The following is a 137,943-nucleotide window of genomic DNA, read 5'->3' as shown; positions in this document are numbered from 1 at the left end:
CCGATCCCTTCTTCTGGTCAAGTTGTGCCACAAACTTCTCTCCTCCCCAATCCTATTCAATACCTCCTCATTAGTTATGTGATCTACCCATCTAATCTTCAGCATTCTTCTGTAGCACCACATTTCGAAAGCTTCTATTCTCTTCTTGTCCAAACTATTTATCGTCCATGTTTCACTTCCATACACGGCTACACTCCATACGAATACTTTCAGAAATGACTTCCTGACACTTAAATCAATACTGGATGTTAACAAATTTCTCTTCTTCAGAAACGTTTTCCTTGCCACTGCCAGCCTACATTTTATATCCTCTCTACTTCGACCATCATCAGTTATTTTGCTCCCCAAATAGCAAAACTCCTTTACTACTTTAAGTGCCTCATTTCCTAATCTAATTCCCTCAGCATCACCCGACTTAATTAGACTACATTCCATTATCCTTGTTTTGCTTTTGTTGATGTTCATCTTATATCCTCCTTTCAAGACACTGTCCATTCCATTCAACTGCTCTTCCAAGTCCTTTGCTGTCTCTGACAGAATTACAATGTCATCGGCGAACCTCAAAGTTTTTATTTCTTCTCCATGAATTTTAATGCCTACCCCGAATTTTTCTTTTGTTTCCTTTACTGCTTGCTCAATATACAGATTGAACAACATCGGGGAGAGGCTACAACCCTGTCTTACTCCCTTCCCAACCACTGCTTCCCTTTCATGCCCCTCGACTCTTATAACTGCCATCTGGTTTCTGTACAAATTGTAAATAGCCTTTCGCTCCCTGTATTTTACCCCTGCCATCTTTAGAATTTGAAAGAGAGTATTCCAGTCAACATTGTCAAAAGCTTTCTCTAAGTCTACAAATGCTAGAAACGTAGGTTTGCCTTTCCTTAATCTTTCTTCTAAGATAAGTCGTAAGGTCAGTATTGCCTCACGTGTTCCAGTGTTTCTACGGAATCCAAACTGATCTTCCCCGAGGTTGGCTTCTACTAGTTTTTCCATTCGTCTGTAAAGAATTCGTGTTAGTATTTTGCAGCTGTGGCTTATTAAGCTGATAGTTCGGTAATTTTCACATCTGTCAACACCTGCTTTCTTTGGGATTGGAATTATCATATTCTTCTTGAAGTCTGAGGGTATTTCGCCTGTTTCATACATCTTGCTCACCAGATGGTAGAGTTTTGTCAGGACTGGCTCTCCCACGGCCGTCAGTAGTTCCAATGGAATATTGTCTACTCCGGGGGCCTTGTTTCGACTCAGGTCTTTCAGTGCTCTGTCAAACTCTTCACGCAGTATCGTATCTCCCATTTCATCTTCATCTACATCCTCTTCCATTTCCATAATATTGTCCTCAAGTACATCGCCCTTGTATAGACCCTCTATATACTCCTTCCACCTTTCTGCTTTCCCTTCTTTGCTTAGAACTGGGTTTCCATCTGAGCTTTTGATATTCATACAAGTCGTTCTCTTATCTCCAAAGGTCTCTTTAATTTTCCTGTAGGCAGTATCTATCTTACCCCTAGTGAGATAGGCCTCTACATCCTTACATTTGTCCTCTAGCCATCCCTGCTTAGCCATTTTGCACTTCCTGTCGATCTCATTTTTGAGACGTTTGTATTCCTTTTTGCCTGTTTCACTTACTGCATTTTTATATTTTCTCCTTTCATCAATTAAATTCAATATTTCTTCTGTTACCCAAGGATTTCTACTAGCCCTCGTCTTTTTACCTACTTGATCCTCTGCTGCCTTCACTACTTCATCCCTCAAAGCTACCCATTCTTCTTCTACTGTATTTATTTCCCCCATTCCCGTCAATTGCTCCCTTATGCTCTCCCTGAATCTCTGTACAACCTCTGGTTCTTTTAGTTTATCCAGGTCCCATCTCCTTAAATTCCCACCTTTTTGCAGTTTCTTCAGTTTTAATCTACAGGTCATAACCAATAGATTGTGGTCAGAGTCCACATCTGCCCCTGGAAATGTCTTACAATTTAAAACCTGGTTCCTAAATCTCTGTCTTACCATTATATAATCTATCTGATACCTTTTAGTATCTCCAGGGTTCTTCCATGTATACAACCTTCTTTCATGATTCTTAAACCAAGTGTTAGTTATGATTATGTTGTGCTCTGTGCAAAATTCTACCAGGCGGCTTCCTCTTTCATTTCTGTCCCCCAATCCATATTCACCTACTATGTTTCCTTCTCTCCCTTTTCCTACACTCGAATTCCAGTCGCCCATGACTATTAAATTTTCGTCTCCCTTCACAATCTGAATAATTTCTTTTATTTCATCATACATTTCTTCAATTTCTTCGTCATCTGCAGAGCTAGTTGGCATATAAACTTGTACTACTGTAGTAGGTGTGGGCTTCGTGTCTATCTTGGCCACAATAATGCGTTCACTATGCTGTTTGTAGTAGCTTACCCGCATTCCTATTTTCCTATTCATTATTAAACCTACTCCTGCATTACCCCTATTTGATTTTGTGTTTATAACCCTGTAGTCACCTGACCAGAAGTCTTGTTCCTCCTGCCACCGAACTTCACTAATTCCCACTATATCTAACTTTAACCTATCCATTTCCCTTTTTAAATTTTCTAACCTACCTGCCCGATTAAGGGATCTGACATTCCACGCTCCGATCCGTAGAACGCCACTGGTACACCTGCCTAATATCGGGTAGGGCCCCCGCGAGTATGCAGAAGTTTTGCAGCATGACGTGGCATGGACTCAACTAATGTCTAAAGTAGTCATGGAAGGAATGACACCATGAATCCTGCAGTGCTGCCCATCAATCTGCTAGAGTAGAAGGGGGTCGAATCTGTTCTGAACAGCTTGTTGCAAGGCATCCCAGGTATGCCCAAACATGTTCATGTCTGGAGAGATGGAGGCCAGCGGAAGTGCTGGACGTGTGGGGTGTCGGATTGACCTGCTGGATTTTTCCAAGTCTGTCGGAATGCACAATGGACATGAATGGAGGCAGGTAGACATGATGTTTACATATGTGTCACCTGTCAGAATCGTATCTAGAAGTATAAGGGGTCCCATTTAATTCCAACTGCACACGTCCCACACCATTACAGAGCCTCCACCAGGTCGAACAGTCGCCTGCTGACATGCAGGGTCCATGAATTCATGAGGTTGTCTCCACACTCATACATGTCCATCCGTTCGATACAATTTGAAAAGAGGCAACATGGTATCAGTCATTGTTGACGGGCCCTGGTGAGGTGTAAATCTTTGTGTTGTGCAGTTGTCAATGATACACAAGTGGGCCTTCGACTGCAAAAGCCCATATTGATGCTGTTTCATTGAATGGTTTGCACACTGATGGCCCAGCATTGAAATCTGCAGCAATTTGCAGAAGGGTTGCACTTCTGTCACACTGAAAGCTTCTCTTCAGTCGTCGTTTCTCCCATTCTTGTAAGATTTTTTCCAGCTACAGCGAAGTCGTAAATTTGATGTTTTACTGGATTTCTTATATTCACCATATGCTCGAGAAATGGTCATATGGGGAAATCACTACTTCATCGCTACCTCAGAGCTGCTGTATTCCATCTCTCTTGCACTGACTATAACACCATGTTCAAACTCACTTAAATCTTGATAACCTGCCACTGTAGCAGTAGGTACCGATCTGATAACTGCTCCAGACACGTCTTGTCTTACATAGGCATTGCCATATTCTGTCTATTTATATATCTCTGTATTTGAAGTCACATGCCTATGCCAGTTTCCTTGGCGCTTCGGTGTTTGTGCGTGTGTGTGCGTGTGTGTGTGTGTGTGTGTGTGTGTGTGAGAGAGAGAGAGAGAGAGAAGATTACTCTTTCATATCTTGTGCAGTTGTCCTTTTGAATGGTCCTGGTGACAGGAACTACACTTCTGGGGCAATGAGTTGAATATTTTTAAAGCAACCATTGTATCAATGTTCCTTTCATGATTATGCATGTCCTGCCTCATGCAGATAACAACTTGGTTTTCTTTTACTCAGATGTGACATAAAAACACGTACTGGATGTAGATTTCATTATTCCTAATTGGGTGAACATAGGCTTGCAGTGCTGCAGTCTTTAGCTTGATGCAAAGATTCTGATTGCTTTTTTTATGTAGCACTGCCACATTCTTGCAGCCTTCAGAATATCCCCATAACAGTAGGCCATGATTGATGTGGCTATTAAATATTGCATAATGCACTGTTATAAGGTATGGGTCAGCTAATACACCTTCTGTTCTCCTCAGAAGGTATATTACTGTACACACAAACTAAGTTGACACTCGGCACGGTGGCTGAAGCGAGTGACAGTGGAGGCATCTCCCATTTACAGTCATTCCCATAAGCCACGGCGCCGAGTGTCAACTTACTTTCTGCAGACAGTACATCAGAGAGCTGGGAGCACACATACACTGTTTGTTCATTCATTATTAATTTGCTGTCAATCAGGAATCCCAGCAGTTTGAAAGCCTCCATATTATCGGGGTATGCAACATTTGTAAGGCTACATGTAAGATTTTGTTGTGTTATTTCTTCATTCGTTTTCATTTTATTGTCGAAGAACCATTGTTTGGTGTTTTGTAAGATCACATTTGTTGTTTGCAGAGCTTGTGCAGCAGTTTTTGTTTTCACAGATACTAACAGTGCACTGGCAAAAAATAAGTTAAAATCTATGTGAATGATCATTGCTCCGGTATGTCTGTACAAACAAAATACAGAAGGAAACGTATACTGGAGACTGCCCAACTGAATGAACTGCTGGACAAGGAAATATGCATGTGTGGTTGGACATTTAAAAAAGTAAAATTCGTAATGTCCTGTCGGTGCCGAATTCACTGAAGACATGATACATGCGCGGATTGGAGAAGGATAGAACTGTCTCTGTTATTTTCCTTGAGTTATTTAGTGAGATTACAGAATGCATAAATCTGGCAAATGAGTCAAGGATTATACACTTCAGAAAAGTTGCAGTAACATTTTCAGGGATCAGACCACCGCTATGGTCGCAGGTTCGAATCCTGCCTCGAGCACGGGTGTGTGTGATGTCCTTAGGTTAAATAGGTTTAAGTAGTTCTACGGGACTGATGACCTCAGAAGTTAAGTCCCATAGTGCTCAGAGCATTTTGAACCATTTTTTGAAACTAGTAAAGAGTATAGGAAGGTGTTTTGTACTGAGTGACTAAATCAGTCAAACAACACTTCGAAAATGTGCCTCTGTTTAATGGTTTTGTTCAAATTTAAATAAGAAACTCTCGTATTACAACGAGCCAATAATAGCAACCAAAGCATTAAGCCGTAAAAATCATATGCAAAATTTACGATAAAGATAGTGACATTTATAATAAGTATCCTTTACTTCCAAAGCAATTCGTATTTTCTCCTTGAGTTTCATTCTTCTACACATTTTTCTAACGCACACTGTGGACATTTTTATAAGCGGAGGTAAGTTTCTGGAAATTTCTTGTTTAGTTATTAGTGTAAGATCTACGGTCTCTATTGGATTGGATTGGCTTTGTCAATAATGATTTTTAATTCTGTCATCAAATGCCCCCACTTTCGAAGTCAGTACTTTAATATAAAAAGCCATGGATTCATGTCAGCAAATAACAACTCTGCTTTTTCCTTCACATTTTAAATTAATCAAATAAACTGGCTTGTTCTAGTGCGTAGTTCTGTTGCTTTGTTGTCTTTGGTTGTTGGTATTATTAAAATCCACTGCTCCGGTATGTCTTCATTTACTGAAATACAATTTCTGAAAAGTAGTTTGTTTGGAGGCGTACGAAAACCGGTGCTGTGTTTATCTAGGTTTGTTATTTTGAGTATGCGTTTGGTGTCCATTGTCATGTAATCGTATCGTGTTAAGAAGTTATTTGTGTGTTCGAAGTTTGGTTGCGCGTTGCGCGATTACTTGCTAGTTGCAAGCAGTTATTTTTATCGGTGTACTGCTACAAATTATTCGATTGTTGTAAAAGACGTCTCCAGGGCTATTACGAGTCATAACGTCTCAAAATTGATGAAAATACGTCCTAAAATAATCTCCCTTCGTTGTCTCATACCATTATTATATATACTGTCTGATGTTTTGGATTCCGGGGGAGAAAAACCGGCAAATTAACTTTGTAATCATTTATTTGATGGTTTCAGGAGCATTAGTAACATACAGTACCGGTATGTAATTTCACTGATAAAATAAAACCATTACCGTCACACCCCTCCAGTTCTGTAGGACTACGGTTTTGTTGAATACACATTTTTAATATTGAACTGTATTAATCATCCCTTTTATGTGTAATCATGCTTATTTCTAGACCTCGGTATATTTATTTTATTACGCATTTTATCGCAGTCATGTTTTACGTGAAGTTTCATTGCTCACATCGAAATAATTGTGATGCATTGGCATTATATCACCTAAACCAAGTATGTAAAGATCTGTATTTACGAATACCGGTACATGAAATGTGTAGCTATTGTAATTGGAATTGTGAATAAGTTTTGTTTTAATTGTAGCGTAAATCATTGGTAAGGTTGAAATATGGCATCCCGGCTAAGACACAAGTTGAAAATATGATCACTATTTTTTATTTACTTAAATTTGCCATATTTCGTGACAGTACCTTTTCCGTTAGACATTTGCAAGGCGATATTAGTCTTGGCTTCAGTTGTCTAAGTATGATTCCACAATGCATCGTTGTCGGCTGCAGAAAAGACGTGGTTCAACGTGTTTCTCTCATTTTGGTGTTTCAAATACAGTTTCTTCAAATGTAGTTTCTTCTTTTTAGTTAATACAAAAATAATAGTAACATAATTCAAAATTATTTATGACGGCGACCTTCGCATTGTTCTTCCGTCAACACACACCAAGAGTTAGCTGCCGACTAACTATAGTCAAAGACGACTCCAACGTCAAAGATATTTTACACAATTCACAAGTTTCCACTTGTAATCAGTCTCTTTGCTATTCTTTGATACATTTTCTAATAGTAATCAATATGCTTTTACTCTCAAAAACAGAAGTAAATTAACATATAATAAGACAAATTATAATAAATTCTGACAAAAATATAAGAAAACATTTACAATTCGGTATCGACAAATACGGTAAAAAAATAACATCTCCCAGATCCATTACAACTGCTCCCCAGGGCTTTTGTTGTTATGGACATATACAACAAAATCCCGACAACACTCAGTGATGGATCTATATTACACAATTAGTACATTAATGATGCAGTCTGATAACCTCTTCCAAATTTGGACTCTTTGAATCTGTGGACTTGTTACTGGCTGTTGTTGCAATGATACTTCCCCATCAATCCCATACACAAAAATTTCAAGTAAAGAAATTATTTAACATGACAAATATACATGGTATAAAACATACATGAGAAATATTCTAACATACAGCATACAGATTGAAAATAATAGAAAGGTAAAACTCATTTCCTAGAATAAGATTTAATTTTTTTTTTTTTTAAATATTAATGTTAATTTCATTATGCTTACATATTGTACAGTAAAAATGATATTGGACATATATAGTGTAATGTGTTTTTCTCTATATTTGCCTTTTATATATATATTTTTTAACTTCTGATTTTTTTAAATTTTTATATTTTTTTATTAGTCATGGGTTTTTGTTTTTTGTATATTTTTTTGCTTATGATTTTCTTTTTAAATTTTTTACTTAGGTTTTTTTATTTTGTATTTTTTTTCTTATGATTTTCTTCTTTTAGTACAGCTAAAGATACATCAGTATTATCTAAATTTTTTGCAATTATTTATGTACACTTTCCTCTCTACTACAATATTACTACAAGTCACATTCTTGTGAAGAGTACTTTTGCTCCCCACAACATCAGTATAAACAACAATCAACTGCTCATATATCATGAGGCTTTATCTAAAATTGGTTTTGAAACTTATACCTTTGCATGCATGTCCTCACATGCATGCCTTCACCCACAGGGAAGACTTAGCTTCCAAAAATTAGAAAAATTCAGAAATGCTCACTATGGAGACTTTTTTTGTAAAAAAGTAAAAATAAATCTTTCTCTCATTCTTTGTTACAACAGTGTTTTTTCATCAGTTTCAATTAATATGTGACTTCAAATTATTAATTTATACATGCAAATATACACACTTGGTTGTACAGGCAGTTTTGTTCTAACAAGTGTATTCCAGTGGAGGACTTTTGTTTTAGATGATAATAGGTTATTTAAATTTTGAAATTATGATTTCTGTTTATACAGTTTTAAAGAGACAACATTCCTGAGACCAAATAATTTCTTTGACTTAGGATACACCAAACGATAAGCATTAGGGTGTGGATTTTCTATGACTTCAACAGGCCCAATATAGATATCAAAGAATTTTTTAATTTCTGAAGTTAACATTTTTGATTTTTCATGAGATTTGACCAGAACAAGATCCCCAATTTTAAAAGTGGTTAATCTTACCCTATTGTTATGTCTTTTATTCCTCTTTTCCCCTTGTTTCCTCATAGTTTCCCTGAAAATATCTTCTCTCTCTTGCATAGTTAAAGGTGTACATTTAGGAAATTCAATAAGTTCTGATATAAGATTTGGAGGTCTAATATTAAACATAATCTCATACGGTGAAAATCCTGTGGAACTATGTTGTAGGCTATTCATAATATATTCAAAATTTCGAATGTGCCCAAAACAAGGTTGGATGTTTATGGCTACAATAGGTTCTACAAAGTCTCCCAATTTCCCTCATATATCTTTCTGCAGGATTGGTGGACGGAGAATAAACAGATATAAGTATATGCTTCAATTTTGATCTTTCAATAAACTTTTTCCAAATTTTAGAGGTGAACTGTGAACCATTATCTGATAATATAGCTTTTGGTTTACCCACCTGTTCGAAATAATCTCTTTCAATTTTTATTATAATTTCATGGCAAGTAGCTTTTTTCACTGGATATAGTTTAATTAATTTTGAAAATACATCTACCATAACAAATACGTAACAGTAACCACCTTTACTCTTTGGTAACATTCCATATAAGTCCACTGCGATAAGATCTAAAGGTTTTTCCGGAATAATGTTTTGCATCTCTCCACCACATCTTTGATTGCTCACTTTAACTCTCTGCCATTTGTCACAGGTTGCCAATTCTTTTCTTACCTTCTTTCCAATATTGTAAAAATAAACATTTTCTTGTATCTTTTGAATACACTTCTGTATCCCACAATGACCAAAACTTTCATGTATGTAAATGATCAGCTTATCAGCATCTGCCTCTGGCCAACACAGTTTCCAATTATCAGAATCTACATCTGTTCTCCGAAATAAAATCCCCTTATGCAATTTGTAAAATTTATCAAGTTTCTCATACCCCTTCTTGCCTAAACATTCTTTGATTAATTTCCAACTCTGATCTAAATTTTGATTTTTTCTAATTTTGTTACACATAGCTCTAATTGTTTTTTCATTTTCCACCCCTTTCAAGTATCTAATTTTAAATTGCTTTTCCTCCTCTTGTTCAAAAATCTCCCTTTCTCCCCCAATTGGTAACCTTGAAAGTGAATCAGCTACTACATTCTCAGAACCTTTTATGTGTTTGATTTCAAAGTCAAACTGTTGCAGTAAAATTGCCCATCTGGTCAATCTACTGTGGTATAATTTGCACTCTTGTAAGTAACTCAAAGCTTTGTGATCCGAAAATACTATGGTTTTATGTCCAACAAGGTAAATTCTAAATTTTGTAAAAGCCCAATGAATTGCCAAAAGTTCCTTCTCTGTGACTGTATAATTTTTCTCACGCTTGAGCAACATTCTGCTTGAAAATGCTATGGTACAATGTATCTTAACTCCATTCTCTACTCTTTCTTGAAATAACTCTGCTCCAAGCCCATAATTACAGCTATCCGTGTTCAAACAAAATGGTAAATTAAAATCTGGTCTGTGTAATAAGTGTTGCTTCCTCAACTCTTGCTTAATTTTATCAAACTCTTCCTGACAACTTTTATACCAAACCCAAACAGTGTTTTTCTTAAGTCATTGACTTAAACATGGTGCATTCAGACTCTGATCACTTATATGTTTTCGGTAATAACTGCATAACCCAAAGAACGACTTTAATTGTTTTTTAGTCTTACGAATAGGAATTTCTGAAATTGCTTTAATTTTTTCTGGATCTGCCAAAATTCCCTTGTCTGTGACAACATGACCCAAAAATTTTAATTCAGAAACTGCAAATTTACATTTCTCTAATTTCAATGTCATCCCCCCTTTTCTAAGTTTTTCACAAACTGACTTCAAAATCAAAAAATGTTCCTCCCAATTTTGCCCTGTAACCAAAATGTCATCTACATAAATTATCGGTTTAGACGCAAGTTCTTGCCCCAGTACATGATCCAAAGCTCTTATAAATTCAGAAACAGAAGAATTTAACCCAAATGGCACAACACAATATTGGTAACTCTTACCATTGTACAAGAAAGCAGTATATTTTCTAGGATTAACCGAAAGTGGTACCTGATGAAAACCCGAAGTTAGATCCAAACTTGACATATATTTTAAATCTGTAAATTTATAGAGTAACTCATCAATATTTTCAGGATGGTCTGTCTGTCTGAACAAAATTTTGTTTAAGTGTGTAGAGTCCAAAACCAATGTTACTCCACCATCTTTTTTCGAAACTACTACTAGAGGATTATTATATGCACTGATACTCCTTTCCATTACATTACATCCTTCCATCTTTTTCAGCTCTTTCTCAACAGCAGGTCTTTTTGATATTGCAATACTGTATGGTTTTATGAAAAATGGTTCATGAGGTTTTACCTGAAGCTCACACTGATAACCCTTTACCCTTCCAGGTATGTCACTGAAAACATCACTGTATTCCCACAGCAGATTTTCTAACTGTTGTTTTTGCTCCCCAGATAAATTTTGTGTTTCTGAAATTTTCAAATTTACTAAATTCCCAAATTCAACTTCATCAGTATCAAATCTATGAGTTTCAATATTCTCCAATCTATTTTCTTTTAGTAAATTGATACTGTCAAAATTTCCATTACTCCGATCACCAAGTGTGTTCACAAAATTTGTCTGAATGTATTCCCTTTCACTAGTTTCTACAAAAGTTATTTTCCAACCCAATCAAATGCTGTATTTACTTCTACTATCCAATTCATACCCAAAAGAAAATCCTCATTAAATTCCTGAATTACAAAACATCCATGTGTGAACAACTTGCCTTCAATTAAAAATGTCACTAAAGCCTGGCTTTTTACCAATTTACTGCTCTTCCCAGTAGCACCTTTTATCTTTACCCCAACAACTGGCATTTCAACATAATCTTTCCCCACTTTCAATTTCTTGCTTAACCTTTCAGATATTCCCGAGATCTCGCTTCCTGTATCAATTAAACATTTACCAATCCATGACCCAATTTGAACTTTTATATAAGGACTGCAAAATTTTCTCAGAACCTGTATCCTCATGTAATAAATCACTTTCAATTTCCCCAAACCCATACTTATCAGAATCATATGGCATATCATTACATGTATTAATTGTCACAGTTATAAAATTTGCACAAGAGACAAAAGTGTCATGAGTACTCTCTATTATCTCAAATAGCCAAGAATTTTCATACAAATCACATTGTATACTATTGAAGTACTTATCCTTCAGCTTTTCAAAAATAAAATATCTCATCTTTTTCCACCACTCAGGACATACAGTTTCACATACATTAATAAGCATCTTTCTAAAGTTCTTGTCAAAAGAAATAGTTTCACTGTTCAGCCATATATTCATAAGAAATGTGTGTGTATCATTAGTATCTGTAAAAGTTTCACTTAGGTTACAAGATATACATGTGTCATCGTTATTTGTGTAGTCAGATTCTTTACCAACAACATCAAAATTCACACTTTCACATACATCCAGCTTGTGAGCTTTATTCATCCTGGTAACATCCCTGGGAATTTCTATAATATTCTCACTATTTAATCCATTTTCAACCATGTGTATACCCAACTCCCTATTTAAACTAATGAAATACCTTTCCTCAACATCATCATCAATACCATTACCATCATTATCAACTTTATCAACAACATCATTATCATTACACATATTCAGGTCATACACATTCAAATTATTCCCCAAAATATTATTTCCCCTTTCTAAAATTACCAGATCAATTTCACCAACATTTTCATTCTCACAGCATGCATTCTCTCTTTCATTCACACACATCTCTGAACTACTACAAATTACATCATCTGACAAAGTGTTGTTCTTTTCTGCCCGAGTGTAAAACTCTGTTAAATTAAATGAATCACAATTACTTTTATCCACTGTATGTTCTTGTGTACTGAAAATTTTATCTTTATCAATATTATTTTCCTCTTGAAATTTTTTCAATAAGTAACAACTAATAACCTCATGTGATAGCTTAGGTTTGGAACTGTCATGTTTGGGTTTATGATAGTCACATCCATTGGTCCTTTCATCATGCTCACCTTCTGCCTCAACCTTGCGGACCTTCAAGGGGGTGTCTACTCGTTTATTATTTCTGGTTCCTGTATGAACTGCTGATTGTGGTTCTGCCAATGTCTCTGATCAACATTTCTGATCCCATTCCTATGCCAAACATTACCTGATTGTTGGTAGTTCCTATTGCACTGACCTCTATAAAAATTTCTGTGATTTTGATCCCTAAAGTGTTCTCTATTTTATTGATTATTAATGTGAAAATGTTGTTCTTCTTTTGGATAAAAATTATGGTCCTTCTTTTCAAAATTGTTATATCCCCCTGAATTTTGACTGACGCCATGATAATTGTTTTGTTCCCTTTTTTGAAAGTTGTCATTTCCCCAATTTTGACCATTACCTTTCTGAGTAAACCCACTGTGTGTTCGTGTTGTTACCCTATCTAACTTATCAATATAATTGAGAAACTGCTCTACATTACTATCAGGACAATGAACTAAACTCAACTGCATTGCTGATGGCAATCTTCTCTTTAAGGTATCAATTTTGATCAAGTCATCCAAAGGTTTTGTTAAATGAATAAGTTTTTGAAGTTCACTTTTGCAAAATTGTTTCATGCTCCCATCTGATTCTCTATAGTTTCGCCCATTCAAAAATTCACTTTTGATTCTAGTTTGTTTAAGATCATCCCAAAATTTTTCCAGAGTTACAATCTGGTTTGCCCAAGTCAAAGCTTCCCCTTCCAAGAATTTTTTCACAAATTTAATTTTTATTTCATCTGGTGAGTGAGGTAAAAAACAATCCTTACAATACAGCATAAAATCAACGGGATGTAAGGGTCCATCTACCGAAAAGTGCTTCAATGGAATATTAGATACAAGATTACATGTGTTGACATTGTAATTTTTGCTTTGAAATTCAATGCTAAAACTTTCAATTTTTTCGCTAAGTTCTTTGACAGATGTTTTGTTTTCTAAATCATTGCATTCTACTTTTTCTTCTAGAGTAACCAAACGATTGTCAGTTTTTTGTTCTACATTTTTTACTAAAACTTTTGAGAAATACGGAAGCGTCCGATCCCACCCGTCTGCTTTGACCCATGACGTCACAAATATGGCGGAAACAAAAACAAACACACACACTTTCCACAAGAAGCCTAATGACACTAACGGGACAAGCGCGGGAAATGGGGTGTTTTGGGTGGGGGGCAAACTAAATATAAACAAATTTAGACGCCTTGCGTACCTACAACGTGTAAGAGAAGACAGCCATGCATGAATACCGACCCACCTCCCCAGGGGTCGTAACCCCTGCAACCCATAGAAGATAAAAGGTGCTTCAGTAGCTGATTAGTGTTTTTTGTCTTTTTAAAAAAAAAAAAATCTCACGGGATAGAACGAACAGATCAAAGATAAATATAATAAACTAAAACAGAAACTCGAGGAAACAGATAATTAAAATAAGTAATAAGTGTTTTTAAATTTAAAAAAATCTTACGAGATAGAACGAACAGATCAGAAAAGTAAATAAAATAAGATAAAACGGAACTGGAGACAGCCACACTCAAACCAAACTCCGCGCCGTCATGACGTCACACACAACACCCTTACGTCACGGGTCAAAGCCGACGCGTTGAATCGGACGCTTCTGTCGACCCAACTTTTTGTGTTCTCATCCAAATTTTTAATATCCCCTTTTATCTCATTAAAACCCATTAAATTTCGTTCCCTATCTACCAGTAACTCATTTTTTACAGTATTAATTTCACCGCTCAATTTAGCATCAATTTCATTTACTTTTGCTTCCACAGATTCAATTTTTTCCTCAACACTGCCAACTCTGTTCGAAAGCTCACCCACTTGGGTATTGACTGCTTGGACTTGCAACAAAATGTTATCAATTTTTTCATCCCAGTAAGTCTCATTGTCGTCAACTGATTGTTTAATTTCTTTCGTAAAATTTACAAGAAAACTTTTTAAATCAAATTTATCGGTTCTTTCTCTTTCATTTGACCTGTCCTGATGTTCGAAGTCTATTAAATTACTACTTTCTACTTTAGGCACAATACTCTCGAAAATCTCATAAGTCATTGTGAAGAACAAAAATTTATACACAACAATATAAAACAAGATAAAAATATTGTTTTAACAAAATACGAGGGTTTCGTGACTTATCTGGAACACTCTTCTACTGTTGCAGAACCACGTTTTCCATCCATGTTATTGTTGACCAAAATTCTTGAAGTATTTTCTTCTGTCGAAAATTAATTTTTTGCCGAAACATTTCTTCTCCAAAACTTTTACTTCCCGATGAACACAAACACTGCAACACACATTCTGAAGAAACTGGTATTAACACACAAAACTGTTCTTCCTCGTAGCACTGTTGAAAATCTCGTGAACGCAATATCCCGGCTACAGTCAACGCCACCTAGGAACAAGGCCTCACATCGTGAGTCTAAGGAGCCTGTGACGTCACGGGTAGGGGTCTGAGAAGCTAGGAACCGACACACGTGATTGAAGTGATGGGCTAAACTGCGATTTTCCGATATCAGTGATTTCTGTGAATGCTACTTTTCAGTATCTGTTATTCTTAACTGTGATTTGTCGCAGTTAAGAGTCGCAGTTAAGGAACCTAAGTCGCGTATCCCTCCGCCACTGCTACTTCTGCTACTTCCGCGATTTCTGCGACTTCTGCGATTTCTGCTACTTCTGCGATTTCTGCTACTTCTGCGATTTCTGTGACTTCTGCTACTTCTGCGATTTCTGTGACTTCTGCTACTTCTGCGATTTCTGTGACTCCTGCGATTGCTGCGATGTACCACCGTATGAAAAAGTTACATCTGTCCACACAGAAAATTGCATCTCAACAAACCTATCATTGGTAAGTATGTTTTACGTTTATTCTTCCGTTGGCTTTAATTTTGTATTAAAGAAACAACTGTGAAAATATTAATAGTGTAATTAATATGTAAGTAGCCGCACAGTACCGTAATAGTTCGTGTTTAGAAAATGAATTCTAACATATTGTTATGTTCATAGGTACCTGAACTACATTTCAGTCACTCAGTAAAGTGATAATTCAAAATATCATTGTCAACAGATCTGAAGAAATTGCCAGTCTTTAGACCGTTTTCGTCAGACGACAGGTTAGTTTCTAAGCGTTTTGATGGACTTAATTACTTCAGTGAGATCGTTCTTGCGAATGTGATATAGCAAATATTAGCAAATGTGATATAGCAAATATTAGCAATCTACTCTGTCAATTATATTGCTAGTAATTAGTGACAGCAAAAATTGTTTAATAATCCTTGTGTTTTTGCAGACGCAGTTCTGACTGATTACTGGTTGCTGTACATATCTATCCACATCAAGGCTGTTGAGAGAGACTCGTGAAGATTCAAGACAGCTCTTAGAGGATTTGCAGTTTAAAAGTGAAATAATTATGAAATAAGTGTATGACTGATTAAAGTGTTTTATTGAAGTTGTTGTGCGATTTTAAAGGAATAATAAATGTTAAATACATTGAGTGAATAATAAAAATCTCATTTTCCACATGTTAAGCCGTCCTATACCCGTAATTTTCCGCCACTTATTTATTGGTAAACACTTGTTGGAGAGTGACATGCCGCCCCCCCCCCCTTTCTCCACAATCTTGGTGTGACACTGACCTGTAACATATCCCGAAGTCTACAATATGCATTTTGAGGCTGTTGATATGAAAGTGGGAAGTACAGATCTTCCAGTTAAATCAGGAATAGCTTAAGTGCATTACTTGAAAGTGACACAGGAAAAGCTTACTTATGTAGGTGGTAGTAGTGTCGGCAAAAAGTTCTTGTGTGTGAAGTTGCCATGTAGAACACCAGGTGTAAAACTTTTCTCCCGAGTCTGTGAGGCATTCATATGACTGTTTTCATTTCTCTACACTTATACAGATGTCTGAGTTCTGCTGTGTTAGCATTGCAAAGTCCTGTAGGCATGTGGAGTATTAACCAAAACTGTCATATTGGAAGCAGAATCAAACACATTTGTTACGTTACTCGATATTTTCAGGAGAAAAAGGCAATGTCGCTTCTTATTAATATAATACATTCAGAGTCACAGCAGTATTTGACCAACCATAACTGATGCTGAATGTGCATGTCGTCATATAATATGAAGGGCTTATTTCAATAGTGGTACAAGTCCATTACCTACACTTTTCTGTCTATAATGCTTCTGAAATTAGTGATCCAAACAAACATAAATAAAGGCTCGTCTCTGGCAAGAAGCCATATGGTGAATATTTCTGGTATCTCAACTGCAGATTTTTCAGCACTCATTTAACTTTACGACTCTATATCTCAAAATTAACAAAAATGGACTTGTACCACTATTGAAATAAGCCCTTCACATGCACACACAGCACATCGATCTCGTGAGGCACAAGGCTCTCATAACGTACATACGTCGGTCAACAGATGACACTAGGAGAAGTATGTTAACTGCGCTTTTTAGTTGCTACTTGCGACTCTTAGTTGCGATTTGTCACAGAAATCGCAGTTTGACTCGGTAGCGAATAGCGTAGTATGAACTTTGCTCAACAGATGGCAGTGCTAACTGCGCTTTTTAGTTGCTACTTGTGACTCTTAGTTGCGACTTGTCACGGAAATCGCAGTTAGACTCCATAGCGTATCGCAGAGATGGACGTAGTACGAACTTTGACCCACAGATGGCAATGTTAACCGCGCTCTTTAGTTGCTACTTGCGACTCTTAGTTGCGACTTGTCACGGAAATCGCAGTTAGACTCCATAGTGTACCGCAGAGATGGACGTAGTACGAACTTTGACCCACAGATGGCACTGTTAACCGCGCTTTCTAGTTGCTACTTGCGACTCTTAGTTGCGACTTGTCACGGAAATCGCAGTTAGACTCCATAGCGTATCGCAGAGATGGACGTAGTACGAACTTTGACCCACAGATGGCACTGTTAACCGCGCTTTTTAGTTGCTACTTGCGACTCTTAGTTGCGACTTGTCACGGAAATCGCAGTTAGACTCCATAGCGTACCGCAGAGATGGACGTAGTACGAACTTTGACCCACAGATGGCACTGTTAACCGCGCTTTCTAGTTGCTACTTGCGACTCTTAGTTGCGACTTGTCACGGAAATCGCAGTTAGACTCCATAGCGTACCGCAGAGATGGACGTAGTACGAACTTCGGCCAACAGATGCCACTGTTAACCGCGCTTTTTAGTTGCTACTTGCGACTCTTAGTTGCGACTTGTCACTGAAATCGCAGAAAGCAGTGCTAAATTCGACCAATAGATGGCTCACGTCTTTCAATGTGAAATACTACTTGCGACTGCTAACTGTGACTGAAATCGCAGTTAGATTCTGTAAAGTTGCTACTGTGATATCTGTGACTTCTCAGTCACTGTGATTTCTAACAGATACGCGATTTCCTGCCCACCACTACGTGATTCGTAATTTCGTAGCGTTTCCATGTTGTACTTTGTGCTGTTCGTGAGTGGTTATTTGATCTATACTCAGTTACGATGCCCCGAAGGTGTTGTATGCCGAATTGCAGGGGCAATTACGATAATGGACCTAAAGTCAGTGTATTTTATTTTCCATCTGACGAGAATTTAAGACGAAAATGGTTATCGGCTGTTCACAGACAGGACTGGACACCGAGTAAGCACTCTGTTGTAAGTATCAGTGTATTTGTTTGGTTAGTGTGTCGTAGTTACTTGAAATGTAGTACAGCTGAACAAAATACAGTAAACAGAAGAACATATTTATAATCTCATACCTCATTAATTTTCGTTATATGATTTAAAGAGAACTGTATGCTTGTTTTTAGATATGTGAACTGCATTTCAACAAGGACGACATTTTAAGCAGTACCAGCATGTATGACCCGAAAACTGGTATACTCTTGACAGCACCGTTGGATCGTCGACGCTTGAGAAAAGGTGAGTTACGAAACACGCTCTTAGTAAAGTACAGTGGCATAAGAACTATCTTTATTTCACTTATATGCTGTGAGATCGGTTTCATACCTCGTTATTAATTTTTTCAGATGCTATCCCATCGAAGTTGCCTGGATGCCCATCTTACTTGTCGAGTCATCAAACTGCAGTACGAGAGGACCCAGAAATTCGTAGGGGGCGTTTAGAAAATCGTGCTCTTCAAATTGCTATCCAAGAAAGTGTGGACACACATGCGAAAATGATTGATGCGATATCGTTCGATAGTTTAGAACAAATGAAAACAAAGTTGAGTGAATGTGAAAAGCACAGTGACTGGGTAGTGATAAACAAATCTGACAGTGTGAGACTAGTGTTACTAAAGCATAATCCTTACCCAAGAATTTTTTGCCACGTAGTTATAAGCAGTGGTTTATTACTCAGTGTCTTCAATAATGATATTGAAGTGAAATGTATTGGAAACATGAAATTTCCCATGAAAGTAAACAACATACAGGTGGTAAGTGATGTTCTTAAGAACATTTATCTTCTGTATAATAGTTCTGAGGCTCCTGTAGATAACATTTTGTCTTTAATTGACCAGTTATTGCAAAATTTATTAGAAAAGTTGCCAGGAAACGAAACTAAAATTACATTTTTGAAGGAACAGATTTCATTTTTGAAGTGCAGAAGTTCAACTCAATTTAGGTATGATACTAACTCTATGATAATGTGGTCATTAGTACATTCTATAAGCCCACATGCTTACAAATTTTTGAGGAACACTGACAGTTTTTCTATGCCTAGTCCTAACACCCTTTCAAGGCTTTGTAGTAAACTCTCAACAAATCCTGTCATTGAGCAACAGGGTCATCAGTTTATGAGCTACATCACAAATAAAGTAGGTACTTTATCCTCAGATGATAAAACTGTGCTCCTGTTGATGGATGAAATTCATCTGAAGTCTCAGCTTGATTACAAAGCTGGAAATGTTGTAGGATGTGCCTTTAACACTGAAAAATTTTTGTGTGCAACCAGCGCCTATGTTTTTATGGTTCAGAGCATGGAATCACCTTACAAGGATGTGGTATCTATTCTGCCAGTTCATACTATTCAGGGTGATGTTCTGTTCTCTTACATTAAAGCAGTCATTGTTAAATTAGAAGCAGTTGGATTTGAGGTGGTTGGTATAGTAGCAGACAATAACGCAATTAATAAGAAAGCAATGTCTAAGTTTTCTACTCCTCCAGATGGAAAAATAAAGTATGATCACCCTGTACAGTCTTCTCCAAATCGCCCATTGTATTATTTTGTGGATACTGTCCATATTTTGAAGTGTATCCGCAATAACTAGTTTAACCAAAAGGAGCAGATCTTGTGTTTTCCTGACTTCAGTGACAGTTTGAAGGGCGGTTTGTCTTCTGTTGAAGCACTGAAAGAATTGCACTTGATAGAAAAAGATGAACTATTGCAATATGGCAGTTCCTTAACTTTGAAGTCTCTATTTCCTAACTCAATTGAGCGCCAAAATGTCAAGTTAGTGTTGCGTATTTTCAGTGATACGACAGTTGTTGCTTTGGACACATTTGGTTCAAAGAAAGCAATTAGCAACTGGGAAAGTACTGCAACATTCATAAAAATAATAAATCGTTGGTGGGATATTGTAAATGTAAAAACACTACTCAAGGGACAGAGGTTAAGAAATATTTTCCAAGAACCTGTGACTAGTAAATCCCATCACATACAAGAATTCTTACAGTGCTTCATCTCATGGTTATGTTCTTGGGAAGAGTGTAGTGATGAAAGAAAACTTACTCGAGAGACACATAGCGCTTTGAAACACACAACTGCTGCTTTGATAGACTTCAGTGACTACTGGCTTTCTGAGAAAAACAGATCATATTTGCTGTTAGGAAAAGTACAGACAGACAGTTTAGAAGACAGGTTCGGCAAATACCGCCAGCTATGTGGGGGAAATTATCATGTTTCTCTAAGACAAGTTTTTGAAACTGAACAAAAACTAAGGGCACAGTCTATGTTTTCCCTTGTGCTTCGGTCGAAAGTAGTTGGGGATGTTGTTATTAAGACCACTGATATTTTTTCTACTCATACTCAAATTCAGGGATTAAAAGAAACATCAATACCAGAATTTTTAAATGTAGCAGTAGATGAAAATGATGTTGATGGAATAGATGAGAATACTTGGCCACAGTTGCATTACATAGCAGGTTACTGCTCACACCAAGCTATTAAAAAAAACCATTGTGAATACTGTAAGGTATTCCTTACTACAGATGAAATGAAGCAGGGTGGTGATGATTTGATTATGGTAAAAGACAGAGGAGGGTTGGCATATCCTGCAGATGATGTAGTAGTGTGTGTGACATATGTCTATTTAACTCTACAGAAAATTCTGAAAGATCAGGAAATTTTATTTTTAGAACAGGCAAATCAGAGAAATGTACTTGTGAAGGTAGCATCCCACAACATTCCCAGCAATCTTTTTTATGGGTTTCACTGTAAAAATAAACACTCAATTGATTCAGTCATGAATTGCATACTGTTTTGCTGTGCAAATATTTTGCTAAACAATTACACCAAGAGGAGAAATGATGTAACTACTGTTAAAATGTAACTGTGTACAAAAGATTGAAAAAATGTTAAATTATACTGTTTGGGGCTTGGGAAGATGATGTGAAATAAATGTTTATTTCTATTTTCTGTTTTTATTTCATGCACAGTATCCCATACATCTTGTTGGTAAATGTTATGTATTGGACCCCTTCTGCTCTCTTCGAAATGGTGCAGCCGTTAACATGAGGCTTTGCTACAGATTAATTTGTTACCACAAATTCTCTGTGAAACCCCAATCTCATAGAATTAGGGGAATAGTCTTTTCTGTTCATCAGTAAATATATAATTAATGCTGCTCCTGCTCTGTGGTTGACAAGTTTTTGTATATATTTTTGTCCAGTCAGTAAATTAATTATTCTCACAAGGAGAACAATTCATTGCTAGTATTAGCATGCTAGTCTGCCATCACCATAAGTAAATATTAATCTGCAGAACAGGTCCAGTCTGTCAATACAACCAATATTTCGGGGAGGGGGGAGGACAATACATAACTTAAGCCATTCTTCATTTGAGAGAAATTGATAATGTTTTTGGAGTTTGGAATAGCAGTGCTTTTTTTCCTCTGGGACAACATTAAATAGTGAATAGTAAAAGAATTTAATTGTCATTTAGCTATTGTAGCAATAGAGAGTCAAATTACAAATGTTTAAAAAGTATACAGCATGTATACAAAAATTACTTTACACAAATTAAAAAACAATGTTACAACAGATTTTCCATAAAGTAAAATATTCAAGCTAAAACGATTTGTGTAGTACATCTTAAATTGAAATCATTAAGGAAATTATGGTACACTCACCGAGCAGTTATCACTGTGATATTTACACTCATACATTCAAGTGAGTAGGGAGGATTTACTGATAACCAACTGTACTACTTGTGCTTGAATAAATCAAATAAAGCTTCTACCCATTCTAGAGGCAGTCTGTCAAACAGCTTCATACTCACTACATTGCTGTTCTATGATTTAGATAATCTGCAGTAAGGTATGTGAAGATGCACACTATTTCTAGTTCTGGCATTACTGAAGATTGGCATACCACTCATCTGCTTTCACAAATGGCACTATAGATGACATTTTAAATTTTTACAATGCTGTAATACCCATTGCCAATGATCAGTGTATCAAATGACAAGTATTTTAATTAAAAGATGGGGATCAGTATGTGGATGGGTGAATATAAATGGATCAGTTTGTACAGTAAAAAGTAATAACAGGTTCTTAAGATATCTCATTACATGAAGCTGATGGGTGGTGTCCCATTCTTCAGTTAAACCTCAGTTCCATGAGAGTGTAAATCCTGCCTAAGCTGGTATTCTGTTAAGTTAGTCTTTGTATACAGTAGAACAGTGAAAATGTGCAAATTTATAACAATCAATATTTTCAAGCTGATAAACAATGGCTTACAGTGGGCAAGTTTGTCAGAGTTTGTAATGATTCTAATGTGTGATTCCCATGTCAATTTATAATACCTAATAACTTAACACTACCTAGTCTTCTACTGGCAAATCTCTTAAACTAAGTAGTATGTAAAAGGTTCAGTGAAGTTTACACAAGTTTCTGTACGGTAATGTTTTCTTAAGTATAAAACTGTAGATGACTGCCAAATGAGGTATCTGTCATACGAAACTAGAATTTGACATAGATACAAGTCCCAGAGTACCTGCTTCGATTGATTGTCAGTCTTTCCAATTGCGGTACCTCATTTTCAATTAAATTATGCAAGGTGACTTACACGGTGAAAATAGTGCTGTCAGGGTTATGGAATTAGAAATTCGCATTTTCAAAACGCGAGTGACGGAAATTAAAAAGTATTTTCACCTTTGGAGCTATAGTTTACGAAATTTGAACAATGTAATTCTCCTGTGAGAATGATTAGCGTTTGTTTACAGATTTGTGTATAAAACAGTGAGTAGTCTACCAGGAAACTGTTTAATGTTTTCATATGCGTGGCGTAGAGCCTAACAAGCCGCTCGGTATTTCGGACCCCTAGTCGTGACGTCACGAGTCGCGCTGTGAGGCCTTGTTCCTAGGTGGCGTTGCTACAGTCCCCAGTTGAAATATGGCATCCCGGCTAAGAGACAAGTTGAAAATATGATCACTATCTTTTATTTACTTAAATTTGCCATATTTCGTGACAGTACCTTTTCCGTTAGACGTTTGCAAGGCGATATTAGTCTTGGCTTCAGTTGTCTAAGTATGATTCCACAATGCATCGTTGTCGGCTGCAGAAAAGACGTGGTTCAACGTGTTTCTCTCATTTTGGTGTTTCAAATACAGTTTCTTCAAATGTAGTTTCTTCTTTTTAGTTAATACAAAAATAATAGTAACATAATTCAAAATTATTTATGACGGCGACCTTCTCATTGTTCTTCCGTCAACACACACCACGACAATAGTCAAAGACGACTCCAACGTCAAAGATATTTTACACAATTCACAAATTTTCACTTGTAATCAGTCTCTTTGCTATTCTTCGATACATCACAGTCTATTGTCTAATATAACAGTCGCGACACTTCGCCTCGATTTTGTTGCCAGCAGCGCCCCAAGAGGCTGGTAGGTTACACTGTGAATTCGGCGCGATCGTGAAAGAGAATAGTGGTTGTTTATTTTGATTTATACAATGGCTTTTACTGGCGGGAGCGTTTGTAGCGCAATACATTGCACCAACAACAGGAAGAAGACACCACAGCTGTCTTTTTTTAGGTTTCCTAAGGATCCTGAGAGGTATATACCATCATGTTACTAAACTGTATCGTCAGGATTCACTTGCAAACTATATGTGTATAAATGATGAATGTTTCGTTTTAGGAGCAGAAAATGGCTTGTTAATAGCAGGCGAGAAGACCTCATTAAGAAAGAACCAGTGTACCTGTATAATAATATTAGGTTTTGTTCGCTACATTTCGAACAAAACCTGTTCATGAACGCAGACAACAACAAACTCGTGTGGAATGCAGTACCCACACTGTTTGACATTCCAAATAAGCCACCTCAGCTGACGATGAAGAGGAAACTGCCACAAAGATTCGACAGTCAATCTAAAGCAGTAAAACAGTCCTATGACACAGAAGCAGCCGGTTCAACTCTGCATGTATCAGTGCCAGATTCGTGTGAATTGTCAACACAGACTTGCTTTGACGATGAAGTGGTTAGATTAAGTGCAGCTGTTCGTGTCTTACAAAAGCGTGTGAAGTGTTAGAATGTGCAAATCGCTAGACTTCGAGCGAAACTATTACGGGACAAGGAAAGTGCCTACAGACAGCGACAGAAACTGTATCAGAAGGAGCAAGTGAACAAGGACAAACGAATGTTAAAGACCATAGGATCCCCATATTTAAAAAAAGTGCCCTTGACTTGTTGTTAAGCCAGATTAGCATGCCATTGAAAGAGAAACGTGCTGCAAGATGGAAAGACGAAAATAAGCTGTTTGCTCTAAATTTATTATATTACAGCACTCAGGCATACAGGTTTTTGTCAGAATGTTTTATGCTTCCATCAGTGCGTAGGGCTACATTACAAAGGTATGTGGAAGGCATACAAATAAAATGTGGGATAAGTGACAATATATTCCATCTTTTAAAGCAAAAGGTGCAACATTTTTCTTATAATGATAAACTTGTGAACATGTCATTGGATGAAATGTCTCTAATGGCAAATTTGACATATGAGGCACAGCTAAAATTGCGAACAGTATGTTGGTGATAATGATTAGTGGCATTTTTTCATGTTTCAAACAACCATTGCTGTACTGTTTTTGTAAAGGAACAGTGGGAGCTATGCATTCGACTGCTATATTTTATGAAGTAGTCAAGAGACTTAAGGAAATTGGCTTGGTTGTAAAGACCTGTGTGACTGATCAGGGTTCAAATTTTGTGGACTGGAGAAAGAGACGGAATTACACAAGTCAATCCAAGTTTGGTATATGAGGAGCAGAAGATCTATTTCTTCTATGATACCCCACATTTGTTTAAGAACATCAGAAACAACCTATTTAGGTATGACATAATTCATACATCAAATGATGGTTTGGTTGGTACTGCTTCTTGGAAGGACATTTCTCAGCTCTATTCAAATGACTTGCACAGGAAATACAAGTTAGCTCCGAAGCTGACTAAAAAAGCTGTCGAACTGCCAGCTTTTTCAAAAATGAAAGTGGGTATTGCAGTTTGTGTGTTAAGCCACACAGTGGCAGCTGGTATTGACACACTTGTATTTTGTGGTAGTATGCCATTATCTGCAACTGGCACTTCAGACTTTTGTCAGAAAGTTAAAGACATTTTTGATTTCTTTAATACATACAGTGTGAAAGGGCCTGTGCATCTAAGGAACTGTATTAGGAGTGATTCAGAGCATCTGCATGTTCTACATGTGATGAAGCCATGGATTCACTCTTGGAAATTTGTAGGCTCTGATGGAAAAGATTACTTCCTGAGGATAAAATGTGTAAAGGGGCTTCTAAGCAATATATGTGCTTTGGAAATGCTTGCTGCCGAGGTACTGACTGGAACAAAATTGTACTTATTCTCACGTAAAATTAACCAAGACACATTGGAAAACTTTTCTTCAACTATGAGGCAGAGAGGTGGTTTTTGCAGCAACCCATCTCCAAGGCAGTTTTGTGCTGCATTTAACAACTGTACACTAAGCAAACTGATAAATTCTTCTAATGTGGCAAGCAGTAATTGTGAAGGAATTGACTGGGATCAGGCAATACTGGACATGAAATCTGCTCAAACATTAAAGGTCTCACAGTTGTTATGCAGTAGTGATACAAGTTCTGCAACAAAGCTACCAAATGTGGAAGTTCCAGCAGACCTTGGAGAACAATACAGTATGAGATATGTGTTTGGTTACATATTGAAGAAACTTTTTTCTTTACATAATTGTGTCAAGTGCAGGAATCTACTTGTAGACAACAGCCAGGACTTAGATGCAAATGACAAATTTTATTGCAATTTCAAAAGTTACGAAGACAATTTTGAAGCCTGGTTATTTGCAGTGAAAATATTTGTTTATTTTTGAGGGATTGTGAAAATCAGATGGCTTCAGTTTTTGATGAACATTCTCACAAGAAAAACTGTGGTGAATTATATGTAAACTTGTTGATGGCTGTCCCAAGTTTTCCCCCTGGATGTTGTGAAGAAACTAAGCTGCTGTTAATCAAGATATTTGTTAAAGTGAGACTCGTTTACTGGCTCAAATATTGGAATCAAGACTTAGTTTCTAACAACAAGAAAGCAAATAAGAAACTGAAGAAGTTGGCTCATTTGGGCTGCTGATTTCTTTGGTATGTATTTCGTTCACTTCTGTTCTTAGTCACTTAATTTTCCTTGCTTCTTTCGTGTGATGACATTATTTTGTCAGCACCTTGTGCACTGACTGATTGATTGAAAATTATTCAAATATTTGGTTTTTCTTGAAATGTAGTGTAATCAGCTCATTATAATGTTTTTAGCATATTTCTCCCACTATTTTGTAGTTGCTTGTCCCACTTAGAATAATATAAAGATGAAGGTCGTACTTGTGGCAACAGGCGAAAATGACAAACGCAGTAGGCTTACAGAACGATAAACAAGCTGTCGGTCATTTTTGCATGTAGAGGTACATGTCTGTGCTTCCTACATGTGAATCTGTGTGTTTATATTCTTTTGATATCAACGTGGTAAGCTGCAATTCTGTCCAATGTCACAAGTGTTTCTTCACGAATGTGTTGTAGCTTGCCACTCTATTCATGATTTTTGTCCTTACTTGCACTTTTTTTAGAATCATTTTTAGAAACATATATGCCTTCTGGTACCACACAAACCCTTGGAGCCAAGAAAATAACTCAAATAATTCGGAAATTAAGTAGGAAATGGATGCAAACAAACATTATGCTTACGACGCGTCTGACGTTCACCTTACCTGCCACTTGGAGCGCTAGTGTCGCTCCATCTGTCAAACGGCAACAATTTTTACAGCAGTGAGTGTCGCGACTGTTATATTAGACTGTGGATACATTTTCTAATAGTAATCAATATGCTTTTACTCTCAAAAACAGAAGTAAATTAACATATAATAAGACAAATTATAATAAATTCTGACAAAAATATAAGAAAACATTTACAATTCGGTATCGACAAATACGGTAAAAAAATAACATCTCCCAGATCCATTACAAGGTCTTGGTAGCATAACTATGACTGTGTAGCTAATATCTAACCCCAGAAAGCACCAAGCTGGTATTCTGAAGGGGTGTGGAATCTGAGAAACAACCAGTATTCAAGAATATTGCTATCAAAAAGATGTTTTTGGGAGTTAATTTGACAAACTTAACCACGATAGCCTCATGATACTTATTCAAGAAAGTGGACTAAGCAATAAATGCTTGTGTGTGAAAAAATAAACGTGTTTGGAGTTCAGTGAACAACATGAGCCATAGGTAGCCTATATGAAGTGTGATGTCATATGGCATCTAGGATATTTTGTTTGTTTCAGTAAAATATTTTGAGTGTGTGTTTTGATCATAATATGAAGTTTATTTTTTGTGGCTGGTAGCTTAGACTGTATTGTTTGCTAGGTGTACTTTAAGTCTAGGCCTACTGGAGATGGTGTTCGACTGGGGGAATGCTTGTGGCATACAAGATGTATATATGTGTTCATTTACATTGACAGGCTGATCTGTAGACTAGTGTAAACATATATCTAGGATAGGTTGGGTTGGTAGGTCATTCCATAGATACATTTAAGTACCTATGTGAGGCTCCATTTTCGAATTGTGGTCTGGTATTTTCAATTTTTTAATATATTTGAAGGACTAATAGAAAGAACATCCTGGGCCCAAAACTACCTTTTCTCACAGAGATCCTGGTAGTCTCTAGCATTTTATTTCGCTAACATTTTCGTGTTATTAGTTAGGTGAGCAGTTGATCAGTTCTGTGTCTTATATCTCCACCACGTTAAGGGTGTTGTCGTTCATAAGCTTGGTATCACATTTTTAACTAATCCTGTTTTTGGCATTTCAAAGATTGATTTGGACACAACAGTTCATAACCAGTTCTTTGTCTTGCCTTTCTCCAACCAGTCAGTTATAGAGAGGTCTGTGGTTTAACATGAACCCTAAAAACAGTGCAGTTTTTATATTAACAGATTGTTGCCAGAGGTTAAAGAGTGATAAATGACAGAAGAAAGGGGTTGTGACATTTTGAAAACTTAAAGTAAGTGCAATTTTAGGGTATGCCTTCTTGATCACTGTCCACGTTCTCAGACTAACATGTAAAAATCTTTTTATGTACTGTGATATCATGTCTTAGAGTTCAAGTTTGTTGTCTAGATAACAATAGGGGGAACAATCTTACACGTGAGGTGACATCAGTGCAAGAATCCAAATATTAAACAATGAAGTTATTAAGGAATTGTTTTACAAAGAAACAGTATGGCTGGTCACTACTGATAGTCAAGGAAGCAAGATCCCAGGAGGCCCTACTGCTGATTAACACTTTTAAAAGTGAAACACTAATCTTATTTTTCAGAACTATTCATTCTTGTCCTCACATCCTGTCTGTCTGCGTGAGGTAGGAACTAAGTTAAGGGGCCATTAGAAGTGTTCTATTCCACCTGTCTCCTTTGACCCATGACATAATGGTGTTGTGTGTGTGTTTTTGAATTGGTTTGTGTTTGTTGAGTTTAACATGTGATATTGGGTTCATTATCACTATGGTAACATGGTGGGTTTATTTGAGTCTGGGTAGCCAGTGCTGCAATGTGGATTTGGAAATCTTCGTTTTTCAGTGATGGTTTTTTATGTGTGTGGCATTTTGTTAGGTTTGATTAGTTTTGTGTGTGTGTGTGTGTGTGTGTGTGTGTGTGTGTGTGTGTGTGTGTGTGTGTGTGTGTACTGGTAGCGGCGGCCAACCTAGGTGATTTTGTTGCATGCTTTTGTTGGTAATAAACTTTTATTTTGGTTTTAATCTGTAGTAATTCTGATGTTCTGTCTGTTTTACATTTATCGTACTTTGGTTGGTTTTAATTGATCTGGTGTATATACAGGTTTTTGTGTTTTCGAGTTGTTGAAGGTTTGGGTTTTTGTGGTGTTATTTGAGTTATGTTGGTGTGTGAAGTTTACATTGTTTTCATTATTATTATTATTGCTGGTAGGTATTGAGAGCTGCATTTGAGCTACATAGGTCAAGGGAAATGTCTGATTCCACTCTTCGGGTTGTAGCTATTGGTTCCTTGGTACCTGGGCTTCCTTTCAGCTGTATTGGTTCCTTGCTATCTGGGCTTCCTTTCAGCTGTATAGGTCGAGGGAAACATCTGATTCTGCTTTTCGTGGCACTTATGCAGTCTAGGGAGTACATGCGCTGATCACGAGAAAAGTACCTATTTTTGAAGGAAACACGTATTTCTGAAGATATAAGCATATATATGCGCTGAATACCAAAATTTTTTTTATTTCAAAACTTTAGTGTTACAGTCATATCTGACGCGCTCTTCACCAAAAAAGTACTTATTTTTCATTTGGATGCAAAGAAAAAATCAGTTAACTGTCTCAAAAATTTTTTTTGTATCAAAAATGACATATTGCATATGTATGCACGGATTTTAATTTTTATTTCCCCCCCCCCCCCCCCCCCCTCTCTCTCTCTCTCTCTCTCTCTCTCTCTCTCTCTCTCTCTCTCTCTTTCTCTTCAAGAAAGGTGGAATTAATAACAAAATTGTGGAATGGATTTTCCCCAAAACGTTGACGCCAGAGAAATTCCGCCAGGTAGTTATTCAGCATAGCACAGTGAGTTCTGAAAGGCCTTATAGGATTTTTTTCTTTAGCTTTTTGCCAGACTGACTCCATGTGATTTGTGGTTGCGTTTGTAAAGGGATCGAGAAAATAAAGCGAATGATTAACAGCCAGATTATTGTAGCCCAAGTTACCTATGGTGTTGTAAGTTGCCACAAATCAGAAACTGCTGTGGTTCCAGTAGCAAAACATACTGTTGCAAAATTGGCAGCAAATGGGTAGCATCACGTTGTGGCACAGCAACCATAAAGCTTTGCTTTGTCTCAACGTCATAACCACCAAAGACCCATTGCTCTTGCACCTATGACTTCGATGGTGCTGACGAAGCAGCTCTCGTCTATTTCAACAGTATGGCCAGGGCCGCCCAAAAGTATTGGCTCAATTAAGAAATATTCATGGCAGATATCTCTACAAAATTGGCACCAATCGACCACAGTGTGCTCGCTGCCAATTTTGAGCTCCCTCATTAAAAACTTTTGCCTATTGCGTTCGAAAACCCACATGTAAGACAGTTGCAAAATTTTAGAAATGTCTAAATGACTGCCAGCAAAAAATGACATTTTCCTGATTGAACATTTCTTTCTACAGTCCCTGCCAATGGAGCAGCTCCAAATTTCGCCATCTTTCCCTGTAGTTTTCTCCAGCTTCATCTCATTGTATCCAACACAATACCCATTTTCACACACCATATCGTTCTTCATAAGACCTTGTTGCCTAGCCCATTGTATTGAGCTTTGGGTGTTCTCCATAACATGGTATAAATCTTCCATTACAAAGTCGCTCAAATCTGGAAAATTTCTCGCCATTTTGGCACACGCAGTAATATACGATACTTCAAAATGAACAGCCACAACAGAAAAATATAGGTTGTTGGTCGCACTGATCAAGATGCATAACTGTGAGCAACAGGGACATATACCATATGCAACAATATGCAAAGCCAACAATAGCTATCATGGTAAGGATGTATGAAACTGTAAGCATTACCTATGGCTAAAGAACTCTGTGAAGAAATATATTAAAATGTCTGCAGCATATTGGCATAGCAACATGAATAACCTGGTGAAAGCAGGCAGTTAATTAATCTTCCCCCCCCCCCCCCCCCCCCACCTCCATATGAAAATACGTACTTTTTTGGTATTCCATGCATATATATGCTTATTTCTTCAGAAATATGTGTTTGCTTCAAAAATAGGTATTTTTCTCATGATCAGCGCATGTACCCCCTAAACTGCGTAAGTGCCATTTTCGTTATTGCAGATGATGGTTTTTTGGTATTGTGGGCTTGGTTTGAGCTATATAGGTCGAGTGAACGGTATGATTCCTGCTGGCTTTGTGGCTGTAGCATTATGTCGTAGGTTGAGACTTTTTTAGGGGTGATGTGATGTGATGTGATGTTTTGTATTGTTAAAATTAGGTTGTCCTTGCCCTAGACCCCCTATTTCCCACGGTTGTTCTGTAGTTTCATTTTATCATTGAAGTAAGATTACTTTCACTGTTTCTATTTTCCTGCAGGTTTGTTGGCATGTGTACATAGTGACAATATTGTCGACATTTTGTATACTCTGGACGTAGGCGTTTCTGTCATATAGATGACGTCATGGGTCAAAGCAGATGGGTTAAATCGGATGCTTCCCTAATGCCGAGTTCCGAAGGTTTAATTGGATCTACTGACACTGCCTTCGACTGGTAGCATGCTACTGATGATGTGGTGTGTGTGATATCCATGCACAAAACTTCCACACAAACACATGGGTTGTTTCACAATGCCGTAATTAGTTTCAACCAGTCAGTGGTAGTCTTCAGACGAAAGGCATATGCTGATGGTAGACAGAGATCTGTTTCTGTTGTGTTCAATGTTGTTGAGAACAGAATGGAAACCAGTATGTGCCTTTACCCTAAAGGCGTTAGCTGGCTTGTCAAAATTGGATACAGCATTGTGAAATGCTTGTGAGATTATGTCAAAAAATATATAAAAGAATTTTAGATCCCTTATCTCTAAAACAGTATGTCATTTTTTTTCCATATTTATATTGCTTCTGCATTATTTTTAAATGCAAGTTGGGGAGCCTATGATTGTTTCGTTATGAGAATAGATAAAATTGTCGTTGCAGTGTGTGGCTGATTTCGATGAGTGATTTATGTCCAGCATTTTGATGATGTGATAGGTGAAAGCAGACAGTTGGTATTGATAAAAATCAAAATTTCTGTTATGTAAGCTAGGACTAGTGGGCCAGGGAAAAAAGTAACCAGTCGCTCGGTCATTTCAGAAAAAAAATTGATATTTGCTGGATGAATTCCCGAATGTTTAATGGGTTTAAAGACATTTTTAAAAAAATTTTATTCTCAACATTTAGAAACAGTGGCTATTTTTTGCTTTTACAGGCATCTGTTTTTTAAAAATTATTCAGTACTGAGTTGCCCCAGAAATTTCAAATAAGAATCATTAACTGGACTATAAATTAAAAACCATGATAACCATGCTGAATGTATTCCTTAATATAGGCCCTACTTTTAATGGCTCAAACTTGTTGATTGCAAGCTAAAAAAGCTCATTCTTTAAACTATTTAATTGGATAGATAAAAATTCTACTCATCAAGCAGCGGCAGAACACATACATAAAAGACAGCTGTAATTGGCAAGCTTTTGGAGCCAGTGGCTCCTTCTTCAGGCAGAAGGGTGGAAGGGGAAGTAATCGAGTGAAGGAGGAAGACTGGAGAGGTCTAGGAAAAGGGGTAGATATTGGTTAAGTCACCCAGAACCGCTGGTCAGAGGAGACTTACCATACGGGATGAGAAGGAAAGACATTACTTACGGTAAGTCTCCTCTGACCCGCTGTTCTGGGTGACTTTCCCGATATCTACCAATTTTCCTAGACCTCTCCAGTTCTCTTCCTTCACCCCTCTTCCGTCTTTTATGTGCGAGTTCTGCTGCCACTTGGTGAGTAGATTTTTTATCTACCCTAATTGTATTTTTCCAAAGTAAGAGTAATTTCTCAGCCTTAATATTTATTGTGCTATTACACTATACAGTATAACTACTTCTTATAGTGAGAAGCTTACACAAAATGTACACTATTTTAAAAAATTGATTTTTTGAATTTTTTCATTCTTTGACCTACAATATCTTTGTAAGGAGAGCAGATAAAAGTCTGAAAATTACACACTTAATGGATCTTCATGATATCAAACTTAAATTGGAAGTAACAAACAGAAAATATTGTGGGGAAGGGTAATCAAAGACTGCAATTTATTGGCAGTACTAAGGAGATTGCCTACACTACGCTTGTCCGTCCTCTTTTAGAATTCTGCTGCGCGGTGTGGGATCCTTGCCACATAGGACTGACAGAGTACATTGAAAAAGTTCAAAGAAGGGCAGCACATTTTGTATTATTGCGAAATATGAGAGAGAGTGTCACAGAAATGATAATGGATTTGGGCTGGACATCATTAAAAGAAAGGCATTTTTTGTTGCAACAGAATCTTCTCATAAAATTCCAATCACCAACTTTCTCCTCTGAATGTGAAAATATTTTGTTGACACTGACCTACATAGGGAGAAATGATCACCACGATAGAATAAGGGAAATCAGAGCTCGAACGGAAAGATATAGGTGTGTTCCTTCTTTCTGCGCTCTATACGAGATTGGAATAATAGAGAACTGCGAAGGTGGTTCGATGAACACTCTGCTAGGCACTTAAATGTGATTTGCAGAGTATCCATGTAGATGTAGACAAGCCTGTACAAATTTGTGTGTTGTCATCCCCCTTCCACCAACATCTGTTCACTCACACTTAGTTAATAATGAGCCCTTGAAGTGTGCAGTTGAACAATGGAGTCTCAAAATAACGAGAATAGTTTTTCTAAGTGTTGGTTACTAACCTTGAAAACTCAATAGTGTGTCATTTAATTGCCAAAGTCAGGATAAATTTCTGAAGGACAAAAGCAAACCTTGGCAGTTGATGAATGTATAGTTCTTGCTGACTTTTCTGAAAACTATTCCTTTGTTGTTCAAGTGAAATACAAGGGCACCACTGGGTAAACAAACAGGCCACAGTTTGTCCATTTATGTTCTGTTATAAAGATCCAGATAAACTAGAGTCATAGTTTTTGTGTTGCAAATGATTACTTTGAGCACAAAGCTACAGCAGTGCATGCTTTTCACCTGCAGTTAACAAACTACGTAAAACAGCACGACAGTTCCATAAACAAACTGATGAACTTTTCTGATGGTGCTGCAAGCCAATATAAAAGCAAACAAATATTAATATCTCCTTTCTCAAAGAAAAAAGACCGTTGGCTCGGTGCAGAATAGCACTTTTTTGCATCATGCCCTTGGAAGAGTGAGTGTGATGGCATAAAGGGTACAACAAAGTGAGCTGTCACAAAAGCTAGTCTGCAACGGACCTATGAGAACCAAATCTGGACACGTCAAGAAATGTTCAAATTCTGTATAAAGAATGGGTAAAAGGGATTACGTATGTTTCATTAAATGTGAGGAAATACTAGAACTCTACGCCAATGTCTTGGAGGAAAGATTCAAAACTTGTCAGAAGATTAAAGGCACCTGATATTTTCATTGTTTTATACCTTAGTCATACAACTTGCTCAACTGTAAGTTCACATCAACATCCTCTGATAGTGAACGTCATCACTGTGGAAAACTTGTACCACTGACACTTCAAAGGAAGGACATAGTGGCTTGTGTCTATGGCGAACAGTGGTGGATTGCCAAAGTTGGTAACATTGCTCGTCAAAACCAAGATGTGGATGTTACATTTTACCAGCACCAAGAACCCCGTTTAAAAAATTTGAAAAGGATCAATTCGAGAGGCCCGTTAAAAATCATTAAAGGAGTTGTCTTCTCCCCTGGAATTTATGACTGTGACTAGGCGAACATTTAACCCTGTGCCCAACATGAGTGAAGAAATATCTCTGTTGTTCAATAAACAACATAGTAAAAACAAATAAGTTGAAAACGGGATAATGTAATGAATTGTCTCATTTTTTAAAGAGTTATCCTAGATATTTTTAAGTTATGTAATTTATACACTGTTTCCATCGGCCCAGATATTGCAAACAGTAAGAAACATATTTTTGACTCATATTTGAAATTTTTTTTGTCCATGGAATCTCAAGGTTGAAATTTATACAGAAGTTTGATATCATAAAGGTCTATTAAATGTGTAATTTTCAGATTTATATCTGGTCCATTAACAAAGATTTGCAGACCAAAGAATGAAAAAATTCAAAACATTTGTTTTTAAAGTGCTTATAGTATAAGCTTGTCATAATTGTTTCTCTAAAAAAAAAAAAAAAAAAGGTATCTGTACTGAGTAGTGTAATACCACAAAATGTATTAAGGCTAAGAAACTACTCTTTGGAAAGATAGTATTAAAAATGGGTTTTTTAAATTTACAACCAACAACTTTGAGACATTAAAAGTGTATTCCCTAATACATTCAGCAGGGTGATCATGGTTTTAATTTATAGTCCAGTGTCTGCTGAAATAAATACCTCTTATATGAAAGGTCTGGGGCAATCCATTACCGAATAATTTAAAAAACCACAGACACTTATAAAAGTGTAAGAATGCTTGCAGCCTGAAACAAAAATGGCTGCTCTTTCTAAACGATAACCAATAAATGTTTTTAAAAAATATTTTTGAGTCCACCAAACATGAAGGAATTCACCCAGCGAATTCTTTCTACGAGAATGCAGTTGTCTCTCTTTGTAATTTTATGGCTTTCTCAAGTATGTTTCCCTTTGGATACAATTAATTGATAGTTTTATGGTTTGGATGGTGTACGATCTTCCACAGAATGCTTGTATTTACTTAATAGGCACACGTTTCAAAATCCAAATATTAGATCATTATTTCTCTGAAGGAAACATTTTTTCCAGTATAAATCCTAGAGGCAGAATTGTATTGTTTACATTGTGACTGCACCACTACTCTTCTCTCACCTGTTGTATATAAATATTTCTGGAATAATTTTAACACCTGTTTAACAGGACACTAATGACAGCAGCAGAGAAGCTTGCCGCTGTTCCTGATGTGGATATCGACCCAGAGGGAACATTTAAGTATGTTCTAATACATGTCTTTGGTCCAGAGGGTCCTGATGGCAAAGAACCGAGCAAATTAGTGGTCAGTAACTGGTAAACTAATATTTGGTCAACTTTGTGATACATTATTATTTGAGAGACAGTCGTTTGCATCATTTTTCAATTTTCTCAGTTGAATTTTTCTTTTGATGTCGGTGACTTGCAATGGGGAATTGTAGCCTAAGGTTGGTTGTTATCTGCATAACATAGTGTTTCAGTGTTTACTGTTAAATTGGAAGTGAGATGGTGGATGGCGATACAACTGAAAACACACAAAAGATTTTCACTGAAACACTGTTGAACTACAGTTATGGCCCTGTGTGCTATGGTATCTTTGCCAGATAGTGTTGACAGAGGATATGAAAAAGCATTCAAAGAAGAGCAACTTATGTTGTTTTATTGCTAAGAAGGGGAAGTGCGCCATGGACATGCAGGGTGTATACGACCCAGAAGATCCGGGGAAAAACCCGGGAAATTTTTCATTGTTTTTGTTTTCAGTTAAATTTTTGTAATTTTGATTGGTAAGAACCAATACTCTAACAAAGGATATTACTGTGTCTCAATACTGCAGCAATAAAACATGAACAAGAGAAAAAACGAAAATAAAACTTAAATTTCAAGGGAAATGCACCATATACAGCAACAAAACGGTGCTCATACAAGTGTACGCCAACAGTAAAATGTGTCAAAGGCTTTAGGAAGACTGTGCAATGCTTTGTAACAGCAATTTGCCTCCGCTGAGCGTGACGTCACAACTGTTTACATTAAATTCATTTTAACAGTTACGAGCTCGATCATGCACATGCACAGTTGAGTAGTACCTTCTCCCGCTTCTGGCTACAGAAATTGTTGGCTGTGTAAGCAGTCGCAGCAAGCAGCTAGATGCTACCGGGAAAAATTTTACTGGAGCGCCCAAGCTGCCAGATTTATACATGCGCAGGAGGTCCAAATCTAGGGAGGGGGGGGGGGGGGGCAAATTCATATTCTTGAGGGGGGGGGGGGAGGAAACCTTGTTTCACAAAGCGACTCGCATCCAGCGCACGTTAGTTTGTTAGTTTATTGATTATTCATATTGCTTTGAAACTCATCCCTGTCGGTTTTTGAACATTTTTAACACATTCTAGTTGATTTTGAATGAATCGCAAGTTGATTTGTGAATGCGTGCGTAGTGTACATGTTTCCTCTGTCAGTGGAATCTGACAGAGCTGAGCGAAGTAAGGCTGAACGGATGAATGCCAACCGCTGTCTGATTGTGTGGTTGATTGTGTTTGCGAATGATGAGCGTTGTTGTAATTACTAGCGGAATCCATAGATTCAGACTACAGGAGTGGAAATAAACGAATAACAGGTAAGAATGATTACGTATTACCTTCTCGGTGTATACAAGAAAATGACATTTTGACAAAAAATTTTTGGGCAGATCGCTATACTAGTAAGGGCGAGTTGTGCAGTCCACAGCTAGCAGCTACTTTAGGTTCTGTTCTGGAAGAAGCACGGAAAACGTGTTGTACGACCATGTAACAATGCCTAACCGGAAAATAATCACGGGATAGCTAAACCGGTGATTCTGGTAGAGTTAATGAAGTTAACCTGCAAATAAGCTTTGGCATTGGCAGGAATAGTTACAGAATTAGTGATAACAAGACTGTTTGTTAGAATGATGAAGGAGAAGAAATGGGGGCATCACACAAATTATGGAACAATATGACGATTCCAAGTTCGTATAAAAATTTCATACTACTACTTTTCGATCTCGTGCTTGAGAAACTGGAGTGTATGAATGAGGTGTGAAACTATTTCCTAACGTAAAGCTTTTTGCTTGTAGTTGGCCTAATAGGCATTTGATATGGGTACTTTGTGAATTATTTTCTGTCCTTACAAAAAAGACCGTTTGTGCCAAAACAGTCTCATTTATTTTGTGTGTATTACAATTGTTGTAGTATTAGAAAGGCCTATTTTGTTTTATCTAGCAGACAGTGACAAAATAGATGTAATCAGATCAGGAAACAACACCAGTCTTTGGTCCTATTTGTATTAACAGCTTTTTCAGTATTAGACAACGACATTTCGACTTTTCGTGTAGCAAAATGTTTGACGAACTTTGATGAGGTAATAGATTCTTTCACCGAAGGAAAGCACTCCATGTAAAGCTGTACCAAGATTAGAGGGTAAAAAATTCTAGGAGCTAAGGATTGAAGAAACATGTATTGTCTTGCTTGTCTCATGTCTTTACTGGGTTTATGTATCCTATATTTAATTTTATGTCACACAAAGCAGCAAGTTGTGAGCTGATAGGGAACAAAGACTGCAGATTTTCTGAAGAGTTCTTTCTTTTAAAAAAAAAGAGGGACAGAATGTCAAACCGGCCAACTGTAAACAGGAGAGGCACCACAGGACATTTTAATTTCCACTGTCCTGAATATGGTTTGATGGCATCCATTACAAAATATACACATTTCAATTCCACAGAGCGAAAAATTTCCTCGAACACACATGTTGCATGCATCAGACCCTTCAGAAAGACGTGCACTACAAAATGAACTTAAAGGACGGGTATACACTCGCGCACACACACACACACACATATCCATCAACACATATACAGACACAAGCAGACATATTACACGTTTTTTCGAAATTTTCCCGAATTTGTCCGTCCTTTAACGTGTTTTAGCGGCAACACAACCACCTAACCTTTATGCACATTGCTGTCTCAACTTAACCTACACTTTTTCGCCTTTTTTCATACCAGATCTCCAGTTGCTTTCTAGTTCACCTTTATCTCTACCCATATATTTTTATCTTTCATTTTCATTTCAACCTCATGTTACACTTTCCACCTTCTAATACCATGTCACCCTCACAACACCCCCACAAAAAATGGTCTTTAAATATGTCTGCTTGTGTCTGTATATGTGTGGATGGATGTGTGTGTGTGCGCGAGTGTATACCCGTCCTTTTTTCCCCCTGAGGTAAGTCTTTCCGCTCCAGGGATTGGAATGACTCCTTACCCTCTCCCTTAAAACCCACATCCTTTCGTCTTTCCCTCTCCTTCCCTCTTTCCTGATGAGGCAACAGTTTGTTGCGAAAGCTTGAATTTTGTGTGTATGTTTGTGTTTGTTTGTGTGTCTGTCGACCTGCCAGCACTTTCATTTGGTAAGTCACATCATCCATAAAAATTTTTTTTTAACGTCCTATCTCAAACGCTCGAGGGGATGGCGGGGTATTGCCCCGGTTCGGAAATATTAGAGATCCGGGACTGATGCGCAGAACAGTCTGAATTACAGTTGGGAAGTGGGTAGTCTCCACGTGACCCATTTTTACATTTAGTGTTTTTGCTGTTTCCTCTTCATTTACTGCTCCCACGTCAAATGAAGACAAAACAGATTTCTGTGGCCGGGAGCTATCAAGTGAATTAAAATACATTCACATAATTATGGAAGGCTAAACTGTGTTATTAGTTGCAGATTTTATTTTATTTCCATCTTTCTGACAGTCAAGCATTAATTGCCTTTTAGAACAATGAAGTTATTTTTGTTGGTTTGCCAAAGAAATTTTCTTTCATTAATCTTTTCCACTAAGGCAGACAATATATTTGAGACAAAGTGTTTAATTCCACACACTGTGTTTGCTGCATTTCAAGTGCACATTTTCAACTTCTAGCACATTTGGCATTACGCCATAATAAAGAACCAAACATGAGACAGGCCAGTACTGGTACTCGAAGAAAATTTACATCCCAAAAACCACATAGAAAAGCTTAATAACAGGTCGTGGGATTCTGGACATACAAATTTGCACTTTAAATGTGAACATTTTAGTATGGGCCATGAAATTCCGATTCTCTTGGAGTATCCTCTGATGTCTTGTTTCTTACATAATGTAATATCTTTTATTGTTTCACACGTACGAACATGCGGGCTCCCTACGACATCGTAGCTGCGCTTGCGCAGTGATGCCTGTCATCTGGCGCTCTCTGGCAACTGCAGAAACGAACCTATTTCTAACAGGTCGTGGGAAAATATTTCGAATGGTGGGTTGAAAATCGTTACCATCAATGTACCATTCTAGCAGTTACACCAGAACTATGTGAGGTAATGTACGATGAATTTCTTAAATCACAAAGTGTTTGACTCTCATTTAAAAATCAACTCTTTGATGATGAGCCATTTAGATGAATTTTGAGCCTGGAAGATCAGACATTTATGTCGTTATTAAAAATTTTACTGGCACCTTTGTGTGATACATCTTAAATTGTAATACGCGCATAAAAGACCAACATTTTATGTGAAAGCTTAGCTTCTCTTGCAGCGTATTAATCTGATAGACCAATATTATATGTGAAGGCTTTGCGTTTCGTTTAGCAACTCTATTTACATTAATTTGAACCATTAACTTTTTCTGTTTGTGTGTTCGCGCTACTTAACAGTGATGTTGCTGTTGGTTGACTACATCATGTGTCCTAAGCTCTGAATACCTGCTGTGATCGGCTGGCGAAATCGCATGAAATGATATACAAGTTGGGCTGACAGTCATTAAAACAAAGGTGTTTTTTGTTATGATGAGATGTTTTCAGGAAATTTCCTCTGAATGGCAAAATATTTTGTTGGCCCCACCTACATAGGGAGAAATGATTATCGTGATAAAGTAAGAGAAATCAGAGCTCCCACAGAAAGATTTAAATGATATTTTTCCCCAGTGCTGTTGAAGAGTGGAATGTTACAGAAATAGTCTGAAGGCTTTTCGATGAATCCTCTGCCGAACACTTAAGGATACAGGATACTTATAAATGGTGGAAAAATCAAAATTTTTTAAATGACTTTATTAAATTCTATAGTCTTTCCTGATTACATTGATATATACACTGTAGGGTTTGAAATGAAAAAAGACCTATACATACCAAATTTTAAAGTTACGGTCATGTACGAGGTGCGACAATAAAGTAATGAGACTGATTTTCTTTGCAAGGTGTGGCACCCCTGCAGGCTTGCGTAGGCACAATATCTGTGACCTTGGTCTATAAGCCGCTTCTAGTCCAAGCGGCATGTTGAAGCAACTGCTCAGTCATGAGTTGTGCTGTAATAAGTTAACACGTGTTAGTGTCTCTCATCACAGAAATGGAACTGCATAATATTGCGCAACAGTATGCCATTTCTTTTTGCGTTAAATTGAGTGAAAACGCGACGACAACTTACGGTAAGCTTAAGAAGGCTTTTGGAGAGGAGATTATGTCAAAAGCTCAAGTTTTTGATTGGCATAAAATGTTTAGTGAAGGCAGAACAAATGTTGAAGATGAAGACTGCAGTGGACGACTGTCAACCTCACGGACGGATGTCAACTTGGCCAGGGTGCATGAACTCGTAAAATCTGATAGAAGGTTATCCATGAAAATGATTGCAGGAGAGCTACACATCAATCGAGGAACGGTTCGTCTAATAATAACATTGCTGATAATTGGATTCTGCATCACGATAATGCACCATCCCATACTGCTCTGTCAGTACAATAATTTTTTACCTCAAAACAAATTTCAGTACTACCAGAGCCACCTTATTCACCAAATATTGCTCTGTGCAACTTTTTTCTCTGTCAAAGAGTCAAAATGGTGGTCAAGGACACCATTTTCAAACAACACAAGATGTCCCAAAAGCTGTCACGAAGGTCTTGGAGGATATTACAGAAGATGAGTTCCAGAAATGTTACCATCAATGACAGAAGTGCTAAAAAAAGTGTGTGCAATCTGAAGGGAACTTTGAAGGAGACAACACGAAAATTGACTAAAACTGTAAGCAACATTTTTTTTTCACATCAGTGTCATTACTTTACATTCGCACCTTGTATACTGCCATGCCCCCTTTATTTCTGTTACAGAAACCAGTATTATTTTGAAAAGAACTGTGCACTTTCTTTCTGTTTCCAGCGATTATATGTATGATACTTTGTATATGTTGGTAACAGTGCAGGTTTCTAGCGTCTGTAAATGATTATCTTTGCAAGTATTTACTTTTGTGTTCTGAAGCAGTTTGTTCACATGTTAATTAAATTTTGTTTCCCAAGTGCTACATATATTTGTGAAAATACATATTTTTTAGTGTGCCACACATCAAGAAATTCGATAAAAGGAAATTCTGTGGTAACCAGTTGACAAACAAAACAAGCCACACTGTTGAAAGTAACGTACGTGTCAGTTCTTCAGTGAAGAAATTCGCACATGGCACGCCTCCTGGTGATTCAAATTTTTGTGTTAAAAATGACGCTGTTTGTAGTGGATTTGTTGTTGTTGGTGTGGGTATCTTATCTTCTTTTATAAAGGAAGTGGAAAAATGTAAACAATGTGATGGTGTAGGCTGTCTGGAAATAACTGAACAACAAAGTAGCAGGAAGGGTTTAGCGTCAAAATTAGTTGGTCTGTGTAGATCCTGCAATAAATCTACCTCGAAAATGACTTCGAACATTGTGCATAATTCATATGATGTGAATTTGAAGTTAGTGTACGCAATGCGTGCAATAGGAAAAGGAAAAAAAGGCTGCACAAACGTTTTGTCATTTGATTGACCTTCCTCCTCCCAGTAGGTTCAGCAAGTACATAAGAATACTTTTAGGTGCCTTGACGGTTGTGTCTAAAGCATCTGTGAAATGTGCAGTAGAAAAAACTGTTAATATTAGTGAAACAAGGGACATTGCTGTTGCACTTGATGGGACATGGCAACATCGAGGACATCGTTCCTTGAATGGTGTTTTAAGTGCTACTTCTGTGGAGAATGGAAAAGTTTTTGATGTTGAGTGCTTATCTAATTATTGCCACACCTGCCATAGTAACACTGAAGGATTATTGAACATCAGTGTTATAATAATTATGATGGTTACAGTAGAGGTATGGAGTGTGATGGAGCTCTAAAATTATTTCAGAGGTCAGTGCCCGTTTATAACGTTAGATATACAAAGTACCTAGGTGAAGGGGAATCTAAAGCTTTCAATAAAATTAATGAGTTCAATGTTTATGGTGATAGCTTCGTAACAAAACTGGAGTGTTGTGGACATGTGCAAAAGAGGATGGGTGCTAGATTGAGGAAGCTAAGAAGGGAAATGAAAGGAAAATTGCTATCTGATGGAAAATCTCTGTCTGGCTGAGACAGATTGACAGAAACTGAAATAGACCTCCTTCAGAGGTATTAAGGACTGGCCATTAGACAAACTGCACCTCTGAATGATGATACAGCAATGAGGAAAGCTGTATGGGCCACCTACTTTCATAAGTTGTCCACAGATGACCACACTGTTCATGGACTTTGCACTAAAGGAGCAGATTCTTAGGTGTGGTTACCAAAAAGCAAAAGAAAGTGGTCAAATATACTATCAAAATATCATAAGCATTATCTTCTTGAGCCTGTTACGAATGAAATAAAACCAATTTTTAGAGACCTGAGTGGACCCTGTTTTGCTTAGTACCACATTTACTCGAATCTAAGATGCACCTGAAAAATGAGACTCGAAATCCAGGAAAAAAAAAATTCCCGAATCTAAGCCGCACCTGATATTTGAGACTTGAAATTCAAGGGGAGAGAAAAGTTTTAGGCCGCACCTCCAAATCGAAACAAAGTTGGTCCATTGTAATATGAGACACAATTTAGGTCAAATGAATGACGATACAGCTACAGTAGTTTGGTTCGAGTCGTAAGCTCAGTAGTTAAGCTTTACCAGGTAGCCATTATTATGCGTCAGGCGCTCCATCCGTATTATACGGGTACCCTTCCTCTTTCGCGTACTTCGTTAGCGAAACAATGGCAAGAGACTGCTATTTGCTGTTACCTACACTCCTGCTTTCTTTGAGAATGATTAACAAGAAACAAATAATAGACAGCGTATGATAGAAGATATTCTGAACGGGAGTTTAGCGAAAATTTTTCTCCGTTTGAAAATCTTTGCAGGCACCTCTTTAGTACATTACATTCTGCATTGAAATTAGTCATCTTAGATTTAAAAATCTAGTCAATTGCCGTGCTTCATTTCTGACTGTATCACTATTAGGCATAAGAATAATACAGATATAAACATGGGATGATATCTATATTTTTCTGCGTTTGCTGTTGTCTCACTCTAGTTTCGTAGTTTATTAGGCAGACAGGATTTAAATGAGTTAGCAGCAAACACGAAAGAATACATGGCAAAATGTTTATATTCTAATTATTCTTATGTGAAGAGAATACTGCATGCTATTCACAATTCATAAAAGTTCCTATAAGGAACCATCTCTTCTCACAGTTAGGAAAAAATTCAGAACGTAGAGTTGGCCATATTGACAAACATCCCAAACAGTCTTGGCAGTGGGATTTTCGTAGTGCATTGAAATGCTGCTACATTCAAAGGTGCACAATACGGAATTTGTATTTACTTCGTTGGATAATGTATGAAAATGCAGTGGTCAAAACTCGAGGCGGAGGAAAAACTTGTCTGCCACCCCTTTTTCTTTTTCTTTTTTTTTTTAATACACTCATGCAGAGGGTTTGGCGCCAGTATTTATCTTTGTGCCTGCAAAGCATGCCTGTGTAGCGCTACATATATTCGACAGCAGAAGTTAGTTGTGGCGGCACCTACCAACATTTTCCAGAACTTCCGCTTACTTTGCACTCAATTGTAAGCCGCAGGCGGTTTTTTGGATTACAAAAACCGGAAAAGAAGTGCGGCTCAGATTCGAGTAAATACGGTAAATGTCTTCATGGGGGCACTCAGAATACAAATGAAAGTTTCAACCATTCCATACGGGAAAGATTACTCAAGAATGTTTTTGTAGGAATAAATAAATTAATAGTTGGTGTACTAGATGGTGTGCTATGTTTCAATGATGGAGTGATAGGAAGGTAGGAAGTCCTGAGAAATTTAGGCATAAAATGTGGCTCTAATATGAAAGATCAATTTCTTCTGTGTGACAGACAACGGGTGCATGAAGTTGAAAGATTCGCTCTTCAAGTTACCAAAGAAGCAAGAAGTGCTAAAAGGAATGCCAAGAGGAAGCTTGAAGATGAAGAAAGGCTGCAGGATGTAGACTATGCTTCAGGAATGTTCTGAGGCACAGTTTAATTGGACTCATATGTTCATTCGCAATTTCCCGCAAGTTGTTTTCTTCAGAATTCAGGTACAAATATTTCCTAAAGTTTAGAAAGCATTGCTCTAATTTTTTCTGTAACTTTCGGTAGTCCATACTTATGTAGTAGACCTAAGCTTTATTGCAGAATCAGCTAAATCATTGAAAAAATAACATTTTTATTAGGAAAAAATTATAAATATTAAATGTAAGATGTGATACTTTTTTATCCTTGTAATATACGTAATAGGTGGAATTAAATAGGTCTAGTACCTCAGCCATGTCATGCATGTCTGGTAAAAATTTGGTCTCCTTCAAATGTATAACATTGGATTAAATGGTACCTCAGTTTGAGGAAGAATTTCCTTGTTACTTTTTTTAAATAACTCTAAGCAGGTTCAAAAATATTCAAAATACTTCTAATTTGTTTAGAAAGTGTGCTCTATTACCTGATATCAACAAAAATATCTTAAAACATATACATTATAAACAGTGCCTGAAAGAAATAGGTGTTGATTTTTACATAATATTGAGCTGGAAAAATGCCATGTATCCTTAAGTGTGAACTGCCAGATAGCTGTGTAGATTTACACGAGAAATATCGTCTGGTTTGCACTGATGATGTAATGATGTGAGTGGGCTGAATGCATTTTTTTTTTTTTTTTTTTTTTTTTTTTTAACGCCTGCTTTGGTGACGGAAGCAATGCATTCAACTTCCAGAAAGAAATTATCTCACAAAACAGGCCTTTGACTAAACTTCATAAAGTGCCGTACTGTGCTGTTTTATGGTATAGAGCAGATGTTACCAACAAGTATTCCATTGGTTCTCCATCATTTGAAAAAAACGTTGTTTTCACTAAAACACAGCTACATTTACAACTCCATTTTTCCTGTACAGTGTTCTATAATACATAGAATTGTGACTTTAAATGACAACTTTGAATTATCAAGGACATCAGTTTTTTTTTCCCCCCCAAATTTAATGTGCCATTATCAACAGAATGATTGCATGCAGATCATTATATTGGCGTGTGAGGTTTTGGGATTGACATTTATTTTTTTTATCGCATATCTTGAGACTTTGAGCCAAAGCTCGTGGGATGAGGTGGTACCTAGTTTACAGAAAGCTGAATATAAAATTTATAAACAAAAAATTACAGAATTAATAAAATATGAAATTAAGAGAAATTAGGATAAATTACATGTTGCATAGAGAAGTTCTCATGTATTGTGAGGGCCTCCTGTGCGGAATTCTAGCATACCACAAGGTAACCTTTGTGTGTGGATTTGAATACTTAGGTGTATCACTCTTTTTTTCTGCCCTGCTGGGAAATTTGGAAAAAAAAAAAACCTGGAGAAATCTAGTTTTTTGTCTCAGTAGATGAAACAGTTTGTTTACTGGGATTTCCTGCATCGTCGCTGGCTGGGTGCAGCTTAATACATGCACCGCTTCCCTACTCCCTCATTCTTACTGCTTCTCCACTTCCTACCACTCCCCTCAGCTTGCAGTCAGTGCTGCCACCACTTCTTGCCACTAGCCTAGTAGCTGCCGATGGGAGGCGTGAGGGGTGGTTTGTTTTGATATGATTCTTGGAGATTGTTGACCCAGTGGCTGGAGACAACGGTCATATGTGCACGAGTTGTGTCTGAGTGATTGTGTGAATATGTGTGTGTGTGTGTGTGTGTGTGTGTGTGTGTGTGTGTGTGTGTGTGTGTGTGTGTTATTTTCCAAGAAAGGCTATGGCCAAAAATTTAGTTGTGAGAGTGTGATTGTCTTTTCTACGTGTCTGTCCATGGTTCAGCGATCATCTTTACGGTGAGTTGCTACCTATCTTCATTAGCATTAATTCTCAGAGTATTTGCACAAATTGATGGATTTACCACCACCATCTCATTTCGTCAACATAATGTCAGTGACTTGTGTAAAGCTGGCCACATGAATGGACTTCCATGATGGGCCAAAACCACAGGTCATTTCTGTGGGTCTCTCTAACGGATTGGGTCTGCCGATTTGAAGCCCATCGTTTCCCAATAATGTGCAAGCCCTGCCCATCGGATCTAGTCTCGCCGATCTGTTCCCAGGCCGGCTCTGTTTGTGTGTGGTATAATGCAGTGGGTTTTCGTGATTTATCCGAGGACTCAGGACTGTGGTGCTCCTCGCAGGCCAGAGGCCATGGGCGATGGAGTTCAGGAATTGTGACTTTCTCACTGCAAGTACATTGTGCGGTACATTGTTTTATAAACATTTTATTTATTCTAGTACATTTTGGGGCTTAGAAAATAATTTATACAGGATGTACATATCTTTTTTTTTTTTTTTTTTTTTTTTTTTTTTTTTTTTTTTTTTTTTTTTTTTTTTTTTTTTTTTACAAACATTCAGTACGCGAAACATGAGTGACCCGGCAGACATCAATACAGTAATCGAATTCGTGCCATACCTGTCCCAGCATGGCATCGTCGATTGTGATATTTGTTTCTCGTATTCTCTCCCGGAGCTCCGCTACATCACGTGGTAGAGACCATACATACACCGGATCTTAAATGTGTCCCCACAGAAAAAAAGTCACACGGAGTGAGGTCTGGTAATCAGGGAGGCCATTTCATGAAACAGCTGTTCCCTTCTGTAGCACGGCCAGTTCATCGATGCGGCAGCTCCGTATTCAGGTACCCACAAACTTAACAATGAAAATGGGGTGGAGCCCCATCCTGCTGAAAGATGAACGGAGAGCCCAATTGCATCTGAGGCATCAGCCATTGCTGCAACATATCCGAGTAGGAATATCCAGTGACAGTTCTCTTGGCGAAGAAGAATGGCCCGTACAGTTTTCGACACGACAAAGCACAAAAAACATTTACATTTAGCGAATCACACCCAAATTCAATGTATTAGTGTGGATGCTTTGCACCCCAGATTCGACAATTATGCCTGTACACTTTCCCATTAGTGTGAAAAGTGGCTTCATTGCTAAAACTTAAGCGATCAAAAATTCCATCCCCGTCCTTATTCAATTGTTGCAACTGTGAACAAAACTCAAAACACTTGTCTTTGTCGTTGTTATTGACCTTCTACCCTAGCTCCAATTTGAATGGTTTCATAGACATCTTCTGTCGCATGACTTGCCACAGTCAGTGGAGCCATTTCGAGTTCATGGGATGCACGACACACCAATTTCTTTGGACTCCTTATGAATGTCTCTGGTATGCAATCCAAATTCACTTCACTCACACTGGGATGTCTGCTTCTCTGTGCTGGGCACAAGCAACTGGTCATAATAAATTTGTTGTGCCTTCCTTATTGGTGGTTTCTTACTGTACTTTGTTCTAAACATCCATTGAACAGCTGTAGCACACACTTTTTTTGTCGAACTCCAACACGCAGAAAGCTCGCTCCGCACCTGAACTTGCCATGTTTATGACTGGTGCTATCGGCAAATCACCAAAGTATGCTGTGGTGGTATACATGAAAAAGAACTTTCAGGGTTTCTCTTCAAAATGACATATGTGTGATATCTGTGCTATGTTTGGTTCTTGTGCAATAAATAATTGAAAGTGTTCCCAGATGTAATGTACACCCTGTATATTAGAAAGTATGAGTGATAGGAAGAACAACTTGCGGCAGTCACAGGCGGTTTGTATGCTATGTACCTGTATATTTTGGCCTGCCTTATATACTTCTTTCAATAGGCCTACTTTTTTCTGAGGTTATTTCTGAAATCAGTGTAGGTATTTTAAATCTGTCTTGCGACTCCAAGGAAATGCGTATTTGTGTCACCAAATATGTTTAGTTTTATTGAAATAAAATAACATCAGTGGTCTTCATGGAATATTATATACCATCGTCTTTCTTTCTCCATCTAAAAACTGTTCATTACAAAAGATGCTGACATTAGTACTTAAGATTTTTGCTCATGAGGGGAAGAAATACAGAAGTCCTTACATTTTTTTTTGTGAACTTATGTCTTTACTTGCTCTTGAGACCTCGAAATTTGTCAGGGAAAAATGCTAAAAGTTGCTGGAAATCGGGGAACGTCACTTGGGGAAACTTGCGGCAACCCTGAATGTTCACAAGCTGGCACTGCAGAGCTTGCTGACTGCATTTTTCAGGGATGAGAATATTCTTGCGAAGTGCACAGAATTGCCCCAAACTATAACACCATATGAGATAACAGAGCAAAAGTAAACAAGCTTTTGTGTTTGTGTCCAAGACATAGTGTATAGTGAAGACAGAGGTGTTCATTTTCTGCTTAAGGTGTTGAACATGATACTTCTGAGAGAGCTTTTCATCTATCTTCAGTCTTAAGAATTTAAAATGTCTGTTCGACCAACTCAGGACAAGACTATTTCTATTTTACAAGAGTTCAGTTGTTGGCAATGAAGTATTAATCCGTTCTCCAAAAGCCGTGTGCTGATGTTGCCAACTACCTTGTCAGCTAGATGATTTACTTTATGTTCAGTGTTTTCCGAGAGAACACATGTCCGAATATACAAAAGCTTTCATTTGCATTTGCAGTAGGTATGAAAAAAAAAAAAAAAAAAAAAAACAGAAGCTCCTGTTTGTGTTTCCTATAGATAGTGGATATAACAACAGCTCCTTTAAGTTATGTTTTCAGATTATTTTTGATGCCACAATTTCCACTCGCGTTGTTACTTTTGTGTTTTCTTCTTGCTTAGTACTCTTGATACATTTTGTTCAAAGTTTGACTATGGTTCCTGCTACTAGGTGCGAGAATACAAGTGAGTTGGCTTCCATTCGGACGTCTACGATGAGACGATGGACAGGGTGAAAGGCCTCGGCGTTGATACCGAGTGCACTGGTGGTGGCAGAATACAGCACGACCCCAGTGCCAAGGTCATCAAAGTGTACAGCTACTCACAGGTGATACCTAAAGCAGTGAGTTGTAGAAATGACAGTATGTGTCATCTTGAGCTGTTATTCAACTTAATTTTTTACTGTGTGACTGGTTTCAGTTGAAGACCATTTTCAGGCACCTGTTGTATATACATCGTGGATACGGGAAAATTTGGGATGAAAAGAATGTTTGAAAATTATAGTAACAATACAAGCAACACTTACAGAATTTGATTACCAGCAAAAACTATATATATCAAAAGAATACAATATCAGAAATATAAATTAAATATCCACAAGCATTGTATGTATTGTTATTACAATTTTGAAGTATCCTTTTTGCCTGAATTTTTCCTGTTTCCATGCTGTGGGTACAACAGGTGCTCAAGAATGGTCTCTGACCAAAACTGGTTGCATCGTAAAAAAAATTTATCAACAGCTTAAAGTGTTACGTGATGTCATTTCTACAATTTGTATAAGCTGCAGACCACAGTTAACAAAAGATATTTTAAGAACAGTGAAGTTTCTGTTCATACGTTGTGTGCCCTATAATTCAAGTATTTTTAAAGTTTTTAAGAATGTTATACGCCAAGCTCCTCCATGGGAAAGCAGTTTCTGCTTCGGTTACATGGCACAAATTATAGAATACCTTGTTATATGGTCAGAAGCAAATGTCACCAGATGTTAATACCTGTAAATCATCATCATCATGCTTCTTACAACCGTGTACAATAATTTGTGTGTGGTGTTGTGGACAAGTGTTATGGTTGAAATGGCCACTGTTGTTCTGGGTAGCAGCAATGATTATGAAACTTCCTGACAAATTAAAACTGTGTGCCGGGCCAGGACTACATCCTGAAACCTTGTCTTCCGTGGACAATGCTGATACCAACTGTGCTGTTCAATCTGATTCATGATTTTTTCTTACACCTTTCAGATTACTTTTGAGGCCACAATCCTTGCTTCCACTTGTATATATAGCGAGAGAGAGTTGTATATGTAGCAAGAGAGAGAGAGAGATAGAGAGAGAGAGAGAGAGAGAGAGAGAGAGAGAGAGAGAGAATCTTCTGTCCCATAATTTTATGACATTATTATTATTATTATTATTATTATTATTACCTTCACTTTCTCAGACGTTAAGTCCGTTAAAAATGGAGTGACGCGGACCTTGATCAAGCGTCACTTCCTTTTAACTGTACGGTATGTGTTATATTGCATTTAGGAACTTTCGGGTAATTGAACATGTATCAATAATTACGGATTTCTGTAGCTGTATATATATGTTTGGATGTAGTTGTATTGCATTGATGTACTGGTGGATATTGTGTGGTATGACTCCTGTAGTTGATAGTATAATTGGTATGATGTCAACTTTATCCTGATGCCACATGTCTTTGACTTCCTCAGCCAGTTGGATGTATTTTTCAATTTTTTCTCCTGTTTTCTTTTGTATATTTGTTGTATTGGGTATGGATATTTCGATTAGTTGTGTTAATTTCTTCTTTTTATTGGTGAGTATGATATCAGGTTTGTTATGTGGCGTTGTTTTATCTGTTATAATGGTTCTGTTCCAGTATAATTTGTATTCATCATTCTCCAGTACATTTCGTGGTGTATACTTGTATGTAGGAATGTGTTGTTTTAAAAGTTTATGTTGTAAGGCAAGCTGTTGATGTATTATTTTTGCGACATTGTCATGTCTTCTGGGGTATTCTGTATTTGCTAGTATTGTACATCCGCTTGTGATGTGATCTACTGTTTCTATTTGTTGTTTACAAAGTCTGCATTTATCCGTTGTGGTATTGGGATCTTTAATAATATGCTTGCTGTAATACCTGGTGTTTATTGTTTGATCCTGTATTGCAATCACGAATCCTTCTGTCTCACTGTATATATTGCCTTTTCTTAGCCATGTGTTGGATGCGTCTTGATCGATGTGTGGCTGTGTTAGATGATACGGGTGCTTGCCATGTAGTGTTTTCTTTTTCCAATTTACTTTCTTCATGTCTGTTGATGTTATGTGATCTAAAGGGTTGTAGAAGTGGTTATGAAATTGCAGTGGTGTAGCCGATGTATTTATATGAGTGATTGCCTTGTTTATTTTGCTAGTTTCTGCTCGTTCTAGAAAGAATTTTCTTAAATTGTCTACCTGTCCATAATGTAGGTTTTTTATGTCGATAAATCCCCTCCCTCCTTCCTTTCTGCTTAATGTGAATCTTTCTGTTGCTGAATGTATGTGATGTATTCTATATTTGTGGCATTGTGATCGTGTAAGTGTATTGAGTGCTTCTAGGTCTGTGTTACTCCATTTCACTACTCCAAATGAGTGGGTCAATATTGGTATGGCATAGGTATTTATAGCTTTTGTCTTGTTTCTTGCTGTCAATTCTGTTTTCAGTATTTTTGTTAGTCTTTGTCTATATTTTTCTTTTAGTTCTTCTTTGATATTTGTATTATCTATTCCTATTTTTTGTCTGTATCCTAGATATTTATAGGCATCCGTTTTTTCCATCACTTCTATGCAGTCGCTGTGGTTATCCAATATGTAATCTTCTTGTTTAGTATGTTTTCCCTTGACTATGCTATTTTTCTTACATTTGTCTGTTCCAAAAGCCATACTTATATCATTGCTGAATCCTTCTGTTATCTTTAGTAATTGGTTGAGTTGTTGATTTGTTGCTGCCAGTAGTTTTAGATTATCCATGTATAGCAAATGTGTGATTTTGTGTGGGTATGTTCCAGTAATATTGTATCCATAATTTGTATTATTTAGCATGTTGGATAGTGGGTTCAGAGCAAGGCAGAACCAGAAAGGACTTAATGAGTCTCCTTGGTATATTCCACACTTAATCTGTATTATTATTATTATTATTATTATTATTACCAGCTTCTGTATCTTTTGATTGAGTATAGTTACGGCAGCACATGAATTGTGGTGAGCCTGGTGTTTTTACAAGACTTTTTCCAGTTGCCAGGACAGTTGTCATAATTACTCAAATCAACAATTACTTGCACTTGGAGCAGACCAAATGATTCCTCTGTACCCCTCGCACCTATTTTATACTTTTCAGACTGTGTTTCACACATTTTGTGACTTACCTGTTTCATTTAACACAGTTAATACAGTTGCAGATTGTGGGTACGTGTTTAATGTTTTTGCACGATTACTGCTGCTTGTGTTTCAGTGTTGTGTACAATGCCAATTCTGATGCTGCATATTGCACATCTGTTATGAAGGTCTTTACACACTCCCTTTTTCTGCTGCTTTTGTGTTGTGATGTGTGGTTTAGAAAATTTCAGATTGCTTTACGGTTTCATGTGCTCTGTATTAGATGCATTTTTAGTGTACGTACAAGCACATCGGTTACTTATGATGTAGTTGTAGTTAAGAGTTCTCGTTTTAGTGTTTAATTATTATTGTGATATGTAGCACACTGTTTAATTGTACTTCAGTTTTAAAATACCCAAAGACTGCTTCATTTCAGGGGTTTGGGAAGGCAGACCACAGCAAGACAGTAGAAATTCTGAAGACTGCATATCCTGTTTACAACATTACTTGGAGTGATGAAGGATACTGATCTGCTCAGGTAATTAAATTTACATATGCGTGATACATTCAAAATGTCTCTGACATTACGACAACCTTCATAATGAATGAAGGTGATATTTTTTGCATTTAAGCTGTTGTATTTTAATAAGACCTCTCCTTAATTATACAGGGTGATTCAAAAAGAATACCACAACTTTAGGAATTTAAAACTCTGCAACGACAAAAGGCAGAGCTAAGCACTATCTGTCGGCAAATTAAGGGAGGTATAAAGTTTCATTTAGTTGTACATTTGTTCGCTTGAGGCGCTGTTGACTAGGCGTCAGCGTCAGTTGATGCTAAGATGGCGACTGCTCAACAGAAAGCTTTTTGTGTTATTGAGTACGGCAGAAGTGAATCGACGACAGTTGTTCAGCGTGCATTTCGAACGAAGTATGGTGTTAAACCTCCTGATAGGTGGTATATTAAACGTTGGTATAAACAGTTTACAGAGAATGGGTGTTTGTACAAAGGGAAAAGTTCTGGACGGCCGAGAACGAGTGATGAAAATGTAGCACGCATCCAACACGCATTTGTTCGCAGCCCAGGAAAATCGACTCGCAGAGCTAGCAGAGAGCTGCAAATTCCACAATCAACTGTATGGAGAGTCCTACGATAAAGGTTAGTTATGAAACCTTATCGTCTGAAATTGGTTCAAGCACTGTCTGCAGCTGATCAGATTAAAAGAATCGATTTCTGTGTTTTTATCCTTGCTCAAATGGAAACAGATGAATCTTTCGTTTCGAAGATTGTGTTTAGTGATGAAGCAACTTTCCACACTAACGGGAAAGTCAACCGTCACAATGTCTGTACATGGGGCACTGAGAATCCGCGGGAAACAACTCAGTATGAACATGACTCGCCTAAGGTGAACGTTTTCTGTGCCATTTCAGCCAATAAAGATTTTGGTCCCTTTTTCTTCAAAGGTGCTACTGTAACTGGACTACAGTATCTGGAGATGTTAGAGAATTGGCTGTTCCCTCAGCTCGAACAAGAAGCACAATAATTCGTATTTCAGCAGGATGGAGCACCACCACATTGGCACTTATCTGTCCGTAACTACCTGAACGTCAACTACCCTCCAAGAAGCCCTGATCTTACCCCCTGCGATTTTTTCTTATGGGGGTATGTTAAGGATATGGTGTTTCGGCCACCTCTACCAGCCACCATTGATGATTTGAAACGAGAAATAACAGCAGCTATCCAAACTGTTACGCCTGATATGCTACAGAGAGTGTGGAACGAGTTGGAGTATCGGGTTGATATTGCTCGAGTGTCTGGAGGGGGCCATATTGAACATCTCTGAACTTGTTTTTGAGTGAAAAAAACCTTTTTAAATACTCTTTGTAATGATGTATAACAGAAGGTTATATTATGTTTCTTTCATTAAATACACATTTTTAAAGTTGTGGTATTCTTTTTGAATCACCCTGTACAGGTAGTTCTGGCCCAAAAAGTCATTTTAAATGTTTTTAAAGTACAACAAACAGTAGCATTTCTACTGTAATTTGTAAGCCATGATGAACAGTAGCACATAGTGTGAGTTTGCTGCCTTTTTATTTCTGTGGGACCTCGCTATGTGTGTAAACCGAAAAATGGCTTTTCGAGTTGAAACTAGTTGCTTAATTAAAAATATTTTTAGTAACTCTATTATCTTAAGTTGAAAAATATCATTTTCATCCAATGACATTAATAATTTTTGTGTCCTCTTTTTCACTTCTGCCATATGGGTGTGTTTGAGAAGGTCTATCACATGTTTGTTTCTAAGATTGGTACAGTTGTTTTCTGTCATTAGTTATTGTATGCTGCTTTTGACCGCTGAGAATCAAATTTTTCAACTGTTTATTATCAGGATTTAGCAGCAAGTTTTTTTACTGAAGTGTTAAAAGGTGTTGTATCTAACAACTATTTTTCTGATCTTCACAACTATTTTTCTGATCTGAAGATTGCCATGCAGGAACTCAACAAACTAGTTCTGATCTGATTCAAAGATTGCATTCATTTTGTTGGTAGAGGCAGTGGGGAGCTGTCCTCTTCAGTCATCATTATCCAGAGGTGAAGCTAGTTTCTTTCAGTAGTGGCTGTCATTATTGACTTCAGTCTTGAAGAGTGTGTCTCAGAAATCATTAAATCAGCAGCAGACTGTTGGTTTATTGCATGAAGAGATTCCAAATACTGCTTTAAATTCACTTCTATCTTAAATTCAGTGCCATGTATGAATGTCTTCTTTTAAACTCCATTGCTACCTCAGTCTAAGTGATGTGTGTACAAAAGGAGTGAACAAGTGGCCCGTGTAATATGCCTAGTGTGTTAACAGTGTACACCACTACACATTGTCTATTTTAGAAAATGAATCACTCTGCAGCAACCCAGAATGTCTCAGAATTCCCACACTATGCAGTACAGTATCCGAAGATTGTTATTCTGCGAAAAGAAATCCATTGGTGTTAATTAGATGTGTACTGTACTCTCCATTTAATGTACAAAAGCAGTTGTCCAGTAGCAATTCATTGCAAGAGGAGGGACAATTTCCAGTTTTGTTATTTATTTTATTTGCCCATTTAAATAAAGCTGACTTAGGAATTTTCCCTTATGTGGGGACTGTTTGTACTAGATAATGTGTCTGTTTGAAGTTCTATATTTGTATATTTTGCTGTTCATGTCACTTCTGCATAATTTTTCATTGATTGTATCGATACTTGTTTGAATTCTGATATGTTGTGAAATTTCAAACATTTGGGAATCCCGTGATAAACTAGTACTATTAGCGTCAATTGTAGGCTTAAACTAAATTGTGCTCTTTCAAAAATTTTTAGAACAGTATGCCTATCATCCTCATTCAAAATAGTCTGTCTCTTATTTTGTTGTCCAATTATGTGAGAAATAGTTTAGTTTCAGAATTTTGAGATGCCTGCAAAACTATACTTTGTAAGTTAGTGCTACCAGTGTTTTGTATACGTAATTTACGTAGCAAATCAATGCTTTGTGGTTCACAGCTCAGCCAAAGTATACATCACCCCTGAATTTCATTGTATATCAATGCAAATAAATGTGTATTTATGAGAATTTTTGGAAGTTACCATTGTTGTTGTTGTTGTTGTTGTTGTTGTTGTGGTCTTCAGTCCTGAGACTGGTTTGATGCAGCTCTCCATGCTACTCTATCCTGTGCAAGCTTTTTCATCTCCCAGTACCTACTGCAACCTACATCCTTCTGAATCTGCTTAGTGTATTCATCTCTTGGTCTCCCTCTACGATTTTTACCCTCCACGCTCCCCTCCAATACTAAATTGGTGATCCCTTGATGCCTCAGAACATGTCCTACCAACCGATCCCTTCTTCTGGTCAAGTTGTGCCACAAACTTCTCTTCTCCCCAATCCTATTCAATACTTCTTCATTAGTTATGTGATCTACTCATCTAATCTTCAGCATTCTTCTGTAGCACCACATTTCGAAAGCTTCTATTCTCTTCTTGTCCAAACTATTTATCGTCCATGTTTCACTTCCATACATGGCTACACTCCATATGAATACTTTCAGAAGTGACTTCCTGACACTTAAATCAATACTGGATGTTAACAAATTTCTCTTCTTCAGAAACGCTTTCCTTGCCATTGCCAGCCTACATTTTATACCCTCTCTACTTCGAACATCATCAGTTATTTTGCTCCCCAAATAGCAAAACTCCTTTACTACTTTAAGTGCCTCATTTCCTAATCTAATTGCCTCAGCATCACCCGACTTAATTAGACTACATTCCATTATCCTTGTTTTGCTTTTTTTGATGTTCATCTTATATCCTCCTTTCAAGACACTGTCCATTCCATTCAACTGCTCTTCCAAGTCCTTTGCTGTCTCTGACAGAATTGCAATGTCATCGGCGAACCTCAAAGTTTTTATTTCTACTCCATGAATTTTAATACCTACTCCGAATTTTTCTTTTGTTTCCTTTACTGCTTGCTCAATATACAGATTGAACAACATCGGGGAGAGGCTACAACCCTGTCTCACTCCCTTCCCAACAACTGCTTCCCTTTCATACCCCTCTACTCTTATAACTGCCATCTGGTTTCTGTACAAACTGTAAATAGCCTTTCGCTCCCTGTATTTTACCCCTGCCACCTTTAGAATTTGAAAGAGAGTATTCCAGTCAACATTGTCAAAAGCTTTCTCTAAGTCTACAAATGCTAGAAACGTAGGTTTGCCTTTCCTTAATCTTTCTTCTAAGATAAGTCGTAAGGTCAGTATTGCCTCACGTGTTCCAGTGTTTCTACGGAATCCAAACTGATCTTCCCCGAGGTTGGCTTCTACTAGTTTTTCCATTCGTCTGTAAAGAATTCGTGTTAGTATTTTGCAGCTGTGACTTATTAAGCTGATAGTTCGGTAATTTTCACATCTGTCAACACCTGCTTTCTTTGGGATTGGAATTATTATATTCTTCTTGAAGTCTGTGGGTATTTCGCCTGTTTCATACATCTTGCTCACCAGATGGTAGAGTTTTGTCAGGACTGGCTCTCCCACGGCCGTCAGTAGTTCCAATGGAATATTGTCTACTCCGGGGGCCTTGTTTCGACTCAGGTCTTTCAGTGCTCTGTCAAACTCTTCACGCAGTATCATATCTCCCATTTCATCTTCATCTACATCCTCTTCCATTTCCATAATATTGTCCTCAAGTACATCGCCCTTGTAGAGACCCTCTATATACTCCTTCCACCTTTCTGCTTTCCCTTCTTTGCTTAGAACTGGATTTCCATCTGAGCTGTTGATATTCATACAAGTCATTCTCTTATCTCCAAAGGTCTCTTTAATTTTCCTGTAGGCGGTATCTATCTTACCCCTAGTGAGATAGGCCTCTACATCCTTACATTTGTCCTCTAGCCATCCCTGCTTAGTCATTTTGCACTTCCTGTCGATCTCATTTTTGAGACGTTTGTATTCCTTTTTGCCTGTTTCACTTACTGCATTTTTATATTTTCTCCTTTCATCAATTAAATTCAATATTTCTTCTGTTACCCAAGGATTTCTACTAGCCCTCGTCTTTTTACCTACTTGATCCATTGCTGCCTTCACTACTTCATCCCTCAAAGCTACCCATTCTTCTTCTACTGTATTTATTTCCCCCATTCCTGTCAATTGCTCCCTTATGCTCTCCCTGAATCTCTGTACAACCTCTGGTTCTTTTAGTTTATCCAGGTCCCATCTCCTTAAATTCCCACCTTTTTGCAGTTTCTTCAGTTTTAATCTACAGGTCATAACCAATAGATTGTGGTCAGAGTCCACATCTGCCCCTGGAAATGTCTTACAATTTAAAACCTGGTTCCTAAATCTCTGTCTTACCATTATATAATCTATCTGATACCTTTTAGTATCTCCAGGGTTCTTCCATGTATACAACCTTCTTTCATGATTCTTAAACCAAGTGTTAGTTATGATTATGTTGTGCTCTGTGCAAAATTCGACCAGGCGGCTTCCTCTTTCATTTCTGTCCCCCAATCCATATTCACCTACTATGTTTCCTTCTCTCCCTTTTCCTACACTCGAATTCCAGTCACCCATGACTATTAAATTTTCGTCTCCCTTCACAATCTGAATAATTTCTTTTATTTCATCATACATTTCTTCAATTTCTTCGTCATCTGCAGAGCTAGTTGGCATATAAACTTGTACTACTGTAGTAGGTGTGGGCTTCGTATCTATCTTGGCCACAATAATGCGTTCACTATGCTGTTTGTAGTAGCTTACCCGCATTCCTATTTTCCTATTCATTATTAAACCTACTCCTGCATTCCCCCTATTTGATTTTGTGTTTATAACCCTGTAGTCACCTGACCAGAAGTCTTGTTCCTCCTGCCACCGAACTTCACTAATTCCCACTATATCTAACTTCAACCTATCCATTTCCCTTTTTAAATTTTCTAACCTACCTGCCCGATTAAGGGATCTGACATTCCACGCTCCGATCCGTAGAATGCCAGTTTTCTTTCTCCTGATAACGACATCCTCTTGAGTAGTCCCCGCCCGGAGATCCGAATGGGGGACTATTTTACCTCCGGAATATTTTACCCAAGAGGACGCCATCATCATGTAATCATACAGTAAAGCTGCATGCCCTCGGGAAAAATTACGGCTGTAGTTTCCCCTTGCTTTCAGCCGTTCGCAGTACCAGCACAGCAAGGCCGTTTTGGTTAATGTTACAAGGCCAGATCAGTCAATCATCCAGACTGTTGCCCTTGCAACTACTGAAAAGGCTGCTGCCCCTCTTCAGGAACCACACGTTTGTCTGGCCTCTCAACAGATACCCCTCCGTTGTGGTTGCACCTACGGTACGGCTATCTGTATCGCTGAGGCACGCAAGCCTCCCCACCAACGGCAAGGTCCATGGTTCATGGGGGGGAAGTTACCATTGTCCTTTGCATAATCTGTGAGCAGTCGGGGTTTGTGATGTAGTTCCTGTAGCAGATTTTCTGCCAGACATTTTGTGTTACATCTGGTTTTCCCTTAACCCTTTACTGGCCAAAAGTCTATTGGATCTTTTTTTTGCAAACTTTTATACATAAATATGTTACATTGAGTGATAAATTGAATAAAAAGTTGTTTTGAAAAGTTTCAGTTTATTAGAACAAAAACTACAGAAGTCCCATTTTTGGGACATTGGCCAAATGCGCTATCCAAATTCACAATCTTATTCTCCATGCATAATATTGTAAGAAGCAACACAAACATTAAATAAAGAATATTTTAATGTTATGGAATGTATATTCAGTATGAAATGAAGCAAAACACTTGTCATGTACACCAACATTGCACCTATCACAAATTTTTGTTGTTTTTTTCTTGCAGTAAGCACATCTCTTCTGTGTTTCACTTGGCACAAAGAAAATATTTCCTGGATCTAGTCGTACAGCTGTGCTCACCCGTCCTCCCATCAATTTGCTTCCTTGTGGTCCTCTTTGTTTTGGTACTGATCCTTTTTTCTTTGATAGAAAAAACATCACTATTCTCTGTCGGACATCCAAAAGTAAGAGCTTCTCATTAGAGTTAGCAATTTGGTATGCACGCCATGTGTTTACTACGCAGATATATATCATCTGTGTGAATAATGGCCACCACCATTTCTTTGACCTTATCCTCGTCCTATAAAGTGATATCTGCTTGTCCAGTAGATATATGCCACCCATATGGGCATTGTATTCTTCAATGATATGTGGCAGTGTAACAGATATTTCCTTTTTTTTTTGCCCGTGAATATCTTTTTGTAGAACTCGAGGAATAATAGTACTGTTATTTGTCACTACACATACTGGTTTGTTGTCACTCCATTTCACAACCAGAACTTCATTCTCTTTGTCAAATCTGTAGTCATAGAATCCTCGTTCCTTCCTTTTGCCATTCTTTTCGAGTCAATCAAAGGACATGCATTAGTTCGGATCTCTGTTATTGTTCCTGCAGCTTTCATTTTACTCTTTCCGAGTGTGATCAGTGTGTCAACACTGGTGAAAAAGTTGTCAAAGAAAAGCTTATAATTCGGATACTCTGATTCTGGAATCATGCTGGTTAGTTCATTTATTACCCTTGCACCTAAAGGCTCCTGTTTGTTGTCAGTCTTGCCACAGTATGGTGAAAAATTATAAAGAAAGCCATTGGAACTTGTAAGACACCAAATTTTATATCCAACTTTGATAGGCTTTTCCCTCAGAAACATTTTAGCTGAATGTTTGCGATAATAATGTACCATTATTTCATCAGTTGAGAGTTCTGAATGAAATACGCCAAATTTACCAAATTCCTATTTCAGCATTTCAAATTATAACCTCAGTTTGTACATCTTGTCGTTTCTGTCTATTTTGGAGTTGTCATTGAGATGAATGAATCTCTTTATTTCCCAAACCTATTTCTTGACCCAGAGTTGAAGACTAAAGGAACACCGACATCAGGAGCCTGTTCCCAGTACTTATTCTTGTGGGGAAGCTTATGATAACCACTCAGAAGTAGTACGCCAATAAATAATTTTAGTTCTTCTTTGGTTAGCAGAAAATTTATTCTGTTATGTTGGCAAGAATAAATTTCGCTTTGTTCAATAATAGTATCCATTAGTTTCTCAGAAAAAAAATCCTCAAACACTTGGGGCACTGTGTTATTTTCTAGACATTCCGCATCATAATGTTTGTTGCTCTTCCCTGGTTCACTATTGTTTGTGTACGTTGGTTGACATTTATACCACTTACATATATATTTTTTTGTAGATAACATACCACTTTCTCCTCCACCTCCCAACGCTTTCCTTCTTTTGGCTTCTGGATGTACAACTGTAGCATTAACTTCATCTCAGCTGGTTGTGAGTTCTAAAGTACCGGCGTCATCTTGTACAACAGTACATTTTCGTCAGTGTCTTCTTCATCTGTTATTACATCTGCATCGGGTGGAATAATCGCCAATTCTGTATATCATCTTCATCGTCACTCTCTTGATGGTTCTCTAGTTCTGCTAGAATTTCTTCAAATGTAAGTTTACGCGGCATGTTTTTGTCCTGTTGGAATCGTAAAATTAGAATAGAATATGAAAAAAGCAGATATAAAGAACATAAAATGCAATTCTTCTCTGTATATTACGTGTATACAAGAATAGGGCACATCAACAATAAATGATAGTATGATTATATTTATATAATAGAGGGAAAAACACACAGGGAGAGGGTAAGGAATCATTCCAATCCCGGGAGCGGAAAGACTTACCTTAGGGGGAGAAAAGAACAGGTATACACTTGCACACACACCCATATCCAACCACACATACACAGACACAAGCAGACATTTGTAAAGGCAAAGAGATTCGGCAGAGATGTCAGTCGAGGCAGAAGTACAGAGGCAAAAATGATGTTGAAAGACAGGTGAGGTACGAGCGGCGGCAACTTGAAATTAGCGGAGGTTGAGGCCTGGCGGTTAACGAGAAGAGAGGATATACTGAAGGGCAAGTTCCCATCTCTGGAGTTCTGACAGGTTGGTGTTAGTGGGAAGTATCCAGATAACCCGGACGGTGTAACACTGTGCCAAGATGTGCTGGCTGTGCACCAAGGCAAGTTTAGCCACAGGGTGATCCTCATTACCAACAAACACTGTCTGCCTGTGTCCATTTCCCCCCTGTGGGTTCGAGGGTTAGAATATGCCCGCGGTATTCCTGCCTGTCGTAAGAGGCGACTAAAAGGAGTCTCAACTGTTTCGGCCTTTAATGTGATGGTCCCCATTAGGGTTTGACCTCCATTTTTCCAAATTCAACAGAAGTAAGAGCCTTTTGGGGAAGGACCCCTTACGTGGTGCACCATCAGTCCTCTGTGCCCTAAGACCTTGGCACTCTTTATCGTCTGGGCGTCGTAACTGCACCCTCCATCCCTCATTTTGGGCATACACACCTGATGGATTGTGTAAGTTACGCCCTTAGTGCATCATCATCTGCACCCACGATCACTATGGACTACCCATGGCACCCAAAATCCAGCACGGTAGCCAGCCCGTTGTGGTGGGGTCGTCATGTACCCTCTAGGTTGTAGCCCCCTGACAACACAGGGATCGTACTGCTGATGCCTGAGCTGCCGCCTCCCCACGTAAGCCAAGGAGTAGATGCCCGTCTCTCCGGGGCATCAGGACTCCCGGCAACGGCCATCCTGCTAGGTGGCCTTTGCTGTGGCTGGGTGCCACCCGTGGGGAGAGCCCCTGGTCGGAGTGGGTGGCATCGGGGTGGATATCCCGCAGTGAAATGGGTACAATCTCAATCCGGTGGTCGCATGACCACCAACGTCTCTAAGCGCAATAAAGTAGACTTTAACGCTGTGGCATGTAACCCCAAATCGTCCCCTTCCCTAGCCACGCCCTGGGAGGGACGCAGGGCTGCGGACAGACAGGAGCCATATTCACCGTGATATCTTGTGTGCAGCAGAACTGATGGGGATTCATTTTTGGGGACTAAGCCTCTGTTCTTTGTGACCCATCTTGAAGATAAGTTCGGGGAAGTGGCCTCTCTTTCCAAAATGCGGAGCGGGGCCATTTTGATACAAGCACCTTCCTCTGCACAGTCAAGGGCGTTGCTCGCCTGTGAGAAGCTTGGTGACATACCCGTTAACGTCACTCCCCATAAGTCACTAAATTTTGTCCAGGGGATTATCTTTCATAAAGATCTTCTGCTACCGTCTGATGACGAGCTACGGGAGAACCTGGCACGACGAGGTGCACACTTCGTTCGTCGTGTCTTTAGGGGACCCAAGGATAATAGGATCGCTACCGGTGCTTTCATCCTGGCCTTTGAGGGCGACTGCTTGCCTGAGAAGGTCAAGGTCATGATCTACCGGTGCGATTTCAAGCCCTATGTCCCGCCCCCTATGCGATGCTTCCAGTGCTGGAAATTCGGACACGTGTCCTCCAGATGCACTGCCAGCCCCACATGTCGCGATTGTGGACAACCTTTGCATCCAAGTGCTCCGTGTGCTCCACCTCCCACCTGCGTTAACTGTGGGGAGCATCATTCTCCCTGCTCGCCAGACTGTGCAGTCTACCATCAAGAGCGGAAGATACAAGAAATTAAGACCCTGGACCATTTAACTTACCAAGAGGCGAGGAAGAAATTAGAATGGCTCAACCCCACACCTATGTTGAGGAGTTATGCTGCTGTAACACTGCAGCCACCAGTTCCTGCAAAGACTCCTTTGACAGTTGGCCAACCGAACAGTCACGTTTCACCTGCCCCACCATCGGTGGGGGCCACTCTCTATTCCACTGCTCCCAAAACACAGTTTGGGAGCAGTGCGCCCCAAGCAACCGGGGACGTCGGTCCCCACCTCTCAGCTGGAGCGGCGACAGCCCTCTCCGGCTCCTCAGCCGGGGAAGCGACATCTCTCTCCGGCTGTTCAGCCAGAGACGCAACAGCCTCCTCCGGCCTCACTTGTTCGGAAGGGATCCCTTGGGGGAGTCCCTTCCAAGGACTTCCCCAGTGTCTCACAAGACACTAGCCAGTGGCTGAAGAAGCCACCAGCTGCTGGTCGAAGGGCTTCACGCTCTTCCTCTGTTCCTGATAATGCGTCAGGAAAGCCCACCCAGCATGCCAACCCTCCTCCGAAAGACAAGAGAGAGAAGAGGAACCTCTCCAAGAAGGATAAGGACCCAGTGGTTCCCGCACCAACGCTTCCTGTCAGCTCAGCCTCTGAGGATGAGGTCGAGCTCTTTGCGTCCCCTGATGACCTGGATCTCGCCGTCTCCTCAGAAACGATGGCCGTAGCGACATCCGTCACTCAGTCGGTGGTAGCATGTGACCCTGCCCAGTAATTTGCCTTTTCAGTGCCTGAATGCCTCTACAGGACACGCTTTGTACAATCCTCCAGTGGAATTGTGGCGGTTATTTTAGCCATCTACCTGAGCTACGTCAGCTTGTAAGCTTGACACCTGCTTTATGCATTGCTCTCCAGGAAACCTGGTTCCCGGCAATGCGGACCCCTGTCCTCCGTGGATACAGGGGTTATTACTGCAACCGAAGCACTTACAATAGTGTGTCAGGTGGAGCCTGCGTGTGTGTCCTTACCTCTGTATATAGTGCTCCTGTGCCCCTTCAAACATCTTTGGAAGCTGTGGCTGTCCGCGTAAGGACTACCCAGGACTTAAACGTCTGCAGTGTCTATCTCCCTCCAGGTGGTACAGTCTCCCTGACCGAATTGGCTGCTCTTGTCGCCCAACTTCCCACGCCTTTTCTTCTCCTTGGGGATTTTAACGCCCACAATCCCCTGTGGGGTGGATCGAAGATTACTGGCCAAGGCAGAGATGTCGAGAATCTCATCTCCCAACTTGACCTCTGCCTCTTAAACACTGGCGCTGCCACGCATTTCAGTGTGGTGCATGGCACGTTCTCGGCCATAGATCTGTTGTTGTGCAGCCCAGGGCTTGTACCATCGGTCCACTGGAGAGTCCATGATGACTTGTGTGGTAGTGACCATTTTCCCATCTTCCTTTCACTACCCCAGCGTCGATCCCATGAACGCCTGCCTAGATGGGCATTTAGCAAGGCAAACTGGGAAACATTCTCCTCTGCTGCCACTGTTGCATCTCTCCCCCACGGTACCATCGATGTGGCGGTTGAGACACTGACTGCAGTGATTGTTTCCGCTGCGGAACGTACCATTCCTCGTTCGTTAGGGTGCCCCCGGCGAAAGGCAGTGCCTTGGTGGTCTCTGGAGGTCGCTGAAGCCATTAAAGAACGTCGGCGGGCTCTTCAGCGACATAAGCGGCACCCGTCTTTGGAGAACCTCATTTTCTTCAAACGTCTCCGTGCTCAGGCACGGCGGCTCATCAAGAGGCGGAAACAGGAGTGCTGGGAGAGGTACGTTTCCACCATTGGTTCCCGTACTTCACCCTCCCAGGTGTGGATGAAGATTCGGCGCATCTTTGGAGTGCAGCACTCTACAGGTGTCCCAGGGCTTACCATCAACGGGGCGGTATCCACCGATGCTGATGCAATCGCCGAGCATTTCGCACAGCACTATGTTCGGGCCTCTGCGTCGGGGAATTACCCGCCTGCGTTTCGCGCACTTAAACGCCGGGAGGAAGGCAAACGGCTTTCTTTAGCTTCTCACCACCCTGAGACGTATAACGCCCCATTTAGTTTGTGGGAACTCCAAAGCGCCCTGGCACAGTGCCCCGATACAGCCTCTGGGCCAGATGGCGTCAACAATCAGATGCTCAAACACCTGTCCCCGGTCTGTCAGCGATGTGTTCTTGCCATCTTCAACCGCATATGGGGCGATGGTGTCTTTCCGTCGCAGTGGCGAGAAAGTACCATCATTCCGGTGCTGAAGCCTGGTAAGGACCCGCTTACTGTGGATAGCTATCGACCCATCAGCTTGACAAATACTCTGTGCAAGCTACTGGAACGTATGGTGTGTCGATGGCTGTGTTGGCTGCTCGAGTCTCGGGGTCTTCTGGCTCAGTGCCAGAGCGGCTTCCGTCAGGGCCGTTTCACCGCCGATACTTAGGTCTTTCTTGAGTCTGCAATCCGCACTGCTTTTTCCAGGCGCCAACACCTTGTCTCCGTCTTTTTCGACCTCTCCAGAGCATATGACACGACGTGGCGGCACCATATACTCGCCACGTTGCACGGGTGGGGTCTCCGGGGCTCTCTCCCCATTTTTATTCAGAATTTTTTATCTGTTCAGACATTCCGCGTTTTAATTGGCACATCCCATAGTTCACTTCATATCCAGGAGAACGGCGTTCCACAGGGCTCAGTATTGAGCGTGCCCCTTTTCCTTGTGGCCATTAATGGCCTTGCAGCAGCAGTTGGGTCGTCTGTCTCACCCACGTTATAAGCTGACGATTTCTGCATCTTGTTCAGCTCCTCCACCATTAGTGTTGCAGAACGTAGGTTGCAGGGGGCCATACGCAAGGCGCAGGCATGGGCCCTAGCTCATGGGTTTCAATTTTCTCCTGCGAAGACTTTTTTTATGCACTTTTGTCGGTGTCGAACTGTCCATCCCCACCCTGAGCTCTATCTTCAGGATGCCATGCTCAGGGTTGTTGACACTTACCGTTTTCTGGGATTGCTGTTCGATGCCCGGCTTACTTGGCTTCCACATATTCGTCAACTCAAGCGTCAGTGCTGGCAGCATCTGAATGCCCTTCGCTGCCTCAGCAACACAACTTGGGGTGCCAATCGTAATACGCTGCTGCAGCTCTACAAAGCCCTTGTGCTGTCCCGGCTTGATTATGGGAGTGTGGCGTATGGCTCAGCGTCGCCCTCAGCGTTGCAACTGCTGGACCCCGTTCACCACTGTGGGGTTCGACAGGTGACAGGAGCATTCCGCACCAGCCCTGTGGACAGCATACTTGTGGAGGCAGGTGTCCCTCCACTGCGATTGAGGCGCCAACATTTACTGGCCGCTTATGCTGCCCATGTTTTTAGCTTGCCCGGGCATCCAAACTATCGTCTCCTGTTCCCGCAATCGGTCGTCCATCTTCCTGAACGTCGGCCCCGGTCAGGTTGTACGATCGCAGTCCACGTCAAAGGGCTTCTCTCCGGGCTTAGGGTTTTTACAGTTCCACCTCCTTTCCGGGCCACTTTGCGACACCCCCATGGTGTGTTCCTCAGCCTTGCCTTCGGCTCGACTTGGCACAGGGCCCGAAGGACTCCGTCCCTCCAGAGGCCTTCCGCTGCCGTTTTTATTCCATCTTGGCCACGTATCAGGGCTCTGGCGTTGTATACACTGACGGTTCGATGGTTGCTGGTCGTGTCGGATATGCGCTTACTCTAGGGGACCATTCTGAACAACGTTCCTTGCTGGATGGCTGCAGCGTTTACACAGCTGAGCTGGTCGCCATCTTTTGTGCCCTAGAGTATATCCACTCCTGCTCAGGTGAGTCCTTTGTTATCTGTAGCAATTCCCTGAGCAGTTTACGAGCTCTCGACCAGTATTTCCCTCGTTCTCGTCTGGTGATGGCTGTCCATGAGTCCCTGCATACTCTTGCACGTAGCGGCCGCTCTGTGGTCTTTGTGTGGACCCCAGGCCATGTTGGGATCCCCGGCAATGAGAATGTTGACCGCCTGGTGAAAGAGGCCATCAGTAAACCACCTCTGGAGATTGGCCTCCCGGCGACTGATTTGCGGGCACTATTACGCCGCAAAGTTTTCGATTTCTGGGACACTGAATGGCGCAACCTGCCCGTGCCAAACAAACTCCGTCATATCAAGGAGACGACGACTCTTTGGCGGTCATCCCTGCGAGCCACCCGCAGGGACTCAGTCGTCGTTTGTTGGCTCCGCATTGGCCACACCCGACTGACGCACAGTTATTTACTGTGTCGTGAGGATCCTCTTATTATGCGTTCAGTTAACTAAGTAGAAATTAGTATTATCTTATCTCAGTGAGGAACTTGAAACTTTCAGGACAGGTCAGGAGCATGTAGAGGTGCTCTTCCTCTACTTGAAAAGAACAGTTGACCATGCACTGAGTAGATGGGTTCCTAGTAGAACAGTTCATAATGGGATGGAACCTCCGTGGTATACAGTCACTGTAAAGAAAACGTCTAAAGGAACAGAGATTACTGCATAATAGGTGTAAAACAAAGTGTAGGATTATAGATTGAGAGACGCTGGATGAAACATGTTTGGCTGTCAAGAGAGCAATGCATGAAGCCTTCAATGGCTACTGTAGCAGAATACTGTCAAATGACATTTCACAAAATCCAAATAAATTCTGGTCGTATGTAAGGCCTGTTAGTGGCACAAAAGTTAGTGTCCAGTCCCTAGCAAGTGAGACAGGAACTGATATTGAGGGTAGCAAAGTAAAAGCTGAAATTATGAACTCGATTTTCAAATGTTCCTTTGCAAATAAAAACCCAGGAGAACTGCCCCAATTCAATCCTAGTACACTGAAAAAATGAATGAAATAGGTATTAGTGTCAGTTGTGTTGAGAAACAGTTGAAATCATTAAACAAAGCTCCAGACCCCGATGGAATCGCCGTCAGATTCTATATTGAATTTGTGGCTGAGTTATCCTCTCTTCTCACTGTAATCTATCCAAAAAACCTTACCCAGTTTTTGGAAAAAATTACAGATCACACCCGTCTACAAGAAGGGTTGTAGGAGTGACAAAACTACCATCCAGTAGCCTTGACATCGATTTGTTGTAGATTCTTAGAAAATATTTTGAGCTCAAACATAATGAGGTATCTCGAACGGAACTACCTTCTCAATATCAACCAGCATGGTTTTCAAAAACATAGATGATATGAAATCCAACTGTCACTTTTCTCACATAACTTGCTGAAAGCGTTGGATCAAGGCAACAGGTAGATAGTGTTTCTTGATTTCCTAACAGTATTTGATTCTGTTCCACACCTACACTGACTGTGAAAAGTACGATCATATGGGGTATCAAGTGAAATTCGTGACTGGATTGAGGACTTTTTGATAGGAAGGACACAGCATGTTACCTTGGATGGAGAGTCATCATCAGATGTAGAAGTAACTTCAGGTGTGCCCCAGGGAAGTGTGTTGGGGCCCTTGCAGTTCTTGTCCATTAATGACCTTGCTGTAAATCAGGATTTTTGCAGATGATGCAGTTATCTGTAATGAAGTGCTATTTCAGAGAAGCTGCATAAATATTCAGTCAGATCTTGATGAGATTTCAACATAGTGCAGTGATTGGCAACTTGCTGTGAATGTTTAGAAATGTATAAACTTAGTATCCTGTGACTATAATATGGGTGAGTCACTGTCGGAATCTGCCAACTCGTACAAATACCTGTGTGTAACACTTTGTAGGAATATGAAATGGCATGATCACATAGGTTCAGTTGTGGGTAAAGCAGGTTGTAGACTTTGGTTTATTGGTATAATAATGGGGAAGTGCAATCAGTCTACTAGAGAGATGCTTACAAGTCATTCGTGTGACCCCCCCCCCCCCCCCCCCCCCCCCCCACCATAGACTATTGCTAAAGTGTGTGGGACTTGTACCACATAAGACTAGGAGGAGACATTGAATGTATACAAAGAAAGGCAGCATGGTCAGAGGTTTGCTTAATCCATGGGAGAGTGTCACAGAGATACTGAAGGAACTGAAATGGCAGACTGTTGAAGACAGGTGTAAACTATCCCAAGAAAGTGTATTAGCAAAGTTTCAAGAACTGTCTTTAAATGATTACTCTAGGGATATACTACAACCCCCCACATATTGCTCTCACAGGGGTCGTGAAGATAAGATTAGAATGATTACTGCTCACACAGAGGCATTCAGACAAATTCAGACAATCATTCTTCCACGCTCCATACATGAATGAAACAGCAAGAAACCCTGATAACTGGTACAATGGGACTTACCCTGTACCATGCACCTCCTGGTGGATTGCAGATTATAAACGTAGATGTGAACTGACAGTCTCTTACATGTGCATGAGGGAAACATCTAATCACCTTTATTTTACCAAGACAAAAATTATGATTTACTAAAGTTTCAAACCGTGACAGGAAATAATGGATTAGGCTGTCCATAAATTATAAACTAACATTATTGTGATGATGGAAAATCTCATATAAAGACGTGAAACAAATACTAACAAAGAGATAGAGGGGCTGGCCAGTACAGCCAATAGATACACAAAACATAACAGAAAATTTACGTATCCTAGCTTTTGGAACTTTGTTCCTTCATCAGGGAGGAGAGAGGGGAAAGAAGGGGAAGAAGAGAAAGTGGATTCAGTTACTCACAACCCAGGTTATGAAGCAACAGGGTAGAGGTAAACAGGGAGGGTAGCAAAGATGGAGGCATGGGTGTATACTCTACAGTACGTCAACATGTTGCCTTGACCTGTTTGATCACCAGGTCTGGCTCCAATTCAGTGCACACGGGACATCGTCGAACAACTCCAGTGTCTCCCAAAAACAGCATTAACCATCCCTGTTTCGATGACAATGTGAAACAGGCATGGAACTTCATCCCACAAACTCATATCCAGCACAATGCATGCACGTTTGCATGCTTACATTCGGGCAGTTACACTGGATTTCAATGTATTACTGTATCACATTTGCAATGGTGTATCTCGCACTTATATTATCCTGTGATCTTGCAACGTTAATCACTTAAATAAGTTACTTAGACATATATATTCCTGAAATTTCATTACTCTACGTTAATTACTTTTTGGTGTTGCAATTTTTTTTTTTTTTCAGTGTACATGATGACTACAATAATACATTATAATGTTTCTCCAGTGGTTTCAACATTAACTTTTTAACAGAAAAGATTTTGCTTACAGTTCATTTTTAAGTTAACATTTCTAAACTTTTTAACAATCCATATTAAAGGTAGCAATAGTAACTATATTAATAATTGCTACTGTAAACAGTTACACATATGGACATCAGTTTTGAATAATGGGTTTTGAGTGTAAATAATGTTTTATGTAAGTGTTTGTATTGATACTTAAAATTAAATGTCATGTAATGAATGTCGAGATACTCATATAAAAAGTTTTGTTGGATCAAGTTATTTACGAACGCGATGTACTGTGTTCTTCCATTAGAGAATGTGACTGTATTGTTTATCGGTTTCATTACAAAATGCTAATAAGCTTTTAGTTAGAAAACCTTCTATAACTAGAATTATTAATATGAGAAAAATAGGAACAATGAAAGAACGGAAGATCAGTTGCAGAAACAAGAGTAGCTCTGAATTGCAAGAGTGGTTGCTTTTCCCACACATGTAATTAACTGGCATTATCACCACTATTAACTTACCGTGGTTTCACATCTCATCTGTTCATTGTTCCCCATGTCCTGCCCTTCTGTTCCCCCCTTCCTATTAGATCATATATGCCTCTGTTACTGTAATCGATATGTAAACAATATTTATCACATGACCTTTTTTTGTTACAGGTTGTAATATTTGACATTGCAGCTTTTGAAAATGGAGCTGGATGTTGTGCCCTCTTTCCTATTGGAGTGTTTCTCTGTGATCAGAATTGGAGGCAGACAATTCACTTGAACGTCCATTGCTGTTGTTGATGTCTTTGAATCATGTTGTTTCTTTGTGATTAATAAAAAAGTTATACAATCCAATGGTTTCTTCGCCTTGTCTTTAAAAATTCCAGACCTATTGTTCAAACACATATTTTGAGAGTTATGCATCTGAGCCTTTTTGTGGAAAGTGCGTTTCACACATACTTTCAAGATAAAATGAATAATGACCCCCATTTTGTGTGTTGGGGAAGATAATTTGATACAGCTAAATGCATATACGGGTACACACATTTGCTCGCGCCTGAGACTAAGTGAGAGTGATTCAAAGGAAGAATTCACTACTTTTTACCTACTTTCTGAATAACTCGTACTTTCGTCAGAAATCTCACACTGCAAAGTTGATTAGATAAAGGGACAAAAATGAGATTAAAATATAATTTGAAAATCAGAAAAAATAACCACTTAGTGTTTGTGTAATACTTTACGGCAAGTGTAAAATTAATTTTTAAACATTGGGAAATCTGGGATGGAATAACAATAATATGAAATAGGATAGCTTTCTGCTCCCCACCTAGAGGAGACACTGAGTGGCAGACTGGCACATTGAAGGAAGATTTTTAGATATTAGAAAGTATGGGACAGTCCTCATCAAGCAGGTGTGGTGGTGTGAGGCTGGGGTGGGAGCAGGTAAAGGCCTAGATATGTGAGACAGAGAGACTAGCAAAGGTTTAGGTAACGGGGTTTACAGGAGTGAAGAATATGTCGCAGCTAAAGTTTCTAGGCTTCGTTCCTGTGGCACCACACCTCAATGCCCTCCACTGCTCCCATTCCAATCTCACACACTGTTACTGTCCCCCTAGTACACCTCTCTCTGTCTGTCCACCTCCACACTCCCAACCAGCAGAGACTCCCTATGCTGAGGTGGGCTCTGTCCATTAGATTACACTCGTAAGATAAAAATAAACATTATGCAGCATGAAAGAATTATCTGTGTGGGATGGAAATATGTAGATGTGATGTACGTGCACAGACAAAAAAAAAAAAAAATAAATAAATAAAAAATTACAATGTCAGAAAAATTGATTGATTTATTCAAGAGAAAGAGCTTCACAAATTGAGCAAGTTGGTCCACCTCTGACTCTTGAGCAAGCTTGGCATTGATAGATTTGTTGGATGCCCTACTGAGGGACATCAAGCCAAATTCTATCCAAGTGGCACATTGTATTGTCTAAATCATGAGCTGGTTGGGTGGCCCTGCCCATAATGCCCCAGACATACTCAGTTGGGGAGAGATCCCGTGACCTTGCTGGCAAAGATAAGGTGTGGCAAGTATGAAGACGAATTGTGTGTGGGCAGGCATTATCTTCCTGAAATGTAAGCAAATGATGGCTTGTCATGAAGAGAAACAAAATGGGGTTTATAATATCGTCAACAGATGTCTGTGTTGTAATGGTGACACAGATGACAACCAAAGGGGTCCTGTTATGAAAAGAAATGGCACAGTAGACCATCAGTCCTCGTTTGGCTGTATGGCAGCCAGCAGCCAGGTTGGTATCGCACTGCTATCTGGTGTGTCCCCAGGCACGTCCCTGGTCTGGAATTGCATTGACTGGAATATAATTGGCTTCAGTGATGAATCCCACTATGAACTGAGCCCCAATGATCAGCACAGATGTGTCTGAAGACCCCCCAGACGGTGGGATACCACCGTGAATGTCACATCCCATACGGTCCAACTACCAGGACTGATGATCTGGGGTGCGATTTCTTTTCATAACAGATCCCTTTTGGTCAACAGACGACTATGCTGTAGGGGTGACATGGATGTCACCCCTACAGCATAGTTGTCTGTTGACAATACTGCACATCCTATTTTGTTTCCCTTCTTGGCAAGCCTTACATTGCTTACATTTCAGCAAGATAAAGCCTGTCCGCACACAGCTTGTCCTCATGCTTGTCAAACCCTACCTTGGCCAGCAAAGTTGCTGGATCTCTCCCCAATTGAGAATGTAAGGAGCATTATGGGCAGGCCGTTAGACCACCTCGGGATTTTGACTATCTACAGTGACATTTGAATAGAATTTGGCATGATGTCCCTCTGTTGGACATCCAACAACTCTATCAGCCAGAGCCAAGCTTGTATAAGGGCCAGAGGTGGACCATCTCATCCAATTTGTGATGCTCTTTCTCTTGAATAAATCATCCAGTTTTTTCTGAAACTGTAATTATTTTTCTGTCTTCACATGTATGTCACATTTACTGATTTCAGCCCTATTTGGTATTTGGATAATTCCTTCAGTACCTAAGTGTTTTTTTGAGTATATATTATCTGACAGTTTCTTTTTTTTTCAGTATGCTTGTCTGCTGCACATTGCCTGCTCTAACTGGTGAGTAGCAATCTGTCCTATTTCATATTGTTAGAATTAACTTTTGACACTCAATATTTATGATGCAAGCAAACTGTTATTGCCACTTGACATGATGGTGAATGGTACTCTGTTAGCCATTGGCACAAATGGATTGACATGATAAAACAAGGGTCCACAGCTTTTACAAACTTTTTGGATGTGATAAATACTGCTTACTGCTGACAATACTTTTGTTAATTACAATATTGATCGTTTGTTATTTTCAAGCATACGTGTCAGGTGCTACGACACCTTTGAACTACTGCAAATGGACAAAGATGACCAGACTCATTTCTCTTCAGTAGAAACAACTATCGACAAGAGAAGAAACTTGATGTCATTCAAATCTACTTTTTCATTGGTAGAGATCTTTCACTCATGGGATTAGCAGCAGAGATTAAAAAGAAGCAGCAGCAAACAGATCCAAGGCATCCATTGTTTGGAACTCATGTTCTTCCATCACAACTCCTTATAATAGTATCAGCTCTGGAGAACTAAGTCCCGATTCATTTTCTTGTAACAAAATAGACTGTCATTACCTAGCAGTTAAAAATGGGAAGCTTTACATGAATGTCCTACATGCAGTTTTTTTATACTTGTGCTCTTTGAGTTCCTGTCCTAGAATACATTAAAATATTAAAAAATGTGTAAATTAATCTTTGAAACAATCCAAACCTTTCAATGGAAACCAGGAAAGACTTAGAAACATTATCATAAAGAAAAAACAAATCAAGGAAAGGTAATGTAAGGAACAATCAGGGAAAGTCTGCTGTACCCTTCCTGTTGTGTACTGTGTTATTGTTATTCTTAATTTTTTAAAATTTGATAATGGCCATTAAAGACCACGCAGAATAGCAATTGCACATTACTAGAAGCTGCCTTTGCATTCTTCCTCCAACAGCCCGTTGTATTTGCTCAGCGTAGAAGCCTTTAAAGTTGTAACTCTGGTCGGTCTGAGATGCCGCTTAGATTTAATCTAGTCTGCCAAAGATCCCTTTGTCATTCCCCTGTAGTACGTCAGAAACTTTAGGGTTGTTTCCAAGAGTATTAAAAATCTGTTTTGTCAACCTGACCTTAAAACTTTAGTCTTCCTGACTCGACAGGTGCAGGCAGTATTTCTCGATTTCTGAACAGCTTTTGACTTAGTGCCAGATCGATGCTTATTATCAAAATTGCTACCGTGAGGGGTATCGAGTGAAATTTGTCACTGGAATTGAGGATATTTTGGTAGGAATGACTTAAATGTTATCTTGGCTGGGGAGTCATCATCTGATGTAGAAATAACCTCAGATGTGTCACAGAGAGGTATGTTCATGTACATTAATGACTTTGCAGACAATATTAATAGTAAAGCACTCTTTTCACAGATAGTGCATTTATCTAGAATAAAGTACAGTCTGAAAGAAATTGTACAAACATTCGTCAGATCTTGATAATTTCAAACTTTCTTTTAAATGTTCAGACATGGAAAATCGTGCATTTTGCAAAATGAAGAAAACGCAGTGTGGTATGACTACAGTATCAGGATGTCTTGCTTGGATTAAGTCTATTCGTACAATTACCTGGGTGAAGCACTTTGTAGGGATATGAAATGAACAGTCATATGGGCCTACTCAGGGGTAAGGCAGGCGAAAGAGTGAGATTTTTTTTTGTAGAATACCATAGAAATGCAGTCATTCTACAAATCGTTTGTGTGATCCATCCTAGAATATTGCTCAAATGTGTGGGACCTGTATCAAAATGGATTAATGGGGAATTGAATGCATGCAGAGAAGGGCAGATCAAATGGTCACAGGTTTGTTTGACCCAAGGGAGAGTGTCACAGAGATGCTGAAATAACTGAATTGGCAGACGCTTCAGGATAAGATGTACACTATCCTAAGAAAGTATGCTTACCAAAAGACGACTCTAGGAATATGTTACAACCTTGTAACTATTGCTCCCATAGGAACCGTGAGGACAATATTAGATTAATTACAGCATGCAGAGAAAGATTTAAATGGTCTTGAAACATGAACAAGCTTTAATATCTGGTACAGTGAGATGTACCCTCTGTCATACTCTTCATAGTGGTTTTCAGAGTGTGGATGAACATGTAGATAGCATCATCAAGAACGCAATCAATGTGTATCTGAAACTTGAGCTTCTCCTAGTGTGTAGTGTCACAAACGTTTTGACATTATTATACATACTTCTGCCACTGGGGCAATCATAGGTAATGACTAATTTGGCAGTAATATGCAGTGCTAGATTTGTTAAAAGAAAAAAAATAGACTTCTTAACATGTATTTATGGTAAGTAGCACTCTATCATTTCCTATATTTCTAAGTTCCTACCGAGAGTTTCCATAGTTTGATTTAGACTTCTGAAAAAGTTATAACACTTTTCTGAGCTTTTTAAAAGTGTGAATACAACATTTGCATCTTACCGCTTCAACTAGAGCAAAAGTTCTATTGTACCACATCTCAAAATCTTTGGGTCCAATTTTTTTCGTCATCAGCGGTAGTATACTGTCACAAATCAAGCCTTGGTTATGTGTATTGTTAGATTTTGTTTATTATTATTTATGTTGGGTGCATGAGCAATGCAGCTGACTGGGATTCACCTGCTGCAAGTCATAGACTGACCGCTGCTGTGTTCACTGCCTGGGTCAAAGGTGCTGAAAGGATGTTCTCATTGATGCTATGGAGACACTGTTCTGTGTTTTATTTTAACAACAATTATTGTCAGTTTTTTCTTGTTTTGTTTATAAGAAAGGAATGAGGACATCATTAGATCTTTTGAAGAGTACACAACATAAATCACAAAATGTTATTTCTGTATTAGCAAAAAATTGGACTACATTGTATGATAGAGATGAAAAAGAAACCGTGATTAAATTCTTTCTGTGTTAGATTCCTGAACCTGCCGATCTTTGAGAGAGAGGGGGGAGAAAGAGAGAGAGAGAGAGAGAGAGAGAGAGAGAGAGAGAGAGAGAGAGAGAGAGAGAGGGGGGGGGGGGGATGGGATTTAATTGTATCTCCCCATGCAGCCGTAGCATTTTGGCATGTCGTACATTGGTCAGATCATCAGTAGCTTGGAGGACTCGTATGTAGGGCATAAGCGACACACACACACACACACACTTAATAATAGTCAAGAAAATTTGCAACCGCAAAATATTGCCTTGGTACAGGTCATAGAATCTAATATACAACACAGATATTTCAATATGCATATCCAGTTACTGGAATAGTGTTATTAAGAAAGCTGTTGAGAGACAGAAGTTTTTGCTTAAATTCTTATAATTTACACCAGATGATGTACAAAATTTGAGTTAACTGAAAGATGAAAGATTAGGGTTGCATGCCCTGCCGATCCTTGTCCCCAAACGGGGACAGCCCACAAACAGAATTCTACCAGCCAGCTTGGACTGAAAACATAACACACAAGGATCGTGCCCGTGAGTGTAGATGGCTCTCGGAATATCACGCAACACGGATACCCGAGGATGGTGTCTGTCAGAGCAGATTGCAGATGAAGCAGGAAGGCAGAGGGAACAAATTACAGACCTGCCCCATTTGACGATCAGTCTCAAGTAGCACTTTGTAAAAGCAACGACTAATGTCACCGAAATATGCGAGGAAGACAATGATGTCCGACTGTGCAAAGGACAACTCGGGAATTTCAGCAAACTTCTGGAAAAACCTGAAGAATTAAATTGACAGAAACCTGTTCTGGATTGGTAACTTACAAAATAAAACATTTTCAATCTCTGGACAAGTCACAGACAAGAAAGATGATAGGCCTTTAAAAAAGAGGATACCATAGAGTGTAAAGCTGAAACATGTAAATTAGTCTGGCCAATATGCTCTACACCTGAGCAAAAGTGTCAATGAAGTGGTGCACATTTTAGGAACTGTTAAAAAAGTGTCATTTTACTTCAATGAACACAGCAATGACAACCTGATCCTAGGAGAAAAGACCTGATACACACTATTTATTTAAGAATGAACACTTCACCTCAACTTTTCACAGCACGGGACCATCAAAAATTGAAACAATAGAGCAACACAGAGGACACTACCACACAGCTGGGGGAGAGCACAGAGAGAGAGAGAGAGAGAGAGAGAGAGAGAGAGAGAGAGAGAGTTTAATGACCTACTTACTCACTTTTTACTGGCAACAAGATAAGAGTGCAGGTGGTGTCATATCAAAATTGTAGAAAACATACACGAGATAAAGTTTTAACAATAGCAAATTAACGTACTTGCTAGTGCTTATTTTTTGTTTTAAATATCTCTCTCAAATTGATCAGGTATTGGAAAAAGAAAGATAAATATTTTGAATTAAGACTTAAAACAGGATGGAAACGGGTACCATACTGGCCTGAATATAAGATACACCATTTCTACAAAAAATCTCCAAAAAAATTAGAGTATACAGCACACCCCATAAAAACTGGGACTTTTATGAATCATAGAAACCTCAACTGTAGTGCTTCTTCTTAAGTATGAAATGAAACAAAAATATCACTACAGTTTGTAAATCAATTGTTGTGTATGAGGTAGCAATGCAAACATTCTCTTTGTTGATATCCCATTTAGGTAGTGACTACAGAGGGATCCAGAAAAATGTAGACATTCTCTGATAGTTATTACCTTTGGAACAATGTGTTATATGGCTGCAATTTTGAGTGGTAGCATAAACCACTGTTTTCCCAACAGATCTTGTCGTGTGGGTTTCCAGCAGATGACAATGCAGCACTGAATGAAGTACAACTATTGTTTGAGCAATGCAAGGCTGTACTGAAACAACAATTTATCGTATTTGGTATAAATTTTAAGCCGACAATACTGTTTAAAATGTGCACAAGGAAAGGTCCTCCGAACAAGAACATCAACCTCCAGGTTCCAGCACTGCTGTATTGCAACATTTTTGTAGATCATCTCAAAAATCTATGAAGCAGGATGTATGGGGAAGTGGGGTAAGCTGATCAAGTGCATGATAAATTCTGAAGACTGCAAAGTGGAAAGCGTACATTCCAAGATTATTTCACACTATGAATGAGGACAACTCGAATCGAAGGATGGAGCACTACGAGTGGTCTGAAGGCATGCTTCACGAAGATGAATGGTTTGCAGGGAAGGTTATCTGGCCTAATGAGGCACAATTCAACCTGAATGGTAATGTAAACTGTCATAGCTGCGTGTATTGGGCTGCTGAAAATCCTCATGTTCACATGGACAAACATGTTACTTCACTTGGTGTTAATGTGTGGTGTGGTCCGTCATAGTATTGTTTCTCTGACCCATTCTTCTTTGAAGGTACATAACTGGTGAGGTGTATCATATGCTGCAAACATTGATTTTATTAGCCATCCAAGAGGTGTTTGGAAACAAAAGATTTTTACCTACAAGACTATTCCGCCTCACCACCACAGAGATATCAGATTCTACTTAGATGAAAATTTACCTGGACGACGGATAAGTCGAAGAGGAGCTGTCAAGTGCCCACCAAGGTTACGGGACCTTACAATTCTCGACTTCTACCAATGGGGGACCTCAACAAACAAAGTTTACCAACAGAACCCAGCTACACTGAATGAGATATGAGAAACCATCAAGACATCCTGTGCAGCTACCACACTGGCAACACTGACAGCTGTACTTCAGTCAACAATTCAGCAACATTGATGTTGCTTGGCTGCTAACAGGTGTCACTTTGAACACACAAAATGATCTTCCTCCCATGCAAGAATTTTGACACTATGCCATTTTGTTCCATCAATATTGACTATCAAAGAGAGTCTACATTTTTCTGGACCCCTCTGTATTACCATTCTCACAGTTTCTCTATTTTAGACAATGGGACAGGCACAATTTTTCTCTAACTAAAGAATATAATTTATTCTTCACCAATGAAGCACAACATTGAGAGAAAATTTTGGAATTCGGTACAGTTACGTTGCAAATTTCAAACTCACAGTTATTCATCTAACAGATGTGCTTTTTAAAGGTACGGTTCAAGAAATGCTGCACATGCAATGCCCGGGATTGTAGTGACGGCACTGTACTTTGGGAGGAGAGTGACAAAAATACTGACAGTGATAAAACAATGAATGTTAGTGAAGTTAAGAGTGTCTTACATGAAAACTGCAACTGAAAGCTTTGTTTTTGTGTGTAATTTATCTACAGTGTACTACAAAAAAAGTGGTTAAGGGTAAATCACATGTTGAAAAGCTTTTGTAAATGGGCAACTTGACAAATTATTTTTAATTAAGTTTCTCTCTTTTTCGAAATTAAAGGTGCAACTTATATTCAGTCCAATTCGATGTGTATATAATTTATTATAACTACGAACAGACTTTGAAATTTGCCTACATCATACCAGGTATACTTAACTTATTTCACTGACCCACACAGATGCTCATGTCCGGTGGAAGTCTCCTCTAGTTCCCCCACTTTTGGCCAGAAGCATTATTTCAGATATCACAATGTCATGACTCACAGCTTTGCACATATCGTACACTGTTAAGGCAGACACCGATACAGCAGTGAGAGCTTCCATCTCCACGCCCGTCTGCCCTCTACACTTTGCCGTGCCAGTTATAATCACACAGTTGAGAGCAGAGTCCAGTTCAATGTCCACAGCCTCAGAGGATAAAGATATATTATGACACAGAGGGATAAGGCTGGACGTCTGCTTGGCCCCCACAATTCCCGCCAGGCGAGCAACGCTAAGTACGTCACCTTTCTCGTACGAGTTTCATCAGTTCGGGTCCCACAAAAACCTTTGCTCGTGCTGTAGCAGTCTGTTCTGTCACCAGCTTCGAACCCACGTTGACCATTTTCGCCCTGCCGGTCCGGTCAACATGAGTCAGACTTCCGGACTGTGCTCCTGAACTGCAGAAACTGCAAGAGAAAACAGAGGGCTGTGCTCTGGGTGTTTGGCTTGTTAGGAGTCCTGCATTGCACATAATGCTTGGGGTACAGGGAAGCAAAAGAAACTGTTTTCTAGATTCAGTCACTACACTCAAATTATGTGATAACAACTGAGACATCTGTGTATCCGACACAAACAGGGGCAAAATATTGGTATCTGAGAAGAAGTACTTTTGAAAATCTTGTTTCTGAAGGTTTAACAACTTCCAACTTTGTGCCTTGATGACATCACTACAGCCATCAAGTTCAGTGCCACCTGGAACAAAAATACAAGCTGTAACAAAGAACTCTTCATAATCTGAAAATAGGTTAACTACAAAAGAATTTTTAAGCATTCGTGTTGAAACATCCCTGATTAATTCCTTTACTGGATTTTGGGTAATTTACCGAAGCCACCAAACAGTTAATTATTATGATATATGACGGTATACTTAATGGATGAAAGGCTATTGGTTGTTCTGCGAATGCGGCTGTTCTGAGACAGAATAGCTAATGATTGAAAGTTTGTCTATTATTAAGTATCACAAAGGTTGTGATGTACAACTGATATATATTTCCTACTAACACACAAATTCTGAGGCAGTTGCTACCTTTGCCTTACACGTCTAATTGCGGTTATTTCTTTTTATTGATTGCTTATTTTCAGTACTTTGTCACACGCAATGCTGATGGTTAACATTCACAACAATCCTCACTGCAATCCATGGTTGTTGCTGGCCGATGCGGTTGATGCGAAACACGTAATTCGGCACTTGTCACTTTCTGTTTCATATCACTCGCGAATCGGCATTAGTGAGAGTCAACCCCACGACGATCAGGGGGACGTGCTCACTCGTCATACTCCAGTGAGTTTTACCGTTTACAACTCACTCGACCACCATTCTTGCCTGTCATTCCCGCACTACTTCTCACTCGACACTCTACCATACTACTGCGCACTCAGCACTAGTCTCACTGCCTACTACAGTGCTCGACAATCGACTCCTGTCCGCTATCGACCTGGGCGTCAGATACTAGCATCTATGTTTGTGGGATCACGGATCCCTTACAGTGTTCAAGACAAGTTCTTTGAACCTTAATGATCTGTGATGATTCTTTTCTTTCCTAAGCTAAGGTCGATAATCTGTTTCGTCTGCAGAAGTGTGCAATATGAATATTACACAAAGTTGATAGGAACATCTCACATAAATCTCCTCAGTGGCTGTAGATTTCACAATCTTGCAGGAGTGGATACAAGGGGAGGTCGTGGCAATGGTGATAACTACCACCCACTTCCCAAACAACATATTATACTGGGGTGCACTTAAGAAGGCAGCAGTGTGGTGCATTCTGTGCAGAAAGAGATGGGGAATGCTTTATGGTGCTGTCTGTGTGTTCTCTCTCTCTCTCTCTCTCTCTCTCTCTCTCTCTTTCTCTCTGTCCCACGACTCACATTTCAGCCACTTCCAACCCTCGTATCTGGCACAGGCCACTGTGTCTGCTTCTGACTCTGCCTAGTAGAAATTACGCGGTCGGAAAGCTATCGCTGTTGCTTTCTAATGTAATACATGTCATGTTTCCTTTATGCCAGCCGTTGTGAACACTAATGGCTAAGTAACCTCACCATACCTAAATGCCTTGTATCGTACACGCACCCCAAAATGCACACTACAGACAGATGTGGCAGAATGACACAATGTCTTTATATTTTTTACTTCACCAATTTCCAAATGCACACATAACTTTTGGAGAAGGAGGTAGCGTGGAAACAGAAGTGTGTCAAAAATGCCAAGTTCTTCCAGCAATGACAAGCTACATTTAATAAAGGACACTTTTCAGTTGCTCGTGCTAGGGTCTGCCCACAAGGACATGCTTTTGGTCTGATTGACAACATTCCAGCCGGGTAAAGCTGCACACCACTGGGTTGAACATACCAGCTGTCAACAGATCCGATACAACAACAACAGAAAGAATGACTTCCCGAACACAGTTGGAAATCACTGATAGAAACAGTATTCCCCTCATTCACATGTGTTTGCAGACCGCTGTTCAGTCATAATGTTTATTAAAATAATGATGGTGAGCACACACTCTGACAGAGTTCAACTTGGTTGGTACGTGATTGTTCAGCTTTTTCCTTCTTTCCTCCTCCCTTTTCTCTTCCCAAAATCTTTTCATTCTTAGACTGTGTTCTTGTTTCCTTTGATATGTACATATTTTCTCTGTTTTCTTCCTTCCCTTTACTTCAAGTTTTATGTTCATAATTTTGTTTCTGAATTTGTCTCTTTCATTCATCATTTCCATTCTGATTCCTGCTTGTTTGTAGCCTTCTTCTATTTCTTGAAACCAACTGGTTTTTTTTGATTAAGGCATTTGTTGTTGTTGTTGTGGTCTTCAGTCCTGAGACTGGTTTGATGCAGCTCTCCATGCTACTCTATCCTGTGCAAGCTTTTTCATCTCCCAGTACCTACTGCAACCTACATCCTTCTGAATCTGCTTAGTGTATTCATCTCTTGGTCTCCCTCTACGATTTTTACCCTCCACGCTGCCCTCCAATACTAAATTGGTGATCCCTTGATGCCTCAGAACATGTCCTACCAACCGATCCCTTCTTCTGGTCAAGTTGTGCCACAAACTTCTCTTCTCCCCAATCCTATTCAATACTTCCTCATTAGTTATGTGATCTACCCATCTAATCTTCAGCATTCTTCTGTAGCACCACATTTCGAAAGCTTCTATTCTCTTCTTGTCCAAACTATTTATCGTCCATGTTTCACTTCCATACATGGCTACACTCCATACGAATACTTTCAGAAATGACTTCCTGACACTTAAATCAATACTGGATGTTAACATATTTCTCTTCTTCAGAAACACTTTCCTTGCCATTGCCAGCCTACATTTTATATCCTCTCTACTTCGACCATCATCAGTTATTTTGCTCCCCAAATAGCAAAACTCCTTTACTACTTTAAGTGCCTTTAAGGCATTTACTACATCCTAAATCCCTTTGTGAATCTGTCGCTATTCATTGTGTGTATGTGTCCACAGAATGTTAGTCGGTGTTTTCTGATTGTGACTGAGTCTGCCTCTGTGTTCATATAATTCTCTGGTTGATCTCTTCATCCATCTCTGTGCACTGCTCCAAAAAATTTTCTGAGGATTTTGCATTGTATTCTTTCTGCTTTGTGGTGCCTGGTCCTCAGATTGTGGTCATTTCTGATGCGAAGAGTTCTTCTGATACTATAACTGTATTGTAGTGCATGTGTTTGCCTTGTACTGAAATGTTTCTTTTATTATAGTGTGTCCATGTCAGTTTGTACACTTTCTGAAGTTCTTTTGTTTGTTCTATGTTTTCTTCCTTCTTTGATCCACCTATTTGTATTGTTACTATTATATTGAATAATTTAATATATTTTTGTGTATTTATTATTGTTATTAAAATTGTAGATGTCTGTCGTATGCTAACAGCGAGGTTGCTAGCGAGTTGCATTTTTGAGGGAAGCTGGGCGAGGGGGGTGGAAACAATAACAAACCGTCACTCCCCCCCCCCCCCCCCAAATAACTAAACCCTGGATGCCAATACATTTGCTCTGTATAGGTGTTTGTGTCCAGAAGTAAGAGTCAATTTAGCAAAAAAAAAAAAAAGCAAAGGAAAGCTTCATGTTCTGGCCCACATCAAAACCAGATGACCAACCACAGTGTAATCCTCTGCAATGGCATCACTGAAAGCAGAAAGGAGGGGGGGGGGGGGGCGTCAGCACACCCTGTTCTGGTCACTGCCAGCTTTCTTGACCTCAGAGTCACTACACCTCAGTCCAACAGTTCCTCAATGGGCATCACAAGGCTTGGTGCACCTCGTTCCAGTCCTCCCACCAAGGAAAACCACAGGCAGTACTACGGGTGAGTCACAGCTGAGCAGCTGCCTTCCCCCTGTACCTGCAGTAGCTGCGAGCGAGAGGAAATTTGTGTTACACATATGCTAAAACTGGCGTAGATGCCACAGGACACTCTTTGGAGTGTCACTAACAAGCACACGCTGCTACACACTTGACAGTGCTAGGTGGCCAATAGTTCTGGCTCAAAGTTCCTGCAACTGTGGTTGGAACTTCCCCAGTGTGACTCTCCCATTCTTTAATAGGGTATTTCAGTGTCCGGGGCACGTTCACATTGGACAACACCGTCCAGTACAGGCTGCTGTCTTCCACCCGTGCTCTCTTGCACTGTGCATTGCATCTTGCACAAGTGAGTCATAAGGACTCCCCTCTTCTTTATGTACACTAAAAAAGCAAAATTGTCGTTTCAGACGAAAAAGTAAAATTGTCTCATATCCACATTCTATCCTTAAAAGTATCCTTATGTCTGGGAGAGGGCAGATCCACCGAGCAGATCCCACCCGACGACCCGTAGCAAGACTGCAGCACAAGAGGCAGGAGTGCCATCTGTTCCCTTCGACGTCTTGCTTTGCCACCTATCAGTAAGTGATGAACCAGCTAAATCTGAACTTCGCTGCCACAAATCAAGAAGCAATGGCTCGGAGACAGCATGAGCTCATTGTCCAACTGACGGGTGGAAGCAACACAACAGCAACAGCAACACCAACACCAGTCACACCACCAGTGAATACACTAGAGGCCCTCAATATCACCGCAGTAGTCGTCGAGCTGGAAGTGAGAGCTCCGTGGAACAAAGATGGACCTTGGAAGCTGGTGGGTCCAAAATGCAATCAGCAGCAACATACATGAACAACTGAGCCTACTGACTCACACGGCAAATGCAGCGTGCTTTTACCAACACCAGTTCCGAGCATCGGTAATATGAGGGACCATACAAACAATTCTGCAGCACCTCAACTACATAACACTACCCCAGCCGCTACGCAGAACACTACACCGACTGGCTTCCGACTGGTCATAATACACAATTACACTTGCCTCGGCAAGCTAAACAAGACATTTGTAGAATGTCACTCCCCACCATATACCAAACACAAAACTCACAAGGGACCATGTATCACTGTATGTATGCAACAAAACAGATTGCACAAATCTCCTGAAATTCGTCAAAGCTGGGGGAATTGAGTATCATAAATATAGCACCCAAGGGGGGAAAACTCGAATGTACATCGTGAAAGGAGTTGACACCACAACCCTCAATGACATTCTTCATGGTATAATCACAGCTCTCAGCTGGGACTGTGAGAGCATGAGATGAATTCTGGGATTTGTGACACACAGACTGCAGCCAAACTATTTAGTGGAGTTGGATGACACAGCTTACTCCTGCAACTTTCTGACGCAGATGCTCCTGCTTCACATGGTCATAGTAGAAATATACACACCTCCGTGTGTCCCCCAACAGTGCCACCACTGCCAGCAGTTTGGCCGTGCGGCACCCGATGTGATCTGGCACACGGTGCCGCAAATGCACTGGTAACCGTGTAGCATGACACTTTAAACTTGGTACAACTATCAAATGTACCAAATGTGGAGGGGTCCATGTGCAAACTACAGATGGTGTGCAGCATACAAAGAAGCTCTAAGGTGCAAAAGTGCCAAAGACAGACAAGTGGTAACCAGAACAGCTCCAAGACACTCCCCACACCCCAACCAGTAAGGTGTGGAATCTCTTTTACTGGCATTGTCAGTGGAAGTGGATGAACTGAGGATGCACAGAGCTCCACAAACTCATGGCACACTCCCACAACAACAGAACCACAACCCACACATGCAATGCTAGAAACTGCCCCTATACTGATGACAACACTGCCGGTCTCAGACAACACCAAGTCAACGCTGTCTGGGCCAGATTGTGACACTCGTGATATCACAGAAGACACACCCAAACTAGGGCAACCACAAACACACGAAATGAAACGGAGGTACCCAAAAAACAAAAGAGGGGACACTATCACACCACAACAAATACACCAACAACAGACCAGACAAACATAGGAACACATTCAAAGGAATAATGTAACCGTAACTCACACTCTTGCCCCCCTCACCACAGCAATAACACAGGTGACCCCAGATGAAATACGAACCATGAATAACACACAAGCCAGCCCATCCAGTACACCAACATAAGGACCAGCAGCCACCAACACCACCGCCAACACTTTGGCTGACATAACAAACATTCTCACCACAATCAGAGGCATAGTGGAGACACTATTCCCCACTCACGTGGCTTAAGATCCTCTTGAGGCTCTTCATCGTAACACATGCACAAACTCAAGACGGCTACACCCAGCCATTGCATGGCTGCTATACAAACTGCTATCACCACACTGCCCACACTCTTCCATAGATAATGCACCACAAAACACAAACAACAGTACTTTGACCCAGATGCTATTCTGGAATGCAGATGGGATTGGCAACAAAAGGGCAGAGGTAGCTGCATTTATGGAGGAGAAGGGAATCTGGATTGCTCTCATGAACGAAGCTGAGCTCCAGTCACACAAACAACTACTCTTTCCAAGATATTACATTTACTGTACTGACCACCTGAAGGCACAACTGTGGGTGGAACAGCAATCATCATATATTGAGACAAAGAATACACAAATATTAAGATCCCTGAACCTGAAAGACTAGAAGCCACAGCTGTTAGGGTCAAGTCAGCTGAGTGAACACTTCATTGATATCGATATACAATTGATGTGGTAACATCATAACAAGCGATATCAGCACAATACTCAACATAGCATAGTGACCAATAGCCACTGGTGATCTTAATGCTAAACACTCTGCTTGGAACTAACAAAGATCAAACACCAATAGCAAAAAAACTATGCGAACATGCACTGCGCCCAAACTACATTACACTAGTGCCAGCTGAGGTGACACTTAAAACAGGGAACAGAGACTAGATGTGATAGACATTAGATGTGATAGGCATTATAGTCACAATCAACATTGAAATTATACATGATTTGGCCTCACCAAACACCTGTAATACTTTACTCGGAAGAAACACAGCAGTATGATGAATCTCACAGGATACTGAGCTACAAGTGTGTGAATTGGGCATTGTTCAAGGAAATGCTTGAAAAGTCGTATCCCACAAATTCCCAAAATTACACAAAGCAGGAATCTTGTTGAAGCTGTCAAAGCCCTTACCACCGTAGTTCAGGATGCAATAGCATTTACCATTACAGTACTTATACCACAAGAATGCTCATTGGCCCTGCTCCCAGAAATACAGTGGCCGATGTCAATGAGAGATCATCTCGGGAGATACTGGCTGTACAAACAGCATATTAGCAGGCTCCAGGGGATCATACAGGCTAAATTAAAACTTTTAAAACCACAAACTGGGACAATACACTCGCAGGGCTGCACACCACATGACCTGGAGTGTGGCAAATAGCTGTCCACTCCACCAAGAAGAAATACTACACACCAAGTTTACAAATACCTTACAGACCAGCATACTCCATGGAGGAGAAGCATGAGCCGATGACCAGAACACTAGCAACATCATTCACACTGAATCAGGCTCCTTCCAATCCAGCACTGCTACTTGAAATGGACCAGGAGGTTACATGGCTTGTAACCCAGCCCAAGTGCAATGTAACAATACATACTGCTACACATGAAATTACACAGGCTATTAAGCACAAAACAGCTAGAAAAGCTCCTGGTCCCAATCACTTTCAAAACCGTGTCACCAAGGAGTTCACGAATAAAGCTATAGAGCATCTCACACACATGACGAATACCATTCTACAACATCAACACTTCCCTGTCCTGATGTTCAGGAAGCCAGGGAAATACCACTCCCTACCACAAAATTACGGAGCCGTTAGCCTGCTGAGCTCCCTGAATAAGATTGTTGAGAAGATGATTCTCAAACATCTTACTATGCACTGCATCACCAATGACTCGCTGAGACTGGAGCAATTTGGATTCAGCAATCACCACTCCACAACACAACAACTCCTCCGTGTAGTAGAACATATTACACACACCCCCAACACCAACAAAGCTACAGGAGCGCTGTTCCTGGTCTTCAGTCATCAACGGCACAATCGTCTCATTCGCAAAATCTGCACTGCTAGTCTCTCCGATGAGCTCATACATCTTACACACTCATATCTCACCCACAGAAGCTTCAACGCCGATGTTCAGGGCAAACAGTCAACACAACACAGTATACAAGTGGGAGTACCCCAAGGCAGCATCCAAGGGCCCCTCTTGTTTAATCTCTACGTCAATGACTTTCCAACTGAACAAAACACAATGGCAACCATCTACGCAGATGACACTACCATCCTAGTGCAAGACTGGAAACCATCAGGCATAGTTCGCAACGGCAAACAAAACTGCCTAGCTGGAACGACAGTGTGTTAAAGCAAATGCTGACAAGTGTGAAGCAGTTCTGTTCACTGACAAACCATAACAACTGCACAAACATTACGTGTTCTGGCATACCCACAAGCTCTGGAATGAAAATTAAGATCGCAGGAGCAAAGAAGGCAGTGAACACACCGTCAGCAAGTAGCCCACTGGCAAGGACCACACCACGACGGAAGCAGGCCCCTAGACAAAGAGAATATAAGTGCCGCTCCTGCCAGCCTCGGCCACTCAGTATTTGGACAGGATTAGGACAGTATATGGACAGGCCTAGCGCAGAATGCTACAATAACAGTTATTAGTGATCCACAAGCTGTGTGTCAAACTTGCACGAACATTGTATATAGCAAAGGACTCGCATTTATACTGCATGTCGCCTGTTGCTTGCGACACCATTGTAAATTCCAGGTTAAGCATTGTCAAGCTTCTTATTTGTAATAAAATCTATGAATGTTGTTTGCTTGAATTGTTGTATAGCATTTTGAGAATGCAGCATCCTTTAGGCACCCTATATGAGATGAGTGGGTAGGACCCCACGTTAAGACTGCAGACAAATAACACTACACACACGCCCAATATGTTTCAGTGTGAAAGCCAAATACTTCAGTGACAGGCCAACTGAGCAAATGCAAGGCTCAAACAGTGTTACTCTAAGCTCAACAGGTAAAGCACACTGAATAGGAGTGTATCGAGGTCCGTGTACAAGCTACTGATTAGATCCATGATGATACATGCAGCTGCAGTCTGGGGTTACGTGGCTCTGACCGCCTGTGCTGCCTACCGGTGATACAGAATGAAGTGCACCACAGTCCACACACACTGTCGACCTTCACAGAGAATACTGCCTTGAGACTCACACACAGATATTCAAAAAACTCACCACACGACTGTACAGGAACTTGAGACACTCTGACAATCACTTCATTCTTAACCTGGGAAACTATGACCACAACCACGGGTGAAAACACAACTGCTGAAAAACGCTTCTATCTAGGGACAATTAATCACCTGTGGACAGCACAAGCTCACAGACAAAATAAACACTGGTGAATCCCTGCATTACAGCAAAACTAAATGGCATTGCCAGCTGCAAATATCTAGCTGACCAACTGGCAATACAGGAAAGCAGTACTGCACACTAAACATAAACATATCCAACCAAACCACTTTATGGCCAATTGACCACTCGTATAACGACCTTGGCATGTTACAAGTACAGATGCTGCAGGTGGCCCCGGAGACACTCAGGTGCACAGCCCAGGAGTACCCCTCCTCAATAGGACTGACACTCGTAAAGAGTGTTTTAAGCTGCGACAATGGTATCGAGCATCGCACGATACCCAAAACTAATGACAACCTCACCCTTGCAGACAGAAAGAAACTGCTACTGCTCTTACTATCTGTCCAGACTATTGCAGAAGTTCTTTGCCTTTGGTGCTTGCCTCGTCACTTTTCTCCCTCTGCCCTTAAAACTGCTACCTTCTGCTCACTTCTCGACCACTTCTATCGCCTCAAAGTGCCTGTATTAGTGGGTAATCCTACGGACAACATCATGACCCCACATCCTGTGCACTTCTCAATTGTAACAAAGCAAACAGAGGTGATGGTAGAACTTCGGTGATGGTCACCATGTCAGTGTGGGTGTGGAGTAGCTTTGCCCTTTAAAGAAAAAGGCATTACCACGAATTGGACCTGGGTCCTCCACATAGCAGCAAGATATACTGACCTCTGAGCTGCTCAAATGGACAAGAGAGAATTTAGCATTAATTGCAATGCTTGCAACCATAACAATCACAATATAAATAATTTCCATAGAGAATATGCATTGAAGCTTAGGGTTAAGAAAACTGTTTTATATTCAGGTGCAACACCCTTTTAACATCTGCCAGCCAACATTAGGAGCAATCTGGAAATCCCCAAATATTCAAAATTGAAGTAAAAAATGTTTTATTAGCCAGTCCACTAATAATTTACCTGGATATGTGAATTTACCTACCTGTCCCACCTCAGATACACAACGCACAAACACTTTCTAACAGAAAACCATATTTAGCCATGCAACATATTCTCTAGGAGCAGACAGGAATGGTAGATGGTTTACTCCACGGAGGGAAGCTGGCAGCAGCTTTGGAATGCCTTTTGAAGTGGTGATTCCATCATAATAATAGCCTATGTGCAGGTACGGTTGGTTCTCCACGGAACAGAAACTACTGTACCGGTCCCAACGTGGCATTGACAGCATAAAGGGCATTGCACAGGAAGTAAGTATATGAATTTATCAGAATAAGTTTAGATGACAGTGTCCTGTGTAAAATTAAATGCCCATTTAGCATGAAGTATTAAATCAAGATAGTGGCAGAGCAGTTTAAGTAGCAGGGCATTGGCTTTTTGCAAGTAGTTGCTTCTCTGTATATTTATAAAAATAAAATGATGTAGAACTGATCCCCTTGAATAATGATTAATGTTAGCAGATTAGTAGTAGATGAAAATGGTTGTTAGTAGTTCAGTGGCACTTCTCACTTACTCGTTTTACACCCCTGAAGGCTCTCATCGATGATGGAGCTGTTGGAATATTACATGTGAATGAATGGCTGAACTCGATAATTTTCAAGGTATTCAGTATTCTTGTACAGTGCATTCAAAACAAAGTTATATAAAAATGAAGAGGGATGTGTACTTCATAAACTGGCTTGACAACAAGCACACAACAAAGCAGTGTGATGTAGCTTACTCAAGCACCTCAGTTTCGCAGGAGACCCTGAGGCAACAAGTACACACATCATGTTTGCTCACTGTTTTTTATTGCTTGTGCTCGAGCACAGTATGAAATGTATTAATTTTTATGGAGTCAGCTATCCGTCCAATTTCCTTCTCCAATCTTGGGCTGCTTCGCATCTCTAATTAATTTGTCATTAACAGGATGTTAATTGTAATATTCCCTTTAATGAACTCATTTTCAGCAAATTGCTAAGCTGGTAATCTTCCTTTCTGTATTGAATAATAATAGTAACTCTGACATTTACATGAAGAGGCATACCAGCAGCAGCAGTTAGCTGTCTTTTAAACTTCATTTGATGCATCCAGAACATTGGAGATATACTGCAACGTCAGTAGGACATATTTACTAAGAAAAATCATACACGACACACTTGCCTCCACTGAACGCATCCACACCCATTAATGTACAGGCAAAAATCCACAAAACCTAACATTCTAGAAGTGGAACAAAATGAATAATATTTTTCAAATACAGTGCTTAAAAAGTTTCACACTGCCCCCACAGCTTGCATACTTTGTTTTTAACCCATTTGTGGGCACATTTTTTGTAGCAGCCCTGTAAAGTTAATTGTTTTGGTATCATTTTAGAAGTGTCAACTACATTTAATTTTTGATTATTTTATTTTTGTGATTTAGGAGCAAAAAACTACAGTGGTAAGTATACTTGCCACTGTCTTTAGTAAGCTGTTATGAGTTACTACTACATGTGAAAAAAAGGAATTTTCTGTTTTTATTTGACTATCTATTTTACAATCCTAGAAACTTCATTTAACACTACATAAAGAAACCAGCTGAGACAAGTCACAATAGCATATATTGCAGAATGAAACAATGTGTTCTGTTGTAACAAGTGACAACAGCACTGATGTCATGACAAACAGACACCAGTTGTTTAGCATATTATCACAAAAGGTCAACCACATCCAGAGGAGGTAAAACATTTTGCCAAGAGCATAGTAAAACAACTAAATTAGTGGTAAGTATGGTCAGTTGGTGGTAAGTATCCTTTCTGCAGTCCAAAAAAGAAATTAATTTTGTGGTAAGTATATTCCCCTTGTATCATGGAAAAATTACTTTGGTAGTAAGCATACTTCCCAGTGGCCTTCAAAACAACATTATTTGGTGGCACATATAGTTGCAACTGCTTCTGAAAGGAACGAGTGACATTTAATGACAATTAAAAGTTACATTTCATAACAGACAGAAAGTTCAGCTGGTGCAGCAAACTAACATCAGGTGCCAGGTGCATACAGAGCTCGTATGATGTGTTCTCAGGAATACAGTAAAGAAATACAGTTGATGGTAAGTATACTCCCCACATCCTGTGAAATGGTTAAATCAGGAACTTCTCTCACAATATATCGAGCAAGGTGGCACAGTGGTGAGCTCACTGGACTCACATTCAGGGCGACTAACAGTTAAAGTCCATGCATTACTCTCCTGTGGCAACCTGTTCATCTCAGAGTAGCCCTTTCAACCTACAGCCTCAATTATCTGCTGGATGTATTCCAATCTCTGTTTTCCTCTACAGTTTTTGCTCTCTACAGCTCCATCAAGTCCACCCAGACTTGGGTTTCCTGAGCTTTCTTTAAATCAGTACAGGCAAATGCCGAGATGGTTTCTCTGAAAGGGCACAATAAATAGCCTTCCCATCCTTGAAACAATCAGAGTTTGTGCTCAGACACTAAAGACCTCAATGTTTATGGGACATTAAACACTTATCTTCCTTCATTTCTCCTTTCTCAATATTCTTTTGTCTACCAGAAATCACTAAGTACAACTGACTGTGTAATGTAGGTGAAAGCGAATCTGCACTCTCATTTACCTTAGCAGAGTGCACTGTGTCTCCATTCGTTAATGGGACAGTGTGACTCACGTGGGCAGTACAGTCTGTCGACCTGCTGCAAAGAGTCACTTAAGGCTTTTACTGGTCATGAGAGATATACTTAGCAGTAGCTGTGTTTCTTTACTGCATTTATGGGAATACATTGAACTACTTCTGCATGCTCCTGGCATCCAGTGATAGACCGCTGCACCAGTTTACTTTCTTTTTATTATGAAATATAGCTTTTAGGGCTGTGAGAAGTATACAGCCCACCAAATAACAGTGTTTTAATGGCTCTTGGAAAATATGCTTTCCATCAAAATAGTTTCTCAAAATGGTTTGGGAAGTACACTTACTGTATTTACCCGAATCTAAGCCGCTCTCGAATCTAAGCCGCACCTGAAAAATGAGACTCGAAATCAAGGAAAAAAATTTTCTCGAATCTAAGCCGCACTTGAAATTTGTGCCTCGAAATTCAAGGGGGAGAAACGTTTTAGACCACATCTCCAAACCGAAACAAAGTTGGTCCATTGTAATATGAGACAATTTAGGTCGAATGAATGATGATGCAGCTACAGTAGTTTGGTGCGTGTGGTAAACTTAGCAGTTAAGCTTTACCACGTAGTCATTGCTATGCGTCAGGCTCTCTGTCCGTATTTATACTAGAGAGCCTTTTTCACGTGCTTCGTCTGGTTTGAATTGATTGCTTATTTTTCTTTGATCTGATAAGTGCCGTTCTCTTTGCTATAGGTGTTTCCGTCACTCTAAGCTCAAAATGCATTATCATACTGTGCCATGCATTGTTTGTCGCATTCTGATTATGCGTGTTTACAGCCTGTCACTGCTCGTGGGATGGCTTGCTTTTGCGCACGCTACCGCTGCTTACAATTAAAAAAAAAAAAAAAGAGAGAGGAATCGTCTCATCAGCGAAACAATGGCAAGAGACTGCTATTTGTTGTTTCTTACACTGCCGCTTTCTTTGATAATGATCAACAAGAACCATATAATAGACTGCATATGATAGATGTTCCAAACGAAAGTTTAGCGAAAAATTTTCTCCGTTTGAAAATTTTTGCAGACGCCTCTTTAGTGCATTACATTCTGCACAGAAATTAGAGCCATCTTAGGTTTAAAAATCTAGTCAGTTGCCGTGCTTCATTTCTGACTGTATCACTATTCAGCATAGGAATAATATGAATATAAACATGATATATATATTCTTCTGCGTTTGCTGTTGTCTCACTATAGTTTCGTAGTTTATTAGGAAGACAGGATTTACATGAGATAGCAGGAAAGACGTAGGAATACATGGCAAAATGTTTACATTCGTATTATTCTTATGGTGAAGAGAATACTGCATGTGATTCACAATTCATAAAAGTTGGTAATAACAACCATCTCTTGTCACAGGTAGGACAAAAATTCAGAATGTAGACTTGGCCATATTGCCAAACATCCCAAACAGTCTTCCAGTCGGATTTTCGTAGCACATTGAAAGGCTGCAACATTCGGAGATGAAGAATATGGAATTTGTATTTACTTCGTTGGATAAAGTATGAAAATGCAGTGGTCGAAACTTGGGGCAGAGAAAAAAGCTCATCTTCCACCCCCCAGACCCGTTTTTTTTTAATTTGTTTACTGACGCAGAGGTTTTGGCGCCAGTATTTATCTTTGTGCCTGCAAAGCATGCCTGTGTAGTGCTACATATATTCAATGGCAGAAGTTAGTTGTGGCAGCACCTACCAACATTTTTCAGAACTTCCGCTTACTTTGCACTTGATTCTAAGCCGCAGGCGGTGTTTTGGATTACAAAAACCGGAAAATAGTGCAGCTTAGATTTGAGTAAATATGGTATTACACAATTATGTCTTTTGTGAATCTCGGGAAGCATACTTGCCAACCACTTAGTGGTTTTACAAAGCTTTTGGGAATATATATTACCATCTGTAGATGTACCTGGTATCTTGTGATAGTACACTGTACCAGATGCATAAAAATTGCTACATCAAACAGTTTGTGGCTATTCTAACAGATATACATAAGGCACTACATTCTAAAATATTTGCATCTTTTACTGAAAAGAAAGCAACTAGAGGTAAAGTTCTCTTGCCATTTGTAAAAACAGTCGCAGATCGCAACCTCCGAGTGCTATGAAGAGAAGGTATTGACGCAGTGCTTAAACCAAACTGAAGACCACAACAGCAGCCATACCCAAGTAAATTGCTATGCACTAGTTTCAGTGAATTTGACAATGATGTGGCTGCTTTCATGGTGGCCCAGTCATATTGTGGGGTAAAAATACGTTTTGTTTATAACAAGTTGTATACCAATAAAAACATCACACACAGATACTCTTTATAAAATTATTTAATTGGATAGATAAAAAATCTACTCACCAAGCAGTGGCAGAACACACACATAAAAGACTGTTGTGATAGGGAAGCATTTGGAGCCAGTGACTCCTTCTTCAGGCTGAAGGGTTGCAGGGGAAGCAAGAAGGGTGAAGGAAAAGGACTGGAGAGGTCTAAGAAAAGGGGTAGATTTTGGGAAAGTTACCCAGAACCGTGGGTCATGGGTGACTAACCGTACAGGATGAGAAGGAAAGACTAATTGTTGGGGACTGCATCGGGCAAGATTCGGAAACCTGAGAGCTTAAAGGTGGAAGACAGGGTAATATGCAAGACAGAGATTACTACTAAAACTGTATGTGAGTTAATAAGAGTGAGAAGCTAAGTGTATTGTATGCAACAGCTGTTGGAGGGGGCAGTGAAAATAGATGGGAAAGACAATGAAAGATGTAGAAAGCTAAAACGGAGTGAAGCAAAGAGTAATTACAGTGAAGAAAGGCTGAGACAGGAGAAATTAACATAAATTAAGGCGAGGTGGGTGGTGAGAACCAAGGACACGTTGTAGTGCTAGTTCCCACCTGCGGAGTTCTGAGAAACTGGTGTCTGGCGGAAGAATCCAGGTGGCATGTGTGGTGAAACAAGTGTCGAGGTCACGTATGCCATGTTGTAGAGCATGCTCTGCAACAGGATATTGTGAGATTCCAGTATATACACTATGCGTATGCCCATTTATCCTAACTGATAATTTGGTGGTAGTCATGCAGATGTAGAAAGCTGAACAGTGTTTACATAATAGCTGGTATATGACATGTGTCGTTTCTATTTTTCGCCTGATCCGCAGTTCTGGGTGACTTTCCCAAAATCTACACCTTTTCCTGGAACTCTCCAGGCCTTTTCCTTTACCCTTCTTCCTTCCCCTTCAATGCTTCTGTCTGGAGGAGCTACTGGCTCCGAAAGCTTGCCAATCACAACAGTGTTTTATGTGTATGTTCTGCTGCCACTTGGTGAGTAAATTTTTTATCTATTCAATTAAATAATTTCAATATAATAGAAGGAAACATTCCATGTGGGAAAAATTATATATAAAAGCAAAGATGAGGTGACTTACCGAACAAAAGCGCTGGCATGTCGATAGACACACAAACAAACACAAACATACACACAAAATTCAATACATCACGTACCCTCCTCTCCACAATTCTTCGAACACATAGTTTTGCCTTTTGTAAAAAATCACTGCGTTTCTGTATAACATACTTGGAGTCAAAGTGTCCAACATCTATTACAATCATAAACAGAAGAAAGAAAGTCATTGTATTTATTGGCAGTATTACCCAATCAAATATTTTGAAAGAGTTCCAGTGGTATAAATTTACAAAATCTTACAAATAAATATATACGTTTATTCTTTAAATCAATTCTTAGCAATAACATAATAGTATAAATTGCAGAATCAATATAGCCAATTTTAATGTAATGACTGCAATACAAATACAAAATAACAGCGGTAAGTTATAACAAATGAGAGAGAGGCATTTAGACAATGTTTCATTACAGTGTGAAACTTATTAGAATTAAAATGAAGCCATAGTGAATTATTACATTCCAAAAATAATAATTATTGTGCTCTTTCACCCCAAAATAATACATTCATTAGGTAATATATACTTTTAATTTCAGAAATTTTTACAACAGCTCTGGACTTCACTGCCTCGATGAATTTATTACATGTGTCAATGAATGAGGGTTGATAACACTGCTTTAGTCATTCAGTTGTTCGTCATGTGATATTCGCAATGTTCTTAATAACTTCTTATGTAAAGTTCTATCATCAAAAAGATAATCTACGTAAGTTTTAAAAGTCGCGAATCTTTAAACAACAACTTGAAAATGGGTATATCAGTATTTTGTATACATTCTAGCATTGCTAGATTTACTTTTAAATTTTAAAGTATATGAGCAGATTGAGCTACTTTCCATCCAGAAAATTTGCTGTTGGCAAGACCTCACTACAACAAAAAATGGTCTTTCCGGAGTCAAATGCTAAAGAATTCATAAATACCAGCATTGTAAGTGATACAAACAGGTATTAAGCAACGGGCATAAATATCGTTCTGCTTGATGAGAAAAAAAAGTAGGTAGATGAAAGAGTAAATTGGGTGCAAGGATTGAACATAAACTCACCCAAATTGCAAAGGTTTTTTTTAAAAAAATATGTAAAGAGAATTACAGATAAAGAGTTTTCTAGAATGAGATTTTCACTCTGCAGCATAGCGTGCACTGATATGAAACTTCCTGGCAGATTAAAACTGTGTGCTGGACCAAGACTCAAACTTGGTGATCGTAATGCCAGACCTGTGTTGCCATTTTTGGAGGTAAATCTCGTATCTGGAAAGAGATGACAGTTAGGGTACTATGGGCGAGCAGCTGCCATCAATTTTTGATGGTGCAGAACCCACAATAGTGCAACTGCTGCCTAGTCCAAAGGCACCTGTTACCAGTCTTACCCCACAATAGTGTATCGAATCCAGATGTAATGTCGAAGCTGATAAAAAGTCATATGAGAGATTCCTGTAATCTAGGTGTGACTGCACCAATGCTGCATACAGGCATATCAAACTAGAGTGGACCACACCGCGGTTGGTGTCGCTGAGGCATAGAAGAGCATTCAGGTGCGACCTACATGTCTGCTTTAGTTGACAAAGACGGGGAAGACATGTCAACTAGGCATCAAAGACCGGTCCTAAAAAACACAATGACAGAAATGCATAACGTAAGTCATGGCAGCCAAAAAATGGATGCTATGAGTGAAAGCCCAGGATTGTGCTTGGTGTATTGCTCCGTGCATTCTGCCTCCAGCAATAGCCGTCGCGGACGAACAGAAAAGATGGGGACACCATATGTCATGCAGCTGCCGCCAGATCATTGATAGCCACAAAAAGGAGAGCGACACTCAAAACAGAACCTTGTTCAAGCCCCTTCTTCTGCAGGGGGGGATGCTACAGGAGGCACCAACCTTTACCCAAAAAGTGAGACATGGAAGAAAGTTCTAGATACAAATCAGGAGTGGGCCATGGAGGCCCCACTCCTTTAAGGTGGCAAGGACGTTATGGCACCATGTGGTATCATAGGTTATATACGCAGATCAATGAAAACTGCAACAAGGAACTGATGCTGAGCAAAAGCTGTTCGGATAGCACACTTCAAGTGGACTAAATTATCTTCAGTAGAGCGCCCTTGGCGAAAAGCACCCTGGATCGAAGCCAAAAGATCCGGGGATTCAAGGACACAATACAGCCTTCGACTAACCATATGTTCAAATAACTTGCAGGACACTGAGTAAACAATCTGGACGACAGCTGTCCGTTTGAAGAGGCAATTTATCTGATTTCAAAATTGGAATAACAGCATTTTCTCGCTACTGGGAAGAGAATTCTGCATTGCACCAGGGATGGTTAAAGAAAGGCCAGGTACACTGATGGAAAATTTTGCAACGCCAAAAAATAATTAATGTAGAGTAATGAAATACCAGGAATATATTTGTTGAGACAACGTATGTAAAGTGATTAATGTTGCAGCATCAGAGATCAATGTAAGTGTGAGATAAGCCACTGCAAATGTAAAAGTAAATGCTGGTATGCTGTTGTACTCGTGTCATGTGTCAGTTTGTGGGATGGAGTTCCATGCTTGTTGCACTTGGTTGGCCAATATAAGGACAGTTAATGATGTTTGTGGATGGGTTGAAGCTGTCATCAGATAATGTCCAATATGTGCTCGATTGGAGGTAGAGCTGGTTAGTGTTGACACACTATAGCATGTTGGCTTACAACAGCAGTATGTGAGCAAGTGTTATCCTGTAGGAAAACACCTCCTGGAATGCTGTTTGTGAATGGCAGCACAACAGGTCAAATAACCAGACGGACATACAATTTTGCAGTCAGCGTTCGTGGGATTCATACAGACAGTTTTGTCAGTGGAAAAGCGAAAGCCATTGTCGATGCTCCAGGAGTAAAGACAATCAAGACATTGCTGAAGATGCCACTAAGTGAGACAGGTTCATAGAGAACTGCAATAGAATGCAAAATCGTCAAAAAAAGGGAGCGGGAGATGTCCGAGGAGGCAGACCCCATACGTACTTCGAAAACTCGTCTTTTAAAAGTTCCTCAAGGAGATGGGGCAGTTGGCCCCATGTGTAGAGAGTACAAACGATACTAGTCCTCCAACAAATGTCGTAGGCTTTCCCCAAATTGAAAAACACAGCCAGTCTGGGATTTCCACAGAAAACCATTCATGACATGGGTAAACAAAGTGGGTGATGGCCAGAAGGAAGTTGTTTGTCCTTACTGGGCTTAGGTGTGGGTATGACAGTGGCTTCACGACAGTGGCTGGAAAACATGCCCTCTGCCCAGGTCCGGTTGTATGTATTAAGCAAAAAGTGCTTGCCCACAAGAGAAAGGTGCTGCAACATTTGAAAGTTAACAGTGTCTGGTCCAGGGCGGAGGATTGAGATGAAGTGAGAGCGTGATCTAGCTTCCTCATAGTAAAGGCAGCACAGTAACACTCATGATTCTGAGAACAGAAGGGTATTGCCCGAGTCTTCTCTGCTCATTTCCAATAGAGGTAGGCAGGACAATAGTGGGAGGAGCTCAAAATTTCTGCAAAATAGCGACCCAAGGTGTTGGAGATAGCAGTAGGGTACACGATGATATTGTCTGCTACTGTCAGGCCGAAAATTGGCGAATGGATCTTGCTCCCAGAGAACCGTCGGAGGTTGGTGCACACGATGGTAGAGGGGGGGTGAAACTGTTAAAAGAACTAGTGAATGAAGTTCAGCTACCTTTTTGGTTATCCCGAAGAATGCGAATTGCATCGCAGCACGCTTCAGTCCACCAAAGGACTGGGACACAGCATGGTAAAGAGGAAGTGTGAGGAATGGAATGTTCTGCGACAGTAAGGATAATGTTTGTAAGAAATTCCACCTGGTCATGACAACTGCGGAAATCGTGTTCGTTGAAGGTCGCCAGGGAGGAGTAAAGTCTCCAGTCAGCCTTAGTGAGCTGCCATTTCGATGTGCACGGAGGTGGGGTAGGAGTCAGCAAATGGATAGCACACAGGAAATGGTCGCTCGAGTAGGTGTCAGAAAGAACGGTTCGTTCAAGATGATGTGCAGGACGGGCAGTGAAGAAGGAAAGGTCCAAATGGGAATAGGTGTGTGACGAGTCTGAAAGCAACATGGGTGCTTCTGTGTTAAAGAAGACAAGGTTAAGTTGATTAAGAATGGCAGCGAAGAGGGCACCTCTCGGAAAGGTTCTGGAAGAGCCCCAAATGGGATGGTGTGCATTAAAGTCCCCAAGCAGCAGAAATCGGCGAGGAAGCTGTCCAATAAGCTGGAGGAAGTCGAACCTGGTGACATCGAATGACGGAGGGATGTAAATGGTAGAAAGGGAAAAGCTCAAGTGAGGAAGGAAAAGACAAACTGCAACAGCTCGATGACAGGTAGTCAGGGAGATGGATGGGTTGACTATGAATGTCACCCCATATGACTCCCCCATGAGACAGAATGCCAACCTCGAGTGGAAGGTCAAAACAGACCAGGAAGAAATGCAAAAGCTCAAAGCAGTCGTGAGGATGCAATTTTGTTTCCTGAAGGCAGAGTACAAGTAGAAGCTGCGATTCTAAAAGCAGTCATAAATCCTCTTTGTTGGTTCAAAGGCTGCAAAAGTTCCATTGGAGGACAGTCACGATGAGGACAATACGAAGGGGTGTCACCTCGGCAGCTGCCGAGTGCCAGTCTGCAAAAACTCGCTGCTACAGGGCACAGAGGCAAGAGGATCCTGCTCCATGAGGTCCTACAGAAGTGTCGGCTTTCTTCTGCTGTCGACATGAGGAATCCAGGGCACAAGAAAGGTTGGTGGGGCACACTGGCGACATGGAGGCCGGCCAGGAGAAGGTATCACATGGCGACACCGTCAAAGAGGATCTTTGGGTCAGCGAAAGAGAAGACCATTTGCCTTTGTTGGACTTTTTCGAGCCTTTCCAGTTGGCAGAGGGAGATTCATGTGTTGATTGGCTGGAGGGATGTAGCAAGTCTTCAAGGGAGTCTTCCTTCTGTCCTTTCCGGCCTGCCGGTTGTGTAGCTGGTGAGTTGCACAAATACTCTGAGAATCAACACTAATGAGGATAGTAGCAACTCACGCTAAAGATGATTGCTGAGCCACATCCAGGCATGTAAAAAAGACAATAACATTCTCACAACTAAACTTCCGCCATACCCTTTGTCACAAAACAGGAGCACACAGATATTCAGACACTCACCCAGACACAACTCATGTATACGTGATCACCACCTCTGGCTGATGCGTCAACAATCTCTGAGAATCAGATTCAAATAACCACTCCTCCTGCCTCCCTGTCTCTCATCGATAGCTGCTAGGCTAGTGGCAAGAAGTGGTGGCGGTACTGACTGCAATTCGAGGGGAGTGGTATAAAGGGGAAAAGCAGTAAGAATGAGGGAGTAGGGAAGTTACGCACGTACTCAGCTGCACGCAGCCAGTGATGACACATGACATCTCAGTAAATAAACCATTTCATCTACTGAGACAAAAACAAGATTTTTCCAGTGCTCTTTTCAAATTTCCCTGATACATTTGAAATTCCCTGATTTCCAGAACATGCGGCAACCCTGGAAATACACATGATTGATGTCCCACAATAATATTTATTTCATATTAATAACCATCTAAGCTGTATTATTACACATTTATTGTGTTATGACCAGATTTGTTCACTGAACATATTCAGGTGGCCTACATGTGTAAAGTCATGACACAAATGGGCAATTTGAAGATGTTCAATCAGTGAAACCAACTGCAACATGATAAATATGTAATAACACATATAATCATTAATATTGGTCTCAGCTGTGGTGCTCAGCATGATCAAAGTCATTTATTTTACAGTTCGTTATGAATCAGATTTTGGCTTTTTAGGACATCATCAGAAATTGTCTGAGGATGACACAGAATGCCAAACGCTGGTTTATAACAGACTATAAAACAAATACTATTGTGGAAAATCAATGATGTGAATTTAAGCATTAATATATCTATGTTCCCTCAAGTACCAATGGCATATTTCCATGTAGACTGTGCACCTCTCCGTACGGTTCAGATTACAGCTTTATATTCTGCTACAAAAGTGTAACTGTATGACAAGAGACGGACAGGCAAACAAAAATCCCCAAATCCTTAAAAATGAAGTAAAAAAATACCCCATGAGACAAGGTGTCCATAATTTATAAGAATACCTGGGCTCCAGAAGGTAAATTCTGCATACTAATACTATTATATAGATCCTGACTTTAACCATATATAGAGAGCTGACAGTAGTCTGTGTCCCATTACATGAATGTTTTGTTTGAAGTATTATATAAAAATAGCAGCTAAATAGTATAGGACAAGCAGTGGATATTTTCAAAATCGCTGTTTTACCCCTGACATAACAAATCTACAAGTAATTTCATAATTATCAATTCGAGCAGAGAAGCACTAGCCATAATTTGTTGTTAGCATATTTTACAGACATAGGCAGCAGGGGATTACCAAAAGTTCTTGTTCTCTTATTTGCTTTAACCCGTGGCATCTTCAAGATGCTGACACTCCTATTTCAAGCATTTTCAATATGGAGACCACGACATCTGTCACTACACCCATGAACAAACATAAACAGGCCCTAACAAGTGGAATATTTAACACCAGAAATAAAGTGAAACTAATGGGGGAACCGCTCGAAGTAGGGGTTTTGGGCAGTGTCAATCAGCACACACAACAATAAGTATCATGACACCATTCCAAAATAAATATCAAACCAAAAATTATGCACACAAAATCCTCAACAAACCCTCAACAATCATCCCACCCCAAAACTGCGAAAAACAGCTATTGGTATCATACATTTTGCCTGAACTAAACAGCTCCAATGAAGACAGTGATACTAGAAACCCACACATACACTGAAACTTTCACTTGGTCTATACGGCTCAAACATAGCCAGAGATACCATGAAACCAGACACAAAAACCTGGTACTGCAAATTTCACTTGACCTATATAGCTCAACCAAGGTGCACAATACTACCAACTGCCACAAATCAACAACACCAGACCACACTCCATAAAACCCACCGATATAAGCAAATAAATACCCCCAAAAAATAATACCAAATTAATCAAACATAAATTACCTCAATGAACCGTAAACAAATCCACTACACTCTTACAAAAAGGGAAAAGGTCTTACCAACCACGGTTTCCCCCCCTCCACTCTCTCTCTCTCTCTCTCTCTCTCTCTCTCTCTCTCTCTCTCTCTCTCTCACACACACACACACACACACACCTAAGCACCACTTACCAAACAACTGATGCCCATCCCATACATACACACACACATCAAAAAACGTTTTGCATCTCCTCGGTTCCTGAACCTGTGCAGAAATTTGCAATTTCAAAGTACGTATGGGGTCTGCCTCCTTTATCAAGGAAAATGGTGTACCTCAGGGTTCTGTCCTGAGTGTCGTCGTCTTTGCTGTCGCCATTAACCCTACAATGGCCTGTCTCCTGCTGGGCATCTCTGGCTCTCTTGTTGTTGACAATTTTGCTATCTACTGCTGCTCTCCATGAACCTGTTTCATTGATTGGTGTCTTCAGCAATGTCTCGATCGTCTTTACTCACGGAGCATCGACAGTGGCTTCCGTTTTTCTACTGACAAAAACATTTGTATGAATTTCTGGCAGCACAGCTGGTTTCTCCCACCATTTTTACATCTTCGGCCTGTTGCTCTTCCATTCATTGAAACTACAAAATTCCTGAGGCTCCTGCTTTATACAAAACTATCTTGGTCCTCCCATTTCGTGCTCTCTGCAGCTTTTTCGATGGGTGTGAACCCTTCACCATCTTGGCTTCGTGCGGCAGTCCATCTTCACCTTGACCTTCATTCACTTTCTAAAGACACTGCACCAGGCTCGCTCTATTGCCTTCAGTTTCACGACCTATGCATGGAATTTTGCAATAGTATCATTGTGTACACTGATGGCTCTTTGACTGACCATGGTGTCGGGTGTGCCTTCAACGTCAACCAACATTTTTTGGTACTGACTTCTGGCACATTGCTCAGTATTTACAGCAGAGCTCTTCACCCTGTATCAGATCATGGAGTACATCTGGTGACATACTCTTTTCAACTGTGTCACTGCTCAGACTCTCTCGGCACCCTTCAAAGCCTCTGTGCACTGTGGACTGTCCATCCCTTAATGCACCGGTTCCAGGAAAGCTTCCACTTGCTCACTTTTTATGGAGCCACTGTGATGTTTATGTGGGTTCCAGGTAATATCGGTCCAAGAGGTTGCTGACACTGCTGCCAAAGCTGCATTCCTCGTACTTCAGCCCAATAATTCTTGCATTCCCTCTGATGATCTCTTGTAGCTTTCTGTCAGGAGGTGGTGTCACTTTGACATCGACACTGGTCCTCCATTCATAGGAATAAGCTCTTGGTTATTAAGCCTCTCCCAGTGGCTTGGACAACCTCCTCTCAGTCCTCCTGCGGCGAGGTCATTTTAACTAGGTTGCATATTGGGCACTGCCTTTTTAGCCATCACCATTTGTTAAGTGGTGCTCCCCCACTGCTTTGTGCACATTGCACCCAACTTTTAACTGTCTGCCGTTTCCTGAGGGGATGCCCTTTTTTTTTTACCGTTTACGTTCCCGTTTGGGTTTGCCATCTGAGTTATTGGCCGTTTTAGTGAACAATGCGTGGGCTGTCGACCGTGTTTTACTTTTTATCAGTTGTAGCAATATGGTGAAGGCCATTTAATTTTTAGTTCGGGGCCTCCATTTCCCTATTGCGTACTTCGTAGACCTTTCTTCACGTCCCTGTTTATAGCTGCCCTCTCTTCTGTCATTAAACGTTGACATGTAATCATTTTTAACTCCTCTCTTCATCTTTGTGTTTCACAGTTTTGGCATGGACACATATGACCCTAGTTGTTTTTGCGCCCTAAAACAAAATGGGGGAGAAATACAAAGCCCTTACATTCTTTTGTTGACTTATGTCTTTACCTCTCCTCGAGACCTCAAAATTTGTCGGGGAAAAATTCTAAAATGTGTCTGTGGAATCAGAGAAATATCAGGGAATTTCACTTGGAGAAACTTGTGGCAACCCTGATTTTAGGTTTTTATATATGGAAATTATTTTTGCTTCTAGTATTGCAGTTCTGAATTGCTGAGTTCATCTTAAACCAACTCTTGTTATTAATCACAAATACCATTAGGGAATATAACTTCTATAGGCATGTAAGTGTGAGAATCCATGGGTCCCTGAAGAAGCTTTTTCAAGATGTAGAATAAATATTTTTTTCCGCTTAGCTGAAGTACCTCAGAAGATTATGCCATATGAGTAAACTGAGTGAAAGTGTGTTAGCAATCCTTTGTCCAGTTTCATACAGTAAGAGATTTCTAAGCACAAAATGGGCGGAACTGAGCTTCTCGGTTAACTGACCCACATGCTGGTCTCACACGTGATTGGTATCTGCATACCCAGGAACTTAGAACACGGGAGCCTAATTGCCCATTTATCCCCCCCCATGAACCATGGACCTTGCCGTTGGTGGGGAGGCTTGCGTGCCTCAGCGATACAGATAGCCGTACCGTAGGTGCAACCACAACGGAGGGGTATCTGTTGAGAGGCCAGACAAACGTGTGGTTCCTGAAGAGGGGCAGCAGCCTTTTCAGTAGTTGCAAGGGCAACAGTCTGGATGATTGACTGATCTGGCCTTGTAACATTAACCAAAACGGCATTGCTGTGCTGGTACTGCGAACGGCTGAAAGCAAGGGGAAACTACAGCCGTAATTTTTCCCGAGGGCATGCAGCTTTACTGTATGATTACATGATGATGGCGTCCTCTTGGGTAAAATATTCCGGAGGTAAAATAGTCCCCCATTCGGATCTCCGGGCGGGGACTACTCAAGAGGATGTCGTTATCAGGAGAAAGAAAACTGGCATTCTACGGATCGGAGCGTGGAATGTCAGATCCCTTAATCGGGCAGGTAGGTTAGAAAATTTAAAAAGGGAAATGGATAGGTTAAAGTTAGATATAGTGGGAATTAGTGAAGTTCGGTGGCAGGAGGAACAAGACTTTTGGTCAGGTGATTACAGGGTTATAAATACAAAATCAAATAGGGGTAATGCAGGAGTAGGTTTAATAATGAATAGGAAAATAGGAATGCAGGTAAGCTACTACAAACAGCATAGTGAACGCATTTTTGTGGCCAAGATAGACACAAAGCCCATGCCTACTACAGTAGTACAAGTTTATATGCCAACTAGCTCTGCAGATGATGAAGAAATTGATGAAATGTATGACGAGATAAAAGAAATTATTCAGGTAGTGAAGGGAGACGAAAATTTAATAGTCATGGGTGACTGGAATTCGTCAGTAGGAAAAGGGAGAGAAGGAAACATAGTAGGTGAATACGGATTGGGGGGAAGAAATGAAAGAGGAAGCCGCCTTGTAGAATTTTGCACAGAGCATAATTTAATCATAGCTAACACTTGGTTCAAGAATCATAAAAGAAGGTTGTATACCTGGAAGAATCCTGGAGATACTAAAAGGTATCAGATAGATTATATAATGGTAAGACAGAGATTTAGGAACCAGGTTTTAAATTGTAAGACATTTCCAGGGGCAGATGTGGATTCTGACCACAATCTATTGGTTATGAACTGCAGATTGAAACTGAAGAAACTGCAAAAAGGTGGGAATTTAAGGAGATGGGACCAGGATAAACTGAAAGAACCAGAGGTTGTAGAGAGTTTCAGGGAGAGCATAAGGGAACAATTGACAGGAATGGGGGAAAGAAATACAGTAGAAGAAGAATGGGTAGCTCTGAGGGATGAAGTAGTGAAGGCTGCAGAGGATCAAGTAGGTAAAAAGACGAGGGCTAATAGAAACCCTTGGGTAACAGAAGAAATATTGAATTTAATTGATGAGAGGAGAAAATATAAAAATGCAGTAAATGAAGCAGGCAAAAAGGAATACAAACGTCTCAAAAATGAGATCGACAGGAAGTGCAAAATGGCTAAGCAGGGATGGCTAGAGGACAAATGTAAGGATGTAGAGGCTTGTCTCACTAGGGGTAAGATAGATACTGCCTACAGGAAAATTAAAGAGACCTTTGGAGAGAAGAGAACCACTTGTATGAATATCAAGAGCTCAGATGGCAACCCAGTTCGAAGCAAAGAAGGGAAGGCAGAAAGGTGGAAGGAGTATATAGAGGGTTTATACAAGGGCGATGTACTCGAGGACAATATTATGGAAATGGAAGAGGATGTAGATGAAGATGAAATGGGAGATAAGATACTGCGTGAAGAGTTTGACAGAGCACTGAAAGACCTGAGTCGAAACAAGGCCCCGGGAGTAGACAACATTCCATTAGAACTACTGATGGCCTTGGGAGAGCCAGTCCTGACAAAACTCTACCATCTGGTGAGCAAGATGTATGAGACAGGCGAAATACCCTCAGACTTCAAGAAGAATATAATAATTCCAATCCCAAAGAAAGCAGGTGTTGACAGATGTGAAAATTACCGAATTATCAGTTTAATAAGTCACAGCTGCAAAATACTAACGCGAATTCTTTACAGGCGAATGGAAAAACTGGTAGAAGCGGACCTCGGGGAAGATCAGTTTGGATTCCATAGAAATGTTGGAACACGTGAGGCAATACTAACCTTACGACTTATCTTAGAAGAAAGATTAAGAAAAGGCAAACCTACGTTTCTAGCATTTGTAGACTTAGAGAAAGCTTTTGACAACGTTAACTGGAATACTCTCTTTCAAATTCTGAAGGTGGCAGGGGTAAAATACAAGGAGCGAAAGGCTATTAACAATTTGTACAGAAACCAGATGGCAGTTATAAGAGTCGAGGGCCATGAAAGGGAAGCAGTGGTTGGGAAAGGAGTGAGACAGGGTTGTAGCCTCTCCCCGATGTTATTCAATCTGTATATTGAGCAAGCAGTAAAGGAAACAAAAGAAAAATTCGGAGTAGGTATTAAAATTCATGGAGAAGAAATAAAAACTTTGAGGTTCGCCGATGACATTGTAATTCTGTCAGAGACAGCAAATGACTTGGAAGAGCAGTTGAACGGAATGGACAGTGTCTTGAAAGGAGGATATAAGATGAACATCAACAAAAGCAAAATGAGGATAATGGAATGTAGTCAAATTAAATTGGGTGATGCTGAGGGGATTAGATTAGGAAATGAGACACTTAAAGTAGTAAAGGAGTTTTGCTATTTAGGGAGTAAAATAACTGATGATGGTCGAAGTAGAGAGGATATAAAATGTAGACTGGCAATGGCAAGGAAATCGTTTCTGAAGAAGAGAAATTTGTTAACATCGAGTATAGATTTAAGTGTCAGGAAGTCGTTTCTGAAAGTATTTGTATGGAGTGTAGCCATGTATGGAAGTGAAACATGGACGATAACCAGTTTGGACAAGAAGAGAATAGAAGCTTTCGAAATGTGGTGCTACAGAAGAATGCTGAAGATAAGGTGGGTAGATCGCGTAACTAATGAGGAGGTATTGAATAGGATTGGGGAGAAGAGAAGTTTGTGGCACAACTTGACTAGAAGAAGGGATCGGTTGATAGGACATGTTTTGAGGCATCAAGGGATCACAAATTTAGCATTGGAGGGCAGTGTGGAGGGTAAAAATCGTAGAGGGAGACCAAGAGATGAATAAACTAAGCAGATTCAGAAGGATGTAGGTTGCGGTATGTACTGGGAGATGAAGAAGCTTGCGCAGGATAGAGTAGCATGGAGAGCTGCATCAAACCAGTCTCAGGACTGAAGACCACAACAACAACATTGTCTCTGGGGTATAGTAGTAAACCAAAGTTTCTTCGTGGTCACAAACCAGCACAAAAGATCTTGTTTGTTTCTCCTAAAACAGGCCAAACATTGTTGTGATATGTACATTCTCATGCGTTTTTGACCCAGCGTCAAGAGTCGCGGCACCCATCTTGTGAATACCTTTCAGATACATCTGGCAAGCGTGAGCAATTTCATGCCCTCTAAATTGGTGATCCTCCTTGATCATTATGCACACTTTTGCAATGATTTCTAGAGTAGTGACTCATCTTGGCTGACCTATTCATGGATGATCATCATCTAAGCTCTCCTGACCAAATTTAAATTCATTTATCCACTTGGCAACAGTTGAAGACAAAGGAGCAGATTCCCCTGGTGTATTCTGGAAATCGGCATGAATGTCCTTCACTTTCATACCTTTCTTTATGAAGTAATTAATCACTGCTTGAATCTCGACCCCCCCCCCCCCCCCCCTGTACTGTCACGTCTTTGCAGATCACTACACAGGAACAACAACAGAGCCGTGTCACTGCCACAGCTCTCTTCCAAGAGCACTGACATGGCACGTGTTTACAGGCAACAGTCCAACGAATATCATGTGAACAACTTGTGCTAGCGCTGGCCTCTTGTGGTGATTGTTGTTAGGTGTCTTTGTGCTATTGTCAAATGACGGTATGTTTATATGATTCTCTTGCATGAATGATTTCTTGAATGCAAAATTTAAAACATTTATCTCCTACTGCCACACCAGACTGGTCAAGTGACTTGATGGAAAACTTTGACTCACTTAGTGATTTTACATAGGACAATAATTTCCCCTGCTTCTCAGCCAGATCTTTTGCTGAGGTATGACAGTGGTAGTAACCTTTCCTTGTTGGCATTTGGCATTCTCTTTTGAACTAAGAGTGCAGTAGCTTTTCCTTCCTCAGTATTTTCTGAATTTCATTGTTAAACCACAGTGGCTGTTTTGCATCCATAATTCGTTTACTAGGTACAGACTTGTTGAGAGTGCAATTCACGAACTATTTAAGCTTTGACCATAATCTCTCTACGTCCATCTTAATGGATCTAAGTGATGTCAGTTCTGTCTAAGTGAGATGCTAACATCTGCTTATCTGCTCTTTCTGGCATGAACATTTTCCTAGCTTTCTTGACTGATTTATTAATTTTTGTAATCTTAGTTGTTATGATGTTATCATGATTATTAATCCCCATCTCTATGCTGAACTCATTGATGATATGTGGTCTGTTTGTAACTACAAGGTCTAAGATATTTCCATTGCATGTGGCGTGCCAAACTAGGTGCTCAAGACAATTTTCGAAAACCACATTCAAAAGTGCTTCACAAGATTGACTGCACCCCCTGTAATAAAGGCATAGGCTACCATCTATACTCAGTAGGCTAAATTCACCTCCAACCAGTATTGCATGATCTAGGTATTTACATGCTACTGTCTGTAGACTTTCTTTGAATGGCTCCAAAACTGTCATAGCAGAACCGGGTGGCTGATTAAAACATCCATTAATTAACGTGATTTCACATAGACTTGTTATAGGCAACCAGATAACTTCACTGTCACAATCAGCTTTGACCTCAATAGAGACAATGGACACTCCCTCTCCTACAGTGTCTAACCTGCCTTTCCGATATACATTCCATTAATCACTAAATATGTCAGAGCTTTCTACTCTGGGCTTCAGCCAGCTCTCAGTCTCTGAGAATAATTTGAGTTGGAGACTTCCCTGGATGGCAGTAAATTCGGAAACTGTGTTACAAGTACTTTGACAACTGATAAAATTTTGACAATCTACACTGGAGTGAATTCAAAAGATAAACCTCAACCAACATTGAATGTATCTTGGTGATAAAGAGCCAAAATAAATAAATTGATGATTTTATTCCATTTCATCTGATTGAATGAAACACACACAGCATAACTACTCAGAAAACAACTATAGTGCGGATTACATTTACTATCATACATGTAGCACTCTGAGAACATTTCACCTTGTCATAGTAGTCCTGTGTTTTGGAACTAGGCAGTGCTTCATTTCACAAAGCGAAAGGAATGGCTTGTGTAAAAAAAAAAAAAAAAAAAAAAAAAAACAAGAAGAGGAAACAGTGGTTGCTGGTGTTTTTAACACTATCATTCAATTTAGTTCCTATTGTGAACTTTGCAGCTGGGATATGTAAATGCTCTGAGACTGCTATTGATAATATCTTTATGAACAAATCTAGGGGAAAAAAGTCATATCACAAAACCAATAGTAAATGGACTACCTGATCACGACGTGCAGCATCTTGTGTTAAATGTTGAAACTTGTCAGGATAAAAAAATATTAAATCTGAGTACAGGAGGATAATAAATAAGCCAGAAATTGAGGAATTCAGGAAATTGCTCAAAGACATGAACTGTAGAGATGTTTACCTGACTCAAATGGAAAATACAAAGCATTTATTAATAAAGTTACCTCCTCTTTTGAAAATTGTTTTCCCCTAAAGGTAACTCTAATCACACAGAAAAGTCAAAAGATAAACCATGGATTACACAAGGAATAAAGATATCATGTGGGGCAAAAAGGAGACTGTATCTACTATCTAGGAACATTTCTGATATTAGCATTGTAATGCATTACAAAGAATACTGCAAAATATTGAATCAAGTAATCCAGAAATCGAAGTAGCTTTATTAAGAGAAAAAGATAATTGTATCGGGCAACAAAATAATAACTGTATGGGATATAGTGAAGACAGAGAGAAGTGGGGCCAAAAAGGAAGTGGAACAGATAGCTCTAAAAGTAAATGAGACTTTGGTAACAAGTGCATGTAGTGTTGTAAATCTCTTAAGCAACACTTAATTTTTGTTACTGAAAGCTCGGGGTTATCAGGTTTGGTGAATGGTGCAATGGAGTATCTGGGATCAGTCTTTGAAGAACATCGTGTAGAACCTATTCGAGGAACTTTGAATTCCAACCATTGCTTCTCAGTATACTTACTCCTTAATGAAATTTGTTGCAAGTTATATATCTATATTTCCAACAAATAGCTCAATACATATTATCAATACTAGGAATAAGAAAAATCTACATAAAGACCTAAAATCACTTATGTTGGTCCAAAAGGGGGTCCAATATTCAGGAACACACATTTTCAATAAATTACCAGCAACCATTAAAAACTTGGTTTCAGATAAAGCACAGTTTAAACAGAGTTTGAATGACTTTTTGATAGGCAATGCCTTCTACTCTATAGATGAATATCCTAACAGAGACTGTTAGGCCAGCGTAAGTATAAATATGTTAGATTTAAGTTTTGACAGCACTAGGTTGCAACAGTCAATATTAGGTATTTTGTGTATGCTAAATTTATTAATAGTGCATAACAATGTTTCATTCTGACAGCGTATTAATTCTGTAAATATTAGCTTTTCCAGTTTACTGTATTGTATTCACCTATTTTGACAATCTCGTGACAAATGATCAGGGTAGTATTCATTATATTAAAATGTTTTGTGTTATACATTCTGACATGTTCTACACCCTCGAGAATCATCTCATTTTTTCGGTGTATGTAACGAAAACTGAATCAAATCAAATCCAATCACCATCTCTCGTCATGTAATAACTTCACTTCTTCTTCTTTTCTTGTCATCTCCTGTTTTTCCAGTACTCGTCCATCTCCTCCTCATGTTTTCCCCCTTTATTCTATTTGTGTTGTTCTCAATCCCCTATTTCTTCTGCATCGAAAGCCTTTTATTTTTATTTATTTATTTTTTTTATCGAGGTGAGTCTCTATGGACTGCGTGGTAACAACCGACTTCACTCTAGTGTCCAGGTCTTGTACTTGCTCCAGCTTTGACTTCCTGCCAGTATCTTCTGAGTCCCTCCAAGAAGTGCCTTTTTATGCCCTTCAGATAATGGTCCTCACTGTCTTTCGGATGTTGATGCCATGTTAAAACCTTGGTAGTTGGTCACCAATCTTCTAAATTTGTTCCTTTCAGGAATTTCTCTCTGAGACACCAATCTGCTTAAGATCTTTTTCACATTCTTTGAACCATCTCGGCCTCGTTTTCTTAGATAGGATGAAACTCTGTATTCTTTTTGTTAGTCGATCACCGTCCATTTTCATGAGATGACCATAAAATAACAATCATTTCTTCGTAATGGCTGCTGTGATAGGTTCTGTCTTGCTGCACGAGTCCTCATTTGCTCTCATTCGCCATTGTCCATCGACCCATCTATTACCTTAGGATTTTCCTTAATATCCTACACTCACGCTTTTCCAGCCGCTCAGCTTGACCTTGTCTATTCGTGGTCAAAGTTTTGGATGCTTATAAGCCCTCAGGTTTTACAACTGTATTATAATGTTGGAACTTGGCCCATATACTCATAGACTTTTTGTTATAAGTATTCTTTGTCAGTTGGTATGCTTGGTCTAACTTCCTCATCCCGACAATTGCTTCTTCTTTTAATCCATTCTCCTGGTGGATGACTTCACCGAGATACCTGAAATTCTTAACTCATCCGATTTTTTCCCAGGTTGGTTATCATCCATTCAGGCCCGTTACAGATGTTCATCATATATTTTGTCTTTTGAATAGAGATCTGGAGTCTAACTTTTTTCAGCAATTTCTGACAGCCTGTTTATCTTGTTGACTGCTGACTCTATGTTGTTAGCAAAAATGGCCAGGGCAGCCGCAAAATCTAAGCAGTCAATGCACACCCCTTTGTTCTTAGGACCAAGTCTGAACCACTCTTCATTTGTTTCTTCTTGGGCTAATAACTTTCTCCACTCTCGAATGACCTTTTCCAAGACACAATTGAAAAGGAGAGGTATAGTCCATCTCCTCGTCTTATGTCCGTTCTGGTTGTAAAGGGTTCAGATACCTCACCCATAAATTTAATTTTTGACACTGTGTTAGTAAGAGTTTGTTTGATCAGCTTTCTTGATGTATTATCCATCCCAAACTTTTCCAAAATATTCATTAATGCCTGTCAGTCGATGGAGTCATATACTTTTTGAAAATCAACAAACATGACCACATAGTTATTTCTTCCAGTTTTTTGGACCTGATGATGTTCTTCAGGCTAAAGATCTGTTCTGCGCAAGAATCGCCCTTTCGGAAACCAGCTTGATAGTCCCCAATCAGTTGGTTACAATGACCTTCTATTCTATTCTGTATCACTTTGGAGAGAATCTTATAAGGAACAGATACTAATGAGGTACCCCTATAGTTATTGACATTCAATTTATCACCTTTTTTGTGTAGACGATGGATTAAAGCTGACTGCCATTCAGTTGGTATCATCCCAGCTCTCCAGATCTCCTCAAAAAGTTGGACTAGTATATCTAGAGTTTCATTATTTGCCAGCTTCAGTAGTTCCACCACTATTGAATCCTCTCCAGCTGCCTTATTATTCTTAAAGTTGTTGATGATCTCTTTGGTCTCCTCTTTACTAGATGGAGATGAGGGGTAGTTTGTGGATTGGGGCACATACACGGAATCTTTCTTTTGGTTCATCACAATTAAGTAGGTTTTCAAAGTAACAAGACATGATCTTGCAGTTTTCTTTGTTGGTCAGGCCGAGTGTGGTGTGCGTACTGTAAGACCTTCAGTACACACACCACCAGATTATTTGACTTGTTGCTCTAACGAAGTAAGCGAGTGTCAGCAATATGTCTCGTGGTCTTATCATGGTGTGTTTATCTTCTGCCATTAGGTCAGATGATAGAAATGCCACTTGCACGCTTAGAGTAGCAGATTGACGGTGACCAACTTTAAACAGAACTTGATTAATTTTCACACACATTTATTAAAATAATAACAAATATAAAAATTACTTAACTTGGTTCTGGATGCTATTTACAATTGACAATCTGAAGTTCTTTGGGATTGGTACATTAATCTTATTCTCACATATATCTCAGATACTTGACAAAAGTGTCTATACATTTATCTTCATGGCTATGTACAGGAATATGGTAATCTTATTAGGCGCAGACTGAATCTTGACTATGGACTGGTACAGACAATTGTAGAACTCGACAGACTGGTACAGACTAATGCAGACTGGTACAGACTAATGCAGACTGGTACAGACTGGTGCAGACAAATGCAGACTGACTGATCGAAGGTCTTTACACTCGTTATAATACCTCGCACGTTCATGTATCACTGCGCGAGTGTTATGCGCAAGGAGAAAATGTTCTATGTTAGCAGAAATCTCATTGGCTGCGCTACATATTAATAAGTGGATCGGCGGAAGCAGAATTTGGTCCGTCTCTATGGGAGCGCCATCTCATAGTGCGGAGATGGACGAGCGCTGCGCCTGCACTGTTGTGCTTAGCGGGGCGCACTCTAGTGGGAAATTTGTGTACGCGCTGAATATGCGGAACTATGTACACAACACTGAGCTTTCCATTTTCGTCTCTAAAACAAAAACTAGGGGCTTGGTATCCTTTCAAATTCGATTTGAACGTCTGATAGAAGTCTCTGACATTGTTTATCTGGAAACGCTGATCGATCTGTTCTAACTGCGGTTTCTCATGCAATTGCTTAGACCTTCATAGAGTTCTGGCTGCATATTTTCGAACTTCATGGAATCCATCAAAATCATCAGGTCTCCTGGTAGAGTTCCACTTTTTCCATGCACTTGCTGTTTGGGCGACCACCTCGCCACAAACCTCATTCCTGATTCCTCTTTTTAGCTGTCAGGATTGTAGTATTAGCTGCTTGTTGGATAATGGAGGCAATGTCTGCCCATTTATGGGATTTAACTGTCAGTTACTGGTGGCATTGTTCCAATATGTTTTGATTGATTTTGAGCTTCGCAATATCATATTTATGAATTTTATTTCCGGTTTTCACGGTCTTATTGAGAGGGATGAAATTAATTTTGATCTTGGAGAGGTGATGATCCTTTTAAATTCAGTATTTTATCTGTAAAAAGGTTTCTTTCTATTATTTCTGATTGTTTGATGTTGTTTCTTTCTTATTTCTGTAATCCATGCTATCATTGATTCCTTCTTCCAGAACTACTCATTCAGTATAGGTCTCTAAAAAAAGATTAATCTTCTTTTAGCCATTACTTCTGATATTTTCTCAAAATTTTTGTAGATCTCCTCATTACTTTTCATTTTCCAGCCATCTGTAGCTTGTATTGCAACCATTATTTTCTAATAATCCTCCTTTGAGGATCCTCTGTTCTGTCCAGCTTATAGTTCATCATTAGGCATCCTCATCCATATAAACATCCTGGTCATACCACTGTGGGATAGTGTTTTAGTTTTGTTTTTTTAGTTGTGCATTTCTTGTTGTAAATATCCTTTGTCAAACGATTTGCTCTCTCCAGTTTGCTGACTCTTGCATCTACTGTTAATTCTTCTAGTCCATTTTGTTGTACAGTTTGTCCAATATATTTAAATTTACTTACTAATGCTATTTTACATTTTTGTTTTTCTAAGAATGTTGATGCATTGTTTGAAATTGTCATCAATGTTGTTTTTTCAGCTGAAATTTTGGGACCAGCTCTCTTTGCTATTTCTTCCAAAAGATTTCTTTCAATAACTGTCTGTCAGATTTTTTGAAAGTATATCAGAATCATCTGCAGAAGCCAGGCAGTTTACCTTAATTCCACTTGTTATTCGTCCTAAAATTATTGGTTCAATTTTGTGATTTTTTTTTCTCCAAATTCCAGATACTTTCTATTTTTTCTAGAATGCAGTGTTACAGTAAAGGTGATAAACTGTCCCCTTGTCTAACACCAGTTTTTATTTCAAATGGTTGAGATACTTCTCCCATAAATTTAGCTTCAGTCATCCTATTTGCTATTGTTTTGAGGATTATGTTTGCTTTAACACAAAATTCTTTGATGATTTTACCTATAGTTTCTCTGCCTACCAAATCAAATGTTTTCTTGAAACCAATACATGATACTATTATAGGTTTGGTTATTAGCAGTCTGTGGAGGATTATCGATTTTCTAATAAACATCTGCTCTGTGCAGGGTCTTCCCTTTCTAGAGCTCCTCGAGATTCTCCCAGTTATTTGTCTAAAGTTTCTACAACTCTGTCCAGAGAATTTTTGATAATATTTTGTATACCACTGGCAGAAGTGAGGCATCTCTGCCATTGTTGACATTTTGTGTGTCCCCTTTTTTCCATAGCTGTGGATTAATGCTTTCCATAATCTCTTCAGCTTTCCAAATGTTCTCAAACAGCAGTTGTAGATCATTTGTGTGTTCTGACTATTTCAATAATTTTGCTGTAGTGGAGTCTTCATTTGTTGCTTTGAAGTTTTGGAAGATTTGATGGCTTCATGAATTTATTGCTCTGTTAGTGGAAAATCTTCCTCCAGATGTTGTGGGACTGCTATTATATATTGCTACAATGTGCTGTTATTATTGTTGTTGTTGTTGTTGTTGTTGTTGTTTGGTTGCCTGTTCTTCAGCACTTTCTTTCTGTTTCGTTTATCTATTTGCCGCCATTTTAGCCCATTTACCGGTATTTTCAGGTTGTTCTTCACTTATTTGACCTTTTGGTGGCTCCTCTTGAAGAGATCTTATTTCTCGGCATTTAAAATTACATCATCTGCTGCTCTTTCGCAACTGAATTTCATCATGTCCATCTTCCTTGACTCAAGATCCTGAATTTTCATCCTTAATTCTTGAACAGTCTCATTTCTCTTTTTACGTTTTCCAGATGAAGAAACTTTTGGTCCTCAAAGCTAAGATTAGTATCAGTTTTTTTATTTGTTTCTGCCTATGGCTGCTATATCTTTTTAGTTAGAATATTTTCTCTCTCTGTATTTGATTATAGTCTAAGTCTGAATATTTTTATAAGTACATTTATTGCTGTAGCATTGAGTAAAATAAATTGTATTGCACTGCCTGTAGCATGTAGCACCATTTTGACTGTTAGTCCTCTTGCTGTGCAAAAAGTAGCTTTGATGATTACTTAATGCAAGTATTTTGTAAGAGCTGTGGAACGGTTAGTATCTGTTTATATTTTTCTGATTAATTCAAGCTCATCAATGCACATCCTGTGTTAAGGAAATATTTGAACTGAATTTACTGTGTGTTAAATATAAGCAGTGGATCCATTGCGGTAGTCTTTTTGGTAGAAATATGTCAAGGTGAACAAAACAGGAGATGGTGAAGGAAGAGAGGGAAAAGATCAACATTTGCTTCTCATCAGCAATATAACTGGGTTGCAACATTCAGTGAAAATTATCTGTGACAGGAAGTTGTCAGAAATACATTTTTTGAAGAAACTTTATGTTTGTATAAGCATTTATTAAATTTAAAAAGTTGGATTTCATCTGTTAATACAAAAGATAAAGTTTTGCATTGCAGGCATGATGAACCTGTCAAAGATGAAGAATCGGCCAATGATTCTTATTGGAGGATAACAGTATGTATAACTTAAACTTGAGATTCTTGAAAATAAAGCTAGTCAGTATTTCTTAACAGTACTGATTTAAATATGTCTAAAAGATCGCTGTTACCTAAATGAAAGTTGACGAGCAAAGTCTTAGTGGACATTTGTATAAAATTGTCATAGGTGTTATTTACAAGAAGAGTAAATAGTTTCAATAGGAATGTGGTGAGACATTTAACAAAAGTCATGACCACACATTAATAGGACCTTATAACACTACCATTATGATATTAGTATGCTTTTACGTAAATAACAGAAACCCTGTCACTATGTTGCCACGTATAACCCTCTTACTAAAATTTAGTTTAGTTTCCAAATAAAATACACTATGGAAGGATAGTCCTGTTTATAGGAAAAGATAATCAATAGAGTTATCCTTCTTACAGGATTTACCATGTGTTGCGTCTAATGGACTATTCACTTCTTTTCCTAAGATCTTACCCAGTGGCTAGATAGGAACACAGTATGAATAATAATATACTGAAGCTAGGACAACTCATTTCCAAGTTCATTTAGTGATTTAAAACATGTACTTAATGGTCACCAACCTATCCTGGCAATGAAATAGTGAAGTATTGGAGAAGCAGAAATGTGAATTTTGCCTACTTTCTTGCTACTGTTTAGTTTGGCTCTTCAAATAAATTACCCCACTTAAACAATTTTGGGCTACATCTTTATACATTATGTTTTTAAAAAAGAAAAAACCCAGTAGATAACTTCAAGGAAGGTAAAAAAAATTAGCCGGGGTGGGGGGGGACTACCTTTAGAAAAGCACTTTCCATAATCAAGAAACTTAAATACTTAGACACTAAAGCACACACTTTTTAACTGAACATTTCACTTAAAGAAAACCTCTTTCTTGGTGGAATTTACTTTCAGAAGCTATTATTCTTTGAACTAATTCTGTATAGCCATCTAACAGGTTCTAGTAACTTGGCTTCACTCTGATTGAATTTTATGTAAGCAAACCATAACACTTTGCAATAGTTAAGAAAACATTTTTATTATTTACACTAAAGCAATTTAAATGGTGCCTCTTTATATTAACTTGGCACTTCATAAGTCTGTAAAACAGGACACTCGGATTAATCAAACACCAGGAAGGAACCCTATACAGATGTATGATTAGGATGAAATAACAGGGTGAGCCAGTTTCCGTAAAGTTCAAGAATGATTATTAAAACACAGTTTAAATTAATGGTTCATGCTGTACAAAGGTAAAAATAGAAAAAAATCTTATCTGGTGGCTGTAGGCTTGGGTGTGGCGAACAGTTATGATGGCTACACTACCCACACTACGGCCTGCAAGTTTCTTGCTGTACGGGCTCAATTTATCTTCTTGGCTTCATTCAGTTTTACATACAGTAGCTCAACAACTCGCACCTATGCTGTAAGCTGTTTGCAGTCTTCAACCGAGGCATTTTTATGAAAATATGCAGGCAAAGCTTCTGCTCCACAAAGGAGTTACCTCAATCACTGCTGCCTTCAGACTGTGTGACTTACTTCCCGAACTTGCTCAAGGTAGCACGCCAGTTCGCCTTTCGCACCTTTTCCACTCGCCACAGCCATTTTCGTTTCAAACAAAAGCACACTGGCTTTTACATAACACCTATTTCTTACATTGTTCAAAAGCATGACCATTTCTTAAATTGTCAAATTTACAACAACATGAACAATTTATACACACACATATTTTTAAATACAAAATGTTATCAAAACATTATTTAGACACTTGGTATCCTTTGTAGAGGACTTGGGCAGGTTTGTCCCATCCTAGTACACATTATTTTGTTACTACCCTTCAGATATTCCATTTAGCTACATCTACAATAATTCCCAATGTTCTGCCTTTTGAGGTGTCCAGTGTGGGTTGCTCTCCACTTCCTGGGTGTATTGTATCGAGTTACCTTTTTCAAATTTCCATGAGGGTTTATCAATGTATTTTGTAACTGATATTTCAGCACCAATGATAACTTTTGTGAGCCAATGTACACTCCTTGAAAAATGTTTCAGTACTACTATTGAGTGATTCAGTGGTAATTTGTTCTCATCGGTGGAAAAGATGGATGGGTCAGGTTTTGTATCAGTTTCCATCTGCCTGCCCAAAACGTTTTAAATTCCTTGGCATCAAACTTAGATAATTTCTTGTGTGTTGATCCATTCGAACAATGGTTCTCTATTTTTGTCTCTATTTATGTATCTCCGGGTTGTGTTTTGGAATTAAAATCTTAAACATATACGTGCTGTCTAGTTGCTGTGTGTAAGACTAGTGTCAGACACTTTCCGTTAGGTGATTTGTGGACTGATGTAATAACCAGGCCTTTGAGTTTTATCCTAATTACTTCTACATCACTAATTTTCTGACAGCTTAAGCCAGCATAATCCAAGAGCTGTTTCTTTTTTCATTTATTGTGGATGCACCTAACAATTGAGAGGAGTATTGATATTGCTTTATATTGCGTAATCTTGCATGTAGCTGCTGAATTATCACCTAAATGCATTTCCTATAGAGCTATAATACTGATGGCATGCTCATCATTTAATTTGTTTTGGTAACTGCATTTGTCACTTGTTAATCCTACATTAATTTGCATAATATGGACACCTTGCCTGATAATTTTGGACTGTAAACTCTGAGAAGTGCTGGACCATCTTTTGTGTAGAGTTTTTGCTGTCTGCTCCTGCAGTCACACAGCCTTGGTGCACCATCTCGGGGGTTGTCTACATGCCCCACAACAGTCTTTTTGGTGTCCAGTGTGAATGATTCACTGGTAAATATCCTGTCCCATACACTTTTGTTTGTAGACAATACTTCTGTGTTAGCTGAAAATAGAAACCCTGGGCCAGGAAGCAGTAGTCTCAGTACCTCAGAGAATTAGTTTCAGGTAAAGTATATGGATCTAACATATCTAAAATGCACATGGTTTAATTTGGAAACCACACAAACACCCAAATGTACACACCTGCAGTAGCTGCAGGGGGGGGGGCAGAGTGATTGGAGAAGACAGTACATGGTCTGAATGGGAAAAGATTGGTGGGTACAGAAGATAGAAGGGAAAAGGTAAAGTGATACAGTGGGAAAAAAATTAGCAGAGGTTTCGGTCAGGTGGATGGCACTAGATGTGCAGGAGAGACAATTTCCACCTGCATAGTTCAGAAAAACTTGCACTGGAAGGGAATATCCAAATGGTATGTCTAGTGAAGCAGTTGTTCAAGTGGTGTACAGCCTCTTGGCAACTGGAATGTGAAGTCTCTGGTTTGCCACAGTTTGGTGCTAGACATTACTGCGAGTGAACAGTTGGTTACTTGTCATCCCTACATGGAAAATTTTATGGTAATTGCAGCATAGCAGATTTTTAACAGGTTGCTTTTGCACATGATTGTGCCTTTTATATGGTGGGAGATGCCTGCGACTGGACTGCTGTAGGAGGTGGTGGGTGGATTTGTGGGACAGGTCTTGCACCTGGGTCACTCACAGGATTAGTGGCGGACAAGTATGTTCTCTAGATTGTGCGGGCTGTGGAACACTACTTTGCAGGACATTGACCGTGAAACACAGAGATTGCATCGGGATTGAATAGAATAGGCACTATGCCCACTTAAGTACAAGAAGAGTGAATCTTTTAAGATTTTGTGCTTTGAGTGGCTCCTGGGTGACCAGTATTAGATTCATATACACCAGTGCAGGTTTACTGTATCCCTTGGACTTTCAGATTGACATGGAACACAGAAATTGCATCGGGGCTGAATACAAAAGGCAGAATGCTGACTTAAACACAAGAAGAGTGAATCTTCTAAGAGTTTGTGCTTTGAGCGGCTCCTGGGAGACCAGTATTAGATTCTGTTTCACCAGTGCAGGTTTGCTGAATCCCTTGGACCTTCACATTGACAATGAGACACAGAAATTGCATGGGGATTGAATACAAATGGCACAATGCCGACTTAAGTACAAGAAGAGTGAATCTTCTAAGAGTTTCTGCTTTGTACAGATCCTGGGAGGCCAGTATTAGATTGCGATGCACCAGTGCAGGTCTGCAGAATCCCTTGGACGTTCACATTGACCATGAAACTCCGAAATAGCATCGTGATTTAATACAATAGGCTCTATGCCGACTTATGTACAAGAAGAGTGAATCTTCTAAGAGTTTGTGCTTTGAGCGACTCCTGGGGGTAAAGTATTAGATTCCAATGCACCAGTGCAGGTTTACTGTAAACCTTGGACCTTCACATTGACCATGAAACAGAGAAAATGCATCGGGATCGAATACAAAATTCACAATGCCGACTTAAGTACAAGAAGAGTGAAACTTCTAAGATTTTGTGTTTTGAGCTGCTCCTGGCAGACCAGTATTAGATTCCGATGCACCAGTGCAGGATTACTGTGTCCCTTGGACTTTTACAGTGACTGTGTAACACAGAAATTGCATTGGGATTGAATACAAATGGCACATTTACGACTTAAGTACAAGAACAGTGAAATGTCTATGAGTTTGTAGTTTGAGCGTCTCCTGGGAGACTAGTATTAGATTCCGATGCACCAGTGCAGATTTACTGAATCTCTTGGACCTTCACATTGACCATGAGACACAGAAATTGCATCGTGATTGAATAAAACAGGCACACTGCCGACTTAAGTACAAGAAGAGTGAATCTTCTAAGAGTCTGTGCTTTGAGCGGCTCCTGGGAGACCAGTAATAGATTCCGATTCACCAGTGAAGGTTTACTGTATCCCTTGGACCGTAACATTGACCATGAAATACAGAAATTGCATGGGGATTGAATACAAATGGCACAATGCCGACTTAAGTACAAGAAGAGTGAATCTTCTAAGAGTTTCTGCTTTGAGCGGCTCCTGGGAGACCAGTATTAGATTCCGATGCACCAGTGCAGGTTTACTGTATCCCTTCGACATTCACATTGACCATGAAACACAGAAATTGCATCGGGATTGAATACAAAAGGCTTAATGCCGACTTAAGTGCAAGAAGAGTGAATCCTCTAAGAGATTGTGCTTTGAGCGGCTCCTGGGAGACCAGTATTAAATTCTGATGCACCAGTGCAGTTTTACAGAATCCCTTGGACCTTAACATTGAGCATGAAACACAGATATTGCATCGTGATTGAATACAAAAGATAGAATGAAGATTTAAGTACAAGAAGAGTGAATCTTCTAAAAGTTTGTGCTTTGAGTGGTTCCAGGGAGACCAGTATTAGATTTCGCTGCATCAGTGCAGGTTTACTGTATCCCTTGGACCTTCATATTGACCGTAAAACACAGAAATTGCATCAGGATAGAATACAAAGTTCACAAAGCCAATTTAAATACAAGAAGAGTGAATCTTCCAAGAGTTTGTGCGTTGAGCGGCTCCTCGGAGACCAGTATTTCATTCCGATGCACCAGTGCAGGTTTACTGTATCCCTTAGACCGTCACATTGACCATGAAACACAGAAATTGCAACGGGATTGAATACAAAAGGCACAATGCCGACTTAAGTACAAGAGGATTGAATCTTCTAAGAGTTTGTGCTTTGAGCGGCTCCTGGCAGACCAATATTAGAATCCGATTCACCAGTGCTGGTTAACTGCATCCCTTTGACTTTCACATTGACCATGAAACACAGAAATTGTATCGGGATTGAATACAAAATGCACAATGCCAACTTAAGTATAAGAAGAGTGAATCTTCCAAGAGTTTGTGCGTTGAGCGGCTCCTCGGAGACTAGTATTAGATTCCGATGCACCAGTGGAGGTTTACTGAATCGCTTGGACATTCACATTGACCATGAGACACAGAAATTGCATCGGGATTAATTCAAACGGCACAATGCCGACTGAAGTACAAGAAGAATGAATTTTCTAAGAGTTTGTAACTTGAGCGGCTCCTGGGACACAAGTATTAGAGTCCGATGCTGCATTGCATGTTTACTGTATCCCTTGGACCCTCACATTGACCATGAAACACAGAAATTGCATCGGGATTGAATACAAAAATCCCAATGCCGACTCAGGTACAAGAAGAGTGAATCGTCTAAGAGATTGTGCTTTGAGCGGCTCCTGGGAGACCAGTATTAGATTCCGATGCAATAGTGCAGGTTTACTGTATCGCTTGGGCCTTCACATTGACCATGAAATACAGAAATTGCATTGGGATTGAATACAAAAGGTACAATGCCGAGTTAAATACAAGAAGATTGAATCTTCTAAGAGTTTGTGCTTTCAGCGGCTGCTGGGAGACCAGTATCAGATTCTGATTCACCAGTGCTGGTTAACTGTATCCCTTGGACTTTCACATTGACCATGAAACACAGAAATTGCATTGGGATTGATAACAAAAGGGACAATGCCGAATTAAGTACAAGAAGATTGTATTTTCTAAGACTTTGTGATCTGAGCGACTCCTGGGAGACCAGTATTAGATTCCGATGCACCTGTACAGGTTTAGTGATTCCCTTGGACCCTCACATTGACCATGAGACAGAGAAATCGCATCGGGATAGAATATAAAAGGCACAATGCCGACTTAAGTACAAGAAGAGTGAATCTTCAAAGACTTTGTCCTTTAAGCGGCTCCTGGGAGACCAGTATTAGATTCTGATACACCAGTGCAGGTTTACTGTATACCTTGGACCTTCACATAGACCATGAAACACAAAAGTTGGATTGGGATTGAATACCAAAGGTACAATGCCAACTTAAGTATAAGAAGAGTTAATCATCTAAGAGTTTGTGCGTTGTGCTGTTATTGGGAGAACAGTATTAGATTCTGATGCACCATTGCAGTTTACTTTTTCCCTTGGACCTTCACATTGACCATGAATCCCCGAAATAGCATCAGGATTGAAAACAAAAGGCACAATGCCGACTTAAATAAAAGAAGACTGAATTTTCTAAGAGTTTTTGCTTTGAGCAGCTCCTGGGAGTCCAGTATTTCATTCCGATGCACCAGTGCAGTTTTACTGTATCAATTTGACCTCCACATTGACCATGGAAACAGAAATCGCATCGCGATTGAATACAAAAGGCACAATGCCGACTTTAGTATTAGAAGAGTGAATCTTCTAAGAGTTTGTGGTTTGAGCGGCTCCTGGGAGACCAGTATTAGATTCCGATGCACCAGTGCAGGTTTACTGTCTCAATTGGACCTTCACATTGACCATGAAACACAGAAATTGCATCGGGATTTAGTACAAAATGGACAATGCCGACTTAAGTACAAGAAAAGTGAATATTCTAAGAGGTTGTCGTTTGAGCGGCTCCTGGGAGACCAGTATTAGATTCCGGTGCGCCAGTAAGGGATTACTGTATCCCTTGGACTTTCACATTGACCATTAAACACAGAAATTGCATCGGGATTGAATACATAAGGCACAATGCCGACTTAAGTACAAGATGAGTGAATCCCCTAAGGGTTTGTGTCATGAGCGTCTTTTGGGACACAAGAATTATATTCCGACGCACCAGTGACGGTTTACTGTATCCCTTGGACTTTCAATTTGGCATGAAACACAGAAATTGCATCGGGATCAGATACAAAAGGCACAATGCCGACTTAAGTACAGGAAGAGTGAGTCTTTCAAGAAATTGTGCTAGAGCGGCTCCTGAGAGTCCAGTATTAGATTCCGATACACCAGTGCAGGTTTACCGTATCCCTTGGACCCTAACATTAACCATGAAACACAGAAATTGCATCGGGATTGAATACAAAATGCACAATGCCGACTTAAATTGAAGAAGAGTGAATCTTCTAAGAGTTTGTGCGTTGAGTGGCTTCTGGAAGACCAGTATTAGATTCCGATGCATCAGTGCAGGTTTACTGAATCCCTTGGTACTTCACATTGACCATGTAACACAGAATTTTCATTGGGATTAGTTCAAACGGCACAATGCCGACATGAGTACAAGGAGAGTGAATCTTCTAAGACTTTGAGCATTGAGCGGCTCTTGGGAGACCAGTATTAGATTCCGATGCACCAGTACAGGTTTAATGTATATCCTGGACCATCACATTGACCATGAAAGACCGAAATTCCATCGGGATTGAATATAAAAGGCACAATGCCGACTTAAATAAAAGAAGAGTGAATTTTATGAGAGTTTGTGTTTGAGCGCCTCCTGGGAGACCAGTATTAGATTCCGATACACCAGTGCAGGTTTACTGTATTCCTTGGACCTTCACATTGACCATGAAACACAGGAATAGCAATGTGATAGAATACAAAATTCACAATGAGGACTTAAGTACAAGAAGAGTGAGTCTTATAAGAGTTTGTGCGTTGAGTGGCTCCTGGGAGACCAGTATTAGATTCCGATGCAACAGTGCAGGTTTACTGTATCAATTTGACCTCCACATTGACCATGGAAAACAGAAATCGCATCGCGATTGAATACAAAAGGCACAATGCCAACTTAAGTACAAGAAGATTGAATTTTCTAAGAGTTTGTGCTTTGAGCGGCTCCTGGGAGACCAGTATTAGATTCCGATGCTCCAGTACAGGTTTACTATATCCCTTGGACCTTCACATTGACCATGAAACACAGTAATCGGAATGTGATAGAATACAAAATTCACAATGAGGACTTAAGTACAAGAAGAGTGAGTCGTATAAGAATTTGTGGTTTGAGCGGCTCCTGGGAGACCAGTATTAGATTCCGATGCACCAGTGCCGGTTTGCTGTATCAATTTGACCTCCACATTGACCATGGAAGACAGAAATCGCATCGCGATTGAATACAAAAGGCACAATGCCGACTTAAGTACTAGAAGAGTGAATCTTCTAAGAGTTTGTGGTTTGAGCGGCTCCTGGGAGACCAGTATTAGATTCCAATGCACCAGTGCAGGTTTATTGTACCCTTGGACCTTCACATTGACCATCAAACTCAGAAATGGCATCGGGATGGAATACAAAATGCACAACGCAGACTTAAGTTCAAGAAGATTGAGTCTTGTAAGAGTTTGTTCTTTGAGCGGCTCCTGGGAGACCAGTATTAGATTGCGATTCACCTGTGCTGGTTAACTGTATCCCTTTGACTTTCTCATTGACCATGAAACACAGAAATTGCATCGGGATTGAATACAAAAGCACACTGCCGACTTATGTACATGAAGAGTGAATCTTCTAAGAGTTTCTGATTTGAGCGGCTTCTGGGATACCAGTATTAGATTCCAATGCACCAGTGCAGGTTTACTGTATACCTTGGACCTTCACATTGACCATGAAACACAGGAATCGCAATGTGATAGAATACAAAATTCACAATGAGGACTTAAATACAAGAAGAGTGAGTCTTATATGATTTTGTGCTTTGAGCGGCTTCTGGGAGACCAGTATTAGATTCCGATGCTACAGTGCAGGTTTACTGTATCAATTTGACCTCCACATTGACCATGGAAAACAGAAATCGCATCGCGATTGAATACAAAAGGCACAATGCCTACTTAAGTACTAGAAGAGTGAATCTTCTAAGATTTTGTGGTGTGAGAGGCTCCTGGGAGACCAGTATTAGATTCCGGTGCGCCAGTAGAGGTTTACTGTGTCCCTTGGACTTTCACATTGACCATTAAACACAGAAATTGCATCGGGATTGAATACAAAAGGTACAATGCCGACTTAAGTACAAGAAGAACGAATCCTCTAAGGGTTTGTGCTTTGAGCTGCACCTGGGACACCAGTATTATATTCCGATGCACCAGTGCAGGTTTACTGTATCCCTTGGACTTTCACATTGACCATGTAACACAGAAATTGCATCGGGATTGAAAACAAAAGGCACAATGCCGACTTAAGTACAAGAAGAGTGAATCCTCTAAGGGTTTGTGTTTTGAGGGGCTTTTGGGACACCAGTATTATATTCCATCGCACCTGTGCAGGTTTACTGTTTCCCTTGGACTTCCAGTTTGACCATGTAACACAGAAATTGCATCGGGATCAGATACAAAACGCGCAATGCCGACTTAAGTACAAGATGAGTGTATCTTCTAAGAGTTTGTGGTTTGAGTGGGTCCTGGGAGACCGGTATTAGATTCTGATGGACCAGCGCAGGTTTACTGAATCCCTTGGACGTTCACAATGACCATGAAACACAGAAATTTGATCAGGATTGAATACAAAAGGCACAATGCCGACTTAAGTACAAGAAGAGTGAATCTTTGAAGAAATTGTGCTAGAGCGGTTCCTGAGAGTCCAGTATTAGATTCCGATACACCAGTACAGGTTTACTGTATCCCTTGGACCTTCACATTGACTATGAAACTTAAAAATTGCATCGGGATTGAATACCAAAGGCACAATGCGGACTTAAGGACAAGATGAGAGAATCTTCTAAGAATTTGTGCTTTTTGCGGCTCCTGAGAGTCCAGTATTAGATTCCGATACACCAGTGCAGGTTTACTGAATCCCTTGGACCTTCACATTGATCATGAAACACAGAAATTGCATCGGGGTGAATACAAAAGGCACAATGCCGAGTTAAGTACATGAAGACTGAATCGTCTAAGAGATTTTGGTTTGAGCGGCTCCTCGGGGACCAGTATTATATTTCGATGCAATAGTGCAGGTTTACTGTATTGCTTGGACCTTCATATTGACCATGAAACACAGAAATTGCATAGGGATTGAATACAAAGGCACAATGCCGACTTAAGTACATGAAGAGTGAATCTTCTAGGAGTTTCTGATTTGTTCGGCTCCTGGGAGACCAGTATTAGATATCGATGCACCAGTGTAGGTTTACTGTATCCCTTGGGCTTTCACATTGACCATGAAACACAGAAAATGCTTGAGGATTGAATACCAAAGGTACAATGCCGACTTAAGTACAAGAAGAGACAATCATGTAAGAATTTGTGATTTGAGCGGCTCCTGGGACACCGTTTTTAGATTCCGATGCACCAGTGCAGGTTTACTGTATCCCTTGGCCCCTATCATTAACCATGAAACACAGAAATTGCATCAGTATTGAATACAAAAGGCACAATGCCGATCTAAATACAAGAAGAGTGAATCTTCTAAGAGTTTGTGCGTTGAGCGGTTCCTGGAAGACCAGTATTAGATTCTGATGTATCAGTGCAGGTTTACTGAATCCCTTGGAACTTCACATTGACCATGAAACACAGAAATTGCATCGGGATTAGTTCAAACGGCACAATGCCGACTAGAGTACAAGAGGAGTAACTCTTGTAAGACTTTGAGCTTTGAGCGGCTCCTGGGAGACCAGTATTAGATTCCGATGCACCAGTACAGGTTTAATGTATCCCTTGGACCTTCACATTGACCATGAAACACCGAAATTCCATCGGGATTGAATACAAAAAGCACAATGCCGACTTAAATAAAAGAAGAGTGAATTTTATGAGAGTTTGTGATGTGAGCAGCTCCTGGGAGACCAGTATTAGATTCCGATGCACCAGTGCAGGTTTACTGTATCCCTTGGACTTTCACATTGACCATGTAACACAGAAATTGCATCGGGATTGGATACAAATGGCACAATGCCGATTTAAGTACAAGATGAGTGAATCTTCTAAGATTTTGTGCCTTGAGCGGCTCCCGGGAGACCCTTGGCCCCTATCATTAACCATGAAACACAGAAATTGCATCAGTATTGAATACAAAAGGCACAATGCCGACCTAAATACAAGAGGAGTGAATCATCTAAGAGTATGTGCTTTGAGCGGCTACTGGGAGACCAGTATTTGATTCCGACGCACCAGTTCTGGTTAAGTGGATCCTTGGAATTTCACATTGACCATGAAACATGGAAATTGCATCGGGAGTGAATACAAAATGCACAATGCCGACATAAGTACAAGAAGAGTGAATCTTCCAAGAGTTTGTGCTTTGAGCGGCACCTGGGACACCAGTATTATATTCCGATGCACCAGTTCAGGTTTACAGTATCCCTAGGACCTCCACATTGACTATGAAACTTAAAAATTGCATCGGGATTGAATACCAAAGGCACAATGCGGACTTAAGGACAAGATGAGAGAATCTTCTAAGAATTTGTGCTTTTTGCGGCTCCTGGAAGGCCAGTATTAGATTCCGATGGAACAGTGCAGGTATACTGTATCCCTTGGACCTTAACATTGACCATGAAGCACAGAAATTGCATCGGGCTAGAATGTATAACGCACTATTCCGACTTAAGTACAAGAAGAGTGAATCTTCTAAGACTTTGTATATTAAGTGGCTCCTGGGAGACCAGTATTAGATACAGATGCACCAGTGCAGGTTTACTGAATCCCTTGGACCTTCACATTGATCATGAAACACAGAAATTGCATCGGGGTGAATACAAAAGGCACAATGCCGAGTTAAGTACATGAAGACTGAATCGTCTAAGAGATTTTGGTTTGAGCGGCTCCTCGGGGACCAGTATTAGATTTCGATGCAATAGTGCAGGTTTACTGTATTGCTTGGACCTTCATATTGGCCATGAAACACAGAAATTGCATAGGGATTGAATACAAAGGCACAATGCCGACTTAAGTACATGAAGAGTGAATCTTCTAGGAGTTTCTGATTTGATCGGCTCCTGGGAGACCAGTATTAGATATCGATGCACCAGTGTAGGTTTACTGTATCCCTTGGGCTTTCACATTGACCATGAAACACAGAAAATGCTTGAGTATTGAATACCAAAGGCACAATGCCGACTTAAGTACAAGAAGAGACAATCATGTAAGAATTTGTGATTTGAGCGGCTCCTCAGACACCGTTTTTAGATTCCGATGCACCAGTGCAGGTTTACTGTATCCCTTGGCCCCTATCATTAACCATGAAACACAGAAATTGCATCAGTATTGAATACAAAAGGCACAATGCCGACTTAAATACAAGAAGAGTGAATCTTCTAAGAGTTTGTGCGTTGAGCGGTTCCTGGAAGACCAGTATTAGATTCTGATGTATCAGTGCAGGTTTACTGAATGCCTTGGAACTTCACATTGACCATGAAACACAGAAATTGCATCGGGATTAGTTCAAACGGCACAATGCCGACTAGAGTACAAGAGGAGTGACTCTTGTAAGACTTTGAGCTTTGAGCGGCTCCTGGGAGACCAGTATTAGATTCCGATGCACCAGTACAGGTTTAATGTATCCCTTGGACCTTCACATTGACCATGTAACACAGAAATTGCATCGGGATTGGATACAAATGGCACAATGCCGACTTAAGTACAAGATGAGTGAATCTTCCAAGAGTTTGTGCTTTGAGCGGCTCCTGGGAGACCAGTATTAGATTCCGATGCACCAGTGCAGGTTTACTGTAACCTTGGACCTTCACATTGACCATCAAACACAGAAATGGCACCGGGATGGAATACAAAAGGCACAATGCCGACTTAAGTACAAGAAGAGTGAATCTTCTATGATTTTGTGCCTTGAGCGGCTCCCAGGAGACCAGTATTAGATTCCGATGCACCAGTGCAGGTTTACTGTCTCAATTGGACCTTCACATTGACCATGAAACACAGAAATTGCATCGGGATTAAGTACAAAATGGACAATGCCGACTTAAGTACAAGAAAAGTGAATATTCTAAGAGGTATTCGTTTGAGCGGCTCCTGGAGACCAGTATTAGATTCCGGTGCGCCAGTAAAGGTTTACTGAATCCCTTGGACGTTCACATTGACCATGAAACACAGAAATCTGTTCTGGATTGAATACAAAAGGCACAATGCCGACTTAAGTACAAGAAGAGTGAATCTTTGAAGAAATTGTGCTAGAGCGGTTCCTGAGAGTCCAGTATTAGATTCCGATACACCAGTACAGGTTTACTGTATCCCTTGGACCTTCACATTGACTATGAAACTTAAAAATTGCATCGGGATTGAATACCAAAGGCATAATGCGGACTTAAGAACAAGATGAGAGAATCTTCTACGAATTTGTGCTTTTTGCGGCTCCTGGGAGACCAGTATTAGATTCCGATGGAATAGTGCAGGTATCCCTTAGACCTTAACATTGACCATGAAACACAGAAATTGCATCGGGCTAGAATGTATAACGCACTATTCCGACTTAAGTACAAGAAGAGTGAATCTTCTAAGACTTTGTGCATTAAGCGGCTCCTGGGAGACCAGTATTAGATACAGATGCACCAGTGCAGGTTTACTGAATCCCTTGGACCTTCACATTGATCATGAAACACAGAAATTGCATCGGGGTGAATACAAAAGGCACAATACTGAGTTAAGTACATGAGGACTGAATCGTCTAAGAGATTTTGGTTTGAGCGGCTCCTCGGAGACCAGTAGTAGATTCCGATGCAATAGTGCAGGTTTACTGTTTTGTTTGGACCTTCATATTGATCATGAAACACAGAAATTGCATAGGGATTGAATACAAAGGCACAATGCCGACTTAAGTACATGAAGAGTGAATCTTCTAGGAGTTTCTGATTTGATCGTCTCCTGGGAGACCAGTATTAGATATCGATGCACCAGTGTAGGTTTACTGTATCCCTTGGGCTTTCACATTGACCATGAAACACAGAAAATGCTTCAGGATTGAATAGCAAAGGCACAATGCCGACTTAAGTACAAGAAGAGACAATCATGTAAGAATTTGTGCTTTGAGCGGCTCCTGGGACACCGTTTTTAGATTCCGATGCACCAGTGCAGGTTTACTGTATCCCTTGGCCCCTATCATTAACCATGAAACACAGAAATTGCATCAGGATTGAATACAAAAGGCACAATGCCGACTTAAATACAAGAAGAGTGAATCTTCGAAGAGTTTGTGCGTTGAGCGGTTCCTGGAAGACCAGTATTAGATTCTGATGTATCAGTGCAGGTTTACTGAATCCCTTGGAACTTCACATTGACCATGAAACACAGAAATTGCATCGGGATTAGTTCAAACGGCACAATGCCGACTAGAGTACAAGAGGAGCGACTCTTCTAAGACTTTGAGCTTTGAGCGGCTCTTGGGAGACCAGGATTAGATTCCGATGCACCAGTACAGGTTTAATGTATCCATTTGGACCTTCACATTGACCATGAAACACCGAGATTCCATCGGGATTGAATACAAAAGGCACAATGCCGACTTAAATAAAAGAAGAGTGAATTTTATGAGAGTTTGTGATGTGAGCGGCTCTTGGGAGACCAGTATTAGATTCCGATGCACCAGTGCAGGTTTACTGTATCCCTTGGACTTTCACATTGACCATGTAACACAGAAATTGCATCGGGATTGGATACAAATGGCACAATGCCGACTTAAGTACAAGAAGAGTGAATCTTCTAAGATTATGTGTTTTGAGCGGCTCCTGGGAGAACAGTATTGGATTCTGATACACCAGTGAAGGTTTACTGTATCCCTTGGACTTTCACATTGACCATGAAACACAAAAGTTGGATCGGGAAAGAATACCAAAGGCACAATGCCTACTTAAGTAAAAGAAGAGTGAATTTTCTGAGAGTTTGTGGTTTGAGCGGCTCCTGGGAGACAAATATTATATTCCATTGCTCCAGGGCAGGTTTACTGTATCAATTGGACCTTCACTGTGTCAATGAAACACAGATATCGCATCAGGGTTTAATATAAAAGGCACAATGCCGACTTAAGTACAAGAAGAGTGAATCTTCTAAGTGTTTGCGCTTTGAGCGGCTCCTGGGAGACTAGCATGTGATTCCAATGCACCAGTGCAGGTTTACTGTATCCCTTGGACCTTCACATTGATCATGAAGCACCAAAATGACATCGGGATTGAATACAAAAAAGACAATGACGGCTTAAGTACAAGAAGAGTGAATCCTCTAAGAGTTCGTAGTTTTAGCGGCTCCTGGGAGACCAGTATTAGATTCCGGTGCACGAGTGCAGGTTTAGTGTATCCCTTCGACCTTCACATTGACCATTAAGCTCAGCAATTGCATTGGGATAGAATCCAAAAAGCACAATGCCGACTGAAGCACAAGATGACTGAATCTTCTAGGAGTTCGTGCATTGGGTGGCTCCTGGGAGACCAGTATTAGATTCCGATGCACCAGCGCAGAATTTACTGTATCCCTTGTACCTTCATATTGACCATGAAACACAGAAATCGCATCGGCATTGAATACAAAGTCACAATGCCGACTTAAGGACAAGAAGAGTGAATCTTCTGTGAGTTTGTGTTTGAACTGCTCCTGGGAGACCAGTATTAGATTCCGATGCAACAGTGCAAGTTTACTGTATCCCTTGGACCTTCACATTGACCAGGATACAAAGAAATTGCATCGGGATTGAATACAAAAGGCACAATGCTGACTTAAGTAAAAGAAGAGTGAACTTTCTAAGAGTTTGTTCTGTGAGCGGCTCCTGGGAGACTAGTATTTGATTCCAATGCACCAGTGCCGGTTTACTGTATCCCTTAGACTGTCACATTGACCATGAAACACAGAAATTGCATCGGGATTAAATAGAAAAGGCAAAATGCCGACTTAAGTACAAGAAAATTGAATCTTCCAAGAGTTTGTGCTTGGAGCGGCTCCTGGGAGACCAGTATCTGATTCCGTTTCGCCATTGCTGGTTAACTTTATCCCTTTGACTTACTCATTAACCATGAAGCCTCAGAAAATGCATCGGGATTGAATACAAAATGTACAATGCCGTCTTAAGTACAAGAAGAGTGAATCTTCTGTGAGTTTTTGCTTTGAACGGTTCCTGGGAGACCAGTATTAAATTCCGATGCACCAGTGCAGGTTTACTGAATCCCTCGGACTTTCACATTGACCAAGAAACACAGTAATTGCAGCGGGGTGAATACAAAAGGCACATGCCGATTTAAGTCCAGGATGAGTGAATTTTCTAGGAGTTTGTAATTTGAGCGGCTCCTGGGACACCAGTATTAGAGTCCGATGCAGCATTGCAGGTTTAATGTATCCCTTGGACCTTCACATTGACCATGATACGCAGAAATTGTATCGGGATTGAATACAAAAGGCACAAGACCGACTTATGTTCGAGAAGAAAGAATCATCTAAGAGTTTGTGGTTTGAGCGGCTCCTGGGAGATCAGTATTAGATTCCGATAATCCGTTGGACCTTCACATTGACCATGAAACAGAGTAATCGCAACGGGATGGAATTCAAAAGCCACAATGCCGACTGAAGTACAAGAAGAGTGAATCTTCTAAGAGTTTGTGGCTTGAGCGGCTCCTGGGAGACCAGTATTAGATTCCGATGCACCTGTGCATGTTTACTGTATCCCTAGGACCTTCACATTGACCATGAAACACAGAAATTGCATCGGGATTGAATACAAAATGCACAATGCCGACTTAAGTACAAGAAGAAAGAATCTTCTAAGAGTTTGTGGTTTGAGCGGCTCCTGGGAGACCAGTATTAGTTTCCGATGCACCAGTGCACGTTTACTGTATGCCTTGGACATTCACATTGACCATGAAACACAGAAATCGCAGCGGGGTGGGATACAAAAGGCACAATGCCGACACAAGTACAAGAAGAGTGAACCTTCTAAGAGTTTGTGGTTTGAGCGGCTTCTGGGTGACCAGTATTAGATTCCGATGCACCAGTGCTGAATTTACTCTATTCCTTGGACCTTCACATTGTTCATGAAACACAGAAATCGCATCGGGATTGAATACAAAAGGCACAATGCCGACATAAGTACAAGAAGATGAATCTTCTAAGAGATTGTGGTTTGAGAGGCTCCTGGGAGACCAGTAGTAGATTCCGATGTACCAGTGCAGGTTTACTGCATTCTTTCAACCTTCACATTGACCATGAAACAGAGAAATTGCATCGGGATTGAATACAAAAGGTACAATGCCGACTTAGGTACAAGAAGAATGAATCTTCTAAGACTTTGTGGTTTGAGCGGTTCCTGGGTGAATAGTATTAGATTCCGATGCACCAGTGCAGGTTTACTGTATCCCTTGGACCTTCATATTGACCATGAAACACAGAAATCGGATCGGCTTTGAATACAAATGGCACAATGCCGACTTAAGTACAAGAAGAGTTAATCTTCTAAGAGTTTGTGGTTTGAGCGGCTCCTAGGAGATCAGTA

General features: G+C 39.8%; 3 protein-coding genes across 3 annotated transcripts; all 3 read left to right on the top strand.

The window, feature by feature from the left end:
• Positions 1-17,940: 17,940 nt before the first annotated feature.
• On the top strand, positions 17,941-19,768 carry LOC126418726 (uncharacterized). Its single transcript, XM_050085631.1, has 3 exons — positions 17,941-18,150; positions 18,306-18,417; positions 18,525-19,768. Exons 1-3 carry the CDS (start codon positions 17,998-18,000, stop codon positions 19,763-19,765), a joined length of 1,506 nt encoding a protein of 501 aa, XP_049941588.1. The 5' UTR covers positions 17,941-17,997; the 3' UTR covers positions 19,766-19,768.
• A 3,789-nt stretch (positions 19,769-23,557) lies between these two features.
• LOC126419330 (52 kDa repressor of the inhibitor of the protein kinase-like) lies at positions 23,558-24,717 on the top strand. Its single transcript, XM_050086515.1, has 2 exons — positions 23,558-23,776; positions 23,861-24,717. The coding sequence occupies exons 1-2, from the start codon at positions 23,673-23,675 to the stop codon at positions 24,249-24,251; spliced, it is 495 nt and encodes a 164-aa protein (XP_049942472.1). The 5' UTR covers positions 23,558-23,672; the 3' UTR covers positions 24,252-24,717.
• A 2,141-nt stretch (positions 24,718-26,858) lies between these two features.
• On the top strand, positions 26,859-72,038 carry LOC126419144 (14 kDa phosphohistidine phosphatase-like). The gene is given in 5 exon segments (XM_050086254.1): positions 26,859-27,014; positions 35,842-35,977; positions 49,737-49,892; positions 53,351-53,452; positions 71,856-72,038. Coding segments are annotated over 4 exon segments (489 nt in total). The 5' UTR covers positions 26,859-26,910; the 3' UTR covers positions 53,444-53,452; positions 71,856-72,038.
• The last annotated feature ends 65,905 nt before the right edge of the window (positions 72,039-137,943 follow it).

This window comes from Schistocerca serialis, chromosome 9, assembly GCF_023864345.2.
Source record: "Schistocerca serialis cubense isolate TAMUIC-IGC-003099 chromosome 9, iqSchSeri2.2, whole genome shotgun sequence".
In the NCBI taxonomy this organism is placed as follows: domain Eukaryota; kingdom Metazoa; phylum Arthropoda; class Insecta; order Orthoptera; family Acrididae; genus Schistocerca; species Schistocerca serialis.
The sequence above is the reverse complement of the archived record's forward strand: the minus strand, read 5'-3'. Positions and strand labels throughout refer to the sequence as shown.

What these genes read in the sequence shown, in the direction of transcription:
- LOC126418726 (XM_050085631.1), top strand. Translation starts at nt 17,998, where the DNA reads ATGCCCCGAAGGTGTTGTATGCCGAATTGCAGGGGCAATTACGATAAT. An exon ending in CACCGAGTAAGCACTCTGTT is followed by an intron (nt 18,151 to 18,305) that starts GTAAGTATCAGT and finishes GCTTGTTTTTAG; the next exon opens with ATATGTGAACTGCATTTCAA. An exon ending in TCGTCGACGCTTGAGAAAAG is followed by an intron (nt 18,418 to 18,524) that starts GTGAGTTACGAA and finishes TAATTTTTTCAG; the next exon opens with ATGCTATCCCATCGAAGTTG.
- LOC126419330 (XM_050086515.1), top strand. Translation starts at nt 23,673, where the DNA reads ATGGCTTTTACTGGCGGGAGCGTTTGTAGCGCAATACATTGCACCAAC. An exon ending in TTTCCTAAGGATCCTGAGAG is followed by an intron (nt 23,777 to 23,860) that starts GTATATACCATC and finishes GTTTCGTTTTAG; the next exon opens with GAGCAGAAAATGGCTTGTTA.